Genomic DNA, 143,011 nt, shown 5'->3' on the forward strand with positions numbered 1-143,011 from the left:
ATCTTCCATCCCCCTCCACCCTTCCCCTCAAAAAAGGCGACCAAGATGGCGGACAAGATGGCGGCCACGATGGCGGACAAGATGGCGGACACAACATGGCGGACACAAGATGGCGGACAAGATGGCGGACAAGATGGCGGCCAAGATGGCGGACAAGATGGCGGACAAGATGGCGGCCAAGATGGCGGACACAAGATGGTGGACAAGATGGCGGCCAAGATGGCGGACAAGATGGCGGACAAGATGGTGGACACAAGATGGCGGCCAAGATGGCGGACAAGATGGCGGACAAGATGGTGGACACAAGATGGCGGTCAAGATGGCGGCCAAGATGGCGGCCAAGATGGCGGACAAGATGGCGGACACAAGATGGCGGACAAGATGGCGGCCAAGATGGCGGACAAGATGGCGGACAAGATGGCGACCAAGATGGCGGCCAAGATGGCGGCCAAGATGGCGGACATAAAATGGCGGACAAGATGGCGGCCAAGATGGCGGACAAGATGGCGGCCAAGATGGCGGACAAGATGGCGCACACAAGATGGCGGCCAAGATGGCGGACAAGATGGCGCACACAAGATGGCGGCCAAGATGGCGGCCAAGATGGCGGACAAGATGGCGGACAAGATGGCGGACAAGATGGCGGACACAAGATGGCGGACAAGATGGCGGACAAGATGGCGGACACAAGATGGCGGACAAGATGGCGGCCAAGATGGCGGCCAAGATGGCGGACAAGATGGCGGACAAGATGGCGGACAAGATGGCGGACACAAGATGGCGGCCAAGATGGCGGACAAGATGGCGGCCAAGATGGCGGCCAAGATGGCGGACAAGATGGCGGACAAGATGGTGGACACAAGATGGCGGACACAAGATGGCGGACAAGATGGCGGACAAGATGGCGGACAAGATGGCGGACACAAGATGAAGGACAAGATGGCGGACAAGATGGCGGACAAGATGGCGGACAAGATGGCGGACAAGATGGCGGACAAGATGGCGGATAAGATGGCGGACAAGATGGCGGACAAGATGGCGGCCAAGATGGCGGACAAGATGGCGGACAAGATGGCGGCCAAGATGGCGACCAAGATGGCGGCCAAGATGGCGGCCAAGATGGCGGACATAAAATGGCGGACAAGATGGCGGCCAAGATGGCGGACAAGATGGCGGCCAAGATGGCGGACAAGATGGCGCACACAAGATGGCGGCCAAGATGGCGGACAAGATGGCGCACACAAGATGGCGGCCAAGATGGCGGCCAAGATGGCGGACAAGATGGCGGACAAGATGGCGGACAAGATGGCGGACACAAGATGGCGGACAAGATGGCGGACAAGATGGCGGACACAAGATGGCGGACAAGATGGCGGCCAAGATGGCGGCCAAGATGGCGGACAAGATGGCGGACAAGATGGCGGACAAGATGGCGGCCAAGATGGCGGCCAAGATGGCGGCCAAGATGGCGGCCAAGATGGCGGCCAAGATGGCGGACATAAAATGGCGGACAAGATGGCGGCCAAGATGGCGGACAAGATGGCGGCCAAGATGGCGGACAAGATGGCGCACACAAGATGGCGGCCAAGATGGCGGCCAAGATGGCGGACAAGATGGCGGACAAGATGGCGGCCAAGATGGCGGACAAGATGGCGGACACAAGATGGCGGACAAGATGGCGTACAAGATGGCGGACAATATGGCGGACAAGATGGCGGACAAGATGGCGGACACAAGATGGCGGACAAGATGGCGGACAAGATGGCGGACAAGATGGCGGACAAGATGGCGGACACAAGATGGCGGACAAGATGGCGGCCAAGATGGCGGCCAAGATGGCGGACAAGATGGCGGACAAGATGGCGGACAAGATGGCGGACACAAGATGGCGGCAAGATGGCGGACAAGATGGCGGCCAAGATGGCGGCCAAGATGGCGGACAAGATGGCGGACAAGATGGTGGACACAAGATGGCGGACACAAGATGGCGGACAAGATGGCGGACAAGATGGCGGCCAAGATGGCGGACAAGATGGCGCACACAAGATGGCGGCCAAGATGGCGGCCAAGATGGCGGACAAGATGGCGGACAAGATGGCGGACAAGATGGCGGACACAAGATGGCGGACAAGATGGCGGACAAGATGGCGGACACAAGATGGCGGACAAGATGGCGGCCAAGATGGCGGCCAAGATGGCGGACAAGATGGCGGACAAGATGGCGGACAAGATGGCGGACACAAGATGGCGGCAAGATGGCGGCCAAGATGGCGGCCAAGATGGCGGCCAAGATGGCGGCCAAGATGGCGGACAAGATGGCGGACAAGATGGTGGACACAAGATGGCGGACACAAGATGGCGGACAAGATGGCGGACAAGATGGCGGACAAGATGGCGGACACAAGATGAAGGACAAGATGGCGGACAAGATGGCGGACAAGATGGCGGACAAGATGGCGGACAAGATGGCGGACAAGATGGCGGATAAGATGGCGACCAAGATGGCGGACAAGATGGCGGACAAGATGGCGGACAAGATGGCGGACACAAGATGGCGGACAAGATGGCGGACAAGATAGCGGCCAAGATGGCGGCCAAGATGGCGGACAAGATGGTGGACACAAGATGGCGGCCAAGATGGCGGACACAAGATGGCGGCCAAGATGGCGGACAAGATGGCGGACAAGATGGTGGACACAAGATGGCGGCCAAGATGGCGGACAAGATGGCGGACAAGATGGCGGACACAAGATGGCGGACACAAGATGGCGTACAAGATGGCGGACACAAGATGGCGGACAAGATGGCGGCCAAGATGGCGGACAGGATGGTGGACACAAGATGGCGGACAAGATGGCGGACACAAGATGGCGGACAAGATGGCGGACAAGATGGCGGCCAAGATGGCGGACAAGATGGCGGACAAGATGGCGGCCAAGATGGCGGACAAGATAGCGGACAAGATGGCGGACACAAGATGGCGGCCAAGATGGCGGCCAAGATGGCGGCCAAGATGGCGGACAAGATGGCGGACAAGATGGCGGACAAGATGGCGGACAAGATGGCGGACATGATGGCGGCCAAGATGGCGGACAAGATGGTGGACACAAGATGGCGGCCAAGATGGCGGACACAAGATGGCGGCCAAGATGGCGGACACAAGATGACGGACAAGATGGCGGACAAGATGGCGGACACAAGTTGGCGGACAAGATGGCGGCCAAGATGGCGGACAAGATGGCGGACAAGATGGCGGAGAATGTTTATACACTATCTTTGAAACAAACTTTCCGCCGAAAGGTATGCAATGTTTATACACTAACTTTGCAACCAATTTTCCGCCGTAAGGTATGCAATGTTTATACACTAACTTTTCATACAAACCAGCTGTTTTCAGATTTCCGATACCAGGAGAGCATGTTGTTCAAGAGGTAACATCTTCCATCCCCCTCCACCCTTCCCCTCAAAAAAGGCGGCCAAGATGGCGGACAAGATGGCGGCCACGATGGCGGACAAGATGGCGGACACAACATGGCGGACACAAGATGGCGGACAAGATGGCGGCCAAGATGGCGGCCAAGATGGCGGCCAAGATGGCGGACAAGATGGCGGACAAGATGGCGGCCAAGATGGCGGACACAAGATGGTGGACAAGATGGCGGCCAAGATGGCGGACAAGATGGCGGACAAGATGGTGGACACAAGATGGCGGCCAAGATGGCGGACAAGATGGCGGACAAGATGGTGGACACAAGATGGCGGTCAAGATGGCGGCCAAGATGGCGGCCAAGATGGCGGACAAGATGGCGGACACAAGATGGCGGACAAGATGGCGGCCAAGATGGCGGACAAGATGGCGGACAAGATGGCGGCCAAGATGGCGACCAAGATGGCGGCCAAGATGGCGGCCAAGATGGCGGACATAAAATGGCGGACAAGATGGCGGCCAAGATGGCGGACAAGATGGCGGCCAAGATGGCGGACAAGATGGCGCACACAAGATGGCGGCCAAGATGGCGGCCAAGATGGCGGACAAGATGGCGGACAAGATGGCGGACACAAGATGGCGGACAAGATGGCGGACAAGATGGCGGACACAAGATGGCGGACAAGATGGCGGCCAAGATGGCGGCCAAGATGGCGGACAAGATGGCGGACAAGATGGCGGACAAGATGGCGGACAAGATGGCGGACACAAGATGGCGGCAAGATGGCGGACAAGATGGCGGCCAAGATGGCGGCCAAGATGGCGGACAAGATGGCGGACAAGATGGTGGACACAAGATGGCGGACACAAGATGGCGGACAAGATGGCGGACAAGATGGCGGACAAGATGGCGGACAAGATGGCGGACAAGATGGCGGACAAGATGGCGGACAAGATGGCGGATAAGATGGCGGACAAGATGGCGGCCAAGATGGCGGACAAGATGGCGGACAAGATGGCGGCCAAGATGGCGACCAAGATGGCGGCCAAGATGGCGGACAAGATGGCGGACAAGATGGCGGACAAGATGGCGGACACAAGATGGCGGCAAGATGGCGGCCAAGATGGCGGCCAAGATGGCGGCCAAGATGGCGGACAAGATGGCGGACAAGATGGCGGACACAAGATGGCGGACAAGATGGCGGACAAGATGGCGGACACAAGATGGCGGACAAGATGGCGGCCAAGATGGCGGCCAAGATGGCGGACAAGATGGCGGACAAGATGGCGGACAAGATGGCGGACACAAGATGGCGGCCAAGATGGCGACCAAGATGGCGGCCAAGATGGCGGCCAAGATGGCGGACATAAAATGGCGGACAAGATGGCGGCCAAGATGGCGGACAAGATGGCGGCCAAGATGGCGGACAAGATGGCGCACACAAGATGGCGGCCAAGATGGCGGCCAAGATGGCGGCCAAGATGGCGGACAAGATGGCGGACAAGATGGCGGACAAGATGGCGGACACAAGATGGCGGACAAGATGGCGGACACAAGATGGCGGACAAGATGGCGGACAAGATGGCGGACACAAGATGGCGGACAAGATGGCGGCCAAGATGGCGGCCAAGATGGCGGACAAGATGGCGGACAAGATGGCGGACAAGATGGCGGACACAAGATGGCGGCCAAGATGGCGACCAAGATGGCGGCCAAGATGGCGGCCAAGATGGCGGACATAAAATGGCGGACAAGATGGCGGACAAGATGGCGGACAAGATGGCGGACAAGATGGCGGACAAGATGGCGGACAAGATGGCGGACACAAGATGGCGGCAAGATGGCGGCCAAGATGGCGGCCAAGATGGCGGCCAAGATGGCGGACAAGATGGCGGACAAGATGGTGGACACAAGATGGCGGACACAAGATGGCGGACAAGATGGCGGACAAGATGGCGGACAAGATGGCGGACAAGATGGCGGACACAAGATGAAGGACAAGATGGCGGACAAGATGGCGGACAAGATGGCGGACAAGATGGCGGACAAGATGGCGGACAAGATGGCGGATAAGATGGCGGACAAGATGGCGGACAAGATGGCGGACACAAGATGGCAGCCAAGATGGCGACCAAGATGTCGGCCAAGATGGCGGACATAAAATGGCGGACAAGATGGCGGCCAAGATGGCGGACAAGATGGCGGCCAAGATGGCGGACAAGATGGCGCACACAAGATGGCGGCCAAGATGGCGGACAAGATGGCGCACACAAGATGGCGGCCAAGATGGCGGCCAAGATGGCGGACAAGATGGCGGACAAGATGGCGGACAAGATGGCGGACACAAGATGGCGGACAAGATGGCGGACAAGATGGCGGACACAAGATGGCGGACAAGATGGCGGCCAAGATGGCGACCAAGATGGCGGACAAGATGGCGGACAAGATGGCGGACAAGATGGTGGACACAAGATGGCGGACACAAGATGGCGGACAAGATGGCGGACAAGATGGCGGACACAAGATGACGGACAAGATGGCGGACAAGATGGCGGACACAAGTTGGCGGACAAGATGGCGGCCAAGATGGCGGACAAGATGGCGGACAAGATGGCGGAGAATGTTTATACACTATCTTTGCAACAAACTTTCCGCCGAAAGGTATGCAATGTTTATACACTAACTTTGCAACCAATTTTCCGCCGTAAGGTATGCAATGTTTATACACTAACTTTTCATACAAACCAGCTGTTTTCAGATTTCCGATACCAGGAGAGCATGTTGTTCAAGAGGTAACATCTTCCATCCCCCTCCACCCTTCCCCTCAAAAAAGGCGGCCAAGATGGCGGACAAGATGGCGGCCACGATGGCGGACAAGATGGCGGACACAACATGGCGGACACAAGATGGCGGACAAGATGGCGGCCAAGATGGCGGCCAAGATGGCGGACAAGATGGCGGACAAGATGGCGGCCAAGATGGCGGACACAAGATGGTGGACAAGATGGCGGCCAAGATGGCGGACAAGATGGCGGACAAGATGGTGGACACAAGATGGCGGCCAAGATGGCGGACAAGATGGCGGACAAGATGGTGGACACAAGATGGCGGTCAAGATGGCGGCCAAGATGGCGGCCAAGATGGCGGACAAGATGGCGGACACAAGATGGCGGACAAGATGGCGGCCAAGATGGCGGACAAGATGGCGGACAAGATGGCGGCCAAGATGGCGACCAAGATGGCGGCCAAGATGGCGGCCAAGAAGGCGGACATAAAATGGCGGACAAGATGGCGGCCAAGATGGCGGACAAGATGGCGGCCAAGATGGCGGACAAGATGGCGCACACAAGATGGCGGCCAAGATGGCGGCCAAGATGGCGGACAAGATGGCGGACAAGATGGCGGACACAAGATGGCGGACAAGATGGCGGAAAAGATGGCGGACACAAGATGGCGGACAAGATGGCGGCCAAGATGGCGGCCAAGATGGCGGACAAGATGGCGGACAAGATGGCGGACAAGATGGCGGACAAGATGGCGGACACAAGATGGCGGCAAGATGGCGGACAAGATGGCGGCCAAGATGGCGGCCAAGATGGCGGACAAGATGGCGGACAAGATGGTGGACACAAGATGGCGGACACAAGATGGCGGACAAGATGGCGGACAAGATGGCGGACAAGATGGCGGACACAAGATGAAGGACAAGATGGCGGACAAGATGGCGGACAAGATGGCGGACAAGATGGCGGACAAGATGGCGGACAAGATGGCGGATAAGATGGCGGACAAGATGGCGGCCAAGATGGCGGACAAGATGGCGGACAAGATGGCGGCCAAGATGGCGACCAAGATGGCGGCCAAGATGGCGGACAAGATGGCGGACAAGATGGCGGACACAAGATGGCGGCAAGATGGCGGCCAAGATGGCGGCCAAGATGGCGGCCAAGATGGCGGACAAGATGGCGGACAAGATGGCGGACACAAGATGGCGGACAAGATGGCGGACAAGATGGCGGACACAAGATGGCGGACAAGATGGCGGCCAAGATGGCGGCCAAGATGACGGACAAGATGGCGGACAAGATGGCGGACAAGATGGCGGACACAAGATGGCGGCCAAGATGGCGACCAAGATGGCGGCCAAGATGGCGGCCAAGATGGCGGACATAAAATGGCGGACAAGATGGCGGCCAAGATGGCGGACAAGATGGCGGCCAAGATGGCGGACAAGATGGCGCACACAAGATGGCGGCCAAGATGGCGGCCAAGATGGCGGCCAAGATGGCGGACAAGATGGCGGACAAGATGGCGGACAAGATGGCGGACACAAGATGGCGGACAAGATGGCGGACACAAGATGGCGGACAAGATGGCGGACAAGATGGCGGACACAAGATGGCGGACAAGATGGCGGCCAAGATGGCGGCCAAGATGGCGGCCAAGATGGCGGCCAAGATGGCGGACAAGATGGCGGACACAAGATGGCGGCCAAGATGGCGACCAAGATGGCGGCCAAGATGGCGGCCAAGATGGCGGACATAAAATGGCGGACAAGATGGCGGCCAAGATGGCGGACAAGATGGCGGCCAAGATGGCGGACAAGATGGCGCACACAAGATGGCGGCCAAGATGGCGGCCAAGATGGCGGACAAGATGGCGGACAAGATGGCGGACACAAGATGGCGGACAAGATGGCGGCCAAGATGGCGGACACAAGATGGCGGACAAGATGGCGGCCAAGATGGCGGCCAAGATGGCGGACAAGATGGCGGACAAGATGGCGGACAAGATGGCGGACACAAGATGGCGGCAAGATGGCGGCCAAGATGGCGGCCAAGATGGCGGCCAAGATGGCGGACAAGATGGCGGACAAGATGGTGGACACAAGATGGCGGACACAAGATGGCGGACAAGATGGCGGACAAGATGGCGGACAAGATGGCGGACACAAGATGAAGGACAAGATGGCGGACAAGATGGCGGACAAGATGGCGGACAAGATGGCGGACAAGATGGCGGACAAGATGGCGGATAAGATGGCGGACAAGATGGCGGACAAGATGGCGGACACAAGATGGCAGCCAAGATGGCGACCAAGATGGCGGCCAAGATGGCGGACATAAAATGGCGGACAAGATGGCGGCCAAGATGGCGGACAAGATGGCGGCCAAGATGGCGGACAAGATGGCGCACACAAGATGGCGGCCAAGATGGCGGACAAGATGGCGCACACAAGATGGCGGCCAAGATGGCGGCCAAGATGGCGGACAAGATGGCGGACAAGATGGCGGACAAGATGGCGGACACAAGATGGCGGACAAGATGGCGGACAAGATGGCGGACACAAGATGGCGGACAAGATGGCGGCCAAGATGGCGACCAAGATGGCGGACAAGATGGCGGACAAGATGGCGGACAAGATAGCGGACAAGATGGCGGACACAAGATGGCGGCAAGATGGCGGACAAGATGGCGGCCAAGATGGCGGCCAAGATGGCGGACAAGATGGTGGACACAAGATGGCGGACAAGATGGCGGACAAGATGGCGGACAAGATGGCGGACAAGATGGCGGACAAGATGGCGGATAAGATGGCGGACAAGATGGCGGACAAGATGGCGGCCAAGATGGCGGACAAGATGGCGGACAAGATGGCGGCCAAGATGGCGACCAAGATGGCGGCCAAGATGGCGGACAAGATGGCGGACAAGATGGCGGACAAGATGGCGGACACAAGATGGCGGCAAGATGGCGGCCAAGATGGCGGCCAAGATGGCGGCCAAGATGGCGGACAAGATGGCGGACAAGATGGCGGACAAGATGGCGGACACAAGATGGCGGACAAGATGGCGGACAAGATGGCGGACACAAGATGGCGGACAAGATGGCGGCCAAGATGGCGGCCAAGATGGCGGACAAGATGGCGGACAAGATGGCGGACAAGATGGCGGACAAGATGGCGGACACAAGATGGCGGACAAGATGGCGGACAAGATGGCGGACACAAGATGGCGGACAAGATGGCGGCCAAGATGGCGGCCAAGATGGCGGACACAAGATGACGGACAAGATGGCGGACAAGATGGCGGACACAAGTTGGCGGACAAGATGGCGGCCAAGATGGCGGACAAGATGGCGGACAAGATGGCGGAGAATGTTTATACACTATCTTTGCAACAAACTTTCCGCCGAAAGGTATGCAATGTTTATACACTAACTTTGCAACCAATTTTCCGCCGTAAGGTATGCAATGTTTATACACTAACTTTTCATACAAACCAGCTGTTTTCAGATTTCCGATACCAGGAGAGCATGTTGTTCAAGAGGTAACATCTTCCATCCCCCTCCACCCTTCCCCTCAAAAAAGGCGGCCAAGATGGCGGACAAGATGGCGGCCACGATGGCGGACAAGATGGCGGACACAACATGGCGGACACAAGATGGCGGACAAGATGGCGGCCAAGATGGCGGCCAAGATGGCGGCCAAGATGGCGGACAAGATGGCGGACAAGATGGCGGCCAAGATGGCGGACACAAGATGGTGGACAAGATGGCGGCCAAGATGGCGGACAAGATGGCGGACAAGATGGTGGACACAAGATGGCGGCCAAGATGGCGGACAAGATGGCGGACAAGATGGTGGACACAAGATGGCGGTCAAGATGGCGGCCAAGATGGCGGCCAAGATGGCGGACAAGATGGCGGACACAAGATGGCGGACAAGATGGCGGCCAAGATGGCGGACAAGATGGCGGACAAGATGGCGGCCAAGATGGCGACCAAGATGGCGGCCAAGATGGCGGCCAAGATGGCGGACATAAAATGGCGGACAAGATGGCGGCCAAGATGGCGGACAAGATGGCGGACAAGATGGCGGCCAAGATGGCGACCAAGATGGCGGCCAAGATGGCGGCCAAGATGGCGGACAAGATGGCGGACAAGATGGCGGACACAAGATGGCGGACAAGATGGCGGCCAAGATGGCGGACAAGATGGCGGACAAGATGGCGGCCAAGATGGCGGCCAAGATGGCGGACAAGATGGCGGACAAGATGGCGGACAAGATGGCGGACAAGATGGCGGACACAAGATGGCGGCAAGATGGCGGACAAGATGGCGGCCAAGATGGCGGCCAAGATGGCGGACAAGATGGCGGACAAGATGGTGGACACAAGATGGCGGACACAAGATGGCGGACAAGATGGCGGACAAGATGGCGGACAAGATGGCGGACAAGATGGCGGACAAGATGGCGGACAAGATGGCGGACAAGATGGCGGATAAGATGGCGGACAAGATGGCGGCCAAGATGGCGGACAAGATGGCGGACAAGATGGCGGCCAAGATGGCGACCAAGATGGCGGCCAAGATGGCGGACAAGATGGCGGACAAGATGGCGGACAAGATGGCGGACACAAGATGGCGGCAAGATGGCGGCCAAGATGGCGGCCAAGATGGCGGCCAAGATGGCGGACAAGATGGCGGACAAGATGGCGGACACAAGATGGCGGACAAGATGGCGGACAAGATGGCGGACACAAGATGGCGGACAAGATGGCGGCCAAGATGGCGGCCAAGATGGCGGACAAGATGGCGGACAAGATGGCGGACAAGATGGCGGACACAAGATGGCGGCCAAGATGGCGACCAAGATGGCGGCCAAGATGGCGGCCAAGATGGCGGACATAAAATGGCGGACAAGATGGCGGCCAAGATGGCGGACAAGATGGCGGCCAAGATGGCGGACAAGATGGCGCACACAAGATGGCGGCCAAGATGGCGGCCAAGATGGCGGCCAAGATGGCGGACAAGATGGCGGACAAGATGGCGGACAAGATGGCGGACACAAGATGGCGGACAAGATGGCGGACACAAGATGGCGGACAAGATGGCGGACAAGATGGCGGACACAAGATGGCGGACAAGATGGCGGCCAAGATGGCGGCCAAGATGGCGGACAAGATGGCGGACAAGATGGCGGACAAGATGGCGGACACAAGATGGCGGCCAAGATGGCGACCAAGATGGCGGCCAAGATGGCGGCCAAGATGGCGGACATAAAATGGCGGACAAGATGGCGGCCAAGATGGCGGACAAGATGGCGGCCAAGATGGCGGACAAGATGGCGCACACAAGATGGCGGCCAAGATGGCGGCCAAGATGGCGGACAAGATGGCGGACAAGATGGCGGACACAAGATGGCGGACAAGATGGCGGACAAGATGGCGGACACAAGATGGCGGACAAGATGGCGGCCAAGATGGCGGACAAGATGGCGGACAAGATGGCGGACAAGATGGCGGACAAGATGGCGGACACAAGATGGCGGCAAGATGGCGGCCAAGATGGCGGCCAAGATGGCGGCCAAGATGGCGGCCAAGATGGCGGACAAGATGGCGGACAAGATGGTGGACACAAGATGGCGGACACAAGATGGCGGACAAGATGGCGGACAAGATGGCGGACAAGATGGCGGACACAAGATGAAGGACAAGATGGCGGACAAGATGGCGGACAAGATGGCGGACAAGATGGCGGACAAGATGGCGGACAAGATGGCGGATAAGATGGCGGACAAGATGGCGGACAAGATGGCGGACACAAGATGGCAGCCAAGATGGCGACCAAGATGTCGGCCAAGATGGCGGACATAAAATGGCGGACAAGATGGCGGCCAAGATGGCGGACAAGATGGCGGCCAAGATGGCGGACAAGATGGCGCACACAAGATGGCGGCCAAGATGGCGGACAAGATGGCGCACACAAGATGGCGGCCAAGATGGCGGCCAAGATGGCGGACAAGATGGCGGACAAGATGGCGGACAAGATGGCGGACACAAGATGGCGGACAAGATGGCGGACAAGATGGCGGACACAAGATGGCGGACAAGATGGCGGCCAAGATGGCGACCAAGATGGCGGACAAGATGGCGGACAAGATGGCGGACAAGATGGTGGACACAAGATGGCGGACACAAGATGGCGGACAAGATGGCGGACAAGATGGCGGACACAAGATGACGGACAAGATGGCGGACAAGATGGCGGACACAAGTTGGCGGACAAGATGGCGGCCAAGATGGCGGACAAGATGGCGGACAAGATGGCGGAGAATGTTTATACACTATCTTTGCAACAAACTTTCCGCCGAAAGGTATGCAATGTTTATACACTAACTTTGCAACCAATTTTCCGCCGTAAGGTATGCAATGTTTATACACTAACTTTTCATACAAACCAGCTGTTTTCAGATTTCCGATACCAGGAGAGCATGTTGTTCAAGAGGTAACATCTTCCATCCCCCTCCACCCTTCCCCTCAAAAAAGGCGGCCAAGATGGCGGACAAGATGGCGGCCACGATGGCGGACAAGATGGCGGACACAACATGGCGGACACAAGATGGCGGACAAGATGGCGGCCAAGATGGCGGCCAAGATGGCGGACAAGATGGCGGACAAGATGGCGGCCAAGATGGCGGACACAAGATGGTGGACAAGATGGCGGCCAAGATGGCGGACAAGATGGCGGACAAGATGGTGGACACAAGATGGCGGCCAAGATGGCGGACAAGATGGCGGACAAGATGGTGGACACAAGATGGCGGTCAAGATGGCGGCCAAGATGGCGGCCAAGATGGCGGACAAGATGGCGGACACAAGATGGCGGACAAGATGGCGGCCAAGATGGCGGACAAGATGGCGGACAAGATGGCGGCCAAGATGGCGACCAAGATGGTGGCCAAGATGGCGGCCAAGATGGCGGCCAAGATGGCGGACATAAAATGGCGGACAAGATGGCGGCCAAGATGGCGGACAAGATGGCGGCCAAGATGGCGGACAAGATGGCGCACACAAGATGGCGGCCAAGATGGCGGCCAAGATGGCGGACAAGATGGCGGACAAGATGGCGGACACAAGATGGCGGACAAGATGGCGGAAAAGATGGCGGACACAAGATGGCGGACAAGATGGCGGCCAAGATGGCGGCCAAGATGGCGGACAAGATGGCGGACAAGATGGCGGACAAGATGGCGGACAAGATGGCGGACACAAGATGGCGGCAAGATGGCGGACAAGATGGCGGCCAAGATGGCGGCCAAGATGGCGGACAAGATGGCGGACAAGATGGTGGACACAAGATGGCGGACACAAGATGGCGGACAAGATGGCGGACAAGATGGCGGACAAGATGGCGGACACAAGATGAAGGACAAGATGGCGGACAAGATGGCGGACAAGATGGCGGACAAGATGGCGGACAAGATGGCGGACAAGATGGCGGATAAGATGGCGGACAAGATGGCGGCCAAGATGGCGGACAAGATGGCGGACAAGATGGCGGCCAAGATGGCGACCAAGATGGCGGCCAAGATGGCGGACAAGATGGCGGACAAGATGGCGGACACAAGATGGCGGCAAGATGGCGGCCAAGATGGCGGCCAAGATGGCGGACAAGATGGCGGACAAGATGGCGGACACAAGATGGCGGACAAGATGGCGGACAAGATGGCGGACACAAGATGGCGGACAAGATGGCGGCCAAGATGGCGGCCAAGATGACGGACAAGATGGCGGACAAGATGGCGGACAAGATGGCGGACACAAGATGGCGGCCAAGATGGCGACCAAGATGGCGGCCAAGATGGCGGACATAAAATGGCGGACAAGATGGCGGCCAAGATGGCGGACAAGATGGCGGCCAAGATGGCGGACAAGATGGCGGACAAGATGGCGCACACAAGATGGCGGCCAAGATGGCGGCCAAGATGGCGGCCAAGATGGCGGACAAGATGGCGGACAAGATGGCGCACACAAGATGGCGGCCAAGATGGCGGACAAGATGGCGCACACAAGATGGCGGCCAAGATGGCGGACAAGATGGCGGACAAGATGGCGGACAAGATGGCGGACAAGATGGCGGACACAAGATGGCGGACAAGATGGCGGACAAGATGGCGGACACAAGATGGCGGACAAGATGGCGGCCAAGATGGCGGCCAAGATGGCGGACAAGATGGCGGACAAGATGGCGGACAAGATGGCGGACACAAGATGGCGGCAAGATGGCGGCCAAGATGGCGGCCAAGATGGCGGACAAGATGGCGCACACAAGATGGCGGCCAAGATGGCGGCCAAGATGGCGGACAAGATGGCGGACAAGATGGCGGACACAAGATGGCGGACAAGATGGCGGACAAGATGGCGGACACAAGATGGCGGACAAGATGGCGGCCAAGATGGCGGCCAAGATGGCGGACAAGATGGCGGACAAGATGGCGGACAAGATGGCGGACACAAGATGGCGGCAAGATGGCGGCCAAGATGGCGGCCAAGATGGCGGCCAAGATGGCGGACAAGATGGCGGACAAGATGGTGGACACAAGATGGCGGACACAAGATGGCGGACAAGATGGCGGACAAGATGGCGGACAAGATGGCGGACACAAGATGAAGGACAAGATGGCGGACAAGATGGCGGACAAGATGGCGGACAAGATGGCGGACAAGATGGCGGACAAGATGGCGGATAAGATGGCGGACAAGATGGCGGACAAGATGGCGGACACAAGATGGCAGCCAAGATGGCGACCAAGATGGCGGCCAAGATGGCGGACATAAAATGGCGGACAAGATGGCGGCCAAGATGGCGGACAAGATGGCGGCCAAGATGGCGGACAAGATGGCGCACACAAGATGGCGGCCAAGATGGCGGACAAGATGGCGCACACAAGATGGCGGCCAAGATGGCGGCCAAGATGGCGGCCAAGATGGCGGACAAGATGGCGGACAAGATGGCGGACAAGATGGCGGACACAAGATGGCGGACAAGATGGCGGACAAGATGGCGGACACAAGATGGCGGACAAGATGGCGGCCAAGATGGCGACCAAGATGGCGGACAAGATGGCGGACAAGATGGCGGACAAGATAGCGGACAAGATGGCGGACACAAGATGGCGGCAAGATGGCGGACAAGATGGCGGCCAAGATGGCGGCCAAGATGGCGGACAAGATGGTGGACACAAGATGGCGGACAAGATGGCGGACAAGATGGCGGACAAGATGGCGGACAAGATGGCGGACAAGATGGCGGATAAGATGGCGGACAAGATGGCGGACAAGATGGCGGCCAAGATGGCGGACAAGATGGCGGACAAGATGGCGGCCAAGATGGCGACCAAGATGGCGGCCAAGATGGCGGACAAGATGGCGGACAAGATGGCGGACAAGATGGCGGACACAAGATGGCGGCAAGATGGCGGCCAAGATGGCGGCCAAGATGGCGGCCAAGATGGCGGACAAGATGGCGGACAAGATGGCGGACAAGATGGCGGACACAAGATGGCGGACAAGATGGCGGACAAGATGGCGGACACAAGATGGCGGACAAGATGGCGGCCAAGATGGCGGCCAAGATGGCGGACAAGATGGCGGACAAGATGGCGGACAAGATGGCGGACACAAGATGGCGGCCAAGATGGCGACCAAGATGGCGGCCAAGATGGCGGCCAAGATGGCGGACATAAAATGGCGGACAAGATGGCGGCCAAGATGGCGGACAAGATGGCGGCCAAGATGGCGGCCAAGATGGCGGACACAAGATGGCGGCCAAGATGGCGGCCAAGATGGCGGACAAGATGGCGGACAAGATGGCGGACAAGATGGCGGCCAAGATGGCGGACAAGATGGCGGACAAGATGGCGGACAAGATGGCGGACAAGATGGCGGCCAAGATGGCGGACAAGATGGCTGACACAAGATGGCGGACAAGATGGCGGACACAAGATGGCGGCCAAGATGGCGGACAAGATGGCGGCCAAGATGACGGACAAGATGGCGGACAAGATGGCGGACAAGATGGCGGCCAAGATGGCGGACAAGATGGCGGCCAAGATGGCGGACAAGATGGCGGCCAAGATGGCGGCCAAGATGGCGGCCAAGATGGCGGACACAAGATGGCGGACAAGATGGCGGCCAAGATGGCGGCCAAGATGGCGACCAAGATGGCGGCCAAGATGGCGGCCAAGATGGCGGACATAAAATGGCGGACAAGATGGCGGCCAAGATGGCGGACAAGATGGCGGCCAAGATGGCGGCCAAGATGGCGGACACAAGATGGCGGCCAAGATGGCGGCCAAGATGGCGGACACAAGATGGCGGCAAGATGGCGGCCAAGATGGCGGCCAAGATGGCGGCCAAGATGGCGGACAAGATGGCGGACAAGATGGTGGACACAAGATGGCGGACAAGATGGCGGACAAGATGGCGGACAAGATGGCGGACACAAGATGAAGGACAAGATGGCGGACAAGATGGCGGACAAGATGGCGGACAAGATGGCGGACAAGATGGCGGACAAGATGGCGGATAAGATGGCGGACAAGATGGCGGACAAGATGGCGGACAAGATGGCGGCCAAGATGGCGGACAAGATGGCGGACAAGATGGCGGCCAAGATGGCGACCAAGATGGCGGCCAAGATGGCGGCCAAGATGGCGGACATAAAATGGCGGACAAGATGGCGGCCACGATGGCGGACAAGATGGCGGCCAAGATGGCGGACAAGATGGCGCACACAAGATGGCGGCCAAGATGGCGGACAAGATGGCGCACACAAGATGGCGGCCAAGATGGCGGACAAGATGGCGGACAAGATGGCGGACAAGATGGCGGACAAGATGGCGGACACAAGATGGCGGACAAGATGGCGGACAAGATGGCGGACACAAGATGGCGGACAAGATGGCGGCCAAGATGGCGGCCAAGATGGCGGACAAGATGGCGGACAAGATGGCGGACAAGATGGCGGACACAAGATGGCGGCAAGATGGCGGCCAAGATGGCGGACATAAAATGGCGGCCAAGATGGCGGCCAAGATGGCGGACAAGATGGCGGCCAAGATGGCGGACAAGATGGCGCACACAAGATGGCGGCCAAGATGGCGGCCAAGATGGCGGACAAGATGGCGGACAAGATGGCGGACAAGATGGCGGACTTAAGATGGCGGACAAGATGGCGGACAAGATAGCGGCCAAGATGGCGGCCAAGATGGCGGACAAGATGGTGGACACAAGATGGCGGCCAAGATGGCGGACACAAGATGGCGGCCAAGATGGCGGACAAGATGGCGGACAAGATGGTGGACACAAGATGGCGGCCAAGATGGCGGACAAGATGGCGGACAAGATGGCGGACACAAGATGGCGGACACAAGATGGCGTACAAAATGGCGGACAATATGGCGGACACAAGATGGCGGACAAGATGGCGGCCAAGATGGCGGACAGGATGGTGGACACAAGATGGCGGACAAGATGGCGGACACAAGATGGCGGACAAGATGGCGGACAAGATGGCGGCCAAGATGGCGGACAAGATGGCGGACAAGATGGCGGCCAAGATGGCGGACAAGATGGCGGACAAGATGGCGGACACAAGATGGCGGCCAAGATGGCGGCCAAGATGGCGGCCAAGATGGCGGACAAGATGGCGGACAAGATGGCGGCCAAGATGGCGGCCAAGATGGCGGACACAAGATGACGGACAAGATGGCGGCCAAGATGGCGGACACAAAATGGCGGCCAAGATGGCGGACACAAGATGGCGGACACAAGATGACGGACAAGATGGCGGACAAGATGGCGGACACAAGTTGGCGGACAAGATGGCGGCCAAGATGGCGGACAAGATGGCGGACAAGATGGCGGAGAATGTTTATACACTATCTTTGCAACAAACTTTCCGCCGAAAGGTATGCAATGTTTATACACTAACTTTGCAACCAATTTTCCGCCGTAAGGTATGCAATGTTTATACACTAACTTTTCATACAAACCAGCTGTTTTCAGATTTCCGATACCAGGAGAGCATGTTGTTCACGAGGTAACATCTTCCATCCCCCTCCACCCTTCCCCTCAAAAAGGGCGGCCAAGATGGCGGACAAGATGGCGGCCACGATGGCGGACAAGATGGCGGCCAAGATGGCGGCTAAGATGGCGGCCAAGATGGTGGACAAGATGGCGGCCAAGATGGCGAACAAGATGGCGGACAAGATGGCGGCCAAGATGGCGGACAAGATGGCGGACAAGATGGCGGACAAGATGGCGGACACAAGATGGCGGCCAAGATGGCGGACACAAGATGGCGGCCAAGATGGCGGACAAGATGGCGGACAAGATGGCGGACAAGATGGTGGACACAAGATGGCGGCCAAGATGGCGGCCAAGATGGCGGCCAAGATGGCGGACACAAGATGGCGGACAAGATGGCGGACACAAGATGGCGGCCAAGATGGCGGACAAGATGGCGGACAAGATGGCGGCCAAGATGGCGACCAAGATGGCGGCCAAGATGGCGGCTAAGATGGTGGACACAAAATGGCGGACAAGATGGCGGCCAAGATGGCGGACAAGATGGCGGCCAAGATGGCGGACAAGATGGCGGACAAGATGGCGGACACAAGATGGCGGCCAAGATGGCGGCCAAGATGGCGGACAAGATGGTGGACAAGATGGCGGCCAAGATGGCGGACAAGATGGCGGACAAGATGGCAGCCAAGATGACGGACAAGATGGCGGACAAGATGGCGGACAAGATGGCGGACACAAGATGGCGGACAAGATGGCGGACAAGATGGCGGCCAAGATGGCGGACAAGATGGCGGACACAAGATGGCGGACAAGATGGCGGACAAGATGGCGGACAAGATGGTGGCCAAGATGGCGGACAAGATGGCGGACAAGATGGCGGACAAGATGGCGGACACAAGATGGCGGCCAAGATGGCGGACACAAGATGGCGGCCAAGATGGCGGACAAGATGGCGGACAAGATGGTGGACACAAGATGGCGGCCAAGATGGCGGCCAAGATGGCGGCCAAGATGGCGGCCAAGATGGCGGCCAAGATGGCGGACACAAGATGGCGGACAAGATGGCGGACACAAGATGGCGGCCAAGATGGCGGACAAGATGGCGGACAAGATGGCGGCCAAGATGGCGACCAAGATGGCGGCCAAGATGGCGGCTAAGATGGTGGACACAAAATGGCGGACAAGATGGCGGCCAAGATGGCGGACAAGATGGCGGACAAGATGGCGGACACAAGATGGCGGACAAGATGGCGGACAAGATGGCGGACAAGATGGCGGCCAAGATGGCGGCCAAGATGGCGGCCAAGATGGCGGCCAAGATGGTGGACAAGATGGCGGACAAGATGGCGGACAAGATGGCGGACAAGATGGCGGCCAAGATGGCGAACAAGATGGCGGACACAAGATGGCGGACAAGATGGCGGCCAAGATGGCGGACAAGATGGCGGCCAAGATGGCGGACAAGATGGCGGACAAGATGGCGGACACAAGATGGCGTACAAGATGGCGGACAAGATGGCGGCCAAGATGGCGGACAAGATGGCGGACAAGATGGTGGACACAAGATGGCGGCCAAGATGGCGGACACAAGATGGCGGACACAAGATGGCGGCCAAGATGGCGGCCAAGATGGCGGCGAAGATGGCGGACAAGATGGCGGACAAGATGGCGGACACAAGATGGCGGCCAAGATGGCGGCCAAGATGGCGGACAAGATGGCGGACAAGATGGTGGACACAAGATGGCGGACAAGATGGCGGCCAAGATGGCGGACAAGATGGCGGACAAGATGGCGGACAAGATGGCGGACAAGATGGCGGACAAGATGGCGGACAAGATGGTGGACACAAGATGGCGGACACAAGATGGCGGACACAAGATGGCGGACACAAGATGGCGGACAAGATGGCGGACACAAGATGGCGGACAAGATGGCGGACAAGATGGCGGACACAAGATGGCGGACAAGATGGCGGCCAAGATGGCGGACAAGATGGCGGACAAGATGGCGGACAAGATGGCGGACAAGATGGCGGACAAGATGGCGGATAAGATGGCGGACAAGATGGCGGACAAGATGGCGGACAAGATGGCGGACAAGATGGCGGACACAAGATGGCGGCCAAGATGGCGACCAAGATGGCGGACAAGATGGCGGACACAAGATGGCGGACAAGATGGCGGACAAGATAGCGGCCAAGATGGCGGCCAAGATGGCGGACACAAGATGGCGGCCAAGATGGCGGACAAGATGGCGGACAAGATGGCGGACAAGATGGCGGACACAAGATGGCGGCCAAGATGGCGGCCAAGATGGCGGACAAGATGGCGGACAAGATGGCGGACAAGATGGCGGCCAAGATGGCGGACACAAGATGACGGACAAGATGGCGGCCAAGATGGCGGACAAGATGGCGGACACAAGATGGCGTACAAGATGGCGGACAAGATGGCGGCCAAGATGGCGGACAAGATGGCGGACAAGATGGCGGACACAAGATGGCGGACAAGATGGCGGTCAAGATGGTGGCCAAGATGGCGGACAAGATGGCGGACAAGATGGCGGACACAAGATGGCGGCCAAGATGGCGGACACAAGATGGCGGCCAAGATGGCGGCCAAGATGGCGGACAAGATGGCGGACAAGATGGCGGACAAGATGGCGGCCAAGATGGCGGACACAAGATGGCGGCCAAGATGGCGGACAAGATGGCGGACAAGATGGCGGACAAGATGGCGGCCAAGATGGCGGACAAGATGGCGGCCAAGATGGCGGACACAAGATGACGTACAAGATTGCGGCCAAGATGGCGGACACAAGATGGCGGCCAAGATGGCGGACACAAGATGGCGGACACAAGATGGCGGACAAGATGGCGGACAAGATGGCGGACACAAGTTGGCGGACAAGATGGCGGACAAGATGGCGGACAAGATGGCAGACAAGATGGCAGACAAGATGGCGGCCAAGATGGCGGACACAAGATGGCGGACAAGATGGCGGACATGATGGCGGCCAAGATGGCGGACAAGATGGTGGACACAAGATGGCGGCCAAGATGGCGGACACAAGATGGCGGCCAAGATGGCGGACACAAGATGGCAGACAAAATGGGGGACACAAAATGGCGGACACAAGATGACGGACAAGATGGCGGACAAGATGGCGGACACAAGATGGCGGCCAAGATGGCGGCCAAGATGGCGGACAAGATGGCGGCCAAGATGGCGGCCAAGATGGCGGACAAGATGGTGGACAAGATGGCGGCCAAGATGGCGGACAAGATGGTGGACACAAGATGGCGGCCAAGATGGCGGACACAAGATGGCGGCCAAGATGGCGGACACAAGATGGCGGACAAGATGGCGGACAAGATGCGGACACAAGATGGCGGCCAAGATGGCGACCAAGATGGCGGCCAAGATGGCGGCCAAGATGGCGGCCAAGATGGCGGCCAAGATGGCGACCAAGATGGCGGACAAGATGGCGGACAAGATGGCGGACACAAGATGGCGGACAAGATGGCGGACAAGATGGCGGACACAAGATGGCGGACAAGATGGCGGACAAGATGGCGGACAAGATGGCGGACAAGATGGCGGCCAAGATGGCGGACAAGATGGCGGACAAGATGGCGGACAAGATGGCGGACAAGATGGCGGACAAGATGGCGGCCAAGATGGCGGCCAAGATGGCGGACAAGATGGCGGCCAAGATGGCGGACAAGATGGCGGACACAAGATGGCGGCCAAGATGGCGGACACAAGATGGCGGCCAAGATGGCGGCCAAGATGGCGGACAAGATGGCGGACAAGATGGCGGACAAGATGGCGGCCAAAATGGCGGCCAAGATGGCGGCCAAGATGGCGGCCAAGATGGCGGACAAGATGGTGGACACAAGATGGCGGACACAAGATGGCGGACACAAGATGGCGGCCAAGATGGCGGACACAAGATGGCGGACAAGATGGCGGACACAAGATGGCGGACAAGATGGCGGCCAAGATGGCGGACAAGATGGCGGACAAGATGGCGGACAAGATGGCGGACACAAGATGGCGGACAAGATGGCGGACAAGATGGCGGACACAAGATGGCGGACAAGATGGCGGCCAAGATGGCGGCCAAGATGGCGGACAAGATGGCGGACAAGATGGCGGACAAGATGGCGGACACAAGATGGCGGCAAGATGGCGGCCAAGATGGCGGCCAAGATGGCGGCCAAGATGGCGGACAAGATGGCGGACAAGATGGTGGACACAAGATGGCGGACAAGATGGCGGACAAGATGGCGGACAAGATGGCGGACACAAGATGAAGGACAAGATGGCGGACAAGATGGCGGACAAGATGGCGGACAAGATGGCGGACAAGATGGCGGACAAGATGGCGGATAAGATGGCGGACAAGATGGCGGACAAGATGGCGGACAAGATGGCGGCCAAGATGGCGGACAAGATGGCGGACAAGATGGCGGCCAAGATGGCGACCAAGATGGCGGCCAAGATGGCGGCCAAGATGGCGGACATAAAATGGCGGACAAGATGGCGGCCACGATGGCGGACAAGATGGCGGCCAAGATGGCGGACAAGATGGCGCACACAAGATGGCGGCCAAGATGGCGGACAAGATGGCGCACACAAGATGGCGGCCAAGATGGCGGACAAGATGGCGGACAAGATGGCGGACAAGATGGCGGACAAGATGGCGGACACAAGATGGCGGACAAGATGGCGGACAAGATGGCGGACACAAGATGGCGGACAAGATGGCGGCCAAGATGGCGGCCAAGATGGCGGACAAGATGGCGGACAAGATGGCGGACAAGATGGCGGACACAAGATGGCGGCAAGATGGCGGCCAAGATGGCGGACATAAAATGGCGGCCAAGATGGCGGCCAAGATGGCGGACAAGATGGCGGCCAAGATGGCGGACAAGATGGCGCACACAAGATGGCGGCCAAGATGGCGGCCAAGATGGCGGACAAGATGGCGGACAAGATGGCGGACAAGATGGCGGACTTAAGATGGCGGACAAGATGGCGGACAAGATAGCGGCCAAGATGGCGGCCAAGATGGCGGACAAGATGGTGGACACAAGATGGCGGCCAAGATGGCGGACACAAGATGGCGGCCAAGATGGCGGACAAGATGGCGGACAAGATGGTGGACACAAGATGGCGGCCAAGATGGCGGACAAGATGGCGGACAAGATGGCGGACACAAGATGGCGGACACAAGATGGCGTACAAAATGGCGGACAATATGGCGGACACAAGATGGCGGACAAGATGGCGGCCAAGATGGCGGACAGGATGGTGGACACAAGATGGCGGACAAGATGGCGGACACAAGATGGCGGACAAGATGGCGGACAAGATGGCGGCCAAGATGGCGGACAAGATGGCGGACAAGATGGCGGCCAAGATGGCGGACAAGATGGCGGACAAGATGGCGGACACAAGATGGCGGCCAAGATGGCGGCCAAGATGGCGGCCAAGATGGCGGACAAGATGGCGGACAAGATGGCGGCCAAGATGGCGGCCAAGATGGCGGACACAAGATGACGGACAAGATGGCGGCCAAGATGGCGGACACAAAATGGCGGCCAAGATGGCGGACACAAGATGGCGGACACAAGATGACGGACAAGATGGCGGACAAGATGGCGGACACAAGTTGGCGGACAAGATGGCGGCCAAGATGGCGGACAAGATGGCGGACAAGATGGCGGAGAATGTTTATACACTATCTTTGCAACAAACTTTCCGCCGAAAGGTATGCAATGTTTATACACTAACTTTGCAACCAATTTTCCGCCGTAAGGTATGCAATGTTTATACACTAACTTTTCATACAAACCAGCTGTTTTCAGATTTCCGATACCAGGAGAGCATGTTGTTCACGAGGTAACATCTTCCATCCCCCTCCACCCTTCCCCTCAAAAAGGGCGGCCAAGATGGCGGACAAGATGGCGGCCACGATGGCGGACAAGATGGCGGCCAAGATGGCGGCTAAGATGGCGGCCAAGATGGTGGACAAGATGGCGGCCAAGATGGCGAACAAGATGGCGGACAAGATGGCGGCCAAGATGGCGGACAAGATGGCGGACAAGATGGCGGACAAGATGGCGGACACAAGATGGCGGCCAAGATGGCGGACACAAGATGGCGGCCAAGATGGCGGACAAGATGGCGGACAAGATGGCGGACAAGATGGTGGACACAAGATGGCGGCCAAGATGGCGGCCAAGATGGCGGCCAAGATGGCGGACACAAGATGGCGGACAAGATGGCGGACACAAGATGGCGGCCAAGATGGCGGACAAGATGGCGGACAAGATGGCGGCCAAGATGGCGACCAAGATGGCGGCCAAGATGGCGGCTAAGATGGTGGACACAAAATGGCGGACAAGATGGCGGCCAAGATGGCGGACAAGATGGCGGCCAAGATGGCGGACAAGATGGCGGACAAGATGGCGGACACAAGATGGCGGCCAAGATGGCGGCCAAGATGGCGGACAAGATGGTGGACAAGATGGCGGCCAAGATGGCGGACAAGATGGCGGACAAGATGGCAGCCAAGATGACGGACAAGATGGCGGACAAGATGGCGGACAAGATGGCGGACACAAGATGGCGGACAAGATGGCGGACAAGATGGCGGCCAAGATGGCGGACAAGATGGCGGACACAAGATGGCGGACAAGATGGCGGACAAGATGGCGGACAAGATGGTGGCCAAGATGGCGGACAAGATGGCGGACAAGATGGCGGACAAGATGGCGGACACAAGATGGCGGCCAAGATGGCGGACACAAGATGGCGGCCAAGATGGCGGACAAGATGGCGGACAAGATGGTGGACACAAGATGGCGGCCAAGATGGCGGCCAAGATGGCGGCCAAGATGGCGGCCAAGATGGCGGCCAAGATGGCGGACACAAGATGGCGGACAAGATGGCGGACACAAGATGGCGGCCAAGATGGCGGACAAGATGGCGGACAAGATGGCGGCCAAGATGGCGACCAAGATGGCGGCCAAGATGGCGGCTAAGATGGTGGACACAAAATGGCGGACAAGATGGCGGCCAAGATGGCGGACAAGATGGCGGACAAGATGGCGGACACAAGATGGCGGACAAGATGGCGGACAAGATGGCGGACAAGATGGCGGCCAAGATGGCGGCCAAGATGGCGGCCAAGATGGCGGCCAAGATGGTGGACAAGATGGCGGACAAGATGGCGGACAAGATGGCGGACAAGATGGCGGCCAAGATGGCGAACAAGATGGCGGACACAAGATGGCGGACAAGATGGCGGCCAAGATGGCGGACAAGATGGCGGCCAAGATGGCGGACAAGATGGCGGACAAGATGGCGGACACAAGATGGCGTACAAGATGGCGGACAAGATGGCGGCCAAGATGGCGGACAAGATGGCGGACAAGATGGTGGACACAAGATGGCGGCCAAGATGGCGGACACAAGATGGCGGACACAAGATGGCGGCCAAGATGGCGGCCAAGATGGCGGCGAAGATGGCGGACAGAAGGCGGACAAGATGGCGGACACAAGATGGCGGCCAAGATGGCGGCCAAGATGGCGGACAAGATGGCGGACAAGATGGTGGACACAAGATGGCGGACAAGATGGCGGCCAAGATGGCGGACAAGATGGCGGACAAGATGGCGGACAAGATGGCGGACAAGATGGCGGACAAGATGGCGGACAAGATGGTGGACACAAGATGGCGGACACAAGATGGCGGACACAAGATGGCGGACACAAGATGGCGGACAAGATGGCGGACACAAGATGGCGGACAAGATGGCGGACAAGATGGCGGACACAAGATGGCGGACAAGATGGCGGCCAAGATGGCGGACAAGATGGCGGACAAGATGGCGGACAAGATGGCGGACAAGATGGCGGACAAGATGGCGGATAAGATGGCGGACAAGATGGCGGACAAGATGGCGGACAAGATGGCGGACAAGATGGCGGACACAAGATGGCGGCCAAGATGGCGACCAAGATGGCGGACAAGATGGCGGACACAAGATGGCGGACAAGATGGCGGACAAGATAGCGGCCAAGATGGCGGCCAAGATGGCGGACACAAGATGGCGGCCAAGATGGCGGACAAGATGGCGGACAAGATGGCGGACAAGATGGCGGACACAAGATGGCGGCCAAGATGGCGGCCAAGATGGCGGACAAGATGGCGGACAAGATGGCGGACAAGATGGCGGCCAAGATGGCGGACACAAGATGACGGACAAGATGGCGGCCAAGATGGCGGACAAGATGGCGGACACAAGATGGCGTACAAGATGGCGGACAAGATGGCGGCCAAGATGGCGGACAAGATGGCGGACAAGATGGCGGACACAAGATGGCGGACAAGATGGCGGTCAAGATGGTGGCCAAGATGGCGGACAAGATGGCGGACAAGATGGCGGACACAAGATGGCGGCCAAGATGGCGGACACAAGATGGCGGCCAAGATGGCGGCCAAGATGGCGGACAAGATGGCGGACAAGATGGCGGACAAGATGGCGGCCAAGATGGCGGACACAAGATGGCGGCCAAGATGGCGGACAAGATGGCGGACAAGATGGCGGACAAGATGGCGGCCAAGATGGCGGACAAGATGGCGGCCAAGATGGCGGACACAAGATGACGTACAAGATTGCGGCCAAGATGGCGGACACAAGATGGCGGCCAAGATGGCGGACACAAGATGGCGGACACAAGATGGCGGACAAGATGGCGGACAAGATGGCGGACACAAGTTGGCGGACAAGATGGCGGACAAGATGGCGGACAAGATGGCAGACAAGATGGCAGACAAGATGGCGGCCAAGATGGCGGACACAAGATGGCGGACAAGATGGCGGACATGATGGCGGCCAAGATGGCGGACAAGATGGTGGACACAAGATGGCGGCCAAGATGGCGGACACAAGATGGCGGCCAAGATGGCGGACACAAGATGGCAGACAAAATGGGGGACACAAAATGGCGGACACAAGATGACGGACAAGATGGCGGACAAGATGGCGGACACAAGATGGCGGCCAAGATGGCGGCCAAGATGGCGGACAAGATGGCGGCCAAGATGGCGGCCAAGATGGCGGACAAGATGGTGGACAAGATGGCGGCCAAGATGGCGGACAAGATGGTGGACACAAGATGGCGGCCAAGATGGCGGACACAAGATGGCGGCCAAGATGGCGGACACAAGATGGCGGACAAGATGGCGGACAAGATGCGGACACAAGATGGCGGCCAAGATGGCGACCAAGATGGCGGCCAAGATGGCGGCCAAGATGGCGGCCAAGATGGCGGCCAAGATGGCGACCAAGATGGCGGACAAGATGGCGGACAAGATGGCGGACACAAGATGGCGGACAAGATGGCGGACAAGATGGCGGACACAAGATGGCGGACAAGATGGCGGACAAGATGGCGGACAAGATGGCGGACAAGATGGCGGCCAAGATGGCGGACAAGATGGCGGACAAGATGGCGGACAAGATGGCGGACAAGATGGCGGACAAGATGGCGGCCAAGATGGCGGCCAAGATGGCGGACAAGATGGCGGCCAAGATGGCGGACAAGATGGCGGACACAAGATGGCGGCCAAGATGGCGGACACAAGATGGCGGCCAAGATGGCGGCCAAGATGGCGGACAAGATGGCGGACAAGATGGCGGACAAGATGGCGGCCAAAATGGCGGCCAAGATGGCGGCCAAGATGGCGGCCAAGATGGCGGACAAGATGGTGGACACAAGATGGCGGACACAAGATGGCGGACACAAGATGGCGGCCAAGATGGCGGACACAAGATGGCGGACAAGATGGCGGACACAAGATGGCGGACAAGATGGCGGCCAAGATGGCGGCCAAGATGGCGGACAAGATGGCGGACAAGATAGCGGACAAGATGGCGGACAAGATGGCGGCCAAGATGGCGGACAAGATGGCGGACAAGATGGCGGACACAATATGGCGGACAAGATGGCGGACAAGATGGCGGACAAGATGGCGGCCAAGATGGCGGACAAGATGGCGGACAAGATGGTGGACACAAGATGGCGGCCAAGATGGCGGACACAAGATGGCGGCCAAGATGGCGGACACAAGATGGTGGACAAGATGGCGGCCAAGATGGCGGACAAGATGGCGGCCAAGATGGCGGACAAGATGGCGGCCGAGATGGCGGACAAGATGGCGGACAAGATGGCGGACAAGATGGCGGACAAGATGGCGGACACAAGATGGCGGACAAGATGGCGGACAAGATGGCGGCCAAGATGGCGTCCAAGATGGTTGCCAAGATGGCGGACACAAGATGGCGGACAAGATGGCGGCCAAGATGGCGAACAAGATGGCGGACAAGATGGCGGACAAGATGGCGGACAAGATGGCGCACACAAGATGGCGAACAAGATGGCGGACAAGATGGCATACAAGATGGCGGCCAAGATGGCGGACAAGATGGCGGACAAGATGGCGGACACAAGATGGCGGCCAAGATGGCGGACAAGATGGCGGCCAAGATGGCGGACAAGATGGCGGACAAGATGGCGGCCAAGATGGCGGACAAGATGGCGGCCAAGATGGCGTCCAAGATGGCGGCCAAGATGGCGGACAAGATGGCGGCCAAGATGGCGGACAAGATGGCTGACAAGATGGCGGCCAAGATGGCGGACAAGATGGCGGCCAAGATGGCGGACAAGATGGCGGCCAAGATGGCGGACACAAGGGTGGTGACCTGTGGGAGGTGGGGGGTGATCCGTGGGAGGTGGGTGGTGACCCGTGGGAGGAGTGTGGTGACCCGTGGGAGGTGAGAGATGACCCGTGGCAGGTGGGTAGTGACCCGTGGGAGGTGAGTGATGACCCGTGGGAGGTGGGTGGTGACCCGTGGCAGTTCGGTGACCCATGGGACGTCGGAGGTGACCCGTGGGACGTAGGAGGTTACGCGTGGGAGGTGGGTGTTGATCCGTGGGAGGTGGTTGGAGACCCGTGGGAGGTGGGTGGTCACCCGTGGGAGGTGGGAGGTGACCCGTGGGAGGTTTGTGGTGACCCGTGGGAGGTGTGTGATGACCCGTGGGAGGTGGGTGGTGACCCGTGGCAGTTCGGTGTTGACCCGTGGGACGTAGGAGGTCACCCTTGGGAGGTGGGTGGTGACCTGTGGGAGGTGGGTGGTGTTCCGTGGTCCGTGGGAGGTGTGTGGTGAACCGTGGGAGGTGGGTGGTGACCCGTGGGAGGTGGGTTGTGACCCGTGGTAGGTGGGTGGTAACCCGTGGGTGGTGTGTGGTGACCCGTGGGAGGTGAGAGGTGACCCGTGGCAGGTGGGTAGTGACCCGTGGGAGATGAGTGATGACCCGAAAACTGATAGTTTTCGAAGAAATTTTCACGAAAAACGGGAAAGTTAGTGTTTAAAAATTGCATACCTCTCGGCGGTTTTCACCCAAAATTGCTGTACTAGGCGCTACCTCTTCCGTGGATGCTCTCCTGGTACTTTACATTCAAAAATTGATAGTTTTTGAAGAAATTTTTCACGATCAACGGGAAAGTTAGTGTTTAAACATTGCATACCTTTCGGTGGTTTCGAGCAAAATTGCTGTACTAGGTGCTCTTCCGTGGATGCTCTCCTGGTATCGGAAATCTGAAAACAGCTGGTTTTGTATGGAATTTCGTACCAGCCGACGGAAAGTTTGAGCGAGATGAAGGATGCTATCCGTTTCATCAATTTTCCTTACACTAGCGATCGCGCTCACGGGTTTGATAGTATGCAATGGCAATAGTGATGGGCAAATTTGTCCCAAGCTGCAGTTGTCACCTCTTGATAAACATGCTCTCCTGGTATCGGAAATCTGAAAAGAATTGTATGCGCGACAACAGTATAGTTGTTTTTCGCAGTTGACAAGCTAATTTTGTCACTTGGCAAATTTGTCAGCATTTCGTCAACTCTCGTGGCGCTGCACCTAATGGATCGAAAAATGCTATAAAACATGGTCAATTGTAGAATAAGTTCAATAAGTAAAAGCTCACCACAGAAATCAACTGTTTTTTGTTTTTATTAATTGCTTAAAACATCAACATGTGCTAAACAGGTTTCTAAGAAATTTCGCTGATTGTTACCGAAGAAGTAAACCGATTGAAAACTGTACCTTGGGCGAAAAATCGTTGAAGGCGTTGGACTAATCAGGAATCGTAAATGTACGTAAATCGTACAAAATGTGAGCCAAGTAGTGGCGTTATGGCTCTCCTTAGCGCATTCAAACATTTATATATAGACTAGCTTAACGGCCTGGTTACAGGGCTACGCAATAGAACTCTGAGTTGTACGTACACAAATTATTATTATTATTATTTTATAAAATTTGCGTTGTTTGCTTAATGGGATACACAATGTTAAACAATCCACTAAATAACAAATAAATAAAAGAATCGAAATTCACAACTTAGTAACTCGATCATTCTGTATTGCAAATCGTACTGGACTATATTCCTGTTATCAAGACTCGGATTACAAGTCACGGTGATGAACAGATCTGGTTTGCCCAAAAGCACGAACAATGACCTTTGAGTTTTGATACTGTGCCCTCTTGTATCCGCTGCAACCGAGTGTTGCATGGCTAATATCACGGAAGCACTGCGAGCGAACCAATTCGATGGCAAAGTGCTCCTTCAATGTTGTAGTTGTAAAATCCACCACGTGCAGCTTCTCGAAGCTGGCGCACGCATGATTGTAGTTCCTTTTAGAAGAGTACAGATACAGTGGTAACTGGTGTTGGTGGTGATATAGCCGGTTCCGTTATTGTATTCGAAGATGGTTATGGCCCTGGCGGACCATTTGAAGAAGATGATTAGGGGTGGCCCAGCGGCGAATAAAACGGTAGGCGGAGTAGGCCCTTTTTTATTGCGCTTTTCGCCTTGTCTCATTTCAAGTCCCCTCAATGTTCCCCTTCTCTCCTGCATCGTTTTTAAAATTAGAGGCCCAAACTATAATTCCGCCCTGGGCCTCCAAGGGGATTGATCCTCCACTGCTGTGAGAATTGCATTTTTGTGAGAGAAAGTGAAAACATCGCCTATAAGTATGCAATTTGCATGATTAAATTACTGTTTTAAGCACTTCACGCAATTTTTAAAGTATGATTGTGTCAATAAAAATTAAATTGTTCGAAAAATGAAGAAAAACTTCCACCAATGTTAAATAAATCTGAGTTATAGATTTTATTCGAATGAAACACATAATTGTACAACTTATAGACTTATGTTTAGAAAACAAGTCTAAACAAATCTTGCTAAAGTGTGCCAAATGTGTGATACCAACGTCAGATCGAATAGAAATATTCTGAAAAAGAAACGATCTGTACAAATTTCCAGCACTCAAGTGCAGATTGGAATCCACTTGTTGCAGCTTAACCTGCAAGTGGTAGAACGAGATACCTGACCCCTTATTCAAATGGCGCTGCGCGTCCCTGTCTCTTGCGGAAAACCACCACTGCAACGGCAACGTTCTTCCTCAAATCATACACCCTCCCGAAAGCGAAACAATGACAAGAATGGCAGGAATGTTGTGGCGGCTCAGATCACACTGAAACCCAACCCGAGCCGTGTACTGTTTAGCATAATGGCTTCTAAATGTTGCGTTCCTTTACCACGTTTGCTTACCGTTAACATTGTGTGTCCAACGTCTTACTTCGGATGATTGCTTCAAGTGTACCCGCTGCCAACCACCCCGTACGCCCTACGATACGGGCGATGGCGTGCGTTGATATGGCCGCTTAAAGTGATCTTATCCCGCCCATCGATCGATCGCCTCGGTGGCTGTGTATTCCAGCAGCGGGATGAGATTTCTTTTACAAAAGTGCAAAATCGTCATTAGAATCAAATGGTTTCGTACACATAGTGGACAAACGAGACAGCAAGGCGAATGGAGGCGAAGGTGCACCGTTCGGGAGGTGTTAAATTATCTTTTAATTTGCTCAATTCGACAGTCGGCATTCGGACGGTTGTGGCGTTCGCGCTGTCTGCATGTGCACCCGTATGCAGAATGCAGTGTCAGTTTGTGTGTTTCGTCGAGTGGTTGGCATCTTAAATATAGAGCCATCAATCATACTTTGTACCACACGCATCCACCCGAAAGCACAATGTTGTCTAAGGCGATACGAATGGTCCACCGGGGCTACCGGTGCCGGGATTTTACAGTGCAACGCATAGTAAAAAAGCAACGTAAAGCAACAACCTGTCCCGGAAGCGTTGGTCAGTTTTTGTGTGTGTCCAAACGCACCATCAAATCACGGCACCAACTGTCTGCCGTTGGGAAAGGACCCTCAATTAGACGGCAGTTAGCGACCAACCGTTTGCCAAAGCCAAAAAGTATGGAGCCCCAACCCTCCGCCTGTAAGGGACATCTTCAGGAGAGGAATCGCTTCGTACTTTGACCGGCCCTTAGCACACCCTGATCCATCGATCGAACGTAATTGGACTACATAAGGCCGACGTGCAGAGGGAGAGATGATCCTTGCGATATAATCTTCCATCGCGCGGGACCTTTCATCCCGAAATGCCCTTGTTAGGAGCTGCCACACCATGAAGAGTGATGAAAAATCATGCACTTTACTGTCGAAAGCCAGAACTAATGGCATTCGATCGGATAAGCGTCTTTAGCATTAGACGAAGGAAAAGTTCCCGCCGGTGAGGGTTCGACGATGGCGCTTCATCATCACGAGTACGAGTTGCATTAGTGCGAATCGCTTCATCTTCTAAACTAATGCTACTTCCTCGAACTGTTGCACACACACCAGTTATGGGACTTCGAAGCTCGGTTCAAGATTTATTACTTCGCATCACTCCTGTTTCTCGATGCAAAGGGGACGAAAATGCCCTCTCGTACCCAGCTCAAGCAGATCTCGTTCATAATGTCTCAATTTTGTTTGTTTTTCAACCCCTTAGCTCATAAGCGTACGATCGCCTTGCCTGTGTCTCGATTCCCATGAAAACTCAATTCATCATCCTTTCATCAAGTTGCTAGATTTCCAGCATCCTTCACCGAAGGGGCCCAACAGCCGCAACGGTCCCCGCTATCGGGCAATCGATTAAATCCCGTCCGCCCGTTACCAGCGCGGATCAAATGAACGGAAAGCGATGAGAAAATTGTTCCAATAATCTTTACCCGCGACCCGGCGGCGTGAAACTTCGCGGCACTTTCGTCAGCTTCGGTGCCGGTAACCGGCAACATATCGCACCCCGTTTTAATGCCAGTGCGGCGTTTTGTGTGTTGAAATTGAAGACGTTTTTACATTGGTTCAGGTCGTCCCCGGTTGTTAAACAAACAAAGGTCTAACCGATGATGCTGCCACGTTGCCACGTATTCGTGCGATAAGCGATACACCGTAGCCGGACGGGGCGAAGGGATTTTCCCTTCTTTCGCTGCTGGAGATGATTGCAGCTTTGGCCGTGCAGTAAATTGGCAGGTTGCGCAAGCGAATCGCTTATACGGCAGGCGCAGCAGGTCCTTTGCGGTGGGGTACGAAAAAAAAGGGGAACCAGCGCATGTGGTGCTGCAGGATGTAAGGATTATGATTAGCTTAATAAACTGCCCGCAATCGGAAGGATTGGGATTGAATTGAGGTGATTGAGTAAAACGGCAAATTATACACCTCGGCGCGTTTCGGGTAGGGGGTTCTGTGCGTTACCGGTGAACAATAACGTTTATAAACGGTTGGTCGCAAACACACACAAAACAAATACAGATGCGTTTGTTACACCTTTCACTAGCTTTGTGGCCCATTAGGATAGCAGTTTCCGTGAGGAGTTTTGAAGTAATTAAAACAATATCGCATTTGTACTGAAAGGTGCTTAAACGTTTTGATACAAAAATATCTCTTTTTCTCAGTACCTGATATAACATCTAATATTTAAAAATAATATTGCTTTTTTTCAGATCAATTGTATTGTATTGTATTGTAGTTGTATTAACTCAATATAATTTGTTATATAAAAAAATAAATTTTTAAGTTGTTGGATGTTGGAATATGTGAGATGTGAGACTCTTGAGTATTCGGAGAATCAGCAATGGTGGACATTGCTATAGTACTTAAAACGATCTGGCTGGACTATTTGTCAAAGATAGGCATTGTCAAAGATAGCACATGATTTAACACACAGTAGAAATCCACCTGTATTACCGCAGGTTTCTTCAGGAAATTTAATATTCACGTAGGATCCTCACATTTCTCAAGTTTTCCGAACTGTCCGGCAAGGGATGTCAAACAAGCGCCATGGTATGTAGTCTAACAACTTAATTTGAATATAAATTAATGATACAGTGTACAATAAAATTAATAATGTACTTATTTCCATAATTCAAGCATCTATTAAATTGATTTCTGAGGTATTTTAATTATATAAAAGCTTGAATACTGCAATTAAATTATTAAATCTTTTACCCAGAAGGTAATTCCAGTATCCTTCCAACATTTACGATTGACCCTAAAACACGATCGATACCGATTATTGCGTTCGATCCTTGACCGACAGAAGAAGACCATAAAAACACATGACCACAGCCTCTTCATTGAATTGATTGAGAGAAATTTCTTCTCAACATAAAATAAAGCTACGCCCCCCGACCACAACAGTGATCCATTTCACAGCGAACAATGCGTTCCAATAAAACCAAGCTGATCCCGAGTATTAAATCCGCTGGCGCATCCTTATTGCCCTTGATTTATAACTCTATCGGTCCACCCCCCTGTGCACGATTGTCCGAAAAGGTTACCACCGGAGTTAAGCGGTGCCCACCGAATCGGGGTCATCGATAAATTTTATCGAATTTTAGCGTAACCAAACGAAACCCAAATCGAGCCCGGTGGTCCGCGGTTTCTTCCTGCTCTGTGTCACTCATTCGCCTCAACCGCAACCTCCGCCGTCGACAGCTTCACGCATGCCTTCCATGGCCAACTTCAATCGGAACGAATGACACGCTTCTTTCGCTTTCAAATCTTAAGTGGTAAGACAGATTGTTGTTGCGGTCACTTTTCACACCTTCCGATCTGCCGAAAGCTTAACCTGACTGCTCGACACAAGCGATATGATGCCTGTCGTTCACATCCTTCGACCGTTTTACCCCCCCCGGTCTACTCCGGAAGCACACCAGAAACTCGAATTTTCGTGCCTTTTCCGCCTACTCATTACGGTAGCTCGTGCTGTGGATCATTTTTGCGCAAAGGGATACAATTAGTTAAAGCAACACTCGTGCCGACCAACTCCACCTTCAACTGACCGAACATCCTGCCTGGAATCCATCTTATCCTGCCGAATCGAGATACGGAAGTGGTCCATATCCTTTTGTCAGTTTGTTTTCCCTTCGCAAACCGATGATTTGCGGGTAGGCGATCGTTTGAACTAGTTCCGACAGCGTCACGGTCAAGTGTTTGAATAGGTGATCCAAGGCGGCAACGCACTTTGAGGTCTAATTGGTGACGCTGTAAGCGGTAGAGTAAAGTCCTGGGCGGCGTTTAGATGTCATCTAAGGCAGTGCAAAAGGAGATCACAAGCACAGATTGCCGCCGACCTGTTCCATGTGCCGAGAAGTGATGTTATTCCGTAGCTTCCGGACAGTGGAATGGCATTTGGTTGAACAAATATAGCAAAGGAGATCAATCAGACAAGGTTTTTATGTTTGTTCATATTTTTTGGCCACCTCAATTTTAGTGAAGTAAGTAGGGATAAATCTTTCAAAACTTTTGCTTTGATCTTTCAAACCTTTTTCGATAAATCAAAAACTTTTGCAATATGACTTCTTCATTCTATAAATAATTAAATAATAAATAATTATCTAAATAATTATTAAATTATTTAAATAATTATATTTAAATTAAATAATAAATAATTTTAATACGTCCTGCGTTTAAGTTGCAGTACGCAAAGAAATAAACAATATTGCAATTCTCAGCACATTATCGTTTTTAAGACAATCGGAAATGCTCTAAAGTGTCAGCAACACCATCAACAACTGACGACCTCAATCAGGTGCGTCACGCTTTGATCCAACCGCCAATTATGTACAGTGAGCGCCCCTGCTGACAACAACCTGTCAGTGAGTGTCCAAATTACCCTAATTGGCGGACGTTCAACGTTCAATATTCAGCCTACACTCTCTGCGTGTGCCGGTTATATCGTCAAGGTCAATGTTGTCCCAAAAGCAAGGAGCCATTCGCCGGCATAGCGTCGAATCCTGTCCACACAGCGCTGCAACACTAGCCGCGATCGCGAGATCGATCTGTAAGCGATACTTTCCCGGTGGGACTGTTATTGATCCGAGCGCTGACATGAACGATATATAGTGATCGCTTCGGTCGGTCCTGTCCGCGAGCCATACTCGTCCGTTACGAACTCGAACAACTGTTGCAAGGATACGAATTTTTATCGCTTCTTCCCAACTTTCTGGAAGATATCTCGCAAAGCTAATTACGCACGGCTAGATTCGGAAGATGGGAGGGAAGGAGCACAAAAAAACAAATAAAAACCATCAAACATATGTCAGCACGTGCGCCTCGTTTTAGAGCGCAGAGCATTTGGAAGATCAACTAGCCACTGGACCAAACAGCACCCGAAAAGGGAACCGGCAAAGTGATCTAGTCCTGGCAGCGAGCGTTAAATGCATCTTGTTGAACTGCTCCGGTGGATAGCAATCTAATCATCGGTGATGAGCTCGCAGCCCGTCGGAGGTACCCACACGTGTCCCGAACAGTGGTCAGCGATGTTGGTGAAGGGTACAATGTTGGCTCTTACCTCCTATGTCTGCTTCTCTGCACCACATTGCAAAGTGTTCCACCTCACCGTCAGTTGGTGTCAGTCAGCACGGTTCCGCTCCGAAAGCTGATCCTTCTGCGTCAATCGTTCAGCTGGCACGGGCAGGATTTCGAATTTCTTGTCCTCCTTGCCATTATTTGGGCAAAAGTGCTGCGAAAGTATCCTTCAGCCTCAAGCTAACCGGTACATAAACTTGCCAAAAAAAAAACACACACACAGAAATCCTCAAATCGGAAGTATCACCTGGAGTGATGGATAGTGGGATAGGCTGTTTTATATGCATTCGAGGTAGCTTACCCACTGGCAGCTTGTTTCCGGCTCACCACAGGGATGCACCGTCGTCGGGTGAAGTGACCGGATTTACATAACCAACGCTTCCGGTGCTTACACCTTTTACGCGCGATCTACTTTCTTCCATTTCCTGCACACTCGTTTTGCATCTCCGTGCCGGCATGTAGGCAGCAGCCTCGGAAGTAATAAATAATTTGTCCAGCATCTTACATTAAAAGGGTGCCCAGAATCCCGGCGGGATATATGTATAATCCACCGAGACGCGTATCCTCGCGATCGGTGGCCCTGGTTGGACGGTTCGAAAGTCAGCGCTGATCGTTCCGGATCATCATCACGAGCGTGACGAAGCAACATCTAGAGGTAGATCCTGCCGATCCTGTTGGGTAACACTGTTCGGTTCCAATATGGAAGACCCTCAACGCCATTGCCGACGTCATCTTGCTTTGTTTCCTTCGCTTCGTCTGGATACCAAACTCCAACATCTGTTATCACGGGATCGGGATCATTCGCGTCCTCCAATTTCACCGACAAATACATGAAACGAGATCGAGATCGTGAAATAACGCGTAGAAAGCAACGCAAGGGCGAAGAATAAAGGTAAAAAAACAGTCCGGATAAGCTAGGATATTCATTTTCGGAACTAGAAATTAAATTAATGTTTCCTATTTCGGGTGAATCCTTTCGCTGCGCCACACTCTCACACGTCCACATGATCGGCAGGCACAAGAACCCAAAAAAGGATAGCAAGGATGGAAAGGGGTTTTTCTTTGTACGGGCTACATTTCTGCCGATGACACGATGGCACTTTAAACGAGGCATGGTGGTTAGCAATTTGGTACTCCTTTCAGCAATTTCTATCGCCTATTTCCCGGTGCTTGTTTCGGAATATGGTGGCCCAAAAGCGAAAACCGGAAATCGATTTTGGCCCAGTTCGATTAACGCGAACCGTTGACTTAATGCCTATCATCAACCGATCCGATCGTTCATGCGGAGTACCCTTCGCGGTAAAATAACACCATGCCTTGCAAGTTGTCTTCCCTGGCAGGGCAGCGGTGTATGGTTGCAAAAGGATTTGTTTTAAAAGCCATAATTAAAGCAAACATTTAGAAAGGTTTGTTGTTTTTCCAAATTGAAGTCGCTTCATTTCAGTTGACTTATAAAGCAATCGAAACTCTATTTAATGATGACAATTAAGGCTTGACAAGGGTTTTGTTGGACATTATTGCAGGTATTGCCTATTTTTGATTATTTCGTCAGGTCAACTTGTTCAACTTATTTATAGCAAAATTAAAATAATTTAAAGGCATAAGATAATAACCATGAAATGAAACGTAAAGTGTTAACTGTTATTAAACTAACTGTGTTTATTATAAATTTTGAAGGAACATGAAAGGAACTCATACATTCCAAACTCCATACAACGGTTAAACCTCCTTTGTTATGTCATATATATAATTTTCGAATGAATCTGGTAAAACATGAGAAATGAAAATCTCGTTTACGTTGTGCAATGTTAATAATGAATATTCACTCCATACGCCGGCTTTATCCGACTGAGTACATCTTTAGACTCGATCTCATATCGAGGAAAGTGGGATAATTGCTTCCGTATTGTATGTGAAAAATACTCCTCCTGCTTGGTTAAACAAAATTCGCGAAATTTTCCACTATTTGCCCAATGTCAACACCCAACACACACGTTCGTCGACATCATCCCAGAACTACAGTATGCGTTGCGTTGGGCGCGATTCTCGTTTCGAACACGGCTGGACATCACGGTTTGGCATCAATTGTTTCGAGAACGGTTTTCAGATCGTACGGGACAACCGTTTTCGTTTATTGACTTTTCGTATTGGTAGCGTGGACGCGGTTACTACCGACCGTGATTGACGCATTAATTGGTACCGACATTGGACTCTGTCCTCGGTCCCGCCAACCGTCAACCGATCCGCAACGTTCGGAGTAGATTCTGTTTCACTTGACTTTTTGAACTCGAACTCGGGGTCCGCTTGGTGGTTGATACAGCAAACGGGTCATCATGTTGCGCCAAACCCAGTGAAACAATTAGCACACAGCGATTACGTACTGGGCAATGGGATGGGGGAGTAAAACGGGACAAACTAGGGGCTTACATAATGCCCCTCGAGGGTGAATATGCTAAGGGTGGTTCTTGAGCAAACATGGACAGTATTTATTTGCAAAGCGGAGAACTTTTTTTTCCTTTTCTATTTGAAGGTTGAAATGGGAAATACCGGAATATTGGCTCTTAATTTACTATTATGAATATGAATTTTCTCTGCTGACGGTTCATAAACGAGATAATAGGGAGTTGATAACAAATCCTTGCATTCGCTTGCAGTGGTTCGTCAACGACCGTATGGTAAGGGGTGAGCCTTTGGTCCACTGTTATGTCCACTCTTAAACGCTTTTCCGCTCGAGAGTTGGTGAGCCATCAAGTGGAATGCATGCATCGCACCCCCATGGGCTTTGTTTTGTGCATGTGCACTGTGCAGTGTTTGCACTCCCCATATACGGATGCATCTCGGCAAGTTGTAGCATATTCTCGCTGGAAACTCCTTTTTTTTAAACACTGTTTGTTCGATTCTCCCTTGTCTGTGCCACAGCACAGCGGGACCGCACGTTGCGCATCGTAACGTATCAGTGTCAAATAACTGTCATAATAAAGGCGGGCAAAAGTCTTTCAAGGGTCATTTTACTTGCAAAAATAGCCCCTCAACAAAATACCATTTCTTCTCTTCCCTTCTCGGATTGCAAATGCCCGAAGTAGAAGTTAAATGCATTAGCTACAAACTTTCGGTACCACATCGATCATACGGCTCGATGCTCGATAACTGAGCTGCAACGCACAAGCGGTCAGCTTTTACTTCAACCCCCAAAAAATGGTTCAGCTCGTGCTCGGAAAGTTTTGAAGGCGGCAAACCTATAATTATCTAGCATCCCCGCAACTTTGTAGCGCATTAAGCGGGAGGAATATCACAAAAAACGCACCGCAGCATAGTGCGTGCGCATCGATACACGCACCAGTGTCGAAAAAAAAGAGGGACGAAAAAAAAACAGATCCCAAACGATTGAGGATACATCGAGCATTGGATCATCTTTCCTGGGCAAGGAAATCTGACCGCAGCTTTTGGGATCACATTCGCGGAATTGTTTGCTATTTATTATTATTTAAAAATCATTAAATCGCGGATGGGTTATTGAGGGACCACACGATAAAGGCGTAGGACGCTATGGAACCATCTTAATCGAACAAACAAAAAAGGCATCCCAAAAGGACACCTAAAATGTAAATGTGCGCACCCGCGGACATTGGATACACGTTCGGTGCGTATCATTATCGCAGCGTGTGCTCGCGGCAGAAGTAAAGGACTCGCCCCGCGGGTTTCGTTGTTTTTGGCTTTCAATAAATACGCCCCGAACATCCATCCCGACTAGGTAAACAAAACAAACAAATCAACCGGCATCGACCTTGGCGAGAGATAGGAAAATTAATTCATCACTCGACCATCACCCGAAGGAAAGGATTGGCAATGGGCAATGCAATGTTGTTGGGCGCTGTGTTTGTTGCCTGGTACTGGTACTGGTTAGATGCGGCATTGAGTTGCACCGATGAGCTGTGAAGAAGGATCGAGCGAATTGAGTTCTCGTCCTTACGCTTCGCCATGGCTGTCAGGAAGTTTAATTGGAAGTTCACAGCAGCGAAATGAAAACTCTTCCCTTTGGTGCATCCATGTGTTGCGGACGTGACTGGATGAAATTTGTTGCAGCGTCGTTGTCTTGTGTTGATGCACAAGGTGATGATGGGTTTGATTGATGTGAAGGGATTTTGGGAACTTTTCGCTCCTACCAACGATTGAAATAAAAATTATCGTTGTGTACAAGTTTTGAAGCTTGATAACTATTTAACAATACTATGGTTTTATTTTTCTGTTGGCAAAAATTTTAAAAATAGTTATAGGGAATTTAACAATATTTTCTACAAGCTATACTTATCTAAAACATTAAACATATCCTTTCAGTTCTGTAAATTGAAAATACCTTATGTTGCTGTACTTATGTAAGTAGTTATACAGGAATATTGATTTTCCACGTGTTTTATGTGCAAATGATAGGTATCGAACCTGTATCGAACGGTATCCTGAAGATTTTTCCATACGCCGGACGGACTATTCAGTTGTGAATAAATAAAAGTACAGGAAAACCATACATCCCACAATACCATACCATGACCTCCAATTATGTAGTGCTATTAATAGTTATATCAAATTGCTGTTCAATATTTTTGGGACCCATGTTCATTTTATTATATTATGTTTGGTAAATCTTTATAGCCTCAGGCCTACAAAATGCAATGAAAGAAAGTGATTAAAATGAAGAACCAATTTCACGTTAAACCTCCCTAGGTGTAAGAAATTTTCATAAAAATGGCATTAAACTTTATGATTCATTACAGAATATTCCAAAATAAGGGAGCAATATTTGCATTAACCATGTTCTAAAGTCGAGATGTCTTAAGAATGGATGATCACTATTTCCTTATAAAACTTTTGCTTTTCCGTCATTTTTGTACTCATATGTTCTTATGATTGTCAAAAGAAACATTAGAAACCTATTGTTACGATTGTCTATTATTACTTTATCACAAATTTAAACATTATACAATACTTCATTATGTTATTTCCATGTTTGTGACGCCCCCTTTTTGACTCGATTTTATCCCTCCTTTTTCACCCTTTGGACCCTGTAATTTTCTACATTTTATATAGTATTTTTTACGTATGAAATTTTGTAGGCTGAAATGTAATGATTTAAATTATGTTAGGTACCTACAGCAAATTATTAACTATATTTTTTACCTACATGTATATGAGTTACACGAAAATAAACTTTCCAAACAAAACAATTATAATATCTCTCGGTTTAAAACACTACATTTCTACATTATAAAATACTACAAATTCTTAGCATATGGCTTGCGATTTACGCCAAAGACTAATCAGTACGCTCACTACAAGTTGTTACAACTGATCCTCGTTTTATGCTAAACTGTTACAACGTCGCCGTTTTTGTCAGGACGAGCCACGCGACTGGCACACGCGTCGGTAACACAATACAATTAACAACCGACAGCCTTACAAGGAACGCAACCATGCGTAAGGTTTTTTGGACACACACCGGGCAGCCCTAGAGAGGCGATCGTGCAACCACAGGCACAACTCGCACAACGCAACGAGGAGTCCTGTTTCTTGTGGTCCACCCTGCACAGTGCTAGTGGATATGCACTTTTTTCCCTGCCCCTTTTGGCTAAAAGACAGAACGAGTCAGTTGGAAAGCCACAGTCCCTGACTGGTCCGGGGAAACCGCACAAGGAATAGAAGCAAGGGTTGGCGAAGGGATCAAACGATCGAGTCCTGCTGCAGGGGAAGCTTGGCAGGAGTGTGGAAGAATTGAGACGCTTTTCTGTATAAGTTTTGTTCTTTCCCGACAATCCCTCTCAAGACAATCCCTATTGCACACAGTTACTGGCACACACATACATACACCAAAAACCCAGGAAGGATCTGAAGGGCAACATATGTTGCCATTTCGGATGTAGCCAGCGTACACTACACGGGCACCCCAAAACGATGAACAAGTGACGCCTTATGCTGTCGATGGTTCGTTGCAAGTTGACAGCAGGCGGTGTGTGGGGAAGTGCTAGAAGATGCAAACGGTTCCTGTTTCTTCCTTGCCCTTGATGGCCACTTCCGGACGGTGCTCCGCTTCTATTGCGCTTCAAGCGAAAGGGTAACAGTCTCCTCGATCCTCCATCTCCGTCACCCAGTCTGGTCGCGTTCCAACGGCGCAGCAAACCATCCTCCAACCGTACGCTGTAGGCATACGATCGATACCTCGCCGCGTTTCCCGACCACACCCGGAACACCGACCAACTCCCGGATGATGCTGCTTTTGCGTGCCAGTAAATTATGGAACTAATTTTCGGTGATTTTGTTCGTCCGTTCGCTAAAATGCCGCACGCCAGCGCTGGTGCGGTTAGAGCCCGATCACGCTCAGAATTAAGTGCCTGTCTCGTGCCTGCGCCTGCTCACTACGAAACCGGCCGTACACGTGCGCACGCCGGGCAGGACGGACAGGTTTGTGAGACGAAATCTCTGTGTTCGTGCCATCATTTCCATTTTGATTGCTGTGCGAACTCGACGCTATCATCCTTGAGCTGTGCATCCTTACGATCCCTCCCTACATCAAGCATCTGCGATCGGCGTTACGTCACATTAGTTCCAGTGCTGCACATGGCACCAAGAGGCTCACCACCAAATCCACCATTTGGCAAACATTTCTAGCGCAGACGCTCCCAGCCTACCTGAGTGCTGGCGTGCTTATCTTATCCACTATTGCCTAGTACTGTTCGGCGGGTTTCTTTTCGGTACCTTTACGGCACACGAAGAAGGCATATGTTGCGCACAAATGGGCCATACGTTACGTGATGTTTGTTTTGATAAAATCCTTCCCCAGACGCATCACACCCACGTGCATGTGGTTGGAATGCCGGGATGAAGCCCTTTTGTTTTCTGGCGCGCATGTACCGAAACCCAACAGTTTGGCAGATTGAAGAATCGTTTTGACACCTTGCATGCTTCTGGTGTGGCGTTTGCTAGGAGGCAGGTCGGTTGTTTGTGGCATAGATTTGTTACCATATCGGGTAAGCAGTAAAGGCAAAAACAAGTGCCAATGCAAGCGGCCCTTTTCGCATTGGATTGTTTCATTGCACGAGACATTTTGCAATGGAATCTGAAGGTATTATTCCCCGGTTCATATTTTTGTTTATTTTCTGTTCACTTGTTGCTTATTACTATTAACAATAATAATATCAATAATAAATTTTCGTACTCTGAGCTCTCTTTAGTCTTCGAAAAAATATTAACCTAAAAATTATTCTTGCAAAGGATCTCTCTGGATGGACTCTCTAACGAGTCCACAGTGAATATTCTTTTAATGAGAAAAACCATTTCGGAACAAAATATTGTTTTCACAACTGTAGATGTAGGCCGTTCTTAGAATATTGAAAAAAACAACTATGCATTGTATTTGTATCCAAAACTATTTCCATCGATCTTTTTCCTTCAGTGTTGTTACTTTATTTTATGCTTGAATAGATTGTATACACCGTTGGTCTAAGTCTTTTCAATTTTGTTTTGTAACCAAGTACTTCATTGCACGCTATTGCTTTGTTAGAATCCGTTATTTTTTCCATTTCCACTGAGAAAATAATTATTGTTTGTAATAAAGTGTCATTTACTATCGACATAATGTTAATAATTCGTTCTAAAGGATTTAAAACGTCTATGCATCCATCACCATCTTAATGGTAATAAAGAGTAGAGAGCTAAAGTAGTTATGTACATTAACCCAATTATATCCCGAGTTATGAAATTTCATAAGTAACAATTCTGTTTTTAGCAGTTATTATCAAACTAAACTGTCCTGCTTGTTTAAAATGATATCAGACGATCAGTGGAGGATCAATCCCCTCGGAGGCCCAGGGCGGAATTTTGGAAGGGGGGTCTATAGTTTTGCTACGGCATTATCGGTGTTAGGAAGGTGTACTTCAAACATGATTTGACAACACCAGCAAAGTCTCGGAAAGAAAGCTCCCTTGCGTACACCTCAGAGTTATGTTGCGTAGCCCTGTAAACGGGCATAGTAAGCCTGTCTATACATAAACGTTTGTATGCGCTAAGAAGAACCATAACGCCACTACTTGGATCACATTTTCTACGATTTACGTACATTTACGATTCTTCGATTAATTAATAAAGATTCGATTAATAAAGACAACAATACGAATCCATGTAAGTACAAAATGCGAAGAAAGTAAAGAAAATGTAAAAGGGAAAAATTGAGTATGTATTCTTCAGATATCTCGAAGATAGTTAAGTGAAAACAATGTTCTAGCCCTTCATTTCGGAACATTCTTAGGTAGGCTACAAAGCTTCATGTCGTTTGAATTAAGGATTAGGATCCTTTATAGAATATTAAGGAGCATATTCTTCAAGCAAAGCTGTTCTTTCGTTCATAATATTTAAACACTGTCCAATTTTTACGCTTTTATCATGACATTTATCAATCTTGCATTCCGCATCAAAACAATCCTAGATATGTACAGGTTTAACATAGCGTTTCATAAATAAAAACAAATAAATTAACTATTGCATCCTGCGGTCAGCTATGCACTGGGCTCCGGGTTGCCGCTGTCCACAATCTAATCCAGTAGTTCCGCTAGCGCAGTTATGTACGATTGAGCCATTTGTAGTGTTTCATGCTTGGATAGCTGACGATCGTTTCCCAGCGATGGTAAATACTGACGCAATCGATCAAACGCCTCGTTCAAACCCTTCATCCGCTTCCGTTCGCGTGCATTTGCCGCCAGGCGACGCTTTTTCCTCACCACAACCGGCACAACACTGCCACGCTTGTTTTTGATCTTTGTCGGAGCGGCTAGCGTACCTGGACTGTCACATTCCGAACCGGCACTGCTGCTACTGCTGGTACTATCGTCGCTGGTAAGACTCTGAAGCAGACGCAGCTGTGGATCTTCGTAAACGGGCGTAGGACTTCGGGCGTCACCGCTGTTGGTGCCACCGGTGGAGCAAAACAGTTCCGAACGTTGCAGAAAGATGTCACTGTTTGCTGTGTCCAGAAATGCACCACCGCTGCCGGACGGCACTGGATAGTTGTGTCCGTGGAAGTAACTCTCGAGCCTGTTCTGCTCGTACGATGCAGAACCGACAGCAAACTGTTGCCCGTAGTATGATGGAAAGCTCTGCTGAAAGCTGAACACGTCTGCCGCACTCATGCTGTAGCCTATTGCTCTTCGCCGCTTAACTGCTGTGAACGAGAACTTTTCCAAAACTGACCTGGCTGTTCGGACCTGCCGTGCCTTTTTATACTGATCCCTCCCAGAAAAAAAGGTACGCCGCATTCGGTTCTTTTCCATGAGCGTTCGGGTTCGTATCCGATCACGATATACCAATGAACGGTGCACTTCAGCTTCATACCGTGCCTTCAGGCGTTCGAGCAGGGAATTTCGGCTCGTTTTTGTTTGGATGCTTCTGTACCATTCCTTTCGGATGTTGGGATTCTTTCACACCGAAAAAAAAACAACAACAAAATCCCTTTAACCTGAACGCGTGCCGTCCCTTCTGCACCAATCAACGAGTTTGTAGCCGGGTTCTGCCACTGCGCAGAAGTCGCATCATCGAGTCCCCCCGAAGGCATCGCGAACCATGCGAAAGCTCCCGTACATCCGTCCGAGGGTCAAGGGTTGATCACAACGGCCCTGTGTTGGTTGGTTTTATTTTCCAATTTTCAGCTTCAGCTTTTCATAATTTGCTTTCCCACGCGAGCTAAAACGAAAAGCTGAGATTTCATCAGCTTCCGTGCTTTATCGGAGTAAAAATGATGTCTTCGGACGCAGGATGATTTTTTACTGCGCGTTTGTGATTCGATTAAACGCATCAAATTTCCCACGAACGATCTTTCCACTTTGACCCTGAAGTTTTGGGTGTCTTGAAGGAAGTATCACACAGCCACAAGCACATAATTTGGTTCTTTCCCCACCGGAATGGAGCGACTTAATAAGGAGGCGGTCCAGGATTGGCAAAGAGTTGACTCGACGGATTCCGAGCTTCCAATATTTGCTGATCGCTGATACGTAGGGGTTGCCGCAAGCGGAAATTAAATACCGGTCGGCCAATTTCCTGTACCTTGAAGATTCATTTAAAACTCGGCTCACATTTCCTATGTTTTGCCAAATTTGTTTTGGACGTGCAGTTCGTTGACGAGAAAGGATAATGCTTCAAAGCTTCCGTTCCGAAGGGTGGCCCAATTTTTGCTAGGATAACATGGAATTCTTACAGTTTTGTTTGCTACTTCTTCTCTTTACCGCACACCTTTTAAACACATTCCTTTTTGATCTGGCCGATCGGAATTGTCCGCAAACCACCCGTTCGTACCTGTACCCGTACGAATCATGATCCTTAAGGATCACCCCGAGCCTCCGAAAAAAAACCAGGGGCAGGTGTTGGTTGGATCGTGTACGGAGGAAAATGCAAAACCGCACGTGCTGATCGGCGACGCCACCACGGGCTGCACTGCACGCACCTATCTGGTGCGGAAAATCAAAATTCCCTTTCCCCATTTAAAGCTGCATTGTGCACAGCGGACCGGAACCAGTCAAAAAACCCCGCTCCGACACGAGACAAATGGGCACAACGCTCGGGATCCGGAAATCGTTCGAGGTTATAGCACCAGCCAGAGTGCTGTCCCCGTGGTGATACTTTGATATTGATACGCACTGAGAGGATTATAATTTTATGATTATCGATTTGAACCCTTCGGTTTTTCAGCGTGCCGAGGGTGCATAATTTTTCCACCAATCTTTATGTCTCCATAGTGCATGCGCTGACAGCGTGCAGGAGGTCTCTCGCGCCCTCAGCCGTCGGCATTGTTCTGTCCGTCACCGGGTTGAGCCGTTGCATTTCGGTGCCTCTACCAGCCGTATCCTCAATCGGTCAGCGAACTTGGCGAATTCTGGCGCTCTAAAAGAATGGGCGATTCAAAAACGGAGACAACGGTTCCCAAAGGCAGGTGAGCGTGGTCGTATATCTTCGTCGTCCCGGAAAAAGGAACCAACGAAACACCCTTCGAGAGTCCTAGAGTCCTTCGCTACAAAACGATGGCGGTTGACAGAGTGGTGGCATTTTTTCCATTTTATTTATGATACTTCTGCACATTCTTCAACCAGACGCAACAGTAGGAGGTTCATGTGTGTTTGTGTGTGGTTTATTTGTTGATACTATCCTACCGGGCGGAGATCTAACGACAGAATGATAAACGGACACGGTAGCAAAGCGGTTTTTTTTTTTGGTTCAAAGTTCCCAAATTAAAATCCAATAAAACGCCTTTCGATGTGGCGCCATCAGCGAGGTACGTGTTTTTTTTTCTAACGTGGGATTCTCAGGTGTCTCAGACCCGCAAATCCGATAGTCTCCTCTGCTGTGAGACAAATCTTTACCGGGGAATTTATTGCAACAGTGACTGGGCGTTCCGTCCTGAAGTTTCAAACACACACACCAGTGGTTCGAGAGTCGGTCAGAGCTTCGGCTCGACATGCAATGCCACCCACGAGTATGTCTCGTCGGGCCGGTAAAAGGATTAAGGTGGGATCGATGTTATTCAATACCCTTGAGCGGGATGCTGCGTGCACGAATGGCCGAGAAGAAGATTAGAAATATTTTAGGCTACAGTTATGGGCGGCAAAAGTGCGCATTCACCAAAGAGAGGTGCTTAGCAGGGATAAGCATTCGGAGGCAAATTGCAAACATTAAGAATTAACCATATCTGTTGTGATAATCGGTGTCGGTATTGACATAAACAGCTGCACAAAGCATAAGTGTATGTTTGGCTGTTTTGTTTTGGGTAAATGTTACGATTATGCTTGAGATTCGAAATGAACATCTGACTTTCTTTCACTAAAACGCTGATTGTTTAAAAAAAATTGATGCTTTTTTCGTATGTTGTTTGGTTATTAAAAATATTAGCGTTTCCAGCGCCTTAAGTTATGCAATTACTATTTTAGGACTACTTCTACTACTCCTACGATTACTTTTGTATGGTGTTGAGCAATAAGCGATTGAAATATGTATATCTCGATGCGGTGGTTCTTTTTTGTCGATGACTGTACGTGCTGTAGCCACCCTGGAGGGCGACGTCTTCAACCCGGTATTTACCTGCTAAACTAATTGATTAGCCTTTGTTTTGATACGTTCTAACACTTTCAGCAAAGCGTAAAATTCAACACCACCCAAAACCATTTATCCGTGTCCTGAGCGACCCGACGTACCCATACGCAACTTTTCAACCGCATGTGCGTAGGGTGTGCGTGTTTTAGCGCGACTTCAATGTTAAGCTTCAGACACATTGCTGCGGTTGCTGCGAGTGGCTGCGCAACCGGTAATCGAATCCCCAAATCGACCGCTAACGGTTCTAGCCGCGGCCATGAAAGAGCACGCTACCTTCTCGGAAAGGGACCTTCAGAATGAGGTCGCACACCGGTCGCCCAAGGTTTGGGGGAGCAATGTAAAGTTCTATTCTTCCTGCCACTAAATCCCGTACAGTGCTGTGAGTGTATATTTTTTTTTGGGCCACCTTTTGCCATTTTCGTCTTCTAGACGGAATTACACTCTGGTGGAGCTTCCGATTCGTGTGGGAAAAATGGCCCGGGAAGTCGTTGTCCTGCCCAATGGTTGCTGCCTACAGAAGGGAAGCATAAAGTCACATCTTCCGTTGTTGAGAAGGTCCCAGCACGTCCTGTGACTTGGACCTACAGAATGTTCTGATCATTTTTCCTACTTGTGTCTTATTATTCCTTCGTTTCATCGAAGTAAGCATCTTTTGCTGTGACAGTTTTCTTCCCGTATTGTGCAGTCCCTTTCATAAAGCCCAATCGTCCGACCCCTTCCTTTCTTGGTGGTGGTGTAAAAGGTGCATCCAGATCATCGAAAAATTGCCCCCGGTCGATAGAAGCTCAAGTTACAACTCCTGAACTCCTGGGCAATGATGTTTTTTTACTGATGTTGTTTCTTTTTTTTTTTTGCTCCATCATGGCTTTTCTCTAAGACCCCACACACTAACGCTCGAGCTCGTAGGCCCCAAAACGGTTTTGCGTATGTGCGGTTTGAGACATTTTCCGCACTACCGAAAGTTTGCGGCTTGTACAAACGGTTTCAAACGCACAAAAAATAGTCCTCCCCAAAAAAAAAACCACACACAGGTGAGAGAACGTGCATGCGGTTTTATGGTTTTAACATTTATGGTCATAATTAAATGATGTTTGAAAAAGCATTTTTTTATTGTACTGAAAGGCGTGGTGGATTAACTTTTTTTGTGTGTTCTGATGCATAATAATCAAGCGTGAAGAAAAGATGTCTTACTTTTTTTTTGTGCACAACTACATGAAAAGTGCATGCATTCAGTGCTTTCTTTTTTTTGTTATCAAATTCATCAAGAGACATCCATGTTTTTTTTTTATTTAGAACACTTGCAAATGGTTACTGCTGAACAGATTGCGGTCGGGTGAGATTGTAGATCGTTTCATCGAAGATGCACGGTAGCAGTTCAGCATCAAGTGCAGCTTGATCAGTGCACAATAGCAGCAGCAGCAGCACTTAAGGCAGCACAATTTTCCACTCAAATCCTCCCGCCATTTGACATTCGCTTCCGGGTGGTTCGTTGTGTGGGATGGCATCTCGGAAGCATAAACTATGATTAGGCGAAACAATAGCTCCAATTACGGTTCTGACAAATCAGATCCGAACCCGCCAGAGACAGTTATGATTTGTTCTCATGTTTGTGGCAGGGCGACACGATCAAAAACTGTAATTATAAATCAATTTCTGCCTTCGTCCTTGAACTGTGCCACTCCAGTGTCTTCCGGACTCCTGAATTGGGGTAGCTTTTTTCTGCTGTTGTTGTTTCGTCTGAAAGTTTTCCACTTTTTATTTTGTATCTCCCGCTCATTTCATGCACGGACAAAGGTTCCACTTCCTGCAGTCTGTGCACTCTGCTCAAGTGCTCTCGTTTTCTTCCGCTTCGCAATTTAATTTCCTCGCACGCACAAAACAGTTCCATTCGGACCCGGCGAAACAGGTATAATCACCGGGGCACCTTTAATCGGGGAAACGTTTTTTTTTATTTTGGAGCACAATAGCTGAAACAATTATTTTCAAATAAATACTACGGTCTGGTTTGTGCAGATTCGCGTCCGATGGTGTATGTGTGTTTTTTTCCTCCTTAATCCAAAAACCACCTCTTCAGATTCGGTACCTGTTCCGGCCGGGATACGTGTTTCTAGCACTTTCCTTCCCAACACTTGTTCGCATTCGGTGGCAAAAGGTACTTCTTGAAGGGAGAAAGATAGAAAAATAGGAGGAAAAAAACCTACACGCTCGAGTCCTTTGGGTGAGGATCAATTTTTCCACTTCTTATTTCTACATCGTGCGTTTCTTTCTCCCTTGCATTGAAATCGCCTTCGAGCCGGTGTCAATGCGGAATAACTTCAAAAACCAAAAATAAAGAATCCCAAACCCCCGGAGTGATATAACTTTCGAACCCGGTAAATTTTCGGTCCACGCATTTCAATGGGAATGTAACCGAATTTCCGACGCGTTCCCTTGACACAAGGTTCAAATATTGGGATTTTTTTCCAAGCCGTTTCCACTTGCCTTTCGGAGTTTCAGGGCAAAATGCGAACAGGATCCCCGTACCTCGTGATAGAGATTTTATTTCCCACAACAAGCCACACAACCGCCCGGTTGCGGCGGATAAGACAAAACAAAAGACCTACAGATTCGGGTATTTGCTAACGCGGAAACTTTTGATATTTGCGGTTGGCAGTGTTGCGCGTTCGGTACGTTAGAAGTGTTTACACTTTATGATATGAAGGCGTTTACCCAATTTGTGGAAGAACAAAAAAAACAACAACGTTCCAACCCATCAAAACTCCACGCGATATTCATTGAGCATTTTTTGAAAGGGCAGAAAACGGAAGACTTCAACGATGCCACAAGTGACGAACCTGTTCGATTGTTCGGATGCAAGATTTTTTTCACATCGCATCGAACCGAACTGTTCGAACGACAGGTAGCGAAAGGATAACAAAAGGATACACCACTCTTTACACGCTCACCCAGCACAGAACTGTGGGACAAAGGCACATCCAACCCATTCCCGGAGGCGCTTGTCAATCTGTTCGATCTTATCTCGCGCGGGCATGGGAAACAGCTCGAGCTGAATGTTTAACATCTTGGACCATCCCTTTGGATTTCCTTCGTATCGATTCGTAGGCGTGATGTTGTCAGAAACCGCACTAATCTTATCCGCTAACCATGCCACCAAGTGACAAAACCAGTGTCCTTCTCACGGAAACCACCGAGTCAAGTGCATCAGGCTGGAAGTGGCTATTCTTCCGGGATTCTAAAAGTGCAATAAAAGTGTAAATTTATTGCTCGTTAACTTTTACTTTTACAACCGGATCGATGTTTGATTCCCAGGTACTAACCCATTGCCTTTGCCGCCATTCAAATTCGATTTCATTCATGATTTTTTTTTTTGCCGATGCGCTTCACTCCTGGCAACTTCCGTTTTTGCTTAACCGATCGATACGATCGGTCGGCTTCTTAATGGTTGGTGTTGTTTTGTGCCACTTTTCGGTTCGTTCCTGTTCGCGCTGTGTGAGAACTCGGGATGAATGGGATTCTCAGAAGATCCAGAAGCTACGGGCCGTGCTCGCAACCGCAACCAAACGCCAGCGGATCGTTATAGTTTGATTAATTCGATAAGCGACGGGGAGGATGCGCCCTGCTCCAAAAGTGACTCCAGTTTTCGGAGGTGAGAAAGCAGCTTTAATATCGCTGTTTTTTTTTTGTACAGACTGCGAAGGAATGGGTTATAAATCTTACTAAACCCACACTCTCATTTGTCTCAATTGGTCACAAAGGAACATTGCGGAATGAAATGTATTTTGCTCGCGAAAGGAAGACTCGACCGTAAGGATAAAAATTGCTTTGCGATCTCTTCAACTTAGAAGGGAACAGTTTAGAGATAGTTCGTTATCCTTAAACATTCAGCTAAAGGTCTGTTCGTTGGCATAATATCCTCATCATGAGACGATTTTTCATTGTCCAGGCTCAAAATGAACAGCTTCATTGAAGCATCGTAAGCCCCCTAGCTTCATTTCAGCTGCTATTGTTGCAAATAGGATGCATCGCTTCTATTTTATCAACAAAAAACAACAATTCTTGCATATCCATACAAACTTTCCGCTTTCGAAAGTTACGATGAAGCTCTCCCTCCCACCGAAAGGTCAATCAACTTGGGGTAATTTTCATACCACCGTTTCCCTTCGCGTCCACACGATCCGAACCGCCTAAATGAAGACATCAACGATCGCTAATACGACAGCATTCAGTCCAGTCCCCGCGTGTTAGATTCTCGAACGGTGCGAAACCAAATCACTCATAACTCACGCGGCTCCCGGTGCCCATTAATTAGCACGTCAGTGTGTGGTTCAGCAAATCAACCCATCGACTCGTACTCAAAGACGCTCCCTTACGTTTGCGTTGTTTGTTTAACGCCTTCTAATTTGGATCCCAAGGATCTTTGCGCGAAATCTGGTTTCCCTGAAGGTAACACCCGAAAAAAAAAGCAACAACAGCAGCGAGTCTCTCAAACGGGCGCCGCTTTACGATGCAGTTTTACATCGATTTAGATTTTCCCCGTTGCTAGTCGCTTGTTTTATCTTTCCGGAGCAGCAAAACCAAAAAAAAAACGCTAACGTAACGTGTCTGGCCTGTGGATCCCTTTTTGTTCGAGTGAAGTATTCTAGGAAATTTCAGTCAACAAGAAGCATGTTACCCTTGAAGGGCTTCGCGACAAGGACTGCTTTTTAGTTGCTTTTTGCTCCAGTTCGATGAAGATTGAAGTTGTTTTTTTACCTCATCACAAAGATTATAATTTTGCGGTGGATAGCGCATTTTTTTTTGTTTGGTTATATTTCTTAATTAAAAGTGAAGCTTGCGTTGTGGTTTTCTTAAACCGCAACAACGCAACCGGCAGCATCCAGCATGCACAAGCAAAACATCTGCCGGTTTTTCTAATGCGTGTGCCTCGTGCCCCCTCGTTATGGGAAAAAAGTAAATAATGGTTATCCAAAAAAAAGGTAATGCAATGGGATTAGTTGTAGTGGCAAATAATAATAATAAGATTTTTTTTTAAAGCTTAAGTTCTCTGTTGGAAAAATAATAAATTGAAATGGTGCATCGTTATGGATGAGTTATGGTTAGTATATTTTAAGGGCTTCCTGTAAAAAAAGTTGACTATCATAAGAATTAGAAAAATGTGTCTGAAGTATGCAATGTAGCGTTAAGCTTAATACATTATTTGAGAAAAGTTATTCATATGAATTTTCAGAGTGAAGTCATTCACATCACATCATTTTCAAGATCGGGCGCCGGTCTTCACGCGGCCGGATAGGGACAAAATCTCATCCGGACCAATTGTCCTTAAGCAGGATTTACTAGGTACGGGTAAATAAAGCCAAAGAAAACCATATGAATGACTCCTCTAACTCTTCAAATTATTGTGCTGGTAAGGAGGAGCAGGATTCATTCAAATCATGGAACGACTCATAAAAGAATCATGAATCATTCATGATTCTTTTGTGAGTCGCCTCATGATGTGAATGAATCCTCCTCCTGCCGCATGAGAGGCAGCAAATTTTCGTGCCTAACTTTTCAACTCAACTTAGTCTTTAAAAATCAATGCTAGCAGAATGAATCTTTGAGCATGAATTAATCTGCAGAATAAATATTCACCTAATATTTACCTTTGTAACAAAACGCTACAACCACTACACAATAAAACTTATTAAATATCTAATTAATATCTGATGGTAAATATGATGTGAATGGATAACAATACACAGTACAGCTCATCAGTGTTCAGTGAACATGAGTCCTATTAGAATCCTTCGCAGTGGACAAAAAAACTCGACGGAATCATCTCATGACTGATGGTACCACCATGACTTCTTACATCCTTAACCACTTATGATTAACTGTATCTTTCGCCCTGTTTCGTGAAGGAATCCCGCATCTTCTCAATACTAACCGACATTACTTCCGGTGCTGTACGTCTCATAAACCACAGTTTCTTCAACCGTAATCGAGTGCGATATGTTGCCAATTGATTTCACGGTAACCTTTTACGCTACTTGCCTAACGGTATTACGCACCCATGCAGCTCCCGCTTCCGTTTACTGCATTGATGGGTTTTCTTTTAAACCGTTGCCGAAAAGTAGGGTACCCCGAAGTTTACAAACAAGCGTTATTAGCTTTACTTGGAGTCATTTATTCGATCCTTGCCTTCGATGATCCTAGCACAATTTTGAATAATAAGGGCACCAACTAAAACGGAAATCCAATTTTCCACCCATTAATCACAGGTCCTTCGTGCAATCGCTCGTGTGCTTTTTTTATGATGCTAGGGCATGGCTTTTTAATGTTTAAAAAACAACATTGCATCCGGTGCTACTCGTCAACTGGTGAAGCACAAAACGTGAATATTACTGCATGAGGTAACCAAAAATAATAATAAAAAGGTTACATACATTCTTTTTTCAATATTTCACTACGCTTCTTCTCACCAAGGGCTTCTTCTACCTGTTGTAGGGCTTACCATAGCAGTTCCCATTCTACATTGTTCGTGATGAAGAGGCGCACGGCACTCTCACTCGCTGCTGTGCGCAATATTTGTCAAACACGAGTGCCAAAGAGGACCGAAAACAAAACACCAGGGGCGACCTGTCAGCGAGTGAAAGTGAAGACATTATTCTACACGACGGAAGGACATCCTTCCTGGAGAACCAGAGCCTACAAACCCCTTTTTTCTTGAACATCCTTTTGTTACGGGTGGTATGTTTTCTTTAGCTATCTGCCACTATGGCCAAAGGTGGCCGGCCACGCCGCTACAAGGAGCCGAAATGTACGAAATTAAAAAACGATCTAGGTGACAAATGGTAACTCATTTGTTCTGCCACACTAGCGCCAACCTTTTTTGGTACTTTTTTTTAGAAAGGATGACACTATCAGCTTGTAGCTGATCGGTCGATTGGGTGTGGAAAATGATCAAGTGTCCGTGCAACCTTCCCGGAAGCATCCGCACACAATCGAACCGATGATGGAACAAATTGTGCAGAGGATCACGATCCCCAGGAGAAAGTGCTGCCAACATGGTCCAGCAGCGAAAATTCATCTTCTCGATCATGCTTTACGCATAGTCGTATCCTTCTAAATGCTTCCCTTTACTCTATTAATATCAACAGTAGCATCGACATCTGCATAAGAAATGTAGAGCACGCGCTCGAGTGACCACTTCAATGCGATCTTCACTAATCCATTCATTCTTGTTCAGAAGCTGCACACCCAAGTGTGATACATGATGCTCTCAATTCAATTATCACGCCCCACAAAAGGGATCATTTTATTGGAGCAATTACGTGCTGCTTACGCTGACATGTGCTCAGCTTCCGAGCGCGTTTCCAAACCCCGCTCCATCCCGAGGAACCAGAGGCCCGAAGGCATCATGCCGTAAATCGGGACCATTCAAATGCGTCCATTGTTTGACGGCTCGTCACGGTGGCCCGATGGGATAGTGGCGATAGAAGGGAATCCGAGAGCCCGCACCACGGCAACGGGAACTACCGAAAAAGTGTTATCCAAACACCGGCCCTGGATGGCCAGAATGAATTTACATAATCTCAATGGGCGAGCGAGACGCGCGAGAGGCCCGCGATCGAGGGCATCCAATCGAGCGCGATGAGAACCGTGATGAGAACGACGCTGATGATGATGATCAGGATGATTAATCGCTTTCCCGCCGTCCAACGCCGTCGGAAAGAAAGCACCAGCGATCGGCGGGTACGCTTCCGCGTGCTCATCACTGCTAGTGGCACCATGAACCATGGGCGTTTTGTTATGATTATTTTTATTGTTATTCTAACAAAAATAAGAATTTCGAAACCTCATCACAATCGAGCGAAGATCTTCTTCTGTGATCCACTCCAGTAGCTGGACCACGAATTGCCGTACCACGGGGTTGCCGTGTCCACGCTGGATGAAGCAGAAGGAATCAAACAAAATCCTGCTCTAGTGGGTGCTCGTTTACATACTTACGAATGTGCACAGTGCTCGTTCAGCGCGGTTACCCGTTCCTCCGTTTGTGCTCCAACCCGTCCGTATGTGGTGGAGCTACTTGAACTCTATGGAATCTCGTTCCCTGCGCCATCGCGCCCTCTCGGCCTACCATTGGTTAGTTCGATCGGTTACTTCAATTTCATCGCGTCAGTCCGGTGCACGTCTCGCATCCCGCGACTTGTCCACATTCTTTGATTCTTCGTATCAGTCTGCCTCACTCGAGTGGACCCTCTCATGCCGGGGCACTCTTCTCGGGGCACTCGGAAAATTGTCCGAAAAAAGGGCCGTTCCATCAAATCGGCGGCGGCAGCACCGGCAGCATCCGTCAAGAAATCGGCATATTTCAACATTGTTGGCATGCGGGCCAGTATCTAGAACGCGAACGAGACGTGAGTGTGCGGCCGGTGTGAGTAAATTGATTCCCAGATGTTGGCGTTTTATCCAGCACGCCACACTGTCGGCTGCACACGACACGCTGATCCTGCCAGCCCATCCATGGCAGGGGAACGGATTCAGGACACCCCGAGGCTATTTGATTAGCTTCTGCACACACGCGGCCCCGATAATTTGTGTTGTTTACTTCTGAGTTGGAATTGGCCCGCGGGTTCCAGCGGACCGCACAATCTATCGCACGCAATTCCCATGCTTAGATGATTTGCATACGTAATGAAAGTGAATCACAAGTCTGTGATCCGATCGAACGATACCGGACCGGCATTAAAAGGGAACACACCGGTACGGAGCATTTCGACCGATCGAGTGCACCCTAAAAACCCCGCAGGCTAACCGTTCGCTGAAGAGCACTCGTAGCGAGACCTCAAGAATTCAAGTGAAGGAAGAATTCTTCCCAGATTGAATAAAGAAAAAAATACTAACCCTCACACACGGAAAGCTTTTAACTGTGTTCTTTTCCGTTTTCAAGCGCTCTGTTTATATACTCTGGAGTGAAGAATTGTTCCTACGGCAAAAAGAGTCTTCCTTTTGTGGACTTTAGAAAATTTGAAAGTTTATTAGATCTCGTTTCTCGAACGGCACATCAGAATCATCAGAAAGTTCTCACAATGGCAGATGGCTACTGGGGCACTGGCACTGGAGGCGTTATCATCGCACCGTCCGTACGATTCACGCCTTCGGTTCGGGTGTCGTCTGGGGATGAACGAACCGGTAGTACATCGTACCGACCAGCATTAGCGTGAGCGTCGTCTTCGCCACCTGTAACACCGGCAGACCGAACAGAACCGTCGTGATGACGAACTTTTGAGACCACAGTGGAACCATAGCGGAACGCGATCCGGGATGCGCTGCATACTTACATTCGCTCGGCCACGTATGGTGCGGTTGTTAAAGTATCGGGACCACCCGCGTATCGACGGATCATCGATCGGTATCCCATCCTTATCGGTTTTAAGCTTCTGCTCCGACATGCTTTTCAATGTCCACTCGTCACACTGGAGGAAGGGTTTTTTTTTTCGTATGCTGTTGCTAAGTTGGCTGACTGAAGCTGATATTGATGCAGAGCATGCTGCAAAATGTTTTTTGATCCGTTCGCTTGCCCATCGTGAAGGGTAGCCTGTTGCCTGGCAACGGAATCAGTAGGCTCAGCAATAGAAGTTGAATCGCCGTTTGCTCGTTTTGCTTGCGATCGAATAGACGATGGGTGTAAAAACAGGGAAATTGAAGATATCCTCGGCGCGGACAAACCATTTCCTGGAAATGCACCTTTTTTCCCCGAGCAGGAACCAAAACTACCACCTCAAATCCATCGAAGACATCTTCGCTAGCGATGACGTTACTGGGCTAGTGTGACCATTGCCCTGATCTAAGCAAAGCAGCAGAACCCATTTTTTGTTATGTTCTGGTGTTACTCAAGCGAAAAAGGCTTCTTCACTCGCGTCGTGTTCCTGCTCGCTTATCTCTTCGCACAGCCAACTCCAGTGCCATACTGGAGCAACTGAAATTTGATCGATTTTTTCGTAACCTCACCCAGAAGCAAATGTGCAACCCCTGGTCCAGAGGTGCCTGGGAGAGTTTTTGCCTTTCTGGTGTGCTACGTCAAAGCGTGGACTGCTTCTATACCTGACCTGCATCGTTTTTTTTTTTCTTCTCTGTTTGACATTTGTTCGTAGCTCTCGCTGCAGACGAAAGGTGAAGAAATTAGTGGAAAAAATTGCATGCGCACTTTGCTCACCGTTTGATTCCCGATGCAAAAGCCCTTCGATGTTAAACATTAAACTCCAATTACTTCGTTATTATGTTCTAACAAACCACCTGTGGTGTGCTGCTGTGCCTGAAGTCCTTTCTCCCCTGTCTCTTTCTCCCTCTAAAATCCGCTCTCTCTTTCCCTCTCACACACACCCTCTAACGCTTGCTTTTCCATCCAGCACGTGCGGTTTTAAGCGTTATTAGTGTCGCTGGTGGGCAAACATTCATTATGTGATGAATGGCGTGCAAATAAACAGCACACACTACATTGTAGCAGTTTCTAAACTCGCTCCCGCCCGCAGGAACCACCAAATATAAGTGCCAACCCCAATGGATAGCTTTAACGTGTGATTAAAAGCTACTCACCTCCATTACACGGTACAGCCACGCGCGGACATCGCGATTCCGCAATGATTGATTACACTAAGATAATGCAAAAAAAAAATCCCCCCGAAATGAGAGCAAACCGTCCAACACTTTACTCCGTTCAAACTTAGGCGGATTTATGTGCATTTAGTTCGTAAAAAAATAGACGCAAATTATCACATGAAAGCGATGTCCTTTGCCCGTTTGTGGCGATGTTTGTCGCTGAGCGTGGCTTCAGTGTTTGATCAGCGACTGAATTAGTGACGACTCATTTGGCAGCTTAACGTTCTAAACCACACACAGTTTATCTTGAAATTTGACACACCATTCGCATTCGGGCAGTCGGTGGTTTGCTTTTGCTGCTGCAGTTCGTGTACCCTTGTCGGTGAATTTGGCAGACAGCTTTTAAGCATCTATCCTGCGTCCACGGAACACACATTTTCATGGCAATAATGAAATTAGAAGTATGGTTGGTCGGAGTTATCTTCATTATCCTTATTATGCTTTAAGGATTGCAGCAATTTAGGGGTAGTAACATTCTAGTCTACTAGATAGTGATGAAACACTAGATACCATTCGAAAGTACACTTGAAGACAAAAAACATAGATAAAAATAAAAACGGATAAATAAATAAAGGAAGAGAACGATATCATGCTTGTTGGTAGCCTTGATTTTCTTTTTAATGATCCTAGCTCATACTAAAACGAATAGTTATTAAATTAAAAAGTTCTTAATCAACCATGTGGATGTAAAACTTTTAAGCATGGAGACATGTCGTAGATTAATATTTTCTAATTTCAGTAGTTTTATAAAAAAACAAGAATGTCAAGTGATAGGTGATTCGGATCTTTGTTGAGGTCATGTACAGTAACTGAAAGCGTTTCAAAATCAACTACTACATCAAGTACTACAGATAATGTTAGTAAATTTAAACTGGCTATGGGTTCATAGGAGCGTCATCAGAGATCCGGTCTGTTCCGACTTTGTAGAATTGGATTCGTCGGTCCGGTTGGAGCAGTAAAGAGTTGTCGGAATGATCCGAAACCTAAGACTTCCGGGACAAGCTTCAGTTGATTTGTTTTTTTTTTTATATCAATTTTATCATTTTTTTTTTCAATTTAACAGATATTTGTTTTTTTTTTGAGGAAAAGCTGCCTGGAGGAATAAGATGCTGAATAAAATCCATTTAAAACAGTTTATTTTTTATTTTATTACAATTCACTATTCAAATACCGTCCCAGGTCTAAATGATCCTGCTGTTTTATCACGGACACAGTGTCCATAAAAATAAATATTACTTTTATTACACCGCTGTTCATCATTCACCGTCATCATTCTACAGTACAACAAACTATCCGATAAGTCAATCGAGACATCAAACCCGATCGACCCGACCCGACTACAAAGGGATCAATGGCGCTATCTAATCATAATACGGCTTCAATAGCCCAAAACCCGACGACCATTAACAATTTCACACAACCATTACGGCAACGAGTCCTTGTAATTTAAACGGCGCCCGCAACGCCATCGGTCGACGACATTCGTGGACCACCCGGGAACGAATTTTAGTCACGAACCACCATTAAACCAATTTCCCCATTTGCTTTCGAATGTAAATAACGCTAAACAAATCCTGCGCGTGAATGAAGCACAACGCCGATCTAATCCTGGCGAGCCAACCGAGCTGCCAGCGATACCAATTGGTCGACGGGTAGGATGACCCTGTATGGATGGTGGTATTAAAATTTTATTTCTATCGAAAGTCTCTCTCCGGCTCTAATTTGTTCAAACACACCCCTTAGAAAAGGATTGGAAAGCCATCAACTGTAGGATTTCGTCTTCGTTCTGGGTGAACGTATCCTTTTGCGCCTTTTCCCTAGATCCTTTTTTTACTAGCTAACCCATTTTTGATCGACTTTTCTCCGCCGCGATCCTTGTGATCATAAAAAAAACTGAGTTATTAATCGTTCCCTCCGTGTTGTGAGGGAACAGTGGAATGTTTATTTTTATTTTACAGAACAAAATATGAACAAAATGCAATCCTTCTCCGAGCTAAACGAAAGCCTCTCCGCAAAGGCCGGCACGATCGCACTAACTTTTATCGCGCTACGTGGCGGTTGCGGTGCAACCCTATAATTATTATCCGTTTCATGTTTGCTTTACCTGTACCGCTTCCAGCCTTTAGCTAGCCTTTTTCACCCTCACTGCCGCTCACCCTATGTTCCGCCTAATCAGGACAGAGAGCACGGCAAGCTGAAAATTGTGTTTGCCGATCATTAATACATCACCGCGAGCAGTGCGTGCGTGCCAATTGCCAATCGAGCGACATTTTCCCAAATCGACAAAACAAACAATTCTAACCCAATGCATCACTAGCCTCGCGGGGATTCCCAACCCTAAGTTTGGCAGCTCGTTAACCACAGCACGAACGCGAATCGTTTCAATTAAGTCTTTGCAAGTTACGCGAGGTGTCGGTTTGACACGCAAATGTGCCGAGGTTATTTGTTTTTTGACGAGCTTGGTACACATCACTCAGTTTCAATTGTTGCGCCACACGCAAAACACGAGTGAAAAAATCGTACTATTGAACAAAATTCGATTAGTTTGCTGCAGTGCTTTCGGACACTGCAACAGTACGTTCACAATTTGTATGAACGCACTGAACGCGTCCGATTAACGATCGATGTGCAATGCGGATTGCCTACATTCTGGCGCCGACACCGTTTGTCGACATTCGCGTACCGTGGTTGGGCGTTGTCGCCCGTGGCCGAAATGGAAGCATGCGCAGCGTATCGTTTTGTGAAGTTTTCTTTCCTGCTGGATGTGCAAAACTGTTGATTCAACTAGATATGAATTAAGTCGGAGAAGTAGAATCTCACTTTTCTGAAACTAAGCGATGAGACCACTACTCCACTTATTCCATATCGTGATATTTGGTCACTCCCCAGACCAGTAAGCACTTCCGGTGTCCACGGCGCAGGTTAGCGAACGTTGATATCACGCCACCATTCATGGGTATGAAGTAGATCTGACAGCATAGGGAAAGGCTCTGGCGGAAGCAGATGTGGCGGGCCCCAAAGACGGCTGAGTACCTCACCTGCTCACCGAGAGCCTTTGGAAAACGTGGTCTGTCTACGATCTAAAATACCCACGATCGTAGCGCGAACGTGTGTGTGTGTACGGTATTGAAACACTTCTAATCCAGGTGTAGCGCATCTTTTACGCAGTAAATTCACTCACGTCCTATCGAAAAACGCACTATGTATCCTGTACACTTCACCTTCAAGACTCCAAACAAAAAAAAAACGCACACAGATCGTCACCACCTTAATGATAACACTTTCCTCTTAAAAACGGTGCCACATCAGCAACAGTTCAATGGTTGCAACGTGACACACTGGGAACCATCCGCAACCCGGTCCTGTCCACACTAAGCGATCCACGGTAATAAGAGCATTTTAAAATGTACACAGCTTTTATAACCGATAAACGAGTGATTTTTGTTGTTGCTGTTCGTGTCATCTACCCATATCGAACGTCAAGTCGATACAGCTAAACCCCCACATGCCAGCAGGAGAGAGAGAGGGAACGATGCCTTATCAACGGACGTTTCAGGATCGCCTCACCGTACCGCAACACGGGGGATGAAATGGAATCGACCCCTTGATCGATAGCGAAATGGCTGCCCTCCATGGTTACCGTGGTGGTAGTGATGGGAAAGCAGCGAACCCGATACGTTATCAATCGCTTTGGAACCTCGCGTATCTAGCGGTTTACCTCCCGTTACCAATACACCATTGGCAACGGAGCTGCTCCGTGGACCCACGGCAGATAAAAGTGACTCAGTGTCGATGTGAACGTGCCATCGATATTTATACACACCATGTTTGTGCTGTACCCAATCCGTTCACGCCGGTATCACCTCATCCAACGGCCAAACAGACACCCTTTTGCCGGCCGATCCCTTCCAGCTCTATCCTGTGTGAAATCACCGATAAGGAAAATCGCTCAACGTCACCTCAATCAACCACCAACCAGTAGGGGTTGTATTCACACCTCGCGCTCTCTACTCCCTGCCTGACTCCCCTACAGTAATGAAGGTGAGATATGGGCGTGGGGGGTTTTTTGATCTTTTGGGACGACACCCAAGCACGTCGGTCCGGAGGGCAAAGGAACGCACACAACGATTCCGTTTCCGAAAACTATCAACGATAAGCAGTACAGTGCTTCGTGCCATACACATTTTATGGCAATGGTTTACGTATGAGGCAACAGCATGAAACATGCGAAAGTTTGGAATGGGTTCGTCTCTTTTTGAGAAGTGTTAACATCGGACAGCGTTGGAATAGAACTTGCATTGCGAAATGAAACTCAGCACACTTTATCGACGCGACCGTACGATATGATCGCCTCGCTCGATCACCGTTGCGCCATGAGTTGCAGGTTTGCATATCGCGCCCTACCAACACAAACTCAACTCTCCACACTCTCACACACACACACACACATACATGTAGCGTAGAAGAAATGTATTGGTATTGCTATGGGCACCCTTTTTAAAAAAATCATCCCGGATTAAAACAGGATGTGCCGGACTTTATTTGGAGTTTGGAGTAGAAACGAAGAAAATTTCGTTGGAATATTTTCCCATTTTTAGTGGGGCTTGCTTAGTGCCCAGAACAACTAGGCAGCCTTGAAGATACAATAAAAAGTCACACACGTTACAAATCGGTAACAGAGTCATGGGAGATTGCGCAACTACGCACCGGTACACATGTTGGAAGAAATGGCTGGAGGAATCGTTTTTTTTTTTTTCGTGGGGAGAGAGCTTATCGGGAATTCTACGAAACATAGGCCGGATGCTTGTGCAACTCTTGCGGTCCTGGCGTAAGACCTGGCACGGGGAAATGCAAGGGGTGCAAGCACAAAGTCACAAAGCTTTAAAAGATAACGCCTTTAGAGTTGATCAACCTTGCGCAGGTAACGCTCTATCGGGACCATAAATCGGACCCGGTCAGCGGTGTTCCATAAACTCCATAATCTTTACCGCAACACTGGCTGTGCGTCCGTTCAGCTCAGGTGCAAAGCTGCTCACTAATCCTTACAGAAGGAACGTCTTAATGCGTGGCTTTGACTTGCGGCTACTGTTTGCAAAACATAACCCCTAACAAAATGGATCCTTGCGAAACTGAACACGCACGAGACAATGGTACAAAATTCCAAGGCATTATGTTTAGGCAATCGTCATGTAATGCTTGCACAAAATCATGATGGATTGTGGGAATTGTGGACAAACCAAGAACTTTGCCTGGTGATCTTTCGAATTGAAATCTCATCTTATAGCATATTTTATAGCTAACTCTTCTCACACTTCTGTTCAAGAAATTAATAAAATTACTGTAGGTCGGTTGCGTGATCCGTTGAACAAACATATTTTAGCAATAGACAATTATTTAGAAGAGTAAGTAAACAACTAGGACCTGATTATCAGCGTAAAGTACGTCTCCAATTACAAAATGGCGATATTTGATGGAATCATGCCAAAAAAACTTTATCCGCGCTACAATTAAGACAGTCCCTGCGTTCCTACCGAAAGAGCATGGACCATTTTTTGGTGATACCTTCACAACCGGCTAGAAGGTGCTACGGTGCAGAACAGTTCGATACCAACAACAACACCAGGAATTTCTTATCGATGTACCAAATGATTGATACACAGCGCTACCATTTGTTTCCCGCATGCCTGCATGTGCTGTAGAGTTCCGTCCACTCGTATTGCGCAGCCGGCTTCTTCTCCCGTGTGTCGCAGCGCGCAAACCGTGCACTGCCGAGCACCCTTCAAACTCCCGGCTGGGCCACAAGGTGCACCTTGAATAAACAACGAACGCAGTGTACCTGAGCGGCCTCTGCGCTGATAAGATAAACGGTGCTCGATCGCGTTTTTTTTCTATTCATCTCCATTCCGTTCGTGGTCGGGTCGGGTGACAAGAGGTTTCTAGGGTTTAACGGCCACGGAACCACCCGAATTAAAGGTGACGCTACGAGCGAACATTGATCGGTACGGTAAGAACGTCTTCCGCCGGCTAGTGAGCGCTAGCAATTTAGGTGTACCGCTGAAATTCCGTTCATTGCAACGTTCGTTGCAAGGTAGCGATGGAAATCGTTTCGCTTGTTTCACTATCCCCTGTCCCCGTCAAATTCGTTTGGTACACGTTGCACAATGAGGGTGTTTATGAGTGGATTAATTGTACACCGATTCGATAAGATAGCTGTTCACAAATCAATGTAAACCCTACCTTGAGCTTAATCTACTTTCGTACATCAGTGACGACTAAAATAAGCTGCACGGGAAAGATAAAGGTTGGATTACACCCCAGACGTTACAGTTGGAATTAATTGTTTTGCTGAAGTTTAATTCCACGCCTTTGAATGTTCAAACGCCACGAAAGTAAGATTCATAGAAAGTTTGCTAAGTATTATAAATACTAAAATACATTAGTTACACATGTTTACGATCACTTGACAGCAACGAAAAACCTTCCAATTGCCTCTCTGTCTTCCCAAGTAACTCACATTAGTGCTTTTCATTTACGAGCTTTTAGCCTATTCAACACAAACCTCCCGAAAAGTTTCCATCAACTCACAGTAATTACATACAGCCACTATTCAGACACTTTCGGTATGTTTGGACACCATCCTTACGCAACTTCACCACTATAATTCGTCATTTCATTTATTTCGCTTCCATTCGTGGGGGAAAAAAACATCAATACTCCATCCTACGGAAGAGCGAAAAACATTTACAGTAGAACGTAAAACAACGTGTAAGACGGAACATGAATACGGAAGTGAGAAGCGGGTTCGATCGTTGTCGCCACACCAATGGAAACCTAACCTTACATTCCACAGCCCAGCAAGTAAGTGAAGAGGATCGAACCTAATACGCGCGCCCGTACCGTCAAGCTGCCACACAGCACAGCACTTCCAACACTGGCAATAATTTACATCCGAACTTCTACTAGCAAAAGTGTACATCCATCTAGCATTTCCAAACAGTGTTCTTGCATTTTTTTTATCGTTTGACTAAAAGCGGAAAGCTATAACGCCTTACCCCGAACCATTTCGTTCAGGCTCGAGAAATCCTAAACTGCGACTCTTCTTCAGCTCCTCGTTACGTTCGCCACTGCGACGAAAACGGTTGCAGATAGCCTGTACACTACCGGACTTCTTCAGCGGTTCCCCGTCGGGTTCATCCTCCGGCTCACCCACCCGGTGGCCGGTTCGTCGCGGGGATCCAAGGCTCTGCGCACTGCCCAGCTTTGCTGCCGCCTCGCCGCTGATGTCCACCATCAGGCTCTGCCGACATAGTGCCGAAATGGCGTGCATCTTGCTGAGATCCTTGCTGCTACGTCGAAGCTTTACCTTCCGTAGCTTCGAGGCGAGATTCGATAGACCGCCGAATCGGCTGCCACTACTGCTGGGTGCAATGGATCCACCGGCACCACCAGCAACACCCGCTGCACTGGCCGTACTGATACTGTGTCGTGATATCGATCCTGCTGTACCTTCCCCATCGATGCACGACGATCCTGACTCGTTACGGCGCAATGTATCATGCTCGGTTGATGAGCGAACTCCGATCACACCCGCACTGGCACTCTTCATAAGCAGAGTTAGCTCTCCCTCCACTACACTGGATGACGCAGTACTGGTTGCGCTGATCTGGCTAATGCGATTGCTCCATACCTCCGAGGTGTCCGAACACACAGCACCTGATCTATTGCCCGTTGGAGCACGCAGGAACTCTTCCTTCGCTTTCTTCAGCTTCAATGCACGTTGGCTTAGTGGCACCAGAATGCTGCGGTTCTCTTCCAGCGGTGTCGTTGGAGCAGATCTCGACAGTTCCGTTCGCTGCTGCTCGAGATTCAGCCTTCGTCTTGCGATCAACCGTGGGCTGGGCGGTTTGAGTGCTTTGGACGAGATCAATACCTCCGTTGCGCACTCCTCGTTGGGGACGGATCGACACCGAGTGTACTTTTCGCTGCGCGTAGCACCCTTCTTCATACTGCCCGTGGTCGCTCCAACCGCGATGGGAGACTCGGTACGTTTTTTGTACAGCCGTTCCTTTCTGATCGTGCCCGTCGCATTTGTTGCCGTTTGGCACGATAGCGAACTCGAAACGCTCGAAGATAGCTCTTTCGCAGCTGCTTGCTGTTCGCGTGTCCTTTCCAGCCGGGATAAAGTATCGCGCCGCCGCAGACTATCGCACGCAAGGAACGTACCAAGCTCGGGAGATGGTTCCTTTTCCACATGTCCAGCAGGCAACTCGCGCTGTTCCATCACAGTCTTGCTGGTTCCCTCGATCTTGCTGGCGCTGAACGATTTTACCACCCTCGTACGATCCCGATCATCGCCAAACCCACCACCACCGGTCGTACCGGTTGGGCCTCCGCAGGCCAACTCGCATCGCTTTTCTTCTTCCAGTTGTTTCAACGACTTCCGCAAGCTACCGGCGCTGGCCGATTTCGATAGCTGTATCGTTTCCTGATACTTTTCTGTCTGTTTGCGCACACGCCGATCAAGTACTGGCGAACGCCACGCCACTGGTGAACACGATCCGGAACTATGCGGTGAGGCGCCCCCCTTTTCCGTCGTTAGGCGCTGATTGTACTTGGCAATCATCAACCGTATGTTGGGTGACAACTCCTTGTTCGGTGCCTTCGACGCATCCATTCGCCGCTGCATGCCGGGGGACTGTGGCAGTGGTGGGAGGTTTGTGACGAGCTTTTGTTCCTGACTGGGAGACAGTACGACATTCACCACCGTTTCCGGTGCATCGTTTCGATCCGATGCGCCAGATCCGGACTCTAGCTCCTGGCTGAAGGCGACTGGTTGATTGGCGCTGCCCGAACCCAGCATGGGCGAACATTCACTTTCGACCGTGGTGAAGATTTTGCGTTTAGTTTTCACCAGCACACTGGTCGGAGCGGTTGCTGCCGTTTGTTCGGTCACGGACGGGTGCGTTACCTCCAGCAGCTCTACGCATGTTTCTTGCGGTGATATAAGCACATCCTCGCCGCCAGCCGGCACCATACCGATCGATGCATTTTGCGGCTGTGGCCGCTCCACCTGTTCGATTTTTTGTCCCGGTTTTATTTTCAACACGTACACCACATCTTCCGCACCCTTTTCGACACTGGCCGTCGCGGTCGGTAGCTTTTCCGTCGAATCTGAGGCGGGTTTTTTCGCCCGGCTCGTTTTGCGCTTTGTCTTGCGTGGCACATCCAAGACGTAGTTCTGCGGACTATCGTCACTGTCGCTCTCCGTTTTGCTGCTTTGTCGTGAGCCCATGCGTTTGATACGCGCCTTCCGGCGGCTGCCGTTGCTAAGATTTCGTTGCAGCTTTTTCCCGGATGTATCGCGGGGTTCTTTCTCCGGCGAGTCTTTGCACTGACAGCACTGCACAGCCGTTGCTGTTGGTGCTGTGTATGCAGACGAATCAGGTGACTGCGAGGTAAGGGGAGCTGGTTCCGATTCCGAACTCGCAGGAAAGCGATGTACGGTGGGATTCGGTTGCACCAGTTCCACCGTATTGACGCGCACAGCGTTGCACACAAACGTCGGTGTCACGTTGATCGTGGCCATGCTGCGGAACGAATCCTCCGTCCGCTGGATGGATGTCGTTGCCTGGGCCCCTACGGCCGGTGTAATACTGATCTGTGGGATGTCCTCATCCTTGCGCCCGCCCGCATTGGCCGTGGCGTACTTCATGTAGGAGTGGAGTGACTTTTTCAGCTCGGCCACTGCACCGTTGATGGTTTGCACGTTGCTCAACACCTCTCCGGCGTCCTTGAGTGTGCCGTCGTCGAAGCGATGCAGGTAGCGTAGTATGTCGAGCGCAAGATCCTTCATGTAGGCAAAAAATGCAATACTGTTGCGCGAACCCGTTTCCACGAACTCGGGCAGTGTTGCGATGAGCGCCCGCAGCACGATCTTCAATCGACGCACCTCGTCGCGATCTACCGAGTCCTGTTCGCTCAACCGTATCAGCAGCTTGGTGGAATCTTTGAGGATCGAACTGCTATTGCTCGAAGGTCTCGACGAGTAGCCAGACCTGCGGGGAACAGTGAAACATGGTTTTACAAATGTTTGTTCGAGCAACTCCATTCACACTTACTCTTTCGTTTTCTGGTTCACGCCCAGTGTGGCCGACTGTCTCCGCTCTTCGTCTGGCAGTACCGGCATCAATGGATCGGCCACCTCGAGTACTTCATCCTCAACCTCCACCAAAACGGCTCCTGGTTCTTCGCGTTCCGCAGACAGTTCCAGCTCGGGATTGGACGACACTCGCCGATTAGAACCACTATCCTTATCCACATCTTTCAGTTCGTCGGCATCATTTAGTGACAGACTAGAGGGTTGATGCGATATTGACGATGCAGAAGGAACCGGAGCTATACTATCCATCGATAGTGAACGTGCCAGCGCTGGCGATTTTTCTCCTGCAAGGAAAATGTAAATCGGCTTTTCAAAAACCATTCAACATGTGTTACCGAACCAAATGCTTACGCTTGTTCTCCAGCACAACGCCACGCGTTTCAACGACCACCGGAGCGTATCCCGGATGTAGCAGCGCAATTGTGGACGCTTCCGGGCCGATACCCTTCGCCTTTTCCCATTCGAACAGTTTGCGGGTAAACTTGCGCGAAATGCCTTCGAACCGGATGAAACCCTTGGTGGTCTGCACCACCAGCTCTTTCTTGGGCGTTTCCGACGTGGTCACGAGCGCCTTCAGCTTGGACAGGCCCTGCTGTTGCTGATGTCGATCTTTCTCAAGCTCGTCGGAGGTTTTTGACTTCTTCACCGCACTGCCGGATGCTTTCGACTGTTGGCGCTTCATCGACGATCCACCCTCGCTGGATCCACCCTGGGATGACTGTGTGGTGTAAGGTGGGACTTTGTTAGCTGCCTTCATCTGCTTCCATTCAGCTGAAATCAAAAGAAAGATTTGTTTTCATTTTACGCGAAACTTGCCACAACCTTTGGCTAGTGCTACACACATAGTTTTTTCTGAAAATCTTCCGGCAAATCTTTAGCATCTGGCAGCTGCTTCAATCCTTGACCTTCCAGCTTTATCTGTCCCGTTTTCCAGAGCTGCCAGTCGGTTATCGGCTTCTTCTTCGTGTCAATCATCGACTCCTTTGACGTACCCGGCTGGTGCTGCAATACATCAAACATTAAGGAGTGATAAATATTAAATATCTCTCCAGAAGAAAAATCGATTCTCATTCCATACCTTCGTGCGCCATTCGTTGAGCTTCTTTTTAAAGTCCGGCGTGAGATTGTCCTCGACTATTGGTGGTGGTTGGGATTTAGACGTACAAGCACCATGGCCCCCAGCAGCCTCTTCCTTTAGCAGCTGGTTTACTAGAAGCAATACTTATTGGAATATACCAACCGCTACAATTTTAAATACTCCCGATCTTACGGAGATTAGCATGGGTGGCCCTGTTTGAGTCGAATACTTACAAGGACTGTTGTTCAGCAGGAGTGCGGCCGGTCGTATCCGTTCCCACTCTTGTTGTTTCGCATCAAACTCGCGCTGTAGTTTCAACTGCAGCTCCTGGTACCGACGTTCGATTTCCTCCCGCTGTCGCTGCAACGTGCGATGTTTCGGCGAAGGTCTTCGCTTCGGCGTGTTCTGATCCGACACATCGCCGCTAGAGTAACCCGGTTCGACCAACTCTGACACGCGTTCGGCACCGGCAAAAAAGCCAAACTGCTTGCCGGAGGGACTGCCGGGAAGCGAACCGTCGGGGTCGAGTGAAATTCCGGCATAGCTTTTACGTTTCGGTGAACATTTCGGCCCGGGCGATGAGGACAGTGATAGGGCCGTGCCGTCCGGGTGTTCCGATGCCAGCGCCACCTCGATGGAGTCGGGCTGCCGGGTCAAGCTGAGCGGTTTGGGGGGTGATTTTCTTAGCTTACTAATACTGCTACTGCTGTTTGCTGTGTTTGTGTTGGTGCTGCTGACGGGCGTGCTACCAACCGGTGATCTTGTCTCTACCGGTACGCCTTCAGGTACGGATTCGATATCAGGTATGTGCTTGCTTTTGCGCGATCCACGACTCGTCCCGGGTGCAACCATTGCGGTTGTGGGCGCACCCGGTGGAATACCTTTGTCACCGCTACCGTTGCGATGTATTCGTCCGTCGGTAGCAATGCTCGATGGTTTCCAATCGCCGTCCTCCCCGCTTGAAAAGGTGGCCTGCGTGCCTGGGATGGAACCGCAAGGGGAATTTGGACCACTAGGTGCACTGTTGTCACCAGCTGCTACCGAGCCGATGGCGGGAAGCAGCAGGAAGGTCGGTGCCATCGCCGACGTTCGATGGCCGGGGGACGTTTGGCTGGAGGAGAACGAATCCGATCGATCGCGCTGCATCACCATCTCGCAGGCATCCATCGATTCGCACGGACTTGCCTCCCGGCTACAGCCGACACTGTTCGATGGTTTCGCGTCCCGGCGCGACTCGTTCGACTTGAGCGATCCGCGGTGATTTTTCACAATACCCTTCACCTTGCTCCAGGCCGATTTATTCTTGTTCTGAAACGAGCGTAAACAAAGTTACATCAGACGTCGACGTCAGGCGGCGGATTGTGCATCCGATCGTACGCACCTTATCCATCTGACGAATCGGTTCGAGAATAGCGTCCCCGTCCAGTGATCGGGATCGTCGCGCATCTTCCTCCTGGCTGCTCCGTTCCGTGCTCTTCACCGAGTCACGCTTGCCGTCTGTAGAATGGAGTGCAGAGACAGCATGACACCAGCGAGTCTACGAGATCGTCAAACCCACCCCCACACTGCGACTGTCCCAAGGTGTATCCCACTGTGCCGCGGGGCTGCGACACGCTGACGAATGGATTCGTCTGGTAAACAATTAAGCGAATTGACGGTGATCCACGCACACGGCGATCGACATCCCGTCGTGAACGCCCGAGAGCGGGGACTATATTTAGCACAACTCAGATCTACAACTCTGGCCTGCCACCCCTAAAAAAAGTACAGACTCTCTTCCCCCTAGCTTTCTCCCTCCTCTTTTTCTCTCTCTCTCTCTCTCTCTCTTTCTCTATCTCTCTCCAGTCGGATCATCGACAGGAAGATCGATAAATCGATCGTGTACATAGACATAGGGTAGGAGATATTAGACAACCCAGATCTCGACAATGTTGAACACGCGCCGAATCCTGACCACCTTGTTCCTATCATACACCCACCCATACCCGAGTACCCGATCCATTTCCACGGCAAAATCATACCATCACCAAATTCCAAGAACTCCGGCAGTCCCACCGAATCGTATCGGCGTCACCCCATCATCGAGTGCGCGCACAGGACCATATGTTTTCACTTTCGACATCATTCGCCATCCACACACCCCAACTCTGCCCTCTGCCCTAATACTCACCCGTTGCGGGTCGATCTTCCTGCTTCCAATCCGCAGCGATTAAAACTTCGAAGAGGAAGCCGGTTCGTCCCTGGGTCGGCGGCGTCGTGAGAGCGTTTCATGCGTTCGGATTCCCAACTTTACGACTTGTTTACTTTGCGCTTAAACTGTTTATATGCGTTCGTGTGTCTGTGTGCTTTTTTTAGTGCGATTAAATGATCGTTTTCGTCGCGGTTCGGTTTTGCAACATGATTCTTTGCCCCTTTTTTTATTTGGTGTAATCTACCATCTGCAACCCCACTTTTCTCGCGGCAGAGTTCGGCGAGTTTGAAATGTTTGGAACAGTTTAAGAAAACTATGAGCTCGTGCTCAGAAGTACGAAACGTTTTCGAGAGTGTCACACTAAGTGTACTTTCTACTGAAGCATGTCTGCATGACTGTCTCCCAATTTCCTCACAAAGAATATCGTAAAATCTCACTATCGCCTGATGGATTCCACACATTTCCGAGCTGGATTTAATCCGCTGCCATGGTGAACTTCTTTGAACTTTGCAGAACGCACACTTCCCACATTGGGTTGCGTTACCCGATCATGGCGGAAAAGCAAATCGTCATATTTATTTTCACTCCCTTACGGAAGCACATTTACGATGTACGCAAACTCTCGGTACACGCGTTCGTGCGTTCTTTGAAGTGAAGTGAACTCCCCTGCACGTGGCAATGGGCGATGGAGTTTGGAGTTCGATTTTGAAATGGAGACGCTCCAGAAAAGACTCATTCAATTTCGTCAGGTATCAGGCCCGTACACGGTTTTAGCTTCGCACGTGAGTGCCCCCGTGTCGGAGTAAGAGCAGCTCGCATCTGCCAAACGAGATTTGACGTGCGTAAGCACCACACCCTTTAGAACAAAACAGACACACCACCAACGGTTTCATTCAAACGCTGGCATTGTGCGGTGGTCGCAGGTCACGGTGATTGGGCCGTGAGGTGCGTTCTGCTTCAGCACAAAAAGATTTGTTCCTTCATCCTCATCACGCACGTCGGACCACCGCGCAACAAACCGGACCAGCGTCAACGCATCCTTGGACTTTCCGAACGCGGCTTTCGCACGTTTTCTAGCCGTTGCTTCAATTTCAACACCGTTCCTAGGGCAACGCGGAGGTTACTATTTTTACATGACATCTAGAGCAACGCAGTACGCATCATGACGCAGATGAACTTTGACATCCTAGGCGAGTGGTGGGCGCAAAACAAAAACAGTGCCGCGTTAGCGTGCAGCGCGCCTTTTGCATCCCCGCGCGGAAGGGTCGCCTCCTTCCGTTTATAATACGCATTAAGCGAACGCTGCACACATCGATCAAAAGCGTCGAGCGGCCTTTCAGCAAACGATTAATGCGCTTTATTTATTGATCGAATGCATTCCTACTACGTTTTGCCCGCTGCTCGATCACACCACAAATTGGATGCATCCCATGCAGTAGAGGGAAATTCAACACAGCAACTCGCCAAGCTCGCGGCTGGATGGACGGAACAATTAAATTAATTACTCCTCCGCCTTGTTTTGCTGTCAGCCATCACCACAGCGCATTGCCGCTATTCGTCATGAATTTTGTGTACCAACCATAGTGTGCAAGCATCAGTACAAAAAATTGTGAAATTTGGGCTACTGCTCCTATTATTATGGTGAAATTTTTCGAATGATAAACCACATGTCAAAACTAAACGCGCACGTGTTTGCATTTACCGGTGTCGCAAACGCGAAACTATCTCTTTACATCATCGTCTTATCGCAGCGCTAACGTACACAATGGGGTGTGCTACATACACACGGAAATTACCGCTGCGAAGCGTTATCAGGTTATGTGCGGAAATTGAAAGCATATTTATTTCTTACACACATTTCAATACCCCCTTTCGGTACCTGTTGCAATTTCGAGGCTATAAAGATTTGTCACGCAAAATTGCAACACGTGTTCTGCAGTGTGGGGGGTAGTAGTATCAGGTGATGCTAGTTATTCTTCGCAAATATTGTCCAGTAATCAACAGTAACCTCACTGTTCGATCGTATGATAGAACCAATTGTAAATAGACATCGTTAATGAACATGACACATACAAAATATTACATCCTAAGAGCATTGTAAAACTAGTTACGATGTAAGCGGTATTCTTCCCAAAAAAGATTTCCACACTCCACTTATCAGGTGCTGCAAACAGCTTGGCAATCATGGCCTGCTGCAGGAGTCCTCTTAACCGCTTACGTTGCGTTCCTTTTTGGCGGACGCATCAACACCATTACGCCATGTCAATTTGAGCCACCAACGCCGCCGCGAAAGGACTTTCGAGAGACTGGGTCGTCCGGTGTCGTTCTCATGACGTGATCAACCCACCGGAGTCGGGCAAACCTAGCCCGCTGTACGGCAGTGAGTTCATCGTACAGTTCGGAGATAGAGCTCGTCATTCTAGCGACCTTCTGAGCATCTTCCTTGCAGCTAAGGGAGGTTCGTAAGTTTTGGATAAAGTCAATGTCTCAGATACGTATGTGAGTACCGGAACTATATAGGTTCAATACAGCTCCAGCTTCGCGTTCGTTGCTTCAAAAAAAAACAACGAAAAAGATCATCGAATGAACATTTTCATGGTTCTCGGATAATGTTGTTTTTATTCATACGCTCCTTGTGTCATTGCGCCGCAGATACGCCTGTGGTGACAAACACAAGTTCCACACTCCAAGATCGGTCAAAGCAACACTTCAGCAAAAACAAACGCACCATCATCTCGCAATCGTATATCCACAGGCGGCGTGGTTTATATTATGCACACATATATAGAAGGAATAAAAAAACAAACCACCCCACAAACACCGAATCCGCACACACACAATGGCCCCCAAAAAATGGCCTCCGAAAGCGGAACTACGCGGTGCGAAAAATAAATAAACATAAACACACCCCATGTCTCGACTAACTGTCTGTGCTGGTGAGTTGGCCACCAATGTCCTCGCAAGCGCGGGAAGACATCTTCGGTCAAAAAGAATAAAAAAAAACCGTTCGATGGTTGATCTTTCCTTTTTCATTGTAAGTTTCTCTGTCTGGTCAGGAGGAGCAGAAGAAATAGTAAAAGAAAGGTTCAACAGCACTCTACCTCCACCAAGCGATTAAAGCAGAGAAACCCATTGGAAGATCATGATCATTTGCGCGTAAAAAAAAACCTCACCATCGCCCACATTCGTGCCAAACGCTGGAAGCGTCTTGGTTCTGTATTATTCATACCATGCCAAAATGGTAAAACATCGTCAAGTCCTCGCCAAGGACTCGCATGGCATTCGCGCAAGTGAGCGAACTTCCACCATGGCTGCAGGAAAAAATAAACCCACCTCTTGAAAAATCGCACACTCCAAACGCGACCGTTTGTTTTCCCCATTTTTTGTTGTTGTTGCCTCTGTATGTGTACCGAGGGAACCATGTTTGGGCGTGTTTGCCAGTTTGCCATCGCTCAAAATGGGAAACACATACCCCCCCAGGCCCCCCGCAAACAGCAAACCTTTCTTTTTTTTTGTTTTGCATTTTCCTCTGCACTGTTGCGATTTTCCATTCCACGCTTCAAAACTGCTAGCACGAAAGCACGATCCCTGCTGCAGGTCGTTATTTATGGCCCCCGGGTGGGGTTGAAAGTGGGCAAAAAAAGTATTTCTCGTTCCTGGGCCCCATTCCGCGTTTTGATTTACGAGCTACGTACTCCGGTTGCGGTTTGCTGTGGTTTGGTAGCCGAAAGAGGATGCCGGTAGCCGTACGGCCCACTAGCGCCAATACGCTCCCACCGGTCACGTGGAGAAGGATGATGGTTTTTTGGATAAAAAAAAGGCTGATCATTATGCACACCATTTTTGCTGGTGCCATTTGGATTTGATGGCTGTATGTGTGTGTTTGTTTTTTTTTTGTTTCGTACCTTCTCCTGTTACCGCTTAAGATCGCAAATTTTCACACGTTGCTGACTCCTACGGTGGGTGCTTCTGGACCGGGAGTGTAAAGGTCACTTGCTAGCAAGACGTGATCGTACCGCTGGACGACTGAGGGCAGCGCTGTATAAGCAAATCTGGAATATTTGAACGGCAATTGCGTAATGGAATTTGTTCATGCGCCAGAAATCGACTGTTAATGCGTCCGATTTTTCAAACCAAAAGTGGCATATACACCTATTACGAGACGATACATCTCATCTTGACCTTTCTTGTTAGCCAATCCGTTCGAGATCATATGTTAAGTATATCGAAGTACTTACGACACCTTATCACGGGAGTTGTATTGTGCAAGGATTCGCTGCTCCAAGAAATCTTTTTATAGACTTCTGAGGTCGACTAATTCAGGGAGCCGGATCGGAGTTCACGGCCGATTGCCCCTGGCGACATCGTGCTCAAAATTATCCTTAAAGGATAGCCTAGAGTCCAATAGGAGTTCGAGATCCTTAACACACTGCAAACGTTTAAGAGAATGGCCGCTCGTACAGCGAATTAACCCATTACTTACATCCCGGGGGCGGTACCAAGTCTTAATCCAAATGGCACTAAACTTTGTAGTTCTTCTATAAATAACCAAAAATTGGAGGCTACTAAAATGGGACACTACTTTCATTTACTCATCTTCAAAACTGGAGATATCTTAGAAACTATAATTCAATTTTTTCAATAAATTTTTTTTTACTTATTCTTGATTTTAATCGCCTCGCCTTTAAAATCAAAATTGAACCAAATCAAAGAGCTTAAATTGAGATGCCAGAAGAATAAGTAGAATGGAGAATGAGACAAGTGATGATCACGACTCCAACTTAGTATAAGTTAAAACGTCTAATATTACAAGAACGTCTTAAAATTTTAAAACTTTTAGTAAGAAATTGCACTAAATCTTGGCAATTATTGTATGCAATTCGGTACAATTTCTACAAGCTTCAATAATTTCGATAAAACCTGTATCAGTAAGCTATACCCCAACGCCTTCAACAGGTTTACATCAGTCGCCACCGATCGGCGTAGGTTCGAAACCGGAAAAGTACTTTTCATCGGAACCCACCCCAAAAGCGCAAACACGACGCGATCGTACAAGAACCATACGGTGCCTGCGAGCAGTCGGAGAAATTCAAACGAGGACAAAAGCATCATAAACAATGGTGGGCAGTAGGAAATGTGTTCCCATTTTGGTTGGCGATCGCCACTAAGATCACATGCGGACCGGCTTTTAATCTACTAATCGGCGAAAAAGGTGAACCATACTCCAGCGATCACTAATTGGCAGTAGTTACGCTGGTGCGGGAAATTGGCAGCGTAACCCCAATTGTTCGATCGCCTATTTGCGACGGTGCCAAACGCACCGAAGACACCGAGTTACGGTGGTTGTGATGCTACCTGCCTTTTCCTCCTTGATAAACAATCTCCCAGGCATCGGAAAATCTCGATTTCTCCATTCTCCAAGATGCCTTCTCACGGACGCGACCGAAACCCGGGGAAGGGATGGTGGGGCATGGTGAAGTGTGAGCTGATGTAAACCAGAACACCAACCGGGCCACTTCGCTGGATCGCACGATCGAGATCATTTCTGGGATTATTTTAAGCTTGTTTATTGTTTCCACTTCGATTCGGGAAGCGTAAGAACAATTCCGACCCGACGGAAGATCATACCGAACCAGGTGAATTATAAAACCACTACTTCGCCCTCGCTTGCCAGAATGTTCATCACCCACATGCCCACAACGGTAACGGTTTTGTGCCGCTTCTGCTAGCCGACGGTTTGACCTACATTCGCATTAATGATGCTCGCTGTCGGGTGGTGTCAATTGAAAGTAAAATCACCTGTTTTCCTTCCCACGACTTTCTGCCGCCGGCCGTCAACGAACGACGCAGCGGTGCTTATCTGCATAAAGATCATCCCTTCCATCGCTAGTGCAACGAACGCACCAGACGGGGGTGACGAAATGTACGGGGCCGGCGGGAAAAGTCGCGGAAAAAGCGGAATATCTCTCCGGGCATCATCACTGTCCCTCCAACCCCCCCCCTTCACGAGTGTGTGTAATGAGTGAGCGTAGAGCGTGTTCTGGGTCGTCTTGCTTGCCACCCGAACTCGATACCGCCCCAAAACGCAAAGTGAAGCCCCCACGGGCGGTGCTTAAAAATAGCGCGATTATGTCATAGCATATCTTCATGCGCACACACCCATACGCGCCCCCCCTCGTAAAGAAACGCCAAACGTGGCCATCACCCACTGCAAAGGTAGCGTACGCAGCGTTCCTTTAGTTCGACCCGGTTCCAAACCAGCAAACCGGAGGTACAACAAGATTCCTGCCGTGGCGTTTGCCCTCTTTCGAACTCTTATTCTCACTTGCTCGCGCTATCTGCCCGTAGCGTTCCTGTTCTTTAACGTCAAGCAAGAAGCGTATTCTCATTTTCCCCGTACGCACATGAACCCGGAACCCTTTTTTGTCGGATCGCACGCAGTGCACATACCCGCACGGTCTCGCATCCGTACGCGCGCGCATGGCCCAAAACACCCAAACGCACCCATCATCCGGTGGTTTCCTTTCTTTCCCCCGTTCGTCCGGGATTATTTTTAAACCCATTCCAACAAGCGCCACCCTGCCCACCCCGATATAGAGGAGTCCCGGTTTGCTGGTGGTGTTCGGTCAATGCCGTACGGGGCATGCACGCGCAGCAGTATTTTGGCGGTGCGATACAATTGCAGACCCACCGGGAGGCAATGCACAATTACGTCAGCGAAACGATACATAGACCGAACGCCATTCTGCAGTGTGCAGCGACTCTTGACAATTATGCTTTTCTGTCGCGGGATTCGGGGGGGGTTTGTGTCGTGCCAAGGGACAAGGGAAATGCGGACCCTCGTCAACGGACCCTAGTTCCACGTACCAAATGTACAACATCCCACCGTCCCCCCCGTTCAGCAACACTCTACAGGTGTTGGGATGGATGTAGTAGAACCGGAGCGACCGGGCGAAAGAGTTTTAAAAATAACCACCCAAATTCCTGCCACGCTCCATTCGGTATTTCGGTATTTCGGTGCGGTGCGATTGCGGTTGGCCGTTCGTATGCGCCGAGGTAGGATGTGACGAAGGGTTTTTGACACCCAAACACTAGAGACCGCTTATAAAAAACCACAACGCCACCAGGATACTACAACAGGTGACGTCGTTCGCAGTGCATCCTTTGGTGCTTACGCGGGGATTACGGATTACCGAACGTTGGTGATTAACGCGCCACTCCACTGTGTGTGCAGCACTGCAAGTGCTCTCTTGCGTCCATCTTAAGCATCGAGCTGTCGAGTGTTCCGTCCTTGTTCCAACGCCGGCACACACTTAAGTACCCGGGGGGGGAAGTGATCGTTTCAGTGCGGTCAATATTGCGGCCAGCCAGGAAATGGTTTACAGCATCCACCGTAGTTCTTCAATTGTGGCCCCTCAAATTGCGCACTCGATACATTCCGTGCGCCAGCTTTATGGTACCATGAATTTTCTTTTGACGCAAATCACACCCCAAAGTGGGTCGAGTGTGCGACCAGATCGCGGGAGAAATGGCGGGCAACGGTGGTGTAACATTAGTAACCATCATCCTTTCAGCGATACTCTAAACAAACCAGTGCGTTTGGAGCTTTCTACCTTCCGTGTTCCATTTGCCGGGGCGGTTGGTTACCGGCACAAATGGCGGATGGTATCTATCTGCTGGAGAAAAATGGATGATGATCTGTTTTCGTAAACCCATTTCAAATGTCAAGACACACTTCAAGCAACTGGGCGAACTTTCAATCTCTCCCAAGATACCGTACGCAGCACGGTGGCATACCAACTTTATTACGACGCACTCACTTTATGATGAATATATCAGGCGGAAAAACGATCAACGTAGTACGCAAGATATCTTGGACCGCATCTACACCGGCGAGATTCAATATCGCATGATGCAATGTAACATATTTGGACGTTCATCCCCTCTCGTAATGAATTTCTTCCCAGAGTTCCCAGCTTTTACGATACGATGAACAACCTGATATGATCTTTGGTCTGATAGACAACCAATCTTTAGTGAATATGTTGTGTCCACTCACCATTAGTTTAGGATTGCGAATAGTTAGCAATAATAATGAGGTAATAGTATCTCCCGTAGAACTTGTGTAGTTACAGGTCTGAGCGGATATTCAAAGCTGAGCATTCTGAGTTCAAAGGTGTAATGCATTATCACCATCATCATCACATATCAAGTAATCATATTCCATTCCAAACTACTTGAAGAATGTTGTCTACCGTTTTAGAGGTAAAAGCTCTCAGAAAACTAAGCCTATCAGTAGCTCAAATGGTTGTGTGTTGTCTGCCCGCAAAATGGAGCATCCTCAGTCCAAACGAACCGTTCTGTAGTACAATATTCTTCAGTAAAAACCAATATTCTCCCATTTGGAGTCGTCTGGAGTTCTGATCTTGCGTGCAATAGTGCATAAACTCACGGTATTGGAAAATCTCGCCTAATTTTCACATTCACCCCACGCATACGTGCGACGGGGCGTGCGCTAAAAATATGCTCCAGTGGTGTGGCCTTCGGCCAGTGCCAATCTAAGTGTGCGTCTGCGGGTTTGCAAATTGTTTGCAAAGTTGGTTCCCGTCTAGCGCTGACCGTGTACCACCTCCTTCTTCCCAGTGCAATCACATATCCACAGACGAAAGTAAAACAAACGGGCCGTGTGGCGGAATTTGTAGCGGAATAGGGACAAACACCGCTGCCGCCGGAGCTGGTGCGTGATAGTGTACAGCAGAAATAACAAATATTATTGAACTTACGTCTGCCCCGGTTGCTTCCCGAGGCGCCACCAGTGTCTTCGTTCATGTCGGTAAGATTTTCGGCCGAGCTGGCCAAACTGTTTTCACCCGGCGTCCCCGGGGCAGATCCACCGCTAACCACTATCCCGGACGAGGAGCTAAACACCGAATCCCCGGAACTGCCGACGCACGGTATTGATGGGACGCGCAGATATCTGGAATGTTGAGACGGAACGTCACACCCGGGTCATCAACAAACAACACTCACCCAATCCCACCTTGCCACCTCATTGTTGACCGGTATCATCATCGCTTCCGAGCTCTTCAGCTCGTTCGCCGGCAGTGCGCTGGTCTTTTCCCACTTGAAGGCCGCCTTCACCTTCGTCCATTTGGACACCTTCGGTTTGAAGTCGGACACGGCACTCTGACGGCGCAGCGGGTAGTTACGGCCACCGCTCTCCTTCCGATGCAGCTGGAAGTTTGTGATCTCATCGTTAATCACCGATTTGCTTCGCTCCCTACGGAAGAAAAGGGCAAGGATTCGAATCGTTACGAAAGCGAAACATTACGCGGACAACTAGCGTCACCTTTTCGAACTGCTGCGCTTGCTGCTTGCCGAGTTACCAGCGGCCAGGATCGTTTCCAACAGTGCCAAATTCTGTTCGATCTCATTGTCCAGCAGATCGTTATCGGACGTATCCTCCGGCAGTCCGCCACTGTTGATAATAAACGCTTCCGGATCTTTCGCCATCTAGTGCAAGGAAGATAAAGCAATCTTAAGACACGCTCATCTCACCAGCTGGCAGCCGCGTTGTTTATGCTTACATACCGAAATTTGCATCAACTTCAGCTTACGCAGCGTCTCCACATTCTTCAGCTGCCAGTGCATCCGCATGTTTTGCTCCTGCAGCGTAAGAAACTGACCGATCAGCTCATGCAACCGATCGAGCTGATCGATCGCATCCTTCGTGGACAGTGCGGCCGCCACCGATGGTCCGGCCCGGTTCAGCAACATCAGAAACTCGTTGACCGACTCGAACCCCGGCTCATTGCGTCCCATCACATCCGTGCCACCGGTAACACCCGATCCACCCTCTTTCGCGTTGCCACTTCCGGGTTGTGCATACCCCGGACCGGGTGGTTTCCGGATACCGCCTCCAGCACCACCCGCCGTACCGGCAGCACCCGCCACATCTTGTGCTGGGTCACTTTCACACAACAACCGGAGGAACTGTGCTTCACGCTCCCGGTACGTAAACAGACGCTTGAATGGATCCGTTTCCGCGTAGCTGCCGGTACTGGCGGATGTGTCACATGCGGCCGCACCGTGTGACAACCCATCGGCCGTGGCAGACGGTGTCGTTGGATCCGGAGGCGGCGTTGGGAGCGTTTCCCGTCTCGTCGAATGCAGCGGATGATGCTCACCGGAACGTTTGCGATGTGCTTTCACCTTCTCCTTCTCCTCCTTCCTCTCCATAAGGGGTGTGTCGATCTACAAAATCTTTCACGCTGATCTGGCACGCTGCTCGCAACACACAGCACACTCACTCAACTCACTTGCGCTGTTTTGTCTCGATCTGGAGACTTTGCGTTGTGTACTATCACTGTGGCATAACAAATGAAACAGTCAATGAAAGGCGTATCATCACCCCGGATACTGCAACTCCACTTCCCCTCTCCCCTTGTTTTAGAAACTCCGTTCGTTGGACACTCTCATCATGAACTGATCGTTGTAAAGAGGGGGTTCTTCCGTTCTATCAAATTACGTGCTATTCTGCCCAACTGGAGATCTCCACGAGGGACTTCCTTCAACGTTTCCAATTCTGCTAAAACTGGTGTCATGTTGACGTGTTGGAATTTCATTACTGAAGTTCTGATTAGTGTTATGCTTAAAGAGGCTTTTGAAAAGACGTCATTTGTATGAAGTTTAAGTGAGGAGTCACCCAACACTAGTGCTGATTGAAGATGAAGCCAACCAAACCAGCCCGGATGTATGCTTGAGGTGAAGATTTCACCCACAGCGACATCTAGTCTTTTGTCTTTCCCCATACGGTACGCGAAGGAATGTTTACATTCCACGGGCGTTACCGTTCCCCCGGTGTGAGTCACGCACATTATCCGGTCGCCCATTAGAAGCAACTTGAATTACGAGCGATCCGCCTGTCGCCGGCTGCAGCTGTTGCGAGCAACGGGACGGGCCAACCGTTCGCGCCTGCTTATCGTGATCGGTTTTCAAGAGCAGACTGCACATATTATGAAGCTAGACACAACTAGACAACTACTTCCCAACATCTCCGTGTGGGTGGGTTCATATGTGTTATTCCTGCACAAACGGTCGCGGACAGCCTCGGGGAAGACAATTTATGCGCTTCCGATCAACTGCCCCTGGTAAAGCAACTCTAATTGAGCGTTTTTAAATGGAAGGAATGTCAATTACCCACCAAACTGCGACGGCGGTAGTGAATTGAACACTCTTCAGCACTAGATCACACTTAGAGGGCTGGAAGGAAATATACCCGTACGATGTACTACGGCCCAATTAAGTCATACTCATCCGTTTCGATACACGCTGGCGAACGATCAAGAAACACCAGGCTTCTCCATGACCTTTTCCGAATGCACGTCCAAACGCTATGCCAGTACCGGTTCGTGTCAGCTCATTGCGATCAGAAAATATATGTGGTTGAACTTTTCCGATTTCGGGTGCTCTTTCGGAGGTGTTGAAAGCTGTACAGTTACTAACGCCCGCTATAGTTGGGCAAATACGCGTATGGACACAGGTTCGGTTTTCCACCCTTTCAACGGTTCATCTCCTAACGATCGTCACGTTACAGCACGAACATCAAAACGCACGCACACATTCACACAAAAGGTTTATACATATACTCATTTGTGCAGGGAACACGTGCCCGGCAGTGGTACGCCACTACATCGCCAAACAGTCTCCCTAATCCCTCTGCAAGACGTTTGCCACCGTTTTGTAGTCGGCACAGGGACAAACGCCTGCACACGGAACCACTTGATCGCGATCGCGATCATTTGTTGCCATAGCAGTTCTCACTCACACATACACGCACACATACATCATAAAAGTGGTACACATACTGACACACAACGGAACGAACTCTCGCACCGATCAGTAACATTCTTTTCGAATTTTTGTGGCAGAAATATAAGCTGGGAAGGGATGATTTTTCTCACCTTTTAAAATTTCTAAACTTACAACCACACAAACACACACACACCACGATCACTGGCCCTTTTTCTAAGGGGTGTTTTCTATGACGATTGCTTTTCTTTCTCTCAGGTACACCACAACGGTAGGAAACAGTGGGAGCTCCGGTGTAGACTCACCCTCACACACTCCTTACGCATCGGTCAGTTTTACGCAGGCCGCACTAGAAATTCGCTGGACATGGCGGCGACACCGGTTCGCAACCCGGAACAGATCGTGCGTCCGACCGAGTGTCTGCTGCATTTGTACCACGCAAACACGGCCGATGGGTATCGATCGGAACAAGGACAGGGTGAAACAGAAACACAAAAAAAAAATAACGTCGAGTGGAAATTTTCGCAGACGTTTTCGCAAAACCCGTACGGACGCGGTTAGTGTGCACGAGGCGAGCGTTTAAACCGAACAACGCAACCACCGAATACGGTCCAACACGTTCCCGACCGTTTGACCGGCGCGGCATAAAATGTGATCTTGCGCACGCGCCTAAAACGCGATCGAATCGCGAGATCGTGAACACGGCGAAACCGAAGTTTTGTTGAAGGGGCAAAAGCAAAAAAAAAATAAAACGGTAAAATAACACCACGTTATGCGCGTTTTCGGAAAAGGGAAAGGATAGGGTAACACACGAAGGAGGATGGTAACTAATGCAACCGATTTGAAATGGTGCAATTTAACGTTGCAGGAAATGAAAGCTGAACGCCAAAAATCAAGGACACAATGGTCCAGACTGTGCGTCTTTACATCGCAAACGTTCCCGATCGACTGATCGGATCGTCTCCGTACGATGGAAAGCCGACCCCATCCTAGGAAAGTTGCTGAATATACACACCGATGCATGCTGTACGCATGCACTCGCTGTTCTATCCACCGACTAGCAACCCCTGCGGCCAAAACCTGGCCGAAACATAACGCGAAATGGTACGTGCGTGTGAGTGTGGAACATGTTTCATTTTTATTCTAGTCCTACTGTGCACAGGAGCGTATCGCACCGTGGTGTTGTTAAATAGCTGTATGGCCCGGCTCACGCTGCCCCACCCTTCACTGCACTCCTTAACTCTTCCTCATGCTCAGCATCGTCCTCCTCGTCCACGGTCGTTTCGGTGCTCTTTTCTGACTTTTTGCTAAACCCACCCTGCTCCGGGATGTATAGGAATGGGTTAATCTTAAGGTTTTCCCCAGATGGTGGACTTTTCAGCAGAACACGCGTCACGAACATGCCTTCGCGTTTCGGCCGCATCGAGTTCACATCCTGCAGCAGTGCGGCAAGATTGCTTTCCAGGTGTTTCGTCTCCATTTGTAGCTAGCGGAAGGCGAAAGAGGGTGGCAATTAAATGATTTGAGATGCAACAAAGACGCCCGCCCGCCCAGCTTTTCTTACCGTGCCGATGCAGGCAACGATTGAACCGAAATCTTTCTGCTGCTCATCCTTCGCAGCATTGTAGTTGATGCCGTGTGCGTATTTCTCGATCATTTCCGCCAGATTTACGCCCAGCGTTCCGGTTCGAGGGTTGGGGAATTTGTTTTTCTTTAGCAAACCCCGTATTACCACCAGCTCGGGCAGAATGTTGGGATGTGCCAGCACGAACGGATACTCCGCTAATTGTAGATCGCCGTTCTGGATTTCCTTTATCAGCTCCAACCCGCCCACGAGTGTCGCACCCGCATCCTTTGCCTCCTTCAGTGGATCCTGTCCTTTAGCGAACACGATAATGTTCCGATTTTCACCATGCTCGAACCGGTGTGCTATTGCAACCATACGTTGGAAGTTATCCACGAATCGAGTCACTTTTTCGGCCTGCATGTTTAACTCCACGTGCGCGTACAGTGGAGCATTTGGGAGGTTGTACACGGTCGGGTGATGTGTTTCCCGATGACACTGAACTGCTTCTTCGACGGTGTACACGCGCCATTTGTAGTACTTGCTCACCCAACAATCATCCTTCGGGTCCTGCTTCCAGCTGTCGTCGATGTGTTTGTTCGTTACGTTGAGATTGAGCCTACGAAAACAAAGTGCGATAATTGATTAGAATTGATTTCATTTCTTTTAAGATTATACTTACTTTCCCTTTTTCCGCAAATCGTGCCGAATGAATCCGACTTTTTCCACAACCTTCTTTACCTTTGCTTTACGTGCCTTTTCTCGTGTGCCCTTGCGAGCGGCAAGATCTAGTGTGGTCGTATGCAAAAGCCGGGCACTTGCCACAATCAAGGGCGTCGTTGACCATCGTGTAAAGCCAATGCTTGATAGGGAAAGCATGCTGTGGAATTTATAAATCCAAGCAAATGAAAAGCGGAATTATTGAATAATCACAAACAACATGCACTCCCCGGCACTGTGATGACAGCGCGCTCCTGACAGCGACGAAGCGTTTGTTGTTGTCAGTCGGTGAAAAACGCTTCATCAACGTCTGTCAAAAAAAGGTTGTTTACAAAATCACTTCAACTGTGTTTTATCAAAAAAGTGCTAACAAACTAAAGACCAGCGCAAAAATAAGTGCCGTAAAAGATAAATAGAAGCTTCTGGCTTCTGCAGCTGTGGCGGTTGTGTGGGGGAACAGTCCGGGACACAATCTTAGCTCCCAAACTAAACCGTTGCTCACACCGCACTGCGAGAAGCGAAAGAAGAAAGAGCAGTTACCCTGTGGAGGATATAGTGAAGTACTCGCTCTTTTTCAATTTGCTTTAAATAAACAGTTTGCAAAATTCGGACCCACTTTTACTTCGTTTACTGATCATCATTTCATCTAAAATAGCTGCCAATGGACATGGGCGAAATAAACGGCGACGGAGAAATCGAAGTGCTGGAAAATGACATACGCACGTTGCGAAAGCAGCTGCAGGAGAAGGTACAGCAACTGAAGACCTTGAAAAAACATTTTCAGAAAGTAAGTATCGTTATGCTGCACTGGGCTGCTCTGCATGATGTGGTGACCCCAAAAAAGAGAGAAACAGTGGCATGGTCCGTTCAACACACGTGTGAGTGAACGAATCTCCATCTCATGGACACACAACCGCCCCTCGTCGTGACGTCGGTGTCGGTTGCAAAACAGCAACAGACAGAGCACGGTCGGCAATTGCGACATGCATCCGACACGGCCAGCCATATCTTTTAGATTGGTCAATGTAATGGCCTTGATAGAGGGGTAGCGTAGTCACGCTTCTCCACACCACCGCCTTATACAAAGCAGAGCCAATCGAATATTATCGCCATCGCTAGTGCTAATTTTGTGTGCCTCTTTTGCAGAATTGTATTACCAAGCTGAACAACGATGAGATTGCACGTTACAGCCGCCAAATTATTCTTTCCGAGATCGGTGTACAGGGCCAGCTGAAGTTAAAAAAGGCCGCGGTGCTGGTAGTTGGTGCCGGTGGTCTAGGCTGTCCTGCGGCCCTCTATCTAGCCGGAGCCGGTATCGGGCGCATTGGCGTGCTGGATTACGACGAGGTGGAGCTGACGAATCTGCATCGTCAACTGCTTCACACGGAGGCCACAGTCGGTTTAACCAAGGTTACATCGGTGCAGTCCTACCTGGAGCAACTGAACTCACAGATTGAAATCCAGACACACCACACGCAGCTAACGAGCGACAATGCTATGGCCATTCTTGAGCAGTATGATGTGGTCGTAGATGCAACGGATAATGTGGCCACCCGGTATCTGCTGAACGATGCGTGCGTAATGCTTCATAAGCCGCTCGTTTCTGGCAGTGCGTTACAGCTCGAAGGACAGCTCACCGTGTATAACTATCGCGGTGGGCCATGCTATCGTTGCCTGTTCCCAACACCTCCTCCACCGGAATCGGTTACGAACTGTGGTGATGGCGGTGTCCTGGGTGCCATCACCGGTGTGATCGGTGCCTTACAGGCATTGGAAACAATCAAAATCATCCTGTCGAACGAGGGTGTGCTAAGCGGCCGATTGCTACTGTTTGACGGTCAGCAAAGCGCGTTTCGCAATTTGAAATTACGCCCCAAAAAACCAACCTGTGCCGTTTGTTCTGAAACTCCAACCCTCACCAAGTTGATCGACTACGAACAGTTTTGTCAGATGAAAGCGACCGACAAGGATACGGCACTGACATTGCTGGAACCGTGCGAAAGGATTTCGGTGCGCGAATATCGCGACGGGTGGCTGGCAACAGGGCGGGACCATTTGCTGGTGGACGTACGGGGTGCAAATCAGTTCGAAATGTGCCAACTGCCCGGTACACCCGTTAATATTCCCATCGAGGACATCCTGAGCAACAGGCGGACCGAAGAGATATTCGCACGCGTGCAGCAAACGATGCTGCCAGTGTATGTGGTTTGTCGCCGGGGAAACGATTCACAGCTGGCCGTGCGACATCTTGCTCCGATATTCCGGGAGCGGGATCTTCCAGCGCCACGTGACCTGATCGGCGGACTGCACGCCTGGACGAAAACGATCGATCCAAACTTTCCCATCTATTGATGGTTCTGTTTTTGTTTCCGTTTTATCTTCCCACAATCTTTGTTATTCCGTTTCTTGTGCACAATAAAATCATACCATTCAATGTTGCTTAGCGACAGAACAATTATGCATATTCGTATTCGTTTTTTTTAAAATATCCTCAAGTGTGTCATGTAAACATTCACCTGTCATGCGGCAGTGACCTTGAAAATTGAAAGAATGGTTTCGAAACCCTGCCTGCCAGCTGATTGGTAGCACATCCAATGTAGTGCCCTGCGACGTACTAGCACCATGTGTTTCCGATTAAACACTACCAGTACCACGGATTGTTCCATGAGCAGTGGAACCGACGACGAGAAGGAAGATGATTCGCCCCAACGAGCAACATATCCATCAGCGCATAAGGTCCCTCCAAAAGTGCCAATTAGTCGTGACCGCCTGCCGATCGTTTATCGGTCCGAATACGGTGTGAAGTTTCTCGGTCTCCAAAAGTTACATCCGTTCGATGCGGCCAAAGGAGGAAACATCTACCGACTGCTGAAAACGAACGGATTAATACGCAATGACGAGGATGTGTATGCACCGGAAGAAATAACGCTCGAGGAATTACTGGAAGTGCATACGAAGCGTTACATAGATAGTTTGAAGGTAAGAACTCTCCAAAGATCAGAGTATGCGTATAAAAACAGTGATTACGTTTCCTTCCCCATTCCTAGTGGAGTTTAAATGTGGCCAAAATAGCAGAAATACCGCCGCTCCTGTTTGTGCCCAACTGTTTCGTGCAGCGAAGTTATCTACGGCCCATGCGCTACCAAACATCCGGATCCATTTTAGCAGCCCGTGCCGCACTGGAGTCTGGCCGCGGATGGGCCATCAATCTTGGCGGAGGATTCCATCACTGTAGCGCCGATCGTGGCGGAGGGTTCTGTCCGTATGCCGACATTACACTCACGGTGAAAATGTTACAGGCCAGTGGCAATGGTATCGAACGCATCTTGATAGTGGATCTCGATGCACACCAGGGCAATGGGTACGCAAGAGACCTGATGAAGGATGCCAGTGTGTTCATTTTGGACATGTACAACTATCGCATCTATCCGCGGGATCACACGGCCAAGCTGGCTATTCGACGAGCGGTCGAACTAAAGCCCCACACGGATGATGAGGAGTATCTTAGAAAATTAAAGCAGTAAGTGAGCGACAACTTTAGTGTTTGTCCTCCTTCTTCATTTAAATAATTTTGGTTCCCTCTTTACATTTGTAGCTGTTTGCACCAGTCGCTGGCAGAGTTTGAACCGAACTTTATTATCTATAACGCCGGTACCGACATCCTGAAGGGTGATCCACTAGGATTGCTTGACATCACGCCCGAGGGTGTAATCGAACGCGATGAAATTGTGTTCCGATCCGCGTTGGAACGTACCATTCCGGTGGTGATGCTGCTGAGCGGTGGATATTTGCGTAGCTCGGCACGTGTTATTGCCAATTCAATTATGAACTTACGCGACAAAGCATTGCTTCCAATGATCGAGTAATTACCAGAATTTGGGTAACCCACAAAAAAGGCTTTCTATTGGTGCTCTCTAGTCATAGATTTGCTGTTCTTTTTCCAATAGACCGATAATTACCCTCTAAGTATTATCTCGTAATTTTTGTAAGGAGATTACAAATTGTAAAATAAAAACAGAAATAAAGATATATTTTTCTCATACCTTCCAATTATGAAGTCGTTGAAATGCTCAGAAGCTTCACGCTACTTCCAAACCTGTACGTGGTACTTAGAAGAATTTTTATTGGAAGAACAGTTAAATTAATTGGGAGCAACTCCAAAATTCCACAAAATTTCCAGTACTCGACTCGTGCCGTTCTGGCATTACAGAGATTTTCGAATGCTATGTGAAACATTCTGGGAAATTCGAAAAGGCAAATAGAAATTGACAAATATTCCAAAGGGCTCAGAGTTGGTATCTGATTATTAGAATACTGTGTTCCAAAGATGCAGATCTAGCAATTCCCCACTTACAGAATTCTTCCACTTCTATGTAAAATAACACATTCCGTGAGGGTTCTTTAACACATTCTACTAGATTCCCACAACTTACAACCCTCCGATGGAGCATTCTTTCATATCGATCAAGTTACCTGGTTGTCATGGTACAGCGTCGCTGGTTGTTGAACGCTACGAAAACAGCAGGACGATAGACTTTAGGCTGCAGTGAACACTCCAAGAAGCAGAAACATTTCTTATTCTATCTCGTGTGCGCCTGTAAGCCCTAAGATGCTAAATTCTCTTTTCATCAACCACCAAGACCAAAAGGAAGCTTTGGCCATCGAGCGTAGACGTAGATTTGAGGAATCACGAAAACAGCGTATCTTCAATGCTAGACGACGGCTTATTGGGGTAAGATTTTGATGTGAACAAATTAAATCGCTTACCAGCGCCACTAAATACCTAACGTTACAGGTGGACACTGATATACTCGGATATCAGATCCAAGAAAAACATGAAACGGAACAGGCACAAGCGGAACAGCAGCGCAAATTTGCCGAAGAAATGCGCCGCCAGGAACAGGTGCTGCTGTTGAAGCAACGCGAACAGCGCCAGGAGCGTATAAGGGAAGAGAACGAGCTTAACCGATTCCGGGCTTCGCACCAAAAACCCGAACAATCGCGTGACTTTGATCTGTTCGATCCGGACGGGTTGAAGAAATCGCTTCCAGCCCGGCTTGGTGATGACGATCCACGGCTAAGCGTTTCCGGTGCACAAATATTTGATGGTGAAGATCTGGAAGAACGGCACCGCAGGAAGGTGCAGATCGAACAGCAGCGGTCCTGGCTGGAGCAACAAATCCGCGAAAAGCGCCAGGCCGAAATCGATCGCCGAGCGGCAGAAAAGTTTCTGGAAGATTCGCTTATGTCGCGTGAAAACCGAATGCACCAGCTTGCCACCCAGGAGCGGTACGCAAGGGGGAAAATCCACGAAGCAGTAAATGAGTTTAACCGACGGCTTATGAACGAACAAGAGCAGCAACGAATGCGCCGCGAGCGGGAAGAACAGGAAGACAATTTGGCAGAAATTTACAATAATCTTACGAGCGACATTTTAACGGAGAATCCAGACGTGGCGAAGAGTAGCTTCGGACCGAATCGCGTCATTACCGCCCAGTACAAAGGAATGTCACCGGAAGAGATTGAACAGATACGTCGCACGCAGGAGTTGCAGCTAGAGCAGCTGAAACGGAAGCGTGAGAGTGAGGATAACACGCGCAAAGCGTGGGACCAATTGGCGAATGATTTTGATCGTACGGTCACCATGAAGGAACGTGAGCTGAACCGTAGACGGCATGCGCTGGCCGAGCAAATCAGGCAGGAAAATCATCTACGGTCGTTAGAACAACAGCGCAAGCTGCAGCATCTCGACAAGGTGGTGTACCAGAATCGTCCTACCCAGGCATATTTCGATCAGTTTAATACCTGTTCACGGTAAATTTGTTCGTCGCTATTTTTGCCATTATGGGATGTTTTTAGAGCCACATTCTTTTAGACACAGTTTGAGATTTTGAACGTTTTGAGCAAATAAATCTGCTTGTGCACGATTCCCTCATCATATCTGTAGTATTATAAAAATATGTTCTACCGAATGTTATAAATATCAATTGTATTACGACAGTATTAATGTAAGGTAGCATTATCATTAGTTTCATTCGTTTAAGTAAGCTAAAGTCTGATGGAATAGTAAGAATGCCTCGTTGGTTGGTGAAACGCGGGCAACGACGAAGATGGTTGGATGGTGCTTAGGACGAAGAAGAACGACAACAAAATGTTGGCCTGCGATGATGATGTGCTACAGCATGTACAGCCAAGTCCGCTTGATCATATCTTCAAGCCCAACATTATTCCGAATTCGGATTAATTTAGATGGACCGCTTCAACATTGTGTTGGCTGTGTGGCAATGCTGAAAGAGAGAAGAAAATGTTTGACATTAAACAACACAAAGTAACCATGGCAACGGAAAGACACATTTTTAGTGAGATGGCATGGATGGGAATAATGAACAAATTAAATTAAGTCAAAATCATATGGCACAATTATGACAGGAATGATAGTGAACCAGTGATATCCCATCTCAAACCATGGTAATGTTTTTTTTTATTGAAACAGCATTCGCCGGATGCATGAACGGGGTTAATGCAGTAATGGTTTGATTCGAACACTTACGGTATCGACGAGGTGGAACCCTGATTAAACAGCACATCCGAGCGGCTATTAATGAGAAACACCAACACGAACGAAATCACCATCACCACGATACCGATCGACAGGGTAAGCGTCTCGTGGGCTGGCGAAGGTCGCAGAAATATTCGCGCCGACATCTCCGACCACGTCGACTCGGTCCAGGTCGAGTATCGGTAGGTGGAAAAATCGTACGTTTCGTTCATGAACGCTGGCGACAGGGCCAAGCTCATGTTTTGCGTTGTCCTACGACATTCACCGGCCCCATCGTAACCGGCCATCCACTGATATGGTAGGTGCATTCCCGCACAGTCCGCCTTGGTAACGTTTTCCACCCTCTGCCCCAGCAGCAAACCAAGCACACGGTATGTCCAACCGGTTGCATCCGCGGTTAGCGTTGTGTGCACGCTAATGTACCGGGACGGAGGTGCCGGATAGACATGTGGCGAGTCCGGTTTCACCGTTGCCCGGAACAACGGACAGTCAGCCGATTCGAGGAAGCAGTGTAGAAACTCGTCTATCAGCACACTGTTCGTACCGTAGGGCTGATCGTAGGCTCTACCCACCAGCAGCTCGTAGATGCTCATACCGATCAGCGTGGACGCGTTCCGGATGCGCATCTGGATCGAATCCCTCCCGTACAGATCGCTATGATCACCGAGATCAAGATCTTCCAGCTGCGTAAAGTCATACTTCTGCGAGTAGTTGCTGTAGCGATAGTGCAGATTTTCCCGGTCGTCATAGATGGAGTGATAAAACCGATTGTTCGGCTTCGAGGCAATTATCACAGCAGGGAAGGTAATGTTTTCCCGAAGGAAAGATTGTGCCGAGACCGGGGGCAGATTGCCCGTCAGAATTGGCTGTCCCGACTGAATGCCGAACTTGAGCGATTGATTAATTTTGCGCAGCAGCTCGGCCACCTTTGTGGCCATCGGTTGGGGTGCCGCGTGATAAACCTGCAGCTCCGTCAGGTTGTCCAGCGATCCGATGTCAATCATTAGCTCGATGTTGTCCATCGAGATGGGTTTGGTTTGGGTGCCGCGTGAAGGGAACGCACCCGTTTGCAAATCGTAAACGAACCGCTGAGAGCCAATATAATCGTACGATTCCCCGTTAAAGAACAGAAACAGTACATTCCTATCGTTGTTGGGTAGTGCTTTGGAGAGAAAATGTGCAACCGCCACTAGCACGGTGAAAGGAACAACTGAATCCATTGCACCCAGCCCGACCCCATCGAACATGGTGGTCGTATCGGTACGGGTTGACACGAGCACAATCCGTTCCGGTCCTTCGACGCGCTGCTCCTCCGGGACAATCGGTCTGGGAAAAAGCGTGGCATACACGTTTTTCCCCTGCAGCGGATCACAGTACTTTGTGGCTGGAATGAGCGAATTGTAAGAGTTGGATCGCCGTATGCAGATATCCGTGCTGACGGCTGCCGACATGAACGCTTTCACCTCAATCGCACATAAGCTGCGCTGATGCTGATGATCGAGATCGTGTGCGTTAAACCGTTCGTAGCAGTCGAGCAGTTTCTCCATTTGCGACACGTCCGCCACGTAGAAGATTGGAAATGGAAAGTCTTCCAGCAGCAAACCACTACCCCATGGGTTCCAGCTGTCCTCAGCCCGATCGACACTACAGCGCTGATCGTCTGCTAGCTGATTCAGCACGGACGAAAGTCCACTGTACTGGTTAGGGCAACGTGACTCTTGACTGAACTGTTGCAATCCACTGGCGTTGTTCATTAGTATCAGCGCGGAAACGTACGGACCGGCTTCATCCCGCAGCCGGAGAATGTTTTCTCGCGTATAAAGGGCCGGCGGTATAATCGGCGCGTACGGAGGAGATGGATGCTTGTGCACGATAAAATCAATGTCTTCCTTGCTATTGATTAAATGCAGAACACCGACCGATCCACCATTTTTTGCTGCATTCAATGAAGTGCAATTAGTTATGCGTTATAGGTTGTTAATCATTTTCGACGCTACTTACAGCTACAACCCGTTACATGTGTTCCGTTTAATCGCCGAAAGCAGTGCGCCCCATTGACCGATGTGTACATGTTATCCTTCATGCGCTGCCCATTTGCTAAAAACCAAGGATATATTAGATATGATGGCAGCTATATTGCAAATGCCCCACTTTGTTGTTGACTCACCACCTAGGTTTATTTGAAGCAATAGCAGCGAACAGGCGACCAGTTGCCAACCATTCACACCATTCGGTGTGTGTAATGGAAACATACCGCGCGTGGTAAAATCACTAATCCTCCCGGGAATACTCTTTTTTTGTCACCACAATCACCCGGAACTCAGAAAAGTGCCAAAAAATACGCTCAAACAAACGCGAATGAGCTGTTTTCTTTTGCTTTTGCTTTGTTTACATTCATACAAAGTGTCAATTCACGAGTGACAGCCCGTTTATGGTTGAGATATGTCAAACAACATTTAAAATGTTTTCCGTTGCAAGTAGATATTCCGGAATGTTGGCGTAGTTCGTGTTTTATTAAATAAAGTGTAGCAGCTAAGTATGTTTTAATATCCAGTTTAGAATAATACGTTCGCGTAATATTAACATTTTACTGTCTATGTTTTAGTAACTGCTTTTGATTCTTTGTTCCGTTATACGTCTATCTCGCCCTGGGACATGTTTACTTCCCAGAGGAAATCGATATGGGTTTCTTTTTCGTTCGACAAGAAATCCATATGAAAGCGTCCAATCAAGGATCCACCACCTGTAGACACATGATCTGCAAACGGATATTGTTCTTGATCGTCTTGACCGTTTCAAAGGTTCTAAAATGGAAAAAAATATTCATGAGTGAGAAATCAAAGCGTACAACTAATCGAATATTATTACGAACCTCTGTTCGCTTTCCGGAACCGATGGAATAGCATCCAATGCCTCAACAAAGAAACTTCTGTAAAACAAATGCGTTGTATGATTTGAAGTGTTGTTACTAGTAATTCCTTTGAATGCATGTACTTACTTTGCCGTTTCGTTACTGTACACGCGTACTGCATCACGAATCACGTTTATATCTACCGTCGCCTGCAACGCTCCATTTACGTTGAACTTCTGCACACAGGTCATCAGCCTGGCCAGCTCTTCCGCTACAGTCTGTACGATCGGTTCCAAGATCGGCCGAAGCAATGACGGCGAGATGACAAAAATCTCCGAGTACACCGATACCAGATTGTCCAGACACTCGTGTGCATACGGACTAAGCTTCTCCGATGGACCGACCTGATCCCACTGGAAGCGTCCCAGATACATGGATGGTTCAATCGTACCCACCAGTGGGTCACTTTTGTGCTCTACGTACATTTCCAGCAAGCTGGCAAAGAGCCCATTAATGGTGGATCGCGAATTTTCAATCGCCAACGTCGGTACGGGAAAATTGTGTCGCGTGAAAAGATTGCCCAGCTTGGGAAAGAATAAGCGATTGCAGTAGATACAATTGGACAGACAGCAAAGCAAGCGCTGTTCCCATGTAATTGCCGGGTTAACCCACTCGCGCTTGTCCCCGGTGCTCATCTGTTGCTGAAGCAGTGCCGCCGGAAACCCAATCAGCTGTGAAAGCATTGGCGCCTGCTGAGGATCCTCGTCGGAACGCTGCAGTGCAAGCGTTTCAATCACGGTACAGAACGAGGTGAGTATCTCCTGGAAACGCTTCGATAACTCCCGCTGACCATCGGACTGTGGTTCTAATAGGGTCCCTTCTCGCACTTCTGGTGTTAGGCAAGCGACCTGTGCGTCGTCGATCGCTTCGACCAAGATTTCCTCCAGCTTGGCAGGCAGACTGGTCGCCCCTGCAAATTCCGTCACCGACAGCTCCCATTGCTCCTTCTCGTGCAACTTCTTCACTCGCTCGTTCGCTTTCTTCAAGATCGTCGACATGCAGTAAAGCCGTAACTCATCGATAAACTTCAGCACTATATCCAGCGCTTCGTTGGGAAGATCGAGCCGGATCAGAGTGGCATACGAGACGCGAACGTACCGCAAGCAGTGCGGCAGCCATGTGATGAGGAAGTGTAGCGAAGGGCTTACGGAAGGCCAGGCTGGTAATCCCTTCACGGCACTTACTGCTGCGACCAACGATCGGTGAGCGCTTGATGTGGCCAACAACGCCGAACGGAGGTAAGAACAGAATTGCTCGATAGCCGTTAGAATAATGCGCTTAAAATTGCCCGGTTTCGGTGGAACAGCTCCACGCAGTTCACCATTAAAGTGAGCCTGTCCCAGCCGCCACAGATCGGGAAACTGGCTGGCAGCAATTTCGGTCATTTCCTCACAGAACTGCACCCGCACGGGTGTCACAGCGGGATCATTGCGAGATTTCGATTCGCTGCCGTGCGTTTCCTTGCCGGAGTATTGTTCGTACGCCTTAAGGAAGGTTTCTTCCAGATATTTGGCTCGCGCTTCGATAGCATCCCAAGCCGGATCTTCTATCCTTAGCTTGCCCGCCACGGTCGTGCCGGTTTGTTGAGCTTCCAAGCTTATCAGTGCTTTTATCATTTTTTTCTGCTGCTCAACACCTTGCGGCATTTCTTTGATCTTGCCATGCAATAACTGCCGGATGGCCAATATTTTTACGTCCACCTCTTCCAATACTTTCCGGAAGATCTATAGGTTTAAAATAAACACAAAGTTAGTATGGGTTTTTTTTTAGCATTAGCAAACCATCACTTACAGGAACTTCCGTTTTTCCAAATAAGTTCTTTACCCGTGCGTAATCGTTCACGACGATATCGAACTCATTTTTCAATGCAGCTTTTTCCACTGTGTTCGGCAAACAGAACAGAAATTTGTGCCGCGACATGGCCGACAGTGCGGCCCGTGTTGCGTCCGCTTTCTCCTTCCGCACCAACACATCCTTGAACAATTCGTGCGAAGCATCGATCGAACCGCGTATGGACACATCAAGCTGGCGCACCGGTTCCTTGCCGTGTACTTTATTGTCCTGCGTTATGCGATCGCGCAACGTCATCAGCGTATCGAGTTGATCTATCACCGAACCGGCGTTTGATTTCAAAAACGAAAGCTGACCTTCCTTTTGACTCTCAACACGCCGCCGAAGGTAAGAAAGGCCGGCCTTTAAATCTTCGAATGACGTTGCATGATGATTTTCGAGCAAAAACCACCCGGGGGTGAAGTTTTCCTGCGATAAATCACCCGAACCTTCCGGGAACAGGTCGCGCAGATCTTCAGGAAACTTCTTCTCATTGCCCTCGTTGGAGAGACCGAGCGGATCTTCCTGGGTGTACCCGGTCGGGGCCAATGAACGGCGCCCCCAGGCCAAAGATTGCATGGGCGATTCCTCAATCCATACAGCGGATTCCTTCATCGGGCCAATCGTTTCGTAGTATGCACGGAACTGCACCGTGCAAGTGCCGGTGTCACCTGCGCGCGTTGTCACGATAATATCACCCTTTCCTTTGGCCGCCCCAGTACGGGCTACTATCTTTTTGTCCGATTTCCATTCCGCTGACAGCAAGCAATCACACCCACAGATGGTAAGACCTACGGGGGATAGGGTACGATTAGTGTGTTTGGCTTTCTTCCCCGTGGAGGGTTCTCTTACCAATCAGATCCGTTGATTTATTCCCAAGAAATTCGCCACGTATTGTTACCCGTGTGCCGGGTGGACCTTCTTTGGGAGAAATGCCCGTAACGACCGGGCTTTTAACCATGGTTGCGAGCAATTAGTGGGTGTCCTGCCGTAGTATCGATGATTCACAACGTCACTTGCGTTTGGAAAATGTAAACAAACCAATTCTCCTCTATGAATCCTCTAGTAATTAATATTAATTTGATAAAATATCAACAAACAGCAAACTTAATCGTCTGCAGCTAATGTTTAACAATCATCGGCTGCAGCTAGAGATTCCTGCTAGTTTTTCTGCACAAGTTTTATCTTATCAAGTTTCACTGTTTACGTGTTTTGATCCTTTTGTTGGTGTACGCAACCGTTCTGTCATTCTGCGTATTGTGATGCAGCGGACATGCGAGTGACATTCGGTAAAATGGTTTTTATTAACTTTTTATTGTTTGTTGCGATATAAAATCATCGTTTCATTAAAAAATAAGTGAGTCTTATCAGCAATACTTAGAACATTGCTGCGAGATACAACTTGTAGCTACCAATTTATATTTTTAAATGTTGAAAAATTGGAAGCAAATGTTCTAGCAACTTTTCAACTCGTTGTAATGGGGTTTGTTGGTTGTGCATTACAGCGATGCAGTTGTAATGGAATTTCTTCAAATGATAAACAAACATTCGTATAACAATGCACTCTGTACTGTATTTATTAAATTTACTACTGTCCTATATCATAGTATCTTGTAGTACATAACAACATTACACCCACATTACAGTTAAATTACAACCAACTTCCTGTTCATACGAGCAGTAAATTTTCCTTCGTCCCGGAAGTCATTAGCAGCTTTCTTTGTAGATAGCCACCTAAATTAAACACATCGGTCAACAGTGGACCCTCGAACAGTGAGCATGACTTGCATAAAAGTTCGCCACCTAATTCCTTCTGTACGTTTTGTTCAGTGTTTAGTGAAGAGCTTCAATATCTTCCCGTGCTGATGTAATGTATAGCCCTACAGTCGTTAGATTTATTTCTACCGATCACATCCATTTTAGAACGAACCATCATAAACTAATCAACCAAAATGTTGCGTCTTATCAGCGTTGGTATCGAGGAATGTTACCCATCACGTTAATCGGTCGCCTGAAGTTCAAATGTGATATCTGCAGCAAATAGATTTGTTACTCATGGGTGCTTAAAGCCTCCCGTAGAAAAAAAACACATTGCAACAGCTGACTTCACACGCGTACCACAATTACTAAGATTATGCTCCAACACACCAACACAGCAACGGACCTTTTTTTAACATTCTGAACATCAAATTTCGTATAAGGCAGTGGCCAATGAAACCGGTATTCTTGTAGCATACCGGTGTCTATAACCTTCCCGTTCCCAGTTTTTCAACGTTCAGCTCAGCATGACCAGCAAAACCCTTTGCCAACAATGCTGCATCTTCGGGTGTCTTCAGCGTGCGCAGCAAAAGAGAACGCTAGAAGAATCACGCACCAACACACCTGCTTCAGTGGGTTCCAACCCCCTCGCTGGTCAGTACACAACGCGTAACCAACCCCTACACAGCAGGGTTGTCGAACGAAAGTAATTCCTTTTTCCCCGTTTTCCTTTGCCGGTGATCTTTACCACACGATCTTTGCCGAGCAGAGCGATCGTGAAGTTAATTCTTTCATTCAAAGTCCGTACCGTTCCTCTTGATGGAACCCTCCTAGACACCTCTGTGCTTCGCGGTCTGCTGACGAAGAACAAGCTTAACCTCCACCTCGGTAACATTGCGGCCAGACATCGTAGGTTGAGGTTGTTCGTTAATCGACCACCCAAAACAAAAAACGCGTCCATCCCTTTCGTCGGGGGATCATTACATCGCGGTCCGTCATCGCGTTGATTTCGCATTTCAAGTGCAGTGCGCGTCGGCTTTCGGTTCAATCGCTCGTACCCGGATTGGCGTGTCGATTATTTATCCTACACCGTGTGCGGATGATGTAATTCGTTCGAAATAAATATCTTCGCACTCGAGATCACAACACGGCTCGCGATCGTTCCATTGCACCAACACACGCACTCGACGCTGGAAACGGATTTTTAAAAATAATAATTACAAACGCGCACATCATACACAAGCTTGCGTTTGGTAGTGCACTGGAGGACAGTGAACAGGTCTCGTCGAGTGTTAAAGTTTTCTCCGATCGTTGAAGATGGGACTGAAACGAAAACTGTTTATGACCAGCTTGGTACTGATGTTGATCGCTATTCTGCCGGGACTGCCACCCAAAACGGTGTTCCCGTTTAGGCCGATCAGCATCGCACCGGTACGACCGCTTACCGGGGTGCTGGCCCCGAACCAGTTGCTTAACGGAGCCGAACGCTTGCACGAGGGTGGCCTGCTGCAACCCGAAAGCGTTGTTGTGCGTGGTAACGTTACCTACGTTTCGGTGTATGGTGGCAAGATTCTGGAGCTGGGCGATCAGGGCTCGGTACGAACGGTGGCTAAGCTGGGTCCGGAGTGTGGTAAGTAGCTAAGAAATATTTTGAATGCTTGTTGGGTGTATCTGATTCAGATTTATGAGCCTGAATCTCTAGTTTAAAGATTGCTGAATCATACCAGAATTATGTCCTCTATGGAGCTCTTTCGTCATGTCCGTGATGTGCCAAAAATCTACTCACTTAATCCGCCACTGCTCTTCGGATACATGAATCTTTTGAGAGTCGATTGCTGATTCCTCCTCACTAAACGATTAAATGAATGACTCTTTTCAAAAGGTTCATGAAGCACACTATATTAAATGACCAACAGAGCACCTTCAATGATGACGTCATCCTCATTCTTCCACTAAGCAAATCACTACCCAGTAGCATTCTATTCTATTCCACGCGTGTTCTTTCTTCCTCGCCGACAGTGGGTACCTACTCGGAGCGTATCTGCGGACGACCACTAGGGATTGATTTCGATACCAAGGGAAATAACCTCATAGTGGCGGACCCATACCTCGGCATCTGGCAGGTGCACATAAAGACGGGCGAGAAAAAGCTGCTCGTCCCAAAAGCGAATGCCATCATCGAGGATGGCACTGGTAAATCCAACCCCCGGTCGATCACCACCCGGCAGCCGACTATCCCGAACGGTGTAGCGGTGGCACGCAATGGCGATTTCTACTGGTCCGATACGGCGTCCGACTTTATCTTCGAAGATGCCATCCAGGCGTTGCTGTGCAACCCTTCCGGCCGTCTGCTGCACTACTCCCGTGCCGAGGGCAAAAGCCGCGTACTGATCGACGAAGTTTACGGCGCAAACGGTGTGGTGCTCAGTCCGGACGAAAGCTTCGTGCTGGTCGGTGAGCTTGGCGGTCAGCTGATCCGTCGGTACTATCTGAAGGGTCCGAAGGCAGGGACGCACGACATCTTTATTGACGGGCTTCCTGGGGCGGTGGACAATCTGAACGCGAACGGTGATGCGAACGGATTCTGGGTGGGATTAGTCATCGCTGCCGACGAGAGCAATCCGTCGTTCATTGCCATGTTGGCCCCGTTCCCGAATCTACGCCGACTGTTGGTGCGTTTGTTCGTGCTGGTTGAGGCACCGTTCCGCCTCTGGTACGACACGACCGGCAGTGACATTGCGCTCTGGGTAACGCATCACGTTGGCCATCTGGGCGGGCTGGTTGCACTGTTTCCGGACCGTGGCACGGTGCTGCGCATCGATTGGGAGGGCAATATCGTGCTGGCACTGCACAACGATGACACATCCAGCCACGTCATCTCCCAAGCGGTTCCGATTGGGACCGATCAACTGCTGCTTGGATCACCGGTCAATCAGTGGTTGGGACGCGTGAAGCTAACGCCCGACACATTGGCCACCCTGAAAAGACAAGCGGCACCGGCTGGATCATCGTCAGCAAAGCCTTCCACAGCCGGCTCTCCGCCCAAAGAAGAGCTGTAAAAGGCGGCTCGCCACCGCTTGGTGTGGGGGGAAGTCCACGACGAGATGAATAAAACTCGAACAAGTACAATTTACATTTATTTAAGTTTTCGTTTGCCTTTAGTTTTATAAATATCAGTTTGTTGTGGTTGTGGGGCTGCTTGTGACACGATACGCTCTCCTTCCATTCACGCGATCTATCGATCGTTCTCTCTTGTTACGTTTGCTGGCTTTGTTCTTCTGCTGCTGCTCGGCACAATTTGCAAATTATTAAACGATTTTTTTTATATTATACGTTTTTAATGACCATCGCTTCGCTCCATTGCATTAGTTTTCGTTTTTAAATATTCCGACACACAAACAAACACAATTCAATCGTTCAAACTTTGCCTTTTGCTTACACTACGCGCTCATGTTTATGGTTTGCCATCGTTGCGGTGCTTTAAACCCAACTCGTATCCTTGCTAGTGCCCTTTTTCCAGTGTTTGTTTTTTTTTATGTTCCATCTTGGCTGGTTACTCATTTCCTTTCCTTTCCCCTTCCAATTTCGATATCGTTTTTATTCTACTTTTTTATTTCAAGTCTTCCGTTTCTTGCCAACCTGTCGCAAGCCGACGGGGGCCTTTAAGGGGTAGAAAGAAGTCGTGTTGGTGTACTTCCTTTTTCCTTGGTTTGCTCTTCCTTTTGCATCAGTTGGCCGTTTGAGGAATGATGATGGCCCGATAAGGAGGAGGAATCCCTCCCCCCCCCCTCCCCCAAAATCAATGAAAATTTAATACGTTAAGCTTAGCTACGCACTTGGCCTTCCTTCTTGTGCCCCAGCCATCATGTATTTTCGTTTGCGAATTCGCTTTCTGTTTTACATATCCATGCGTTCCATTATGATTAAGTAGTAAGTTTTGGTAATTATTTGCTTATTTACTTTCCTCGACATTCACACTTCCTCGCACCCTTTTCGTCTAATGTATTGTTACAATTTTGTTTGTAACTTAATTTGAAATTTTCTTGATTTCTTTTTTTTTTGTTGTTGTGTTGTAGTTCCACAATTATTTCCCAAAAGTGCAGCTGTTTTCGACGTTAGTTATTGTGCTTATACTTTGCTTTGTTTTGTCGGATTTTACTTGTTTTAATTCGTACATATCAGAAGTTTAAAAATGCCAAAAGTTCATCGACAGCTGGAATAGCTACTACTACGCCAAACGAGATTTCCCCTTAGGTTTGAATATTTTGTTTTATGTTTTCCTATTTGCTTACTTAACGTTCCACTTCCACTTGTGCGTTCAGCCAATTGTGTTTCCAGTGCAATTCCTATGTTTTCGTTTGTTTGCTTTTTTTTAACTTTTACTGATTCAATAGCATTAGATAATGAACGATTTCAAGTGTGTGTATGTGTGAGTGCGTGTGTCCGTTTTCTGCTTGAGTTGATTAATCTGCTACTCTTACTAATGCGTATAATCAGGGAGTAGGTTCGAAGGATCTCGTGCTCACTATGAAACTGCGACATGTACATTTACATTATGAGGATAGCGAAACAGAGGACAAATTTTTGCGCGTTTTGGTCTGCAATTGTGAACACGTTTATTATGCATCTTAACCATCACGCATTACGCATTCACTAACACACTCAATAGTTGATAAATTTTCCCATTTCCCACTCTCGAGGATCGATCATTTATCTTCCTTCACGCTGCTTGTATGTACAGTCAATATGCAAACTTCCAAACGGTTTCATTAAGTAACTTATGTTCTTCACCTCGCAATCCCTTCCTCCTTCCCCTCTCTTTCTCTAAAAAAAAAACAGACAAAAAGTTTATTTACGACACATTGCAAAAATTAGTACCAGTTTGTTTGTTCAGTCAAGCGATGCGATCGGTTATATGTATATATACGTTAGAACATGGCCGCAAACAGGGAAACAGGGAGTCTCTTTTCTTTTTGCTTTAGGAAATTATAAATACACTTCCTAATCTTTATATGCATTTGCTTAAACCGATTAGTTTCCCGCCTTTTTCATTACATTAGTCACAAGAATATGATTTTTTTTCTCCCTGTTTGAGGATTTCAATTGGTAACCGTCTCCTGTGGACGATTGGTGTGGTGCATTTCAAATGCATATTGCATTTACATTTGCTGTTGCGTAATATGTTTCTCGATCTTTCACTGGTGTTTAATGCATTTGTTTTTATGTTTCAAAAATTATGGAAAAGATATTTCTATCACCCATTTACAGTTCTCTCTTTCTTTTTGTTATCTTTTGTTATGTGGCTTCACGACCGTAGTAAGTTTGCTGTTTGTCTGCCCCTCGTGAGAACGCCTGTATTACTTTTCCATAGAAGTATGGCGCAGACACTCGTTCCAATCGAGATTTAATCTCGGAACGGGCTTGTGGGTTGGGTTTCGATTACCAATAACGCTATACGGGGTTCCGATGCCACAACGATGACGGACGTTTAATCCTTTGGCAGATAGAGCGCTCAAACGTAGGAAACAAGAATGAGCATAATTGGATGATCCTTCACTCTGTTTGATGCCTACTATTTCCTATCTCTTCCTATATTCCTGCACGTCCAATGATTCTTTAAACAAAAGGTTCAATTAGCATCGCGCCATCCAGACGATATATGTTTATATATACATATAAATATATGTATATATAGATGCACTCTAGCTCTAAATGTTTTAAATCGCGATCGGCGCCCGATTATTGAAATTGCTTATCTTGTCTTATCTGCTAACCCTTTTTCACTGTGCATTTTACACTTGTAAAGAAGAAAAGACGACTGAGATTTGAGATTTTTCGTGTGCCTTTGATACATGGCAAACAGGTATACGGTAATACTGTGCGCTCAGCCGTGCGAGCGAGAGTGTTGCGATCCTTAAGTTAGTTAAAATTTCTTTCACTTGCCAGTATTTTTGCTTGTTTTTTTTTTTGTTTCTACCGGGCGAGACAACGGGTTGGACAACAAATTCCTCTTATGTTACCCAATGATAAAGCAAAATAAAGCGCAAAAAAAACGATAAACACAAAAACACATACAGAACTCAAATTTGTGATACACGTATTTTATATATGCATAAAAATGAATTGATAAGAAAATTATCAGTTTGTTTAGTGTTTCCGAAAACATTTACGAACCTACGGCTAGGAGCTAATAATACGACTATCGTGGGGGAGGGGAGGGGGCACTCATTCTGTCCGCTTTTCATGAATTGATACTATGCTGCTACACTGGTGGCCCATGCTCTGTGGCCTTCTTGACTTAGAGAGTGCCGCACAGAAGCCACCACAATTAACACGAACCTAGCAGCAGATTGTTAGAGAGACATTGGTGCTTAGACAACACGGTTCGCTGACAGAATGGTCCAGAGGAGTATGCCGTACGCAAGAAAGGCTCTATAGCGGGCGTTACTGTTACAATACATACATGTTATGCGTTTTTCCTGCGTAAAATAATAATCCGAACCTATAAATATTTTGCCTAGTTTAAAAAAGTGAGAGCGAGTGGTAAATTAGATCTAAAACAAGGAAAATGTACGCTATTACGGCATGATAATAATTTATACAAATCTACGACATAACACACACGCACACACGTTTTTATCCACTTCCACATTTCATCCTCCACACACCTGCTTCCACGGTTCCCCTTCCATTCCTTCGGAACTCGCCCCCGCTTCTCTCGTTCCTCTTACAGCGTGGTTGTTCGTTTTTGTTTGTTTTTGCAGTCCGGCAGATGTCCTTAACAACTAAGACGCTAAACACATGGAATTTGTTTAAAAGTGCACTGCAAAATTTCCATACGCGCTCGAACACACGAATGCACACGCACGCACACGCACGCATAAGCACACGCATTTGCATCGGTTCAGTTACGAATATATGATTATGTAGACGATTTGTCAGCAGCACGCGAACATTTTCATCTGCGACCGGGGGTAGGTTTTGACTAATTGTAAGGTGAACATTAAAACTAAAGTCATTTGTAACACAGAATTTAAAAATGGTCACCAACATTCATACGGTTTTGACGTGTTTGCCTTTTCAATTTACGACCTCCTTACGGGCTAAATGTATCATGCTGAGTTTGTTTGTTTTTTATTCTCATTTGCCTTAATTTTATCTGCTTTTTGCCGTTTGCCGTGCTTTTTTTTTTGTACAATTCACACACCACACACAGGTGCGCTTAGGTGGCCACAGAAAAAAAACAAAAGGACGAACGTATAATATCATACAGGAGCAGATAGGCATGGTGGTGAGGGAAGAGAACGGGAAGGGCAAAATGAAACGAGATATGCGGCAATGCGGGGGAGGAGTGACACGGATTTTGTTAATTTAGATCATTAGCTTTAACATATTATAAAGAAATACAATAATAGAAATACGATCACGAATCATACGATAAGATCCTGTACTAACACAGATAAATGCACTGGGACGCGGGATTATTGGCTTTCTTCACATTACTCGATTTCTTGGCTTTTGGGGGTTTAACTCTATGAATCAAAATCGCGCTATAAAAACGAATCCAGCCAAGTAGAATATAATCCTGTGATGTTGTTGTGATGTGTTTTTACTTTTATAGAGACTTTGAGCTGGGCTGCTTCATTCGCCTCTTGTGATCCTGTGATCCTGCACCACTTTAGAAAAGGGGGCGGAGGCGGAGTTGGGCTTTCGATTTTTGTACTTGTATAAAGTAAGTTTTAAGTTAACCGTATCTTTGTGCACTTCATACTTGTGATCCACACTGTTTGTCTGGTGCGAAAACTATTGTTGCCAGGAATATAGACGAAAGGGATAGAATGAGGCATGTATATTACTTTTTCCCCTATCAGATACTACACGGTTGCCAACTGTAACCATACCAACCCTTCTGGCGGACTTAACCGTTTGGATTGTCCAATACCATTTCCATGACATGATCAGACCATCAGAGCTTGGCGAGGATAAGGTAAAATTCCCGGAGCTTTCTACCAGGCATGGCATTTCAATGTTAAAATTTATCGATGCGTAGATCCTGTCTTATTTCTGTCGCATCGTATGTTGTGAAATGGTTGCCATCGTTTAAGTAAAAATGAAATAAACTAACATGTTAAACAGTCTTTACGGATTAACAGTTCTTATGCACTGTTTCAATGCCGGCTATATTATAGTCGCAGATTGTAGCACTGCGGAGAATTCGCCAAACCACAAGAAAAACAATCCAGTGTCACATAAATTTATAGGCAACAAGGGGGAGAAAAAGCGAATTCGTCACACTCCAGACGTTAAGGCGACAAAACCGGAGTGTGTTCTGGACAATTTACAACACCAAAACTAAGTTACATTTATCCGTACCGAAACCGGCCTATGGCAGAGGAGTCAAGGATCGCTAAACGAGTTCCACGAAGCAAAAAAGGAACAATAACACGGACCAATTCCGAGAGCTGCCGTTCGAGGTGCAATTCTTAGCTAATGTTAGTAATGATATAATGGTGAGCAGTATTACCTCAACCAATCAAGCTCTTAATATGCGAAAGACGACTCCATTGATAAATCAGTAATATCAGTTCGCTCGCGAAGTTGGGCGAGTATATGTGCATGATTGATTTCCGACGTTGGAAACAAAAAACGTTAAAAGGTCCACCGGTCAAATCCTTTGAACGAAAATCCGCTAACATCAATCTATTCGCCAAAACAAACAAAAAACACAATAATAATACTATATAGCTCTGCGATCACGCCTGTAGAGCTTTACGTGGTGATCACCTTCTGTTGCACGACTCTCTGTGTCCTGAGACAAACTTCTTCCTTCTGCTTCTAGCATAGTAGTTTGTTCACTACTTCCAACACAAGGGACAATTTCACACACACACACACACACATTCACTCACACAACCACACACATACACACACAAACAGACTGAAATGGCCACAAGCACAGACACGAATTACTGGAGCAATACAATGCACACCCGACAAACGTCCCAAAATCCCGTACGCTCTAACCCTTAACTTTAAAATACTATCGCTTACTACTGTGCTGCTTAGCTAACGGATACGACTTGCGCCACCGTATGTGGTCACCGCCAGGGTACCCATCAATTACAGGTGTGCTATACCTTTCATCAGTTGCTGTGATTGCCGTTCTTTTAAGTGACCATGATCCGTTCCGTTTCCATTCTCATGACACTGCCACGAAATGCTGCGCGGAGATGGGAAGTGGGGAGGGGGTTCAATTACGATCTGCCGTTATATCCTAAAAAAGCCTTACGTCTAGATTGTGATTTGTTTCGTCTGTACGCCCTGTGATGAGCACTGTGACAGCTTCGTGTCGTTGACTTGACGTTGTGGGCCTTCCGTACTGTGATGCTTCTAGTTTACCATTAGCGTATGGGATTCCATTGGTGCTGCTGAATCGTACAGAGTGTCCGTGTCTTGCGTCGGTTCACCTTGTAACTGGCATTGGTTTGTCAGCGTACCGGCACCGCAATCGCAAAAAAATCTGAAACCATGTAATTCAGTTACAGTTAGTTACAGTTGTTTCTACCACGAATCAACATCCAGACGTGTTCGGTAATGGTATGCTTACCTATCATGGCGTATAAACTCAACGTCATGACCGGAGTGGCACGTTTTTATGCAATTCACACAGATTGCATTGCGATCGGTGGTATTGCACGTATGGCAGCGATAGAAATCATGCATCGGAAACGAAGTGTAGGACGAGATTTTGTACAAACACTGCCCGCCCGATACCGCTTTCTCTACCTCGTCCTGATTGTTGAATATCTTGTTCCCGCCAACGATTGGTTGAACGCCGCTGGCCAAACACAGACCGCCAAACTTGTTGTTGAAGATCTGATTGTACTCCAACGTAGCCGTCGCATTGTTCGTGATCTCCACACCGGCCGCCAAACCGTCGAAAATTCTATTACGCTTCAACACCGGATGGCTCTGGGTCGATATTAACACGCCCGCCTGCGTATTGCGGAAGATGTCATTCTCCTCCAGGATGCCCTTGCCACCGTTAAAGATGCAGATGCCACCATCACGACCGTCGTAGATTTTGTTGCGTCGTAACGTCGGATTCGAGTCCGTCTTGATCCACACGCCCGCCATAGCATTGTCAAAGATTTCGTTCTGCTCCAGCAAACCGAGCCCACCGTTGTACACGAGCACACCTCCATTTTGGCCACCCCATATCTTGTTGCCCCGTATCACCGGATTGCTACCGGTGCGGATCTGCACACCCGAGTACAGATGATTGAAAATGTCGTTGTCCTCCAGCTTGCCGTGTCCATTGTCGTAGAAGTACACCCCAACCTGTTTGCCCGAATGGATGCGATTTCGTCGCAAGACAGGCGTACTGCCTGTCGTGATCCATACACCGGCCAGCGTGTTAGCGTACACTTCGTTCTCTTCGATCAACCCCTGTCCCTTCTCGTGCACATAGATACCGCCGTGCTGACCATGGTGTATTTTATTGTGCCGCACAATTGGATCGCTTGTCGTGCGTATCTGTATACCGGCCAGTGCATTGCCGTAGATGTTGTTGTGCTCGATTAGACCGCGGCCTTCGCCGAAGATGTACACGCCACCCTGATGTCCATTATAGATCTCATTCTTTCTGATCGTGGGATTACTGTTCGACGTAATCCACACACCTGTAAGTCAAACAATTACAGAAAGATGTTAGCAAAAAGCAAATTACTCAATAAATTGCTTCCACAACTCACCTGCAAAGTTGTTGGAATGGATTTTGTTCTCTATGAACTGGCCAAGCCCATTCTCGTGCACGTAGATACCACCCGTTTGGCCATGATGTATCTCACACTTGACAACCGTTGGATTGGCACCCGCCTTCACCTCAAACCCCGCTATTCGGTTGTTGTGGATGTCATTTTTCTCAAAGTAACCCTAAAATAAGGGAGCAAATTAAAGATACCGCGCTCATCTCATCTTGAGCTTACGACTCGTTAACGTACCATGCCATTGTCGAATGTAAAGATACCCACGTCACGCCCGTGGTGGATGTGATTTTCGCGCATGATTGGACTAGCGTAATTCTTCACCCAGATACCGGCCAGCGCATTCCGACTAATCTCATTATGCTCATAGGTGCCCTGTGCGTAATCTGTCACGTACAGACCAACGTTCTCACAGTCGCTGATGTCACAGTACTTGATCAGCGGGTTGGCACCGACACCACTCACACAAACGGCGGCACCAACTGTAACAGAAAGAAAGCATTATTTACACAGCGCTCCAAGCTATTCGTCTCTCGCCTTCCTGATCCGAATACTTACCGACCGACGTGCTCCTGATAATGCAATGATCGATCGTGGGACTACAGTTTTCGCTCACCTCCAGACAGTAGTGTTTGTGATGCGGAACCGTCGAAGTAACGTCCGGCGAAAACTTCAACGTCATATGTCCTACGTATGCATGCTTCGCACCCTCGACAAACATGACCGTCGATTCTGATTCTCGCTCGAGTATGATCGATTCGGCCACATTGCCTGCCGCTGCCCCGATAAGTGCCACATCGGAATCGATTACCAGAAACTCACCCCGGTACGTTCCGCTGTGCAGGAATATTAAGCTGCCCGTTGCCATCGCTTCACCGACTACGCCGCCACTACCAGCTCCGACACCCACAACACCACCCACTCCTGCCATATCGTCACCGTTGTTGTTATTGCTATTGCTGTTATTACCACCCATACCATTGTTACCGTTCCCACTTGCTCCACTTCCTCCGCCACTACCACCGTTGCTACCGGTGCTACCCGTTGTGCCATTGCTGTTGGCCGAATTCTTCTCATCCGCATAGTCCAGCGCTCCCTGGACGGTGTTGAAGTAAGCAATTGTGCGCCCTTGATACCGCCGGTCCTGATAGCCGGGTCGTACGTGTATGCCCCGGTACAGTTGCCGGAAACTTTCCTTCCACGGGTTCGCATAGTCCGCCTCGTCCGGTTTCACGAACACAAACTTCCACGGTTCCGGATTGAACAGCGGCAGATCGTACTCGTACACGTTCTGGTAGAGCCGCTTCCACAGCTCCTTATCGTTGGCGATGGTTTGGAAGCGCTTGCAGACGAGTGCCACCCTGCAGAGGTCCTGCTCGTACAGGTAGGAGAAGATTGTAAGCAGCACCTCGTCCGGCATTTCATACTGCAGATAGTGTGCCGCTGACTGCATGCACATCGTGCCCGCCATAGCCACCGACGCCGTTGCCATCGGTGGCGAGGGTGTTGCTGGAGAGGTAAGCGCCACAACCGCCGCCGTAGCTGCTGGCCGGCAAGCGACGGACGAGGAAGCGGACGAACCACCGCCCGTTGCAGCGAGCAGTGCAGCGGCGGCAGCAGTCGGTTGTTGAGGCATTGTGGCTGCCATAGACGTGCCAACATCGTTGCTGTTAGAGTAAGTACGCCGAGGGCGTTTCCGTGCCGGCAGCATGTAGGCAGCCGCATTTGGATCGTATCCACCTGTCGATTGATACTGGTGTGAATGATGATGGTGATGGTGTAGAAGAAGATTACCGCTGACGTTGCCGCTGCCGCCACCTGGCGAACAGTTCGGGTTATTAATACTATTGCTAGATGAGGACGATGGGCCACATCCTAGGCCGAATGGTGCACCCGTGGAGGACACCGAAGAACCGGCAGTTGTCGAGGAACTTCCCGCCGAGGAGTTTGCTCCCATTGCGCTAGAGGAAGATGCCGGGGACGACGTTGACGTTGCGGGTCCATTTCCCACCAACCATCCACTTCCTCCACTGCCGGTTCCTCCACTACCTCCACCGCTGGCACTGGTTGAATCGTGTGCAGTCATGGGGGACTTTTTGCGCAGATCGTATGGCGAGTTGGAACTCTGTTTCACCTCGGACAGCGTTACAGAGGAAAGCGGAACGGACAGTCCGCACGGCGTTGAACCTACTCCAGCTCCTACCGTTCCTGATATGGAAGACGAGGAAGCACCGGAACACCCGAACGAAGAGGAGGCGCCAGTCGATGTGCTGTTGCCACTGCTCGAACCGACGATCGCGTACAGTGAAGCCGTTATTGCTGACAGACACTGTGAGGATGTGGTCGTTGATGATGAGCTCGTTGTACCAGAAACGGAACCACCACCACCACCACCGCAGACCATCACCGTAGGTCCAACGAGGTCCACATTTGTGGTGGTTGAGGCGCCGCTGAAGCTACCGCCGAAGTTAGACAATCCGGCAGCCGTTGTGCACACACCCGGTGGGGCCATCATCACGTTGGAAGATGCAACGGAAAGACCGGTGATGGAAACCGTCAGTGCCGTTGAGGAGCTTGGCGATGCGTTCGTCGACGATGACGCTGACGGTGATGTGGAAATGGAAGGAGCATTCGATGTGGACGAGCTGGCGGAGGTACTGCTATTTGTGGAGCTGATCGTGGTACTAACGGCCGTCGTCGGACCGGTGCCGGTCGGGGGTGCTGCAGCAGTCACGGCCGGACCGCCACCGGCTCCACCACTTCCACCACCATTCGACGACAAAGCTGCACCAACGTTCGGTGCTGGAATGTTCTGTTCGCAGATTGCTGTAGAGAAGATAGACAGATAAGGCGAAGAATTAGCAAAACTTCGAAATTCTCAATAAGTTAAGAAAAATTAGTACATGCATTTAAATTAAACATTTGTAGCAAGAAGTAGCAATTTCTATTTACAGTAACTTAGGAAACCTTATGTCAGACGACACCCAGTTCATTTGACTCTCGCAACTGGAATGATGAGAGTTATTGGTTGGAAGATCGAGAAAAACGGATCAAGAGAAAGTGATCTTCAAAGTGCACGGCGGTGGTACGCATCTATTCGACACGACCCCAGCAGCGCGATGCAATCGTGCAGGGATATTTTCAGTGCACTCATTTCCCTTCTTGCCTTTTATTTTAATTCCTCCGGGGCCGTTACCCTCTACCTCCAAAATCCCCTTCTTGTGAGGGAAAAAGGGTCCACCTCTAGCGTGGAAGCAGCAAGAAGCATGCATGTGTGCAGCGTGTGGTGGTAGTTAGAATTTATTTCGGTACGTCGACCGAAGATGGTGTTCTTCTTTGCATTCGCCCACACAGTTTCTTTCCGGTCGGCCACCTTCCTCCATCAACACGCTCACGCCTCGTTCCTCGAAGGAAGTACAGGGTTACACATTTCGTGTATTAAAAAAGAAACTAGTTCTAATAATAAAATGGTTTCATTTAGAAGGGACTTGTTTAGTGTCGAGGTTGATAAAACGAAGATGATTGGGGATAGAATTTGATGAGGATGAACATATGATCGATACGGGACACTTCTATTGCCGTTTAAAACTATTCACTTCTAAACGACAATGCGGCAAATACCATCATCATGGAGAAATGAATCAAAATAATAAAGAATATTCACTTTTAAAATACACAACAAGTAGAGCCCTTCACATCAGACCGAAAGCTTAATGATGTGTAGAGTGATCGCTTTCCACCACCGGTTGTCAGAGATTGCCATATCCGAAGGGTGCAAGCGGACGTGTGGGCATGAAACTGCTGTTCCTGTTCCTACTACATTTGTCCGGAAACTATTAATAATGAAACGCATCCCAAGATACTTCAGCTTGTCTATCGGACCACTGAAGAGCATTAGTCCCAAACATGCGCACGTATGTTGCAAACTGAAATTACGCTAATACATCCAGGTTAATTACCTGCGGCATAGGCCATCTCGATTGGTAATTGACGTGTTATAACACCAGATCCTTTAAAGGATCTGTAGTTCGAAGACGGATTCTACCCATCCGGCAACATCCTTTGCTGATCATATCAAACTTGTCAGGTTCTAACGCATCCATGATAACAGCAAGCGATCTAGCATGTAAAATCTTTTCTGATTTTAAGGGAAAACTATTCAACGTCTTAAGTTATTAACGCCGCTTAGCTGCGACTTGCTTCAGCCATACTTTCAACAGAACTAGACAGAACGAAAAGGAGCATTCTGCTACCACTAGAGCATCCTCTCTACAACTGCAACTCTATTTTAAAATCCGTGCAAGTCTCCCATTTGCCAAACACGTTTTGTTTGCACTGGCCGTGTGCATTATATCCATTTTTTATGACAAACGGTTATTATTCTGCCTGGCGATCTATGAATTCTGTGTCACAACTCATATTTCTTGTGTTTTCCTTTTTAAAAACAGTATAGGTAATGCTAAGAATAGACCATAAACGTTAATTAACATTGAGTTGTCATTTTTAAAAAGGCACTCGCATTAAATAGTTTCTAACTTTAATTAATAAAATGGTTTTCATTAACAGCGACTCAAACAAAACGTATGACATAAATGAGCATACGATGCACAATTATGTTTCGAAGTCAGGCGCACGGAGGAAACCAAGAACGCAAAAAAGTGGCAACGTTAGAAATATTCAAAACCGATACCGAACTTCTTCCCGTTCTGTGCGTCTTAACGGAACACGCGGGGCTAACTGTAGCGATATGAAAGTGAAAGTGGGGAGGGAAAACGGTTCGATCATTTGAATAAATTTTCTTTTTTTATATTATCCGTTACCCTCCACCGCTAAGTTTTTTGTTCTTGTTTCTTTTCTTTGCACGCCACCGGATTTTTCTCTTGCTCACACGCACGACGCGCAACCATGTTTTTACTCGGAAAAGCCGTTTCTTGTTGTTACTGTTGTGTTTCACGCCAGCGTTTCCTCTATTTCCAATGACCCCGGATGGTCGAGCATCGGTGGTTATGTATGGTGTGCGCGTGAAATAGATTTCTGGCACTGGGGAAAAAAGGACGAATCCCGAAAGTGATACACGGTGGTAACGGTGCTTCCGAATATTTGCGTGCAATAAGTATAATGCTTATGGTGGAATACATATTATTCCACCTTGGCCATTAGTAGTATCCGAACTCACTTGTATTTTATTACCTTCTTACAAGCTCAATTCATTATCCAGGGTATCACAAATGTGTTCCTTTTCATAGGTGACTTTGGTAGGCACAAAGAATAATTTGATGTTAACAGGATTACATATAGCAATCGCGAAGAGTGTTTCAGCATAATGAATGTCGGATTGCATAAAACAAACCAACACCAATTTCTAATGAATTCTTTTGAGATGCACTTTCCAAAAGGGTATCTAAAAAGCAGGATATACAATCCCAAGGGTTGAAAAATGTGATTTCCACATTGTATCGCAATTCCATGGACTTCTGCAACGAGATTGTGTGTGTACGCTACCAGCACCATATCGTCCTGTGCCATATGGCAAACATGATCAGAGTAGTCCACGAATAAAATGACTCAATTCAACCGAAAGAGACAGCGAGTGAATATTTCTGCAGCACGTAAAAAAACAAGAATAAACTTTGTGGTTTTTGATTCCCGTTTGCAACTTACCGGAAGTTCGCGATGGCAGCGGAATTCGGTTGCCCTTTCGCCGGGATCGGCGAACGTACGATCGGGACGATGAGAAGGAAGCGCTGGGCATTTTTGCACTATTTTACGTACCCAAGAACACGCTAAAAGCAGCAACCACAGAAAAACGGCCACACTTGGCGTTTGGAGTTGTGCCGCTGATATCCTTTTGCCGTATTACCGATACGCCACTACACAGAGCAGCGGTGGGAGGGTGGCGGCCGTCAGTTAAGGAACTTCTTGGTTATTCTATTCTTGATGCATTTTACGTTGTTGTTGCTGAAATTGGGCTCCGTGGTTTTTGCCACCGTTTTCTTTGCACCAGAGATACTGGGATGGTGGTGATTGCATACACTGTTTCAGTCCTGTTTCACTTCAGCAACACCACCTGTCCATACCTGTCCTGGCAGTGTATGGGCTCCCTTGTACCCTGTAGCCTACAGCAGCGACCTGAACCCTTTGAAATCCGGAAAATGGAATGAGAAAAAAGGAGATAAGATAGATAATAACACAGACAAAAACACACTGCACCACTCTGTAATCAATAATGTCCCAGCAGAAAACAGTACCACTCATTAGTTCATGCACACACAAACACGGAATGGAATGCTGTTTTTCTTCACTACGATGATCCTAACCAACAGTGCGTTGTAACTGAACCTATGCGACACCGATATTCCTGAGCTTTTGTGAAAGGATGCTTCGGAAGCTTGATTGTTGTACGCCACGAATCCCGAGTGTGTATACTTTTCTTTTGTTGCGTGCCTAATTATAATTGCCGTGCTTCGCTGCCAACGACTCTGTGTTTCTCTGGAATGACAGCAGCATGTCATCCTTTTTTGCGTATGATAGCCGCATCCAATTCCACCACACGCACACGAAACGAAAATGAATCATCAGAGGTTACTGGGACTCATGTTCAGGACATTCGGCGTAGCGCAGTAGTAGTCAAAGGGAATCCTGGACGACTAGACCACCCGAATGTATGCGTGTGCGTGCAATGAACTGTAGGGTTTACTGCGATAAAACAATAAAATAAACAATCCGTTCACAATAGGGAAAAAAGGATCACTGACAGTACGCACACCACACCTTTGATTTCCTCTTTGTGAAGTGTTGTATCAACGCACACTCACGCACGCAGGATAGTTTTTACGGGAGTGTTTTTTTTTTCTTGCCTTATGTTTTCCGCTTCATTTCTGCGCTGTGTTCAGGGTTTTTCTTGTTACCAATTGGCACACGCACAAACTGACTTTTACAATGCGTGAGTGTTTTTTTTTCTTGAGCTTGCTGGTGCTACGGTTTCCGTTTTGTTTTATTTGGCAGCCAGCACCTCGGCCACAAACAAAGAGCTATGTGCCTTCTCTGGTGGGGTAGTGGTTTATTTCGCCCAATGAAGGCAATGACGTTTGCAGTGACAATGTTGTTGTGCTTCCTGCGATGCGGCCATTTTTAATGTTTTAAAATCAGCTCTCCCTTTTCAGCTGCTCTCGCGGTCGTTGCTCGGTTGATCCTGCTCGTTTTGTTCCGCCGGCTGCTGTTGTTGCTGTTGTTTGTAGCCTTCCTTCGTGTCCCTTTCGCGACGGCGAATACCTTCGCTAGCAGCGAGCACGCAGTGGTGTGATGGTGGTGAAAGAATTTACTCATTGAACCGTTCTTTTCCTACCACGAGACATTTTTCCATTCGATTCCTCATCGGAGGCTGTCCTGTTCGCCTTTTGCCTACCCATTCAATCTTTTTACAACACCATCGCTGTAATTTTCACGCTCAACACAACACGGACGGCAGACGAACAACGGCGAGAGAACACATCGAAAATCAAGATGAATTGTACCATTTGCTGCGCACGATGCGCTCACACACACAGTCTCGCGCTCATGCAAGCTTTCCTGCCTTCCCCTTCACTCTGACGCATACGCACACACACGCACGTGTAAGCACTCTACCAACAAAAAATACCACACTGCTTGTGAGCCATTTTTCTGGCAATAATTACCGTTTCGAGCACAAACTTTACAACAGTCACACGCACGACATCTTCCTACGCCCGTTGTCGCACTTTACGACCGCGTACGGTGCGGAAATCGTGATGCAAATTGCATAATTTTCCACAGATTTTTCGCACACGGGCAACTCCTTCCTCAGTGAGTAAAGGCAAAGTGAGTAGAGCAGGTCAGACCATTGCAATACTCGCCATGTTAACTGTCGGGTTTGACATTCGCTTCGAACGTTTGCCTTCTCACCACTACGATGGCGTCCGCCACTGTCAATAATTTATTTTTTTGAAGGGTAATGATCGGACGAAAAGAACAAAACGTTAGATTGAACGAGATAAATTGGTCAAAACACTATTCCAGCAAAGCACAAAGCCAGTAAGGTACAATTAATTAACAATTTAGTTGTGGTGAAGTTGCACATTTCCAAAGCTAATGGCTTTTGTCTGGGGAATTCCAATAGATGACGCCACTGAAGTTGCTGCCGCAATTTTTAATAAAATACTAAAGACGAAGAGTTCATTAATTCGATTGTATTGCTAGAGATGGTTCTAAAGTTATTTAATGCAAGCGACGCGTCTAAAGTTATCCAGTTAAATCCAAGTATGCAAAACAATCCTACTTGTATCCTGCGTTCAGTTTTCTATTTAACACAAATCGTGCGTTTATTTTTGTTGTCGGTTAACATAAAACACAAACATACGTGAAGGTACGTATATGTGCACAGCAATTAAAACGATTCGAAATTTTAAAACGCTCTTGCATTATTGTGTGTTTCAGGCTCTAGGGTACAACAGGTATCATTTCCTACTCGCTTAATTGTTGTGACTAGCAAACTGTAAGCGGATAAAGTAAGTTAAAATAGAGCTAAGGGCCGCAACAACTGAGCTCTGAGTTACATCGTTCTCTTTACATCCTAACAGACATGAGCTTCAATCAAAGTCCTTTAAGCGTGCGCATGCTGACGTTGAATCCCACTTCGTCCAGGTAGATTAGGCCATTGTCCGGAATTTTCCGAGCTGTTTCGTAAAGCTGTGTAGCATGTAATTTCCGATCTCTGATTGTTGGCAGTGTTTGTGCCGCTCTGGAATCAGCTTAACCATCTTAACCATCAACTCTATTTTAACATACTTTATCCTCTTGCAGTTTGCTTTTTCGACGAGTGTTTTCAGCGTCACCGTACAACCGGCGTTGATCCAGCTCCGAACATCGCTTATGGCTTGTGGCGACAACACTTTCTGCCTGTTGCCACCACGTTTCTTGGCGTCGATCTGCTATGTTGTTTGATACTTTTTTATTATCCCATGAACTGCCTGAAGTTTTTTGTTTAGCATTTAGCTAATATTTGCATGCGTTGCCTCGTTCTCATACGCCGATACCACAAGCTCTCTATCTTCGTTGCTCGTGGTTTTTGGTTGCCGGGGCGTTTGAATCGAACTGCCTGCATTTTGCACTTGCACTTGTAAATCAGAGTTCGGTTGCTGCGGTCCTTAGCTCTATTTTAACTTACTTTATCCGCTTGCAGTTTGCTAGTCACAACAATTAAGCGAGTAGAAAAAGAGACCTTTGGACTGTGGCGCGATTTTGACGATTACAAACGTCATAAATCAATTTCGGGAATGACATAATCAAACTGAGTAAACAGATTAGTGATTATTTCGTGCGAGTAAAAGTTCCTAGTTCTTGAAAAGGTCTGATTTTGAGCCGGATAAGCGCCATATGCGGGAGGCGTTGCTGTTTTTGTTTCGAGCGAAGAAAACGGCAGCCGAAGCGCATCGAGAGCTTTCGAGTGTTTACGGCGATGCTGCTCTAAGCGAAACAAGGTGTCGGGATTGGTTCCGACGCTTTCGAAGCGGTGATTTCACCGTGGAGGATGCTCAACGTGAAAGAGCCCGAAACGTTCGCCGACGAAGAATTGACGGTTTTACTGGAGGAAAATCGTGGCCTCGATCCCGATCAAGCTGCGGGGAGTCGGGTTTGAGCAGCGGATCGATAAAGTCAACTATGTGACACTGCACATTTTAGTCTATAATATAGTATATGTGTTTCCCTGTAACAAACAGTTCTTTTATTTGCGTTTGTGTTGTTTTAAAGTGTAAAGTATCACTAACGTAAAAACTACGAACTTCTGAAACCGGGAGAAACAATTACTGGTGAACGCTACCGGAAACAATTGATGAGTTTAAGCCGAGCACTGCGTGAAAAAACGGCCAAAATACTCATCACGCCACGACAAAGTTATTCTGCTGCATGACAATGCTCGGCCACATGTTGCAAAACCTGTGAAAAACTACCTTAATACCCTTAAATAGGATGATTTACCGCTCCTGCCATATTCACCGGATCTGGCACCATCAGATTTCCATCTGTTCCGTTCCATGGCATATGGATTGGCTGACCAGCAGTTGTCCTCCTATCAGAGTGATTATATATTCACATATTCATGAATCTTCAAAACTCCATGATTCCCGAAGATTACTCAATCGCTAAGAAACCGTGAATTTTAGTATTTTTATTAAATTTTATCACCTTTTAAAACAAGCATCGCCTAACCAAGTACAGACCATCGCCTAATGGTGCTTGTGGTGAAATGAAAGTGGTGAATAACGTTCCGGATTATACCAACACTTGCACACCCCTTAATTGTTTACACACAGCGAAAGACAGCGCATTCTTTGTTTGACTCGCTTCATAAAAATTCGTTAGCTTCGCGAAGACGCACGGGAGGCGTTTGCCTTTGCTCGGAAAAGCAATTTTCACTCTGTAGCTGTACCTTTCGATGGGAAAAACTGTAACAAACAACAAATTAGTGAAGTTTGCGGCTATCTAACAAAATAAAACACCCCTCAAATACCAATAATGCAGTGAAAAAAGTGAGGTGGAACGCGGATAGGACGCGCGCTCCATGGCCGAATCATCGTTCTGAAGGACTCTTTTGGTAAAAACGGACCCCAAGCATCGTCCCCCGGAACTATTCACAGGAAAACGGCATACACACGCATATCGACTCCCGGAGCCAGGCTGGAATGAAATACGGTAATAAGGGTGCAATAATAATCTCTCCTCTAACCGTCACCATTTTCCTGCGTTGCTAAGGGGTTAGAAACAGGCATCGGTAGGAAGCAAAGACTCCAAAAGCTTCCCCTGCCATCAAAGCTGTGATAGAATTAAAACATAGAGGTAATACGCTGGAATGGGAAGCAAGCGACGCTCGTTTTCTATCAGCGTATCATGTGCATCTCCTAAATTACGGGAGCCAGTGAAATTTGATGCACTAAAAACCACAACCGTGTACCTTTTTTAGTTTCGGAACTTGGCGAGAAAATTAAGCTCCACCACAGGGATGATGAAATAAAAGCATCATTTTGTTTATTGGCTGGTAAATGCGCTGCTTCTCCGCATTACGGTCATTTGTGTGGGAGTGTATTATCGCTGCGAACGCGCATCGTACAAAAACAAGCAACGAACGGTGTGGTGTGTGTGTCTATGCTTGGATGCGAGTCAGCATAACGGACTCTCAAAGCATTTGAGGCTCTCAAGCTTGGTTTAGCATAAGGGGACAGTCATCGGGAAGGGGAATGGCAGCATAAACACAAGCACACAACAAAAGAGAAGGAATGAGTGTGTCGTGCACCTTGGTTGAAACGTTTGATATGCTTGTGCATTGAAAAAGGCTCATTACCATATACATCTCGCACGCACAACAACGCACAGCTGGTTCGACGCGACACCACACAAAGCAAGCCAAGAGCGTACAGCCGCGCACACACACACATACACCCAGCGCGATTCGCGTCGTCCAGTGCGAGAGCGCGACAGCGCTACTGCGATTGCGTGCGAGCGAACGGGCGAGTGGTTCGCATGAAATAAACAGTAGCGCAACACAGTTTGTTGTGTGAGCCCGCGATTCGAACAGCCAAACAAAAGGCACGACAAACGGCCGAACGCGTACGGTGCGAACGGACACAACGCGACCTAGAGCGGTGGCAACAGTAGTAACAGCAGCAGCTTCTGCGAAAAGTGACAACCTGCTCGAAAACGGAAGAAGATGGTCCCATCACAAAGGTGAAAGCTGCCCTAATACCACGGACCAAACAACAAACATCATCTGTGATATATGCGTGCGCGCGCGCTCTCGTCCCGCCCCGTGTGTTGTGTGTGCATTCCCCCCATCGCGATTACCGAGAAGTAGCAATAGGAATAAAAGTAGCTGAAAATACCCACAACACAACAACACAAAGTTCAGCCTTGTAAAGGTGGGATGCGATAAGGAAAAAGGAGCCCCCCACTAAAGCGTGTAACTTATTTGCCAGTTTAGTGTAGTTCAGGAAGATAAATGTTTGTGATTTGTAAATTATTTTAACACTCGTTGTGCGTGCATTATACGTAAGTTCATCCATTAACAACATCCACGGAAAGCTAACACCAATCTGCACTCTTGGGGGAGTTTAGTAGAGTTCAACATTTGAAATAAAAATATCCTTCATCATCACAATCCCAAAGGTAAGTCGAGGATGTGTGCAGGGAGGTGTTATGAGGCGTACGCAAAAAGAGGGTGAAGGTTGCGCATCTAAAGGAGCAATGAACACCCGAACCAGGCCAGAAGGGCATTTCAATTGAAAGGTTTTGAGAATGTGCAAAACTACATGCAAGCAAGGATGCAATGGAAAGGAAGAGACGGTACAAGAGACCTTCTCCTCCTGACCAGCTGACATTGAACACGGAACTGTGAGGAGTCAAACTCTCTGCTCCTCTCCTGTAGTACGAGTTCAGGGACGTAACGCTTCGTGACGAATATGATTGTTTAACATTAAAATTGCATTGGCGTCTTTCTGTTCTCTCTCTTCATTGATAGCTTTATTTCTTTTTGTTTTCCCTATTTTTATATAGATAACTGAAACTACCCCTAGCAACAACACACAACTTCATCAAACAAGAACGCTGTGAGGCAAATTTTCAACTCCCCAAACTGACGCAACATTTTCAACGACAATTTCTAAATACGAAAATTGAAAACCATTAGTGGAGAGATAGCAACAGCAGCAGTACAAAACACTGCACGCACACACAGCAAACGCATGTGTGGAGACCCAATCAGCGTAGCAGAGTGTGCGTGAACGTGGGGCAACCCTCGACACTTGTGGAGAGAGACCAGAGCTCATCGCACCAACACATCCACGCAAACTCTACACAGCGCAACGCAGCGACCGAATGTGCTAGATTCAGCAGCTCAAGCCCGACCAACTCTCCACACGGGTCGTCATTGTAGAATCTAATACCGAATTGAATAGTTCTTTTTGGCTGGACACTGGGGTGACGCAAAAGTGAGAGCCACAATCACGGAAGCATCCGGGTAAGTGATCCAGATTAGACCTTTCCCTACCCCGAAGGATCGTATTCTGCGACCGTTTTCTTGCTCGTAAATAATGGTAAAAGGTGTGAAAGATAGTGTAAAATGTGAGCCACCAAATGTGTTACCACCTCGCGGCATGGTCACGCGGCGGCCATCTTGATTTTTTTTACCTTGTAGGAATGTGATGTCAGCGAAGGAGAGCAGTGTGTGTTTGTGTGTGTGTGCGTAGGTTGCGCGGAGTACAAAGGGTTAATATTTACTTTTTAGCCCAAAAAGTGCGCCCATGTGTGTTGTGTGGACGTTTAAGATTATTTATTTTATTAGACTATATTGTCTAATTCATGGCCAGAATGATGAGAAACATAATGGTTATTGCGAGAGGTGGTGAGAAATTTCGCAAAATCATCACGCTTCTTCTCACTGTCGTTTCTCGCAATGATGGTGAGCATCTTCACGATTCACCATTCCCGTGAATCCCAAGCGCAAATCACGTTTGAACGTGAATTTGGATTGGGTTACATGATTGGACATGTTTGTACCAGGCTGTGCCAGGGTATATTTTTACTGTGGGATGATAGTGCGTGAATTTACCAACCATTGTATGTGAGTTCTCGAATTTTAGCGAGGTGACGCATTTGTTTTTTGTGCTGTTGCTAAGCGAAACGGAGGAAAAAATTAGAAAAAAAGAAACTAACTGAAGTACCAAACGCAACATCATCTTCATCACCACTACAAATGCATGTAGAAAATTTTGTTCATTAGCGCAATCGCTGAACAGGTCATGTCATTTTTTTTCTCTCTTTTTATGAAACCCACCAGCTTGCTTTATGTTGCTGCTCTCCACAGTGGTGTGTGGAGCAGTTTCGTTTTGCGCTGTGATGGTATATGTGAATGGGTTAGCAGTGGTGTGTGTTAGTTGTGTAGGTATGAATGTGGAGAGATGGAACCGAAGCGAAATCATCTGTTTCTCAGTGCGCGAAACATCGCGAAAGAAAAATAAATGGGGTTGATGTTGGGGAAAATGGACGGGTTTGGAGCTTCTCCAAGTGGAGAAATTCGAGACAAAATACATTTTACAGATACACACAGTACAGTAGAAGTGATGGAAGATTATTTTAAAGTGATATTTTAATGTCCCCAGTAATAGACAACTTATATTAACAAAAATAGCTTCAGGTCAGGTTAATTTATTTATGTAAGCTTAGCTGGTACCGTGGAATTCGTTACAATATCCACTATTTTGTTAGTGTTTTTATTGTGTGTGTCTGTATCGTCTTGAGCTTGATATGTTTTAAATAGTTCGAAGGGGCAACCACCATCGTGCATAGTCCCCCACTTGCTTCCCTTCTCATTCCACTTGCTTCCCTTCTCATTCCACTTGCAAAGAGGCCACAAAAAACGGGAATTAATTTACATACAATTCACCCTCCCTATGTACCCCTCAAGCTACTTTTTCATCCACCCTCTTCCTTAAGGGGTGTATGATTTTGCACAACAAATCAACACACCACTACATAAACCAGCTGGGGGGGGATACAGTAGAACAGAGCTGATGTTGAGCTGCACTTGTGAAGTTTTCTCTATCCTCTGAGTTTATGCGTGTGTGTGTTGATTTTTCTGCCCATTTTTCACCCTTCCATCAAAATGGATGAAAAAAGCTATGCACAAGCTGATCGAGATGACGAGATCATCAGATCCTCATTTGATTCCTTCCAGAGCCTTCCATGATACGTATAAACGCATTCAAGGCATCGACACAACAGCACACCATGGCTTGTTGTGTGACGCTATAACGGCGTCACAGCTCACCAAACACTTGACGCAAATAAACAAAACCTTCCACGATCGTCTAGGGGGACAGGCAGGACTAGCACACGGGGTCAAAGAAGGCAGGCGTTTCTTTCCCTACTTCGTTGGCCGACTTTGATTACCAGCATTTTCGCGACACAACGTTTTCGTGTTCTGTTGTGCGCATATGCATGTTGTTTTTTTTATACGTAAAATATTTTTCCTTTCCGTAGTAAACCATTGGTCACTATGGAAACGAAGAAAATAATTTCCCAGTGAGAACGGATAAGTGGCTCGATGAGATATGTACTAACGGACGTTGGTAGCAAATTAAGAAGCGAAGCAAGCAACTTGTTGTCCTATTTTCTTTCGCTGTGCGACCAATCATCGTGTATACGGCGTAACATCGTTTTGACCTTGTTCGGAATCGGTGCAGTCCTTCTGGTCTATGACTAATTAGCTCAATGCCAGTTGATTCACACCCCAAGCGGTGTATAAAATCCGGGGTCATACTTTTGTGTTCACCTTTTGGGTGGTGATATTGCATCAAACAAACTTTCCCTATAATACACACCGTCATCGCAAAACGAACAGTCAAATGTGTCACCTGCCCTTCAGTGTTAGTTGTGTCACGTGTTGATCAACTGTTCATTTCTGCTAGGTGTAACTAAAATCCATCGAATCGTCCATGTGCTTTTGTTGCTTGATAAAGACCGACCGTATGCACTCGGTCGGAAGCTCTTGCGCGCTTTGTGTGCTAATGTGGTCCCGTTCGTGTGTAGCGCGTGATACGCACGTTCAGGCCTTACGAGACAGCCCTGCTGGAGCTGGTGCTAAACATGGGCAACCTTTATCACCACACCAAGCAACATAATACCCCAACTTCCACTGTCTCATTTGCCCCCTGGGTGTCGATAGCACATTGGAGTTTAGCCAGTGCAGCTATAATGTTCCAAACTGTTTTCCATTGTATGTGATCGACGGGTGCAAAATGGTTGCTTCCGTCAGTCAGTGAGAGTCGCCCTAGATGGTAACCCTCGTGCGTGCATGTGGCCTGCACATGTGTTTTGCATGGAGTTTTAGGGTGGTGCGCACGAGAAATGGAAGCAATCCGCTGCAAAAAGCGCCTTGTTGAAACAATTCGATTGCTGCAGTGCGTTGCTAAAAACGTGATCACTTGGACGTAGTTTCGAACTGCTCGCTATTTTTAATGCCATAACCTTCGGGGAGGTGTGTTCCCGTCGATGGGGGGAGCCGGCTCTGCAATCAGCAAACACATCCCGGCTTAATTGCATGTTTATTTGCTTTGTACGCGGAACCGTTGAAAGCCGTTTCATAAGATGAAAACAAAATAAAGATTCAAACCTCCTTAAACGCGGGGAACGGTGCCTTGGCGCTGATAATGCAGTGCTGGTGTGATAATGAGTACAGTACTTTACTGTTCTAACGGTTTTACGTTTCTAAGTGGGACGTACCCGGGAAGGGATGAATCAAAGAAAAGAGTATTTTGAATTATCGCCGTCCAGTTTAGGGTCTAAGACTATGAAAGTAAAAGGAAGAGCATATACTATATTCATTTATATTTTGGAGGAAATTGGCTACGCGTGATAAGCGTTTCTACGGGAAAAGATAAGTTCTTCAGCTGATTCGCACCCTACGCACACGTTCATATATGACACAAACATATATGACTCATACAATCGGGAATAGGACACTGTTCACGTAGCTGTGATTCATTGCGGGAATTTGGACAGGATAAGAACTAGTTTTGTTTATTTATGTTACAATCCTCAAGAATGTGCACTTGCTAATGATGTATGATGGTGTGGTTTTGGTAAAGTGTCTCTCATGCCTACCTATTAGTGAATGCCATCCACAATAAATGTTAATGTTTGTCTCGTCTCCTGAATTCCTATCGACTTTCTGTCCCCTAGGGTACAGACAGAAGCATACAATTAAGCCCTGAATAGACGGTGACCCATCGAGACACGCATTAGCAGGGGTCACATTCCTTAACGCCTACGTTACGGCCTACCTTTTTCCCTTTATTATCTATCTCCTATTATCGTTGCACCTTACACACCTACGCAAAGGTTGTTTTGTTTTCCCTCTTTCCCAGTCGTTTCTCCTAACCTGCTTATTTTGATTTTCCAGCACCAAAGATATGCGTTAACCGTTTCCGTTAAATTTTCCAGATTTTGAAGTAAGTGTCTGAGCCTGTGTATAGAAGCACAAAAAAAAACACGGAAATAGAGCAAGATCGCTAATTTGCTTGCTCTGAAGCATAGCGAGAAGCACAGAGTAGACAGACAAGACAGAATAGTTCTAGCCCACGTATTCTGGTTCAAGTACGCCGCTCCCTCTCTGCCTGCGTTTGGTTGGTTCTGTTCTGGTTGTTTCCCTTCGAGCGCGCTGTTCCTTCTCCGACGTGTGTGGCAGTAAATTTTTCATCAACCTATTACAACTGATCGTTCGTGCTGATCGCTGCTCACCCTGCTTGTTTCAAGGATAGCAACAGATCCTGCGTGCCTATCTTCTTGCTGAAGCCAGCAGTGTGTTGCATATTCAGTACTCTACTCGTGATCAACTGCACTCCGATAGCGATCTTCTCCCTGTGGAAATTGCTTGGCGAAACAAAAGGAAAAAAAAACGAAAACCCGCGCAAAACAAGGATACAAAACGATCGAGAATACAACCAGCACAAAAACCACTCCACCTCCCGGGTACGGCCTTGCAGCAGTAGTGAACCGAAGAAGTAAACCGTCGGCTAACCAGAAAAATCGTACGAAGGTCTTTTAGATCGTTTGCAGTTCAATAGCTTCCTGGTGCACGCTCTCCTGAGTGTCTCCGGTCGAAGATTCACCGCCGCGAACCACACGGTGAGGTGAACGAGATTTAACTGACCGCTGTGTACGAAGGACTAAGAGATTGTAGTTTGAACACTGTCGCGAGCAGCTCGTAAAGAAATATCGCGAGAAACAACGACGCGAGTTGCTCGTACGCGATCACAAGAAAAAAAGGGGTTTGTGATCCGTCCTCCTTACTGTCGAAAGCTTGTGCCAATAGAGTTCTTCCGACACGATTCTGGCCCGGTGTACAAGGCGGGTGTACGAATCGAATAAGTACGTGCGAGATTCAGACAGACCGTAAAAAGAGTATTAAAGTTAGTTCGTCGCACTTTCGCAAGCGCGTTTCGAACCCAACTGGTGTATACTCGCGTTGAAGTCTCCGTACTTTGGAAGAGAATCCACACCCATCCGCAACTGGCACCCTCTTGTTTGGCTTTTTGAAGAATCGAACTGTGTGAACGGAAGAACCGAAGTAGCTAGAGTAGCAAAAGTGGCCAAGCGATACAGGAGAGAAATAACGAGGGTTTTCTGAGTGTCACATTTCAGAAAATAAAGGTTACGTCGGCTGTCGCGAAAAGCGGTCTCAGTCACATCCGTGTGTCTGAACTGTGTTTTCGGTGCGTAACCATCGCCACTACTAGTACCTATCGTTTTGCAAATTCCGCAACCAATTGAAATAGTACACGACGTGAAACAGCCTAACCAGACATACAGCGAAAGTGATCGCGGTGGTGTGTTGTTTAGGTTGCGTTCAGGCTACAGTCGAGTGCTTATTGGATTGGCTTGTGTGCAGCATTTCCCGTTTGTTTACAAGAGCAAGAAAAATCAAAGAAACAATTCAGACGTCCGTTGGATTGGAGTTTTTGCATTTATTCAAAAATTAAACGCTAATTTTTCTACGACAATTCGAATCTCTTGTTTTTCTTCCTAACCACCTTCCAACCAAATACCAAACCCGTTCAATCTCGCGGGGCGTCACACGATCACTGTGCACGATCTATTCGGACTTCCAATCCGTTTTGTTCGGACGCGCTGTTGTTTGCAAACGATACGAACGGTAACGAAAATCCCCTTTACACGGTTCGTGTATTAGGTACTAGGCCAGCCCTCAGTATGTCTGTCCCTGTGAGCTGCTACTCTGTCGATAGCATGAACAACATCGACCAGCAGCCCATCGGCATCGGCGGCCACGGTCTACACACGTCCACCTCCACCCACCTGATGATGATGGAGGATGACGATGACCGCCAGCCAATGATGATGATGAGCCCACCGACAACCGTTCATGCGCACGACCAGACGATGCATCACGATCAGCGGATGTTGTCAGAGGAGGGCCGGCTTGGGACACCGGATGCTGCTGATGGAGTTCTGTTGGCGTCGCACGACTGTCGCCGCGGTGGCACCACTGTCACCGGCAGCGGCGGCTCCATGCACTCATCGGGCCCGGGCAGCGAAAGCACCAGCTATCACTACCCGCCGCATCATCACCACCACCATCACCACCGAAACCACCCGATGATGATGGATACCGCCGCGGACGGCACGGCATGCGCCAATCATGACGATGGCCAGGACTTAGTCGGAGCTGCCGGGGCAGCGGCAGCGGCTAAGTGCACCTCACCACATAAGCACACCACCAACACTGCATCATCTTCATCATCATCTTCATCGGCACCATCAGCAACATGTAACGGCACCATCATCGGAGCAGCAGCAGCACCAGCAACACCAGCAATGCCAGCACAGACATTCGAGGAGATGATGGCTAAGCTGAGTGAACTGCTCGCCCTGGAACCGAAGTACCAACCGAACCTTTACCTGCCGCAACAATCAGTCGTAAGTAGCAAAGAGAGATAGAGAGAGAGCAATCAAATTATTTTTACTTTCATTTTACTATCGCGCATCTTAAATTCGCCGCATTTCGAGGTGTGCAGAAAAGGCAGAAGTACAAAAAACCCTTTTTAGCAGCAGCCCCAAACACCACGCGTGTTGTTTGTGGACGATCGTGGTTTGCATTTTCAAGTTCAAACGCGCATATTTGTTTTTGGGGAGAGAAACAACACACATTCCAGCCAGCATATTTCTTTTCGTATCGAGTGAAACAACGGTGGCGGTGTCAAGCGAAAAACGAAACAAAAATCGAAAGTTTTAATGACTCGCCGCTCACCCACCTTTTCACGCACAGCAAAGTCCCCGCCGGACCGTTGCACCGATGTGTGCAGAAGAAGGAGCATTTGGGCGAACGGACAAATATTTTCTTCACACTCTCTCGAACACAGAAGACGACGCACACGTGTGTTGTGCCATCATCGGCGTGTTAGCTACTGCCAGTGGGCCCACAGCTGTTCGCTTAAGGCGATTAGGCGATGCATGAAAATTGCACACGTGAATTATGGGCATGCTTTTATGCCATTACTCACTGATTGTTTCTCAATAATCGTTGTAGGTGCACGAAAAAATCCTTGCCCTGACGGAACACGGCCCATTTAATGGGTTGAAAAAATAGTTTCAAGTGGAAAAGCGTAAATTTAAAAATTCATTTCATAAGAAAGGAAAAGGTTATGAATATTACAATGGAAATGTGCGGGGATGAAACAATAGACGGCATGTTTCGGATGTATTGACACAATTGTCGCAAATGAAGCTTGTTTATTTCTTCCTGTAGTAGCTCTGTTTACCATATATGCGTGTCATTATCAGCGAACCCAAACAAAGATATGGTTTGTTGTTTCGGTGTCTATCTGCCACCTTTTATAGACTGTAATACTCCTTTAGGGGAAGGTTTCTTTATCTGCGTAAAACGGCTTGTACAATCAAGTAAACAGTATAAGATTTTGTCAGTTCAGGTTCACAATCCATGATCGCATTTCGATCGTGATGAATTACGTTCATAATTTGTGAAACTAATAGGATGTTGTTCGAGAGTTTCTTTCGGCAAATAATCTTTTCGTTATGTTGTGAAATTTAACATCTGCCAAATTTGTCAACATAGAGTCTTTTTCTGTGTTCGTCAACACTTGCGGGATTTCATCCCAAAGAAACACAACATCCGTTTTCGGGGACGGACCAATGAAATATTCTTTTTGGTTCGATTTTTTAAACAAGCTCATACAGCTCATTTTTAGGCTATTGGAAGGTCCCTAACAAAACCTGTTTTGCAGACATTGCGTCGTGCTTTGTGGTGTGCTTTTGCTCATCAAACAATGTTCACAGTGTCACCCATACAGATTTGCTTATAGGGAATTGGAATATTATATGTGTGTTCAGTGGCGATGTTGTTAGTGTGATGTTGTAGCATTGTATGCGTACTATGCTGTGATATAGATTGTTTTTTTTTTTTGCACAATATTACCCTTGTAGAAGAGTAGAATAGGGGAGCGATGTGTGTACGATCACGTAGTCACTTATTTTTAGAACGATGGCTTAGGGGAGATCGTTTCATTTTGTTGTTTTTTCCTCAATTATAAGCTGCCAAATGTGGTTTGGTTTGACTGAAAACAAATTTTAGATAGATGAGATTGCAAGTTTTTTTTAACGAAATTGTTGGTTTGCTATAGATTTTCTTGCAAACTATTTATTTGGTTTGATGGTACCAGTTTTCGTGCTATATATTTGCTTCATATTGCAATTGGGCTTCATATTGCATATAAATTAAAACATTTCAAACCACACAACACAGTGGATGACGTACTGTTGTTTCGTCCGAACGACCGCAGGAAGAGATAACCACCAAACCACGCACACACATCCACCCCATTTGTCCGTTACGCTGATGGCATATTTTATTATCACCGCGTTGCTTACCGAGCCTGTCTGTCTGATGGCATGACCCACTGATAGCGCACCCAACAAATATGACACCCGCCCAAGACGGAGTGGCATACGATAGGGGCTGTATCTGATCGCTGCTAAGCATGTCTTCTTAACACTTCAACGTTAGCAGGTGCCTTCAAGTATTTGTGCCGCCCCGTGTTTTGAGTGTTGGATCAATAAGGTGAACTTTACGAGTTTGCCCTTTGAGCGGGGAGGCTCATACATCTTCAACGATGTGTTGATAATGAGTTTGTTCATGTTATTGGATTGTTTGAAGGTTTTAACTATGTCTTGACTAACTGTGATTTTGTACCTAGTTTTAGGTTAAAAGGGTGCATCTCCTCATGAACGAGCAACACATGGATCTATAGGGATGAATATCTCTGCCGAATCATTCGCTGGCTCTTATCACATGCAGATAGCGTTTGGTAGAAAGGGCGAAAACGAGAACATAAAACCATTATAGCAAACTCATCGTGTACGAGCTAAACGAATGCTGTTTTCATAAACAAAAACAAAGAAGTTTGTTTCCTGATAGTACTCGCAATCGGAATTGGGTGGTATTACACCTAGTGCAGCGAAAATCACACCACATTCAATCACAAAAAAAAACCGTTTGCAGCATGATTTTCCCGTTTCTTTTTTCGGAATCTTATCAGTACGTTTTATACTGGTAAAATGAAACCGAAAAGTTACCCCTGGAAAAAGGTGAACGACCGTACAACAACGGCGAGCGAGAGCGATGGCAAAATGAGGTGGCCCCGAGGGTGGTGTACAATCGAAGCTGTACTAAACTTCCTTTTTTGTGAAACGTGAGGCGGTATGTGTTGGTGTGTCCACCCCGTCGTGCACTGTACCCAGAGCGCACTGCGTGATAATGTGTGATAAAGCAGCAATAATAACAGCCCCTCCTCTACCTATCGCAGCGGTTCTGGCCATGTACGTCAGCACCACACGGAGACTTGTTGTCTTCGTTCTGTGTGCAAGATAACCGATAGAAAATCGGATAATTGTTGTTCGTCATACCCGCGGCAGAAGATGATAGTGTGTGCTGTCTTGCATGAAATGATACTCGGCCATAGTACCGTCTCGCAGCAGACAAGTTTGAGGGACAACTCTAACCATTGCAGTGCCGATGGGAACGAGATTGTAGTTCTTGTTCAATAATTTTTTTGATAACTACCTCGCGTTGCGAACCATTTCTTTTGTACACAGGGACCTGCATCTCGCTCTGCAGGAGGGTAGGATACATGAAGGCAATTAAGTAGTGTGTGTGATTTCGATGTAAATGCATACGCTAATAAACATTGTTACCATCCAGTTATGGTAAGAGCTGGGCATACAATTATGAATGGCGGCGTGGCCTTAGCTATAGAACGAACGAAGGTGCCATTTTGGATTAGGGTACAGGGGTTTTTTTTTGTGTTCGGTTTGCTTGCTTAAGTAAAGAAACCCGTTCGAGTGCGCTGCTGCGTATCTGTGCACTTTCCACGTTCTGTTGTGCCGGCAACGCATTTAACTTTAGCTACGTGTTGTCGCATTCTAACAGAATTGCACCAGTGGCTGCACCCGCTCTAGAAGTAGCTGTGTGAAGTGTAACAGAACCAAAAGCGCTAGTGCATTTAGATGCAGGCGAACCCCACTGTGATATGAGATGATCATGCAGCCGTTCGTTACTTTGCATAGGACAAAAAATAGAAACTTACTCGTTGTCCACGGCGACGCGTCCGCTCGTCGCCTTCATCGGACCGTGGTGGTGCGGAACAGAAAGAATGGATTGTTAAGCACAACTGATTCCTTGGCTGCTGGGTGGGCCCTTTCCTTACTCGCGTATTTAGTTTTGTCTCACATGGGCAGGCTGTTGGGGCGTTTGTCTACAGTACACATCATTCAAGTTAATAAAATCGCGCTCTAATGCTGCTGCGGTCCCGGTTTGGTGTTGCCCGGTTGTGTGTTGGATGTACGTTAATCACTTGTTAATCACTTGATAATAATTTCTCCCACATGTGGTGGCGTGCGTCTGTGTACGCTTGGTTTCGTCGCTCTAGTCGAGCCGTTTCTTTCAGCTCTGTGATTCAAGATGTACCGTTTCACAGTTTTCCTTTTTTTTATCATCCTCCGATATAGAAGGAATGCAAGGGGGGAAATGAAATACAGACAGAAATGGAAAGAAGTAGAGAGTAGGCGAACGGAAAAACAATCAGAGGTCGTTTATTAAAAAACGATGAATTTACATATGGATGAAGTAAACAACAACATATATCAATAGAATAAGTATACCATGTATGCAGATGTAGAAAGAGGGACACAGAGGAAATGTTCAAACACAGTTCCGTTTGTTGGCAGAGGAGGCAAACAGAGCAGTGCTAGAGCGCATCTCTTTATTTATACTGTTGAACAGCATACAATTGGAGGCCTATGCTTTCATTATGTGTCCGTTTTTTTATTTTTGCTGTTTTCCTTCCAAATTTTTAATGCTTCAACGCGCGTCGTCTACTCATTCAGGAAGTGCCATCGAAGCACACGTTCGTTCCCCACTTTTCTCATCCACAGTTCTCTAAACGTTAGTTCTAGATTCGTCGTGTGTTGTAGATTAAACCGAATGGCCTGTAATGGGTAGGGGGGATACCATCGTCCGTTTATCGTTTTTGGCCCTCTCGCCCGTTTTTACATCTTCCGTGCGTGACCGTCACGGTCGGAAGATCTCGCACACTAGAGCGCGGAACATAAAGAGAAGGGAAATTGACATTGTTATGTCGGACACAAATCAGTGGATTGTCGTATGTAGTTGCTGAACACGTCATGCAAAGCTGGGTATAAACTGTGTTACATTCTGACAATGGAGGACGATACGCGGCCGAGTGTGTTGTGGAAGTAATCATCCCAAACAAAAAATGCATCACAAGTGCAAACACATGAAATCGATCCAGCACAGTAGCTCGTTCGATCACTTCCGATCGCTGTGGCTGGTTTTTTTTTGTGTCGCATCGCCCGAAAATAAAAGATGCAAAAGTTTTGTTGCTGTTTCTGGTTTGCAGATGACGCCAACCGAGAGCTACTGTAGACGCAGAAATTTGGCCCAAAACCGGTAGAACCAGTTTGCAACTGTGTACCATTAGCTTGATTTGATGCGATCCGTTTGGGACAGAACACACACACACAACACGAACGCCATTTAATGGTACATGAGTATGCCCCCCTGTCTCGGTGCTGGATAAGAGAGTAGAAACCAGAATAGCAAAGGAAAGACGAATCATCATTACGTATAAGAGACACAACAAATCGACTTTAATGTGTGTATGCGTGTGCGCGCATACAGGTTTTGTGCTGCGGAGGAGACAGTTGTTTGACGACCAAATGGGGGGTTGTTGTATGTGGACAGGTGTGGAAGAACTGCACACAAGGAGAGAGAGAGAGGAAGGCGTTCAAGATTTATTTTCGGTTTCAATGTCAACTGGTTCGATCCCTTCGATCCCGCCTGCACTGTTTGCAGGAACTCTTTCCCACTTCGTTTATGAGTTTTCTTGGATGTAAACGCAGCGAGCGACAGCAATATTCCTTTTATTTTTGACCACACAGAGTTTTCACACATTGGGACGAATCTTGGCCGCGTTTCGTAATGTATTTCTACATTTTTGTGTGCATATTGTAGCTATCTTTTTATAAACTTACCTGTGCCGTTTTTATTTTCCATCCATCTCGATGTATCGATGGTATGGTAAGTTTATTCAGGCATGAACAACAACAGCATACCCATCATCGCCATTCAGGCAGATCTGATCTAGTCTCGATTATTCAAATGTGAAAACGGCGGGTGTACTTTTTTTTCCTTCTTGCTTACGGTTCATTGGGCAATTGACACACGATGTGGCGCGTCAGGTAACAGCTGTGGTGATCTTTTAAAGCTATTTTCTGCTGGCATACGGGCTTGATGAGGGCGCGGTGTGTTACGACGGGTGGATAATTTGTCATGCAGTAGGATGTGTCCTTCTCGACATATTGCCTTCGTAGTTGAACGCAACGCGACTGTGTTTCGTTGTGTGAAGGATAGGCAAAACCTACGTGACGTCCTTCGTCTCGTAACTTTGTTTTGCAAAGTAAGGCGGTAGGAAGCAGTAGGTCGTGTCCTATCTATCGAGCTTAACCGTAATCAACAAATGAATAAATGTTCAATGTGTTGAACACAAACACACACGTGATACTTCATCGTCGAAAATAATAAATATGAAACTCGGATCTTGATGAAGCCGATCGTACGATGTGACGTCGTTCGAACAGTCCAACACAGTGTAAAGAAGCCCTCTTTATGCTGCGGGGCAACCGTTTCTTCTCCCGAGGTGTGTCTTTTTACAACCCTCTGCCTTCCCATAACCCATCGTGTTTTGGGGTGGTATGTGGTGGTCACTTTGAAAATATTTCGTGAAGATGTGAAAATTGAAGGTTGGGTGGGTGGGTGGTTGTGTGTCGTATGCGTTCCCAGTGTGAGTGCGTACAAACGGGGTCCGTCCCTCATCCGGGTATGCGTTTCTTCATGCCGTGTGTTTGGTAAAGAAAACATCCGTAACACCACCAACACGAGACGCAGTTAGCGGGAACAGCAACGCGCACACCCGTTGTTGACAATCTTCCATATGATGATGGGACTCAGTTTCAGGTTATTTTTGACCTCATTTTTACATAATCTCACCATTGCGTTTTCGCGCATCCCGCTTTCCCATTCCGAAGATTCCGAGTTTTTTGGAGGCCAAGAGATTGTTTTTGTTTATATTTGTAAAAATGAAATCTGTGTTATGCGCGGAACTTTGATACATTGTAAAGAAATTGTTGATTCGGTTTGACCCTGTATCTCATGTTTTTGTTTGAGTGTTGTTTTGTTTAATATTTATGATCATTCATATTTTTTTTTGCTGTTGCTTATTATGCGCCGATGAGATATTTCTTCCCAATTCCTTTCAAACCATCGTTGAATATTCACCCACTAATGCTTATCCTTGATGCGAGGCCAGTGACACCGTTATTTATATGTGCTTCCGTTTGTTTTTGCTTCACAGAATGGTGAAATCACGATCGGCACCCGCGATGGAGCTGCCCATGTGCTGCGCTGCCTGAAGGTTTGGTACGAGCTACCGAACGATGTCCTGTTCGCTGCCATTAACTTGGTTGATCGCTTCCTGACCAAGATGAAGGTCCGTCCGAAGCATATGGCGTGCATTTCGGTCAGCTCCTTCCATCTGGCAGTGCAGCAGCTCAGCATGCCGATCATCGACACCGAGGATCTAATTGCTATTTCGCAGGTAAGTTTTACTGTGGATAAGAGACAAGACTGTAGAGTAGCATGGTTTCACATAGTTTTCACAGTGCCATAATATTTGTTCGAGGGCAGCCGATGAACCATGGCGGAGAGATGTTACACATACTACCACTTTCGGTTTAAGAAGATCTGGCATATTACATGTTTGTCGCTGGCATGATCTAGAGAACCTTTTCACAAACACTAGACTAGCCACCAAATTATATCAGCATATGTTTCTACTCATACTGATCCACAGCGCAATGTAGTGTTATTTGTAGAGTTATATATACACAGACCCCCTCACTGCACTAACATCGTCACACCCTTCCTGCAGCAAGATTAAACGCGAGGTGCCCTTTTTTTGACACGCATCGCTTGTCCGAAGGGGCATGAAAATAGAAATCGATCTTTTACGACCGAATAAACGTACGATCGTAGCGAGATGTTTTTCGATTGGAGCTTCAGGATGGTGTTAGTTGAGCTGACATATCCGTTTTCAACAGAGGACCATCATAATGATGATGAGTTTGCATGTTACTGTTGCTATTTTGTCATGAAATCGCTCTAGTTCTATGGGCGAAAATTAGCGTTATTTATTGGTTCAATGTAGACAGAGCGGTTAGGTCACATCATATAGGTAAACAAATGAACCTCTCTTGGCACACTGCTAGATTGGAGCTAAACGTCGTACCCCCACACAGGCCACTATAGCAAAGAGGGTGTGTGTTTGTTGATTAGTGTAACAATCATCAACACCACCATTAGCCGTCCCTACAACGAAAAACAGACTTGTAGCACGCACTCTTTGCATGCATTTCTGTAGCGAACGCGCGTCGTAACATCGAAACCGACCGAATGTATCCAGACAAACGCGTAAACAAACATAGCCACTCACGCAACCAATACAGTGGGGTGTGGGGGATCGTGTATGATGATCGATACAAATTTGAAGTGCGCAAACGTGGGCTTCTGCTCGCGTACACACATATCGTTGTTTGATTATCAAGCCCCGGTCTTAAAGGCGACCGTGAGCAATGACCGGTAGTAGCTTCCCCACTCTTATACTGGGCTTGGCTTCTTCAATTGTCGTTCAATCACTGAACACTCGGCTCGATTTTCTATTTCTTTGTAGATCTTCCCTTTTCCCCATGCCTATGTACGTGTAAATAAATTACATCCACCGTCTGAATGGTGTAGCAAACTAAGGGTTGGCTTTCGCTGTTCACAGTGTTGCAGTGCTGAACCTGAGAACGAAAGTTCAACATAAACGAAATTATGTTTCGATATTCGCATAGGTCGGTGAGGGGTGATGGTTATGACAATTGAAACCAGATTTGTCCCCTCTTATGTAAAACGCATCGTATCACAATTTTGCTATTGCACATGTAACTTTTGTGTACATTTCCCAGAAACAAATGTATGGTTTTTTGATATAAAAAAAAACTATGTTATTATTAAATATGTTCTGCAGCTTCTTGTTTAATCCTGCTAATGATTGAATTGTACTCTCTTATTCCTATGGCAGTGCCGTTGCACGTCTCGCGATCTGGTGCGAATGGCGGACATTGTTGCCAACAAGCTGGGCGTCCAGATGAACTTGGCCCCGGTAACGGCACTCTCGTTCATCCGGCTGTTTTACTACATCTTTGAGAAGGCTGCAAATGCGCTCGGGCTGTCGGAAATCTTCAAATCAGCCATCTCACTAGCCGATCTGGAGATGCGGCTAGAAATCCTGGCGTGCGACGCTAGCTGTGCTAGCATTCGCCCGTCCGAGTTGGCGCTCGTGATGATCTTCACCCAGATGGATGTGTACGTTAGCGCGAACAAGGACAACGGTCTGGTACATCAGCAGATTCACGATCTCGTTGACTACGCCATCCAGCTGCAGAAATTCTGTCGAGTAAGTACACAGTACACAGCGGCTGTGGATGCTTTTGTTTTCTCTGGACAAGCGGTTATTAATAATAAGTACGTCCTCTTATCGCCTTTACTCTCGCAGATCCCGGACAGCAGCTTCCTTTACAGTCACAGTATTGTGACGAAGATTCTATCGCTTTACAACGGTCAGCATAAGATCCCGTACAAGCAGCGGCTAGTATGGAAACTTTCATCCCGTACTATGCGCGTGCTGCGTCCTACTGACAAGTTGACCTCCTATTTGCCAACGATTGCCGAACATCATCATACCCATGGTCACATGAGCAACAACAATCTTAGATTCAGGTACGTTATTTTAGCGTGGTTGACGCAAATTTTAGACAAGCGGGGGGAAAACGGCCGTTGTAAAAATTAATTATTGCTTTTCCTCTCATGCTCCTCCACCACATCAGAACTGGCAGCGTAAGCTCCGAAGACGATGGAGAAGATTGGCCAACATCGCCGATCGTAGCAGTTTGTGAACAGTTTGTTGACGAGTAAATGATCAAACTCGAACGATCGAATCGCGTCAACACTTACGCGCGCACAACACTCTCTGTTTTCTCCTACATATTAGTGGTTTACTTTCGGATCGAGTCGTACATGGTGTGGAGGAAAATGGTGTTTCAGAACAAAACTCCCAACTCCGCTTCCAATCGCGAGCGATTACGAGGTGGAGAGACAGAGTGTCTGCATGAAAATAGTAAAAACACCCCTATCACAATACTGTTATTGCGAAACAGGATGAACCGTTTGAACACCACTCTCTACGGCTGACCGTGTGTTACATCGGTGTTACTAACCCAATGCAGATTTGCTTTACGCTGTGAAGAAATTTAAAGGATCCCTGACCATCCTTCTGAAACCTGACCTACCATCGAACAAGGTGGACAATATTGCTAGGAGGGAAAAAAAACATGGTTGGGTAAGATGGGGACAAAAAGGATAATATGCTACCTTTCCGTAGCATTCTCCGTATGTGATAACACCATCACCAGCTGCAAGAAGAAACAAGAATCAAAGAAGTGATAAATATGCTGTTACAAATGTTGACCAAGGCATCGTGGCAATACGCATAAGCACATACCCAAAGAAACGATTCCAGCATGATTGCACACCGAGAGAGAGAAATTCGTTGCTTTGGTTAGATGAACTTATGTGACACGGTTCAGCAGCGAATTTAACATAAACATCATCGGGAACATCAGCGGGGAAACAGCGTGTGTGGAAACGGAGACTCATCCAACATCAACGATGGAGCAAACAAAGCTGCAAGTATCGGGAAACTACTTCGGTTGGTAATGTTAATTTTATTTTGTTTTCCTCCCCTTTTTTTGTAAGAGAATGCATATTTCTATAACACTTATTTCATTATATAGTGTAGAACAAAAAAGAGCAGTCAGAAAACAAAAAAGAAAAAGAAACAATTTAATTCGTTGGATAAGATCTATGAATCGTGTAAGGTTGAGAGTGGAGAGTTGTCGTTGTTTCGCGATAGAATTGGTTACATTGACATAACGCCTGTTTGCAGGCGGGTTTTTGCAGAACATCATTGAACATTCGTATCGTAAAAATGGAACAAACTTTATTTGAAATGAAACAAAAAAACAACAAAAATGAGCGAAAAAATCTAAAGCAAACAAAACACACAAAAAAAAACAATAAAAATCTCTGAAAAGTTACGCAAAAGTATATGCAAGCATAAAAAGAAAGATAAAAGGAAAATCAAAAAAAGTACAAAATATACAAAACGGTTTAAAAAAATCCCTAGCTGATAAGTTGTGTAGGGTTTAAAATGGCAATTACACAAGCAAGTGACATTTAATAACCAGAGCACAACTGTGTTTTGTGAAGGTGAATCTCTTTTGAGCAAACTGCTAGCGTGCACACACGTTTCAACGAAAAAAACATAAATGGACGCAATTAGTTTGCTGAAAATAGCATTCGCCACCATCATAAGGGTTAAAGTGCGTACGATTATTAAGGAATCATACACGTTTCAATGGAACACGGAACGACGAGAATTACGCGACGCTCAAATGATGATAAGAAAGGAGAAGAAGAGAAAGAGAGAGAGAGAAACACGAAAACAGAACAGGAAACATATTTGCAAGCAAAGAAATAGCGAACATCTTGGAAAGTTTGTGCTTTTGCAGTATACAGAAGAAAGCAAAATGAGAGAGAGAGATAAAAAGAAGATAGAGGGAGCATTTTTTTGTTTATGTTTACAAATGTTATTTTGTTTTGTACCAACAACACGAACTGTCTGGAATAATATTGATTTTCTCGTTTGTTTTGTTTTTTAAAGAACAGAATTTCAATACAACGATTGCAACGATTTTTATTGGAGCAACCGAAAGAAAACAGGCAAACAAGCGCGTGAAGGCAGATGAAACATAAACAAAATCCACGGAAACTAATGTTGAAGAACCTACCATCTCAGCCACAAGTAAACGAGAGATATACCTTTTGAAAGCTCGTATTGATCGTAAAGCCAGTAACTGAATGTGTTATTAGTGTTTAAAACCAGAACAGTGAATTACAGACAAAAAACCTATACCAGACAGAGTGAAAACAGCGCAAGTTCCGGCCATTCGCGATGAACAGATGTGGCTGGTGGAAAGCAGAGACACGGTGGGTGGTTTTCTAGGGAACAGGCAATTAGTTTGTTCAGCATACAGTGTTTCGTTTGTAGCATACCTGTTGCGAAAAGTATTTCATCGAAACGACCGAAAGCAATAGTGTTTCTTACTTTATCCTTGCTTTCCTTTTTTGCAGTATGCGAAACGAGTTTAGGTTCCAGATTTGTGGACCGTGTAAACCCCAAAGCTGTGCTGCAAATAACCGTACATTTTATGAAACTCTAGTGAAATTTGCGAAATCGTCTAATGAAGAATTAGATATCAAATAATAGTCAAATACACACACACTATTATCTTCTACGACGGTAAACGACGAAACAATCCTCTGAACCGAGCAAAGCGAAAATATCAAATAGCGAGGTATAAAATACGAACGTGTGGCCCGTCTCAAGATTTGTTGTTTCTTGCATCTTGCGTGAAACATTAAACGCGAAAATTA

The 143,011-nt window shown here is 48.5% G+C and overlaps 11 protein-coding genes across 11 annotated transcripts in view; 5 read left to right on the forward strand and 6 right to left on the reverse strand.

The window, feature by feature from the left end:
• Nucleotides 1–45,711: 45,711 nt before the first annotated feature.
• On the reverse strand, nt 45,712–46,305 carry LOC128298479 (basic helix-loop-helix transcription factor amos-like). The gene has a single exon (XM_053034229.1). It carries the CDS (start codon nt 46,303–46,305, stop codon nt 45,712–45,714), a length of 594 nt encoding a protein of 197 aa, XP_052890189.1.
• A 20,244-nt stretch (nt 46,306–66,549) lies between these two features.
• LOC128301553 (uncharacterized) lies at nt 66,550–83,560 on the reverse strand. Its single transcript, XM_053038105.1, has 11 exons — nt 82,913–83,560; nt 82,671–82,834; nt 82,362–82,601; nt 82,105–82,298; nt 72,512–72,627; nt 71,364–72,438; nt 71,131–71,273; nt 70,895–71,054; nt 70,404–70,823; nt 70,012–70,336; nt 66,550–69,948 (listed from the first exon to the last, which is right to left on the reverse strand). The coding sequence occupies exons 1-11, from the start codon at nt 83,558–83,560 to the stop codon at nt 66,942–66,944; spliced, it is 6,492 nt and encodes a 2,163-aa protein (XP_052894065.1). The 3' UTR covers nt 66,550–66,941.
• Nucleotides 83,561–86,251: 2,691 nt separating this feature from the next.
• LOC128297043 (39S ribosomal protein L1, mitochondrial) lies at nt 86,252–87,661 on the reverse strand. Its single transcript, XM_053032595.1, has 3 exons — nt 87,379–87,661; nt 86,697–87,315; nt 86,252–86,618 (listed from the first exon to the last, which is right to left on the reverse strand). The coding sequence occupies exons 1-3, from the start codon at nt 87,573–87,575 to the stop codon at nt 86,340–86,342; spliced, it is 1,095 nt and encodes a 364-aa protein (XP_052888555.1). The 5' UTR covers nt 87,576–87,661; the 3' UTR covers nt 86,252–86,339.
• Nucleotides 87,662–87,843: 182 nt separating this feature from the next.
• Nucleotides 87,844–89,857, forward strand: LOC128309699 (adenylyltransferase and sulfurtransferase MOCS3). Its single transcript, XM_053046147.1, has 3 exons — nt 87,844–87,976; nt 88,072–88,203; nt 88,563–89,857. Exons 2-3 carry the CDS (start codon nt 88,078–88,080, stop codon nt 89,766–89,768), a joined length of 1,332 nt encoding a protein of 443 aa, XP_052902107.1. The 5' UTR covers nt 87,844–87,976; nt 88,072–88,077; the 3' UTR covers nt 89,769–89,857.
• Nucleotides 89,858–90,016: 159 nt separating this feature from the next.
• On the forward strand, nt 90,017–91,460 carry LOC128309700 (histone deacetylase 11). Its single transcript, XM_053046148.1, has 3 exons — nt 90,017–90,395; nt 90,464–90,936; nt 91,012–91,460. Exons 1-3 carry the CDS (start codon nt 90,039–90,041, stop codon nt 91,280–91,282), a joined length of 1,101 nt encoding a protein of 366 aa, XP_052902108.1. The 5' UTR covers nt 90,017–90,038; the 3' UTR covers nt 91,283–91,460.
• A 556-nt stretch (nt 91,461–92,016) lies between these two features.
• Nucleotides 92,017–93,234, forward strand: LOC128297059 (RIB43A-like with coiled-coils protein 2). Its single transcript, XM_053032615.1, has 2 exons — nt 92,017–92,148; nt 92,212–93,234. Exons 1-2 carry the CDS (start codon nt 92,026–92,028, stop codon nt 93,232–93,234), a joined length of 1,146 nt encoding a protein of 381 aa, XP_052888575.1. The 5' UTR covers nt 92,017–92,025.
• LOC128297058 (nicastrin) lies at nt 93,029–96,267 on the reverse strand. Its single transcript, XM_053032614.1, has 4 exons — nt 96,143–96,267; nt 95,977–96,072; nt 93,967–95,911; nt 93,029–93,703 (listed from the first exon to the last, which is right to left on the reverse strand). Exons 1-4 carry the CDS (start codon nt 96,225–96,227, stop codon nt 93,676–93,678), a joined length of 2,154 nt encoding a protein of 717 aa, XP_052888574.1. The 5' UTR covers nt 96,228–96,267; the 3' UTR covers nt 93,029–93,675.
• A 374-nt stretch (nt 96,268–96,641) lies between these two features.
• LOC128297057 (exocyst complex component 2) lies at nt 96,642–99,677 on the reverse strand. Its single transcript, XM_053032613.1, has 5 exons — nt 99,569–99,677; nt 98,678–99,507; nt 96,974–98,610; nt 96,848–96,904; nt 96,642–96,779 (listed from the first exon to the last, which is right to left on the reverse strand). Exons 1-5 carry the CDS (start codon nt 99,675–99,677, stop codon nt 96,704–96,706), a joined length of 2,709 nt encoding a protein of 902 aa, XP_052888573.1. The 3' UTR covers nt 96,642–96,703.
• Nucleotides 99,678–101,587: 1,910 nt separating this feature from the next.
• LOC128297176 (adipocyte plasma membrane-associated protein Hemomucin-like) lies at nt 101,588–103,587 on the forward strand. The gene is made up of 2 exons (XM_053032773.1): nt 101,588–102,104; nt 102,494–103,587. The coding sequence occupies exons 1-2, from the start codon at nt 101,792–101,794 to the stop codon at nt 103,531–103,533; spliced, it is 1,353 nt and encodes a 450-aa protein (XP_052888733.1). The 5' UTR covers nt 101,588–101,791; the 3' UTR covers nt 103,534–103,587.
• Nucleotides 103,588–106,561: 2,974 nt separating this feature from the next.
• LOC128309640 (F-box only protein 11) lies at nt 106,562–119,056 on the reverse strand. Its single transcript, XM_053046074.1, has 7 exons — nt 118,917–119,056; nt 116,902–117,376; nt 111,799–114,066; nt 111,478–111,722; nt 111,229–111,409; nt 110,082–111,156; nt 106,562–109,994 (listed from the first exon to the last, which is right to left on the reverse strand). The coding sequence occupies exons 2-7, from the start codon at nt 116,990–116,992 to the stop codon at nt 109,865–109,867; spliced, it is 3,990 nt and encodes a 1,329-aa protein (XP_052902034.1). The 5' UTR covers nt 116,993–117,376; nt 118,917–119,056; the 3' UTR covers nt 106,562–109,864.
• Nucleotides 119,057–121,724: 2,668 nt separating this feature from the next.
• LOC128298202 (cyclin G) overlaps nt 121,725–143,011 on the forward strand; it is a 24,432-nt gene continuing 3,145 nt past the window's right edge. The window contains exons 1-7 of the mRNA XM_053033948.1: nt 121,725–121,950; nt 123,805–124,267; nt 129,998–130,743; nt 137,772–138,014; nt 139,539–139,913; nt 140,013–140,236; nt 140,344–143,011. The exon at nt 140,344–143,011 is cut by the window's right edge and continues 3,145 nt beyond it. Coding sequence (XP_052889908.1) covers nt 130,018–130,743; nt 137,772–138,014; nt 139,539–139,913; nt 140,013–140,236; nt 140,344–140,431 — 1,656 coding nt within the window. The 5' untranslated portion in view covers nt 121,725–121,950; nt 123,805–124,267; nt 129,998–130,017 and the 3' untranslated portion in view covers nt 140,432–143,011. The remainder of the gene's footprint in view (nt 121,951–123,804; nt 124,268–129,997; nt 130,744–137,771; nt 138,015–139,538; nt 139,914–140,012; nt 140,237–140,343) is intronic.

The sequence above is a fragment of the Anopheles moucheti genome, chromosome 2, assembly GCF_943734755.1.
Source record: "Anopheles moucheti chromosome 2, idAnoMoucSN_F20_07, whole genome shotgun sequence".
In the NCBI taxonomy this organism is placed as follows: Eukaryota; Metazoa; Arthropoda; class Insecta; order Diptera; family Culicidae; genus Anopheles; species Anopheles moucheti.

What these genes read in the sequence shown, in the direction of transcription:
- LOC128309640 (XM_053046074.1), bottom strand. Translation starts at nt 116,992, where the DNA reads ATGCCCAGCGCTTCCTTCTCATCGTCCCGATCGTACGTTCGCCGATCC. An exon ending in TATCAGGAGCACGTCGGTCG is followed by an intron (nt 111,723 to 111,798) that starts GTAAGTATTCGG and finishes TTTCTGTTACAG; the next exon opens with TTGGTGCCGCCGTTTGTGTG. An exon ending in GAGTTTATACGCCATGATAG is followed by an intron (nt 109,995 to 110,081) that starts GTAAGCATACCA and finishes ACATGGTTTCAG; the next exon opens with ATTTTTTTGCGATTGCGGTG.
- LOC128297058 (XM_053032614.1), bottom strand. Translation starts at nt 96,227, where the DNA reads ATGTTTCCATTACACACACCGAATGGTGTGAATGGTTGGCAACTGGTC. An exon ending in GCTTCAAATAAACCTAGGTG is followed by an intron (nt 96,073 to 96,142) that starts GTGAGTCAACAA and finishes CTTGGTTTTTAG; the next exon opens with CAAATGGGCAGCGCATGAAG. An exon ending in GGTTCCACCTCGTCGATACC is followed by an intron (nt 93,704 to 93,966) that starts GTAAGTGTTCGA and finishes TCTCTCTTTCAG; the next exon opens with CATTGCCACACAGCCAACAC.
- LOC128297043 (XM_053032595.1), bottom strand. Translation starts at nt 87,575, where the DNA reads ATGCTTTCCCTATCAAGCATTGGCTTTACACGATGGTCAACGACGCCC. An exon ending in GATTTGCGGAAAAAGGGAAA is followed by an intron (nt 87,316 to 87,378) that starts GTAAGTATAATC and finishes TTGTTTTCGTAG; the next exon opens with GCTCAATCTCAACGTAACGA. An exon ending in TCGTTGCCTGCATCGGCACG is followed by an intron (nt 86,619 to 86,696) that starts GTAAGAAAAGCT and finishes GCCTTCCGCTAG; the next exon opens with CTACAAATGGAGACGAAACA.
- LOC128297176 (XM_053032773.1), top strand. Translation starts at nt 101,792, where the DNA reads ATGGGACTGAAACGAAAACTGTTTATGACCAGCTTGGTACTGATGTTG. An exon ending in TAAGCTGGGTCCGGAGTGTG is followed by an intron (nt 102,105 to 102,493) that starts GTAAGTAGCTAA and finishes CCTCGCCGACAG; the next exon opens with TGGGTACCTACTCGGAGCGT.
- LOC128297057 (XM_053032613.1), bottom strand. Translation starts at nt 99,677, where the DNA reads ATGGTTAAAAGCCCGGTCGTTACGGGCATTTCTCCCAAAGAAGGTCCA. An exon ending in TTGGAAAAACGGAAGTTCCT is followed by an intron (nt 98,611 to 98,677) that starts GTAAGTGATGGT and finishes TTAAACCTATAG; the next exon opens with ATCTTCCGGAAAGTATTGGA. An exon ending in GTTCCGGAAAGCGAACAGAG is followed by an intron (nt 96,780 to 96,847) that starts GTTCGTAATAAT and finishes TTTCCATTTTAG; the next exon opens with AACCTTTGAAACGGTCAAGA.
- LOC128301553 (XM_053038105.1), bottom strand. Translation starts at nt 83,560, where the DNA reads ATGGAGAGGAAGGAGGAGAAGGAGAAGGTGAAAGCACATCGCAAACGT. An exon ending in AGATTTTCAGAAAAAACTAT is followed by an intron (nt 70,824 to 70,894) that starts GTGTGTAGCACT and finishes TTTTGATTTCAG; the next exon opens with CTGAATGGAAGCAGATGAAG. An exon ending in CGTTGTGCTGGAGAACAAGC is followed by an intron (nt 70,337 to 70,403) that starts GTAAGCATTTGG and finishes TTTTCCTTGCAG; the next exon opens with GAGAAAAATCGCCAGCGCTG.
- LOC128298479 (XM_053034229.1), bottom strand. Translation starts at nt 46,305, where the DNA reads ATGAGTGCGGCAGACGTGTTCAGCTTTCAGCAGAGCTTTCCATCATAC.
- LOC128297059 (XM_053032615.1), top strand. Translation starts at nt 92,026, where the DNA reads ATGCTAAATTCTCTTTTCATCAACCACCAAGACCAAAAGGAAGCTTTG. An exon ending in CTAGACGACGGCTTATTGGG is followed by an intron (nt 92,149 to 92,211) that starts GTAAGATTTTGA and finishes CTAACGTTACAG; the next exon opens with GTGGACACTGATATACTCGG.
- LOC128309700 (XM_053046148.1), top strand. Translation starts at nt 90,039, where the DNA reads ATGTGTTTCCGATTAAACACTACCAGTACCACGGATTGTTCCATGAGC. An exon ending in GTTACATAGATAGTTTGAAG is followed by an intron (nt 90,396 to 90,463) that starts GTAAGAACTCTC and finishes CCCCATTCCTAG; the next exon opens with TGGAGTTTAAATGTGGCCAA. An exon ending in TATCTTAGAAAATTAAAGCA is followed by an intron (nt 90,937 to 91,011) that starts GTAAGTGAGCGA and finishes TTACATTTGTAG; the next exon opens with CTGTTTGCACCAGTCGCTGG.
- LOC128309699 (XM_053046147.1), top strand. Translation starts at nt 88,078, where the DNA reads ATGGACATGGGCGAAATAAACGGCGACGGAGAAATCGAAGTGCTGGAA. An exon ending in TGAAAAAACATTTTCAGAAA is followed by an intron (nt 88,204 to 88,562) that starts GTAAGTATCGTT and finishes CCTCTTTTGCAG; the next exon opens with AATTGTATTACCAAGCTGAA.